At 41.2% G+C, this 133923-nt stretch overlaps 11 protein-coding genes across 18 annotated transcripts in view; 6 read left to right on the top strand and 5 right to left on the bottom strand.

The window, feature by feature from the left end:
• The window catches only part of ap4b1 (adaptor related protein complex 4 subunit beta 1), an 18128-nt gene extending 13478 nt beyond the window's left edge, over window positions 1-4650 (top strand). For both annotated transcript variants that reach the window (XM_062391209.1, XM_062391210.1), the window contains exons 13-14: window positions 1965-2117; window positions 4018-4650. In XM_062391209.1, coding sequence (XP_062247193.1) covers window positions 1965-2117; window positions 4018-4511 — 647 coding nt within the window. In that variant the 3' untranslated portion in view covers window positions 4512-4650. The remainder of the gene's footprint in view (window positions 1-1964; window positions 2118-4017) is intronic.
• Window positions 4651-5650: 1000 nt separating this feature from the next.
• LOC133956293 (alpha-1,3-mannosyl-glycoprotein 4-beta-N-acetylglucosaminyltransferase C-like) lies at window positions 5651-20261 on the top strand. Of its 3 annotated transcripts, XM_062391211.1 has the most exons (6): window positions 5651-5814; window positions 12968-13195; window positions 16036-16122; window positions 16603-16753; window positions 17465-17719; window positions 19178-20261. In XM_062391211.1, exons 2-6 carry the CDS (start codon window positions 13157-13159, stop codon window positions 20083-20085), a joined length of 1440 nt encoding a protein of 479 aa, XP_062247195.1. In that variant the 5' UTR covers window positions 5651-5814; window positions 12968-13156; the 3' UTR covers window positions 20086-20261. The 3 variants fall into 3 exon arrangements, with proteins under 3 accessions (XP_062247195.1, XP_062247196.1, XP_062247197.1); XM_062391212.1 differs by lacking the exon at window positions 12968-13195 and having other exon boundaries at window positions 5652-5814; XM_062391213.1 differs by lacking the exons at window positions 5651-5814; window positions 12968-13195 and adding an exon at window positions 13227-13299.
• A 754-nt stretch (window positions 20262-21015) lies between these two features.
• On the bottom strand, window positions 21016-29740 carry cfap126 (cilia and flagella associated protein 126). 2 transcript variants are annotated; one of them, XM_062391214.1, is made up of 5 exons: window positions 29642-29740; window positions 29451-29513; window positions 26858-26932; window positions 26578-26778; window positions 21016-21373 (listed from the first exon to the last, which is right to left on the bottom strand). In XM_062391214.1, the coding sequence occupies exons 1-5, from the start codon at window positions 29666-29668 to the stop codon at window positions 21155-21157; spliced, it is 585 nt and encodes a 194-aa protein (XP_062247198.1). In that variant the 5' UTR covers window positions 29669-29740; the 3' UTR covers window positions 21016-21154. The 2 variants fall into 2 exon arrangements, with proteins under 2 accessions (XP_062247198.1, XP_062247199.1); XM_062391215.1 differs by lacking the exon at window positions 26858-26932.
• Window positions 29741-31421: 1681 nt separating this feature from the next.
• On the top strand, window positions 31422-36958 carry ccnq (cyclin Q). Its single transcript, XM_062392376.1, has 5 exons — window positions 31422-31783; window positions 33682-33865; window positions 34709-34841; window positions 35068-35286; window positions 36384-36958. Exons 1-5 carry the CDS (start codon window positions 31633-31635, stop codon window positions 36471-36473), a joined length of 777 nt encoding a protein of 258 aa, XP_062248360.1. The 5' UTR covers window positions 31422-31632; the 3' UTR covers window positions 36474-36958.
• A 13836-nt stretch (window positions 36959-50794) lies between these two features.
• On the top strand, window positions 50795-102058 carry atp2b3b (ATPase plasma membrane Ca2+ transporting 3b). 3 transcript variants are annotated; one of them, XM_062391472.1, is made up of 26 exons: window positions 50795-51319; window positions 55978-56803; window positions 60359-60556; window positions 62363-62620; window positions 63399-63524; window positions 64727-64852; window positions 67981-68022; window positions 68669-68833; window positions 69155-69226; window positions 69813-69955; window positions 70790-70922; window positions 73800-73909; window positions 74037-74171; window positions 74637-74743; window positions 75028-75103; window positions 77609-77767; window positions 77901-78080; window positions 78920-79007; window positions 79125-79231; window positions 79625-79816; window positions 81362-81575; window positions 81729-81940; window positions 86212-86319; window positions 86547-86729; window positions 87842-87928; window positions 95858-102058. In XM_062391472.1, exons 2-26 carry the CDS (start codon window positions 56560-56562, stop codon window positions 96365-96367), a joined length of 3975 nt encoding a protein of 1324 aa, XP_062247456.1. In that variant the 5' UTR covers window positions 50795-51319; window positions 55978-56559; the 3' UTR covers window positions 96368-102058. The 3 variants fall into 3 exon arrangements, with proteins under 3 accessions (XP_062247456.1, XP_062247454.1, XP_062247453.1); XM_062391470.1 differs by having other exon boundaries at window positions 87842-88001; window positions 95858-96021; XM_062391469.1 differs by lacking the exon at window positions 87842-87928.
• A 4633-nt stretch (window positions 102059-106691) lies between these two features.
• crebzf (CREB/ATF bZIP transcription factor) lies at window positions 106692-109727 on the bottom strand. 2 transcript variants are annotated; one of them, XM_062391473.1, is made up of 4 exons: window positions 109542-109727; window positions 107759-108582; window positions 107497-107570; window positions 106692-107087 (listed from the first exon to the last, which is right to left on the bottom strand). In XM_062391473.1, the coding sequence occupies exons 2-3, from the start codon at window positions 108532-108534 to the stop codon at window positions 107561-107563; spliced, it is 786 nt and encodes a 261-aa protein (XP_062247457.1). In that variant the 5' UTR covers window positions 108535-108582; window positions 109542-109727; the 3' UTR covers window positions 106692-107087; window positions 107497-107560. The 2 variants fall into 2 exon arrangements, with proteins under 2 accessions (XP_062247457.1, XP_062247458.1); XM_062391474.1 differs by having other exon boundaries at window positions 107497-108582.
• Window positions 109728-110703: 976 nt separating this feature from the next.
• Window positions 110704-113193, bottom strand: las1l (LAS1 like ribosome biogenesis factor). The gene has a single exon (XM_062392543.1). It carries the CDS (start codon window positions 113034-113036, stop codon window positions 111309-111311), a length of 1728 nt encoding a protein of 575 aa, XP_062248527.1. The 5' UTR covers window positions 113037-113193; the 3' UTR covers window positions 110704-111308.
• A 1037-nt stretch (window positions 113194-114230) lies between these two features.
• haus7 (HAUS augmin-like complex, subunit 7) lies at window positions 114231-117127 on the top strand. The gene is made up of 9 exons (XM_062392544.1): window positions 114231-114374; window positions 114778-114893; window positions 114995-115065; window positions 115231-115292; window positions 115408-115598; window positions 115840-115951; window positions 116058-116267; window positions 116359-116470; window positions 116747-117127. Exons 1-9 carry the CDS (start codon window positions 114321-114323, stop codon window positions 116827-116829), a joined length of 1011 nt encoding a protein of 336 aa, XP_062248528.1. The 5' UTR covers window positions 114231-114320; the 3' UTR covers window positions 116830-117127.
• Window positions 117128-117879: 752 nt separating this feature from the next.
• On the bottom strand, window positions 117880-118700 carry mrpl49 (mitochondrial ribosomal protein L49). The gene has a single exon (XM_062392545.1). It carries the CDS (start codon window positions 118683-118685, stop codon window positions 118134-118136), a length of 552 nt encoding a protein of 183 aa, XP_062248529.1. The 5' UTR covers window positions 118686-118700; the 3' UTR covers window positions 117880-118133.
• An 867-nt stretch (window positions 118701-119567) lies between these two features.
• si:dkey-93l1.9 (uncharacterized protein LOC562339 homolog) lies at window positions 119568-124703 on the top strand. The gene is made up of 4 exons (XM_062392546.1): window positions 119568-119715; window positions 121590-121824; window positions 123803-123938; window positions 124025-124703. Exons 1-4 carry the CDS (start codon window positions 119662-119664, stop codon window positions 124107-124109), a joined length of 510 nt encoding a protein of 169 aa, XP_062248530.1. The 5' UTR covers window positions 119568-119661; the 3' UTR covers window positions 124110-124703.
• Window positions 124704-124931: 228 nt separating this feature from the next.
• emd (emerin) lies at window positions 124932-131233 on the bottom strand. Its single transcript, XM_062392547.1, has 7 exons — window positions 131152-131233; window positions 129795-129873; window positions 129248-129343; window positions 127334-127368; window positions 127206-127231; window positions 125735-125794; window positions 124932-125647 (listed from the first exon to the last, which is right to left on the bottom strand). Exons 2-7 carry the CDS (start codon window positions 129871-129873, stop codon window positions 125455-125457), a joined length of 489 nt encoding a protein of 162 aa, XP_062248531.1. The 5' UTR covers window positions 131152-131233; the 3' UTR covers window positions 124932-125454.
• Window positions 131234-133923: the final 2690 nt, after the last annotated feature.

The raw sequence follows: 133923 nt of genomic DNA, 5'->3' as shown, positions 1-133923 counted from the left end.
GAAAAAAGGAGAGAGAGAGAGAGAGAGAGAGAGAGAGAGAGAGAGAGAGAGAGAGAGAGAGAGAGAGAGAGAGAGAGAGAGAGAGAGAGAGAGAGAGAGAAGAGAGAGAGGAGAGAGAGAGAGAGAGAGAGAGAGAGAGAGAGAGAGAGAGAGAGAGAGAGAGAGAGAGAGAGAGAGAACCATTGTGTAACCGTCATATTTCAGCTATGTCAGACTTATTTATAGATTTAAGGATGTTATTAGAGAGAGAGTGAGAGAACAGACTATGAAAGAGAAAAAACACAAAGTTGTAGACTTTAAATAAATGGGCAGAAGGCAGAGAGATCGAGAGTGAGTGAGATAAGTGCTCAGTGCTGAATGATCTATTGGACACTACGGTGTAAGGAACTCTTTTATATATGTCAGGGTGGCCAAAATGGCAAGGCGTGAATCCAAAAGCACGACAATGAAGCAGTCTTGGATATAAGCAAAGTTCTTGGTTAAATAACGAAGCAGGGGTCAGAAGCCAGGCAGTCAGTCAGGTAACAAACAAATCCGAAAAGGAGCAGGCAAAAGGGATTCCAGGGACGAGAAGCAGGTCAACTTGAAGATCAGGCAAAATAGGGTTACGCTGGAACGCTAGGGGAAAAACACTAAAAAGATCTGGCAGAGAACAAAGGAAACAGGCAGTTGGATATACTGGGGGAATAATGATTTGATGGAAGGCAGGTGTGTCTGTGGGTGGAGCAGGTAATGTAATCTAGAACGAGGAAGTGCAGAGCAGGGGGGAGTGGCTGAATACTGAATTGACAAATGGATTAGTATATACAAAACCACGATAAGACAAATAAAAATGTTAATAGGAGGGTGAATTTGTGACATGTATGATGGGGCGTGATTGTTAAGGCCTTTTATATGTCTGAATTTAGTCACCCCTTCTTTCCAAGAGGCCATATATATAATATTAAATCAGATTCTAATCAGAGTCAGTAGGAGTGTTGGCTCCTTCTTCACCTCCACATGGGATAATTAGTCTTGGTGGCATTACTGCATCATAGAATAGCAGTTGAAGTTAGTTTCCTGTCTTGAATTACATTTCCTTGCTAACTGTCACTTGATACTATAAACAGGAATGATTTCCCCACAATGTACAACCAACACAACGTTAATGTAAAACAGCATGAAGTGCAGGTGGAGAGCCATGAAAGCTCTGTGTTCAAGCCAAAATTGATGTGTTGCAAAATGGCCTCACAAGGTCTTTTCACACCTAATGCTGTTACAATTGTAATTTAAATTGTTAAATTTTCATTTCTAACATTAATTCTACACAATTTAACCAATAATGTTGCAATAAAAACCTGCTTTTGCTCAGAGCCTTTGCTTCTATACTCCAAGCTGAACTCAAGTGCAACCTGTTTGCTTTGATTCTCTCTCGATAAGAAAAGTGATACTTTCATTTATGTGGCCTCAGTAATACAAGTTCAACTTAGAAATGAATGCTCATACCAAATATCATAGCCTTCCATCTAATCATTGTTGAGATATTTCACTGGATAAATTCAATATTTTATCTAGTGATGACACTAGAGAAGTCAGGGGAAGTCTTTTGGCTTTATTCTAAGATTACAACATTAACCCTCATCCTAAATCTGGGGCGGTGTGGCCTAGTGGTTAAAGTGGTGGTTCTTCAACAAGAAGGTTGCCGGTTCAAACCCCACTCTCTCCCATCTGCATGCCGAGATACTGAACCCATAAATGGCCCCTCATGAATGTTGAGTGTACTAATTGTAAGTCGCTTTGGACAAAAGCGTCAGCCAAATGACATGTAATGTAATAATGTAATCCTCAATCTCTGTCCTTCAGTTCACCATTTTCCTCCCTGTTGTTTACTCTTATCCTCCTGCTTTCCTTTCCACCCCCCCCCCCCCCCCACACACACACAATCTTCTCCCCTTCTCTTCTTTGTCCTCTCTTGTCCTCTCCAGGCTCAGACAGTGCCATTGAGCGTGTGGATTCCTCCACTGATGTCCTGTCTTCCAGCGTTGCCGTCCCTCTCAGTTTGTCCCTCTCCCCGATTCTCAGCCCAGAGGAGTTTGAGGGCCTGTGGCTGCAGCAGCAGGTTTTGCATGCTGAGCAAGGTATTCAAATGGCAAGAGGTTAATGTGTAATGTGTAACCACACATCTTAAAGATTCTTCTTCATGAACCCATCGACTCTCCTTGATGGAATATATGTATATATGATGCTTTATTACAGGTTGAATCTATCGAAAGGTCTGTAGAAGTAGAGCCATTCACACTGGCATAGGTCCTTTAGTCTATGGACTGAGTTGAACCGTCTTCTTAGTCCTCAGATAAACTACAGCAGTGGTCGCAACTAGGTCAGACCTCTGGTCAAAATCGCCTACTGATCATTTTGATAATTTGATTATTTTTATAGAACATTTCTGACTGATCTAGACATGGCATCCTTGAACTGAAAATCTCAAGTCTTGTAGAGGAGTTTAAATGCACCAAGACAAGACTGGAGGTGACCCCTTTAAGAGCCTCAAGACATATCATTACCATCACTGGAGGAGACAAAATGGACACAAAAAGCAACATAACAGGCAAAAGCAGCACTCGAGCATGCAGACATTGTGTGCCACATTCAATGGGGAAGAGGAGGTTTGGGCCTTGGTCAGAGTAGAACCATGTGGAACAAGGCAACTCATGCAGAGTGGCGATAATTGGTATTCCTGGAGATCCGGCATCAGGGAAAAGCAGCAAGATGTGCAAAGGCTGTCACTCAAGGCAGACCGGGGCAGTGGATGTAATGGGAGAGCATAGAGAAAGGGTAGATCAAAATTTCTGCTCCTGCCTTTTCTCGACAAACCCCAGTTTTTGTACCAGTGTACACGCCCGTTTCAATACGGGCCTCCCAATCTCTGGACCAACCTCCCTCGGGAGGATTGACTGGCTAGCTCCTTATCCTCTTCCCTCTTCCTCTGAGAGACACATTTTCATGAGTGTCCTTTCTCTGGGCTTGAGGTCTGAATTATCTTTCAACTTTAAATAACACTATGAATTATTCAAAGAATAGTTTTTAATGATTATGTACATCTTTTAAAGCAGTATTTGATTTGTAGCCATCCATGGCCTGGCTCCAGGTCTCACAGAGCCAAATGTGGGAAACTAGATACTATGACGTGCAGGTCCAACTCTTCTCAATCCATATATGATAAAACCTCCCTTTCTAACAGGGAACCAAAAATTTGAGTTGCTGTTCATCCAGATATTCTGTTTTTAACCTGACAAAACTGGTATATGCTTGGCTCCGTGGCTTATTAGGGCGGAACTTTGTGAAATGGGTCAGCAAGCAACTCCTTAGTTGTAGTTCCTCTTATCAATGTAAGCAAAATCACTGGGGGCGGTTACACAGAATGTTGTTCTGAGATGTAAAGACAAATGTCGCACCGTCATATCAACCAGTTGATGTCTTCTTTTAGCTTTGGCTGCTCAGCACTGTTTACCTCATTTGGTATTGCAGCATGTCACTGCCTCGCTGTGATGTGGGGTAATAAAAAAAAAGGCAAACAAAGTAGCATGTGCAGCCTTGAAGAGATTAATTGAAGATTTATTTGTCTTCGTATTTCTTTACTGCTGCAGTTGAGTAGTTTAGAAATAGTTTTGACCTTTTTGCTAACTGCAGCTAACTGGCCAGCTCTGTTAGCAGTTGTGTTTCAGTTGTCACTACTGTTGTCTACAACACATTATGAAAAAAAAAAGCAACGTTACTTTCGATAAGGGGTGTAAAAAAAGTAAAAATTCCATCGTGAAATACAACGAATTATATAATTGTACTTATACATTTCCGTTATAAACAATATTTTTCAGGGTTGAAGTAACACTTTCGTTTCATCTCACAACTACTGTTTTGTTTATATATTTTAAGTGTGAAAAAAATAAAATTATTAGATATATTGTTCCCCAGTGGTATATTTAATATTTATTGACATTTAACAGCCTCTGGTTATGCTCCTTGTTTTGTTGTGTCTAGGTCCTGAGAAGATAAAGGGGGAGGATTGTGTGTGCATGGAAGAACGTGTCCCATGTCCTGAGTTATTCCTCTGTTCCCCGCAAAGTCTTCAGGCAGCGATGCAGCTGGTTAATATCCAGACACTGGCCTTTACACCACCACACACGCTCCCCTGGAGGGTCTACCTGTACACACACACCCAGCAAGCAGGCTCTGCTGACACCCCCCACAGCACGCTCATCCTAGGGGAGCTGCTGTACACTGGAGAGGAATATCAGAAAGCTGGAAAGGGTGATGGAGATGTGTTGGTGGAGGACAGGGAAGATGAGCAAATGAAAGAGGAACAGGAAGCCACAGCTAATGGGTCGAGTAGGAGAGATATTACGAGAACAAACAGCGGACAAGACGCAGTGAAAGTGACTCTTAAACAGCAACCGAGAGATGAAAAAGCTCTGAAAGGGTTTCTCTCCATCCTTACCACTCTACTACACACCCTGACCTTGGAGAGAGCTTAAATAAACATCACACATACACACATCATGGCTGTTGCTGTACACCCTTCCAAACATGCTAACATAACACCCTCATTTTCTAAGCATAACTGAAGAAGAGGCTCTGTCTGCAGCTGCTCAGTAAACAAGACTGTAAATATGTGACTTTTGTATTTTGTGTATTTTCTTTCACCTACATACCTGTCACAAAGATCATTGTGTGCTCATGAGATCTTTATAGACCTTAAGTTAACTAACTGGGGCACTTCCCATTTTGAGACAGGATGTCACACACACAGATCATAGGCAAAATATATTCAAAGGTGTAGCGAGACCGTATGTACTTCTCTTTCAAGCTTGTCCATATAAAGAAGTATTGTCTAAATTTGAATTCATGTGAGAGGGGTCTCTTTAAAAGACTAATAAGGGAGCATGAAGAACGTTAATCTCCCCCGTTTGCTGCATTTCCACAGTCAATCTATAGTAAACAGATTTAAAATGTAGTTCAGGTGCAGGTTTGGCCTGATGGGAGCACTAAATCAACAGCCTTTGAGACTGAGAGATAATGTTGTTTATCCTCAAACACATGTCACAATGTAGATAAAGTCGGGGGTGGTCTCAGTGTGTGACACTTAACAGTCAACTCTGCCTTACTGCCAACAACACGTTCCTGTAGATTCATGTTGCACAACATCAGGAGAATAGGCCCCCAAAATCCTGTTTCCTCTCCTGGCTCCTAAATGGTGGAACGAGCTCCCCATTGACATCAGGACATCAGAAAGTTTACACATCTTCCCGCTGCAAACTAAAAACACACCTCTTCCGACTATACTCTGAATAAAAGTTTAACCTAACAAATTACTGCCACTTAAATGGCACTTACTTACAGCACTTTTGTACTTTGGCTTTCTTGAAGAAATAGTACTTTCTTGGTTTGTACCCTGATGGTGGAATGCTCTTATTGTAAGTGGCTTTGGATAGAAGCATCAGCTAAATGAAATGAGATGTCTCTATTCTAATCTTCTGTACATAATAACAGCCAGCTGAGGTAAAAGGCTTTACAGCCACGGGATTTCAGAGCTCTACACCTGTCGCTATGAAACAGCTGGAGGGTGTGGTCTGACGGTGACGACACAGCGGGGGCTGGTCCTCACGCTCGCCTTGACAGCGTGCTGTGTGCGCGGTGAGGCAGCTGCAGCCGGAGGTTCTGGATAGAGGAGGTGGTGATGCGGAGTTTGACTGGCTCCTGTTCCCTGTCTGTCCGCTGAAGTTCTCTGTAACTCCCCTTATAAAGTCAGGAGCGGGACGGCAGTGCTGGCGGAGAGAGGTGAGTGTTCCAGTGGACATGGGTTTAACAGACCTTAACTTCTCTGACTCAGCCTCGTCTCCATGTTGTCACTTGGCTATGTATCAGACGCGGATCGACACTGCTCAGATCCTGGGAGGCAGTTAGACTTTTTTTTTGTTTTTAAGAATGTGCACAATATGCAATTCAATCTTTTTGGTATAAAATAATTACAAAATAAATAAAAAATTGTTACACTTGCCACAAACATAGACTGTATATATAGGCCACACACTAGTGACTTGTCTGTACCTGACTGCAGTAAAGTGAGCCGTCATCTGAGAAGCCAGCCGCCACCGGATTTTTTTTGCGCGTCTACTTGTGGCTTTACGGTAAAATAGCTTGGTTGGCTGAAACGGCCTAAAATTACTACAAATACAACTTTATTTTTATTTTTTTTATTTTTCAAACCTTCATGGCGTATCTGCTCATGTAACTTATCATGTATTTTTACTGCAAATTAAAGGGCAAGTCTATAAAAAATCAACAATGTGAACATAATGTAACTATATTTGGATGCTGATTAAAAATATTCCTTGAGAGGTTATAAGCTACTTTAAGTGGATTCCTGTTCATGGTGTCTCTGACTATGCTGACATATATTTTTGTGTACTTTTACTGCAGAATTACTGAGAAAATCAAAGGGCAAATCTGTGAAAGTGGCCCAATGCATTCCTAATGTGACCATATTTGGAAGCTTATTAAAAATATTCATTGAGAGGTTATAAGCTATTTCAAGTGGATTCCTGTTCATTTTGTCTCTGACTATGCTGACATATATTTTTGTGTACTTTTACTGCAGAATTACTGAGAAAATTAAAGGGCAAATCTGTGAAAGTGGCCCAATGGATTCATAATGTTGCCATATTTGGAAGCTTATTAAACAAATTCCTCGAAAGGTTATAAGCTAAGTGGATTCCTGTTCATTTTGTCTCTGACTATGCTGACATATATTTTTGTGTACTTTTACTGCAGAATTACTGAGAAAATTAAAGGGCAAATCTGTGAAAGTGGCCCAATGGATTCATAATGTTGCCATATTTGGAAGCTTATTAAAAATATTCCTTGAGAGGTTATAAGCTACTTTAAGTGGATTCCTGTTCATGGTGTCTCTGACTATGCTGACATATATTTTTGTGTACTTTTACTGCAGAATTACTGAGAAAATTAAAGGGCAAATCTGTGAAAGTGGCCCAATGGATTCATAATGTTGCCATATTTGGAAGCTTATTAAAAATATTCCTTGAGAGGTTATAAGCTACTTTAAGTGGATTCCTGTTCATGCTGTCTCTGACTATGCTGATACAAATTTTTGGGTACTTTTACTGTAGAATAACTGAGAAAATTAAAGGGCAAATCTGGGAAGTGGCCCAATGCATTCATAATGTTACCTTATTTGGAAGCTTATAAAAAATATTTCTGAGAGGTTATAAGTGACATTGAGTGGATTCCTGTTCATGCTGTCTCTGACTAGTGGCCCAATGCATTCATATTTGGATGAATTTTTAAGATATTCCTTAACAGGTTATGAGTATTTCCAGTGGATTCCTGTTCATAGAGCCTCTGACTATGCAATGTCCACATTAAAATTTAGAAGAAACCTCCTGTTTTCAGACTCATTCCACTTCAACATGATAGTAGACCATCTCTGAGTGTCAGTGACATTATATCAGTAAAGACTGAACTAAATTTTCAAAATGACTCCCCTTTAAACTGAAGAGGGATTTAGTTTTAAATGTATGATTCTCCGTTTTGATGGACTGGGACAGATAGTACCGCCTTCTTTGCCAGTGGAACCTCCTCTCCGGGCTCCAGGGAGAGTTCTTCGCTCTGATTTTTCTAACTTCACTTCGCCATGGCGGAGAGCCTATGGATAGCCATTGGCTGAGATTGGTCAGCATTTTGACCCGCTGGGTGTCACATTATTTCATTTAGTCATTCTCTTCATATTTAAATATCAGTTACAATATCTGTCCAGTCAGTCTCTGTTGGGGGTCCTTCGTCACCTTTCTGCTCTGCTCACTACCTGCACTCTACTTCACTGTGACACTTTTGCACAATGTAGTGGCCGGCTTTTCTTGGTAATCTTTTGGCAGTTGCTGCATGATGCATGTAATGCATGAATATGATTTTGCTTCGGAAGGCACGGTTCTTCTTTTTGTACCACGGAAGAAAGTGGTCAGTCAGAAACTCTACGTACTTAGCTGAGGTCATTTTCACACCGTCAGGGACCCTGAAGGGGCCTACCAGCTCTCTCCCCATGATTCTGGCCCAAAACATGACTCTGCCACCTCCTTGTTGACGTCTCAGCCTTGTTGGGACATGGTGGCCATTCATCAACCATCCTCTACTCCATCCATCAGGACCCTCAAGGGTTGCAAAGCACTCATCCGTAAACAAAACAGTTTGGAAGTTAGTCTTCATGTAGTCCTGAGCCCACTGCAACCTTTTTTGCTTGTGAGCTTGGATTAGGGGTGGCCGAATAACAGGTTTAAGGACACTTGCAAACCTCTTGAGCATCCTACATCTTGAAGTTCGCGAGACTCCAGAGGCACCAGCGGCTTCAACCACCTGTTTGCTGCTATTCAATGGCATTTTAGTGGCTGCTCTCTTAACCCTACGCATTTGTTTGGCAGAAATCTTCCTTATTTTGCCTTTGTCTGAACGAACCCGCTTGTGCTGTGAATCAGTGACAAATTTCTTCATCGTCTGATGATCACGCGCAATTCTTTTGGAAATATCCAATGTTGTGATACCTTGACCAAGGTATTGCACTATTTGCTGCTTTTCAGCAGCAGAGAGATCCTTTTTCTTCCCCATTTTGCCTGAAACATGTAGCTTGCTTAATAATGTGGAACATCCTTCTTAAGTAGTTTTCCTTTGATTGGGCTCAACTGGCAAACTAATTATCACAGGTGTCTGAGATTGATTTCAATCATCCAAATAGCCCTGAGACACAATACCATCCATCAGTTTAATTCAAAAACTAAAAAATGAATGTTTAAGACCCTTAAATCCAATTTGCATAATAATGTGGAACGTGGTGTACACACACTGTACCGGTAATATTATGTTCCCTTATATTCCACGTGGTGTGAGCACAAGGGGACAGTGAGTGGGGGGCTGCAGCTGTAACGGATGTAGAAATGTGACTCAGGATTTGGTTTTTGGGTCTTTATTCACCTACAGAAACCGCAGACACCTGCAGACACCAACATAGGTTTACTGTTAAAACCTCCTTTTTCTCCATACAAAAGTCCTCAGTGATGAAAAACTAAACTGAGGTCCAACAGGAAGTAACAAACTTTCAGGGAGCACAAAGGTGGTACACAGCAACATCAGCACCACAAGTAGCACTATCTAAATAAAGTAATAACTTAATAAAATTCACAAATACAAATTATAAATAAAATAAATACAGTGCATTCTTAACTCTGTTACACAGTGATCAGTGAAAGAGTCAAAAATGGCTGGAGTAAGCATCCTGAAAACTGCTCCTGAAGGGTCCTTTCACTCTTTTATCCATGTCAGCTTTAACGGGTCAGGAGGGAAGAGGAAACTCCGGCAAGATAGAGGAGTCACGGTCAATGTGAGACTAGAGGATCTGGCGCCAAACTTCCACCTGCAGTTACCGCTTACATTTGGCGTTCTCTGAGTTTTCTACATTTTTTACCCCCTGTTATTAGGGTTTTTATGTGTATTTTTTCCTTTCTCTTGTTGAGGGTTATGGACAGAGGATGTCGCACTTTTGTATTCATTGTATATTTGTATAAATATTACTAATGTAGGGAAAGCATTTGAATACATCAGTATTAAAACATTTTTCAACAACACAATTAAGCCATCATAATTTAGTATGTTTTCTAATGTATTGATGTTCTACTTGTATTCTATGAAATATGCTGCATATCTTATTTTAGTTCCATGTGAAATTTTTATTGCCAAGAAAGTGTATGAACAGTCTATATTATTATTCATTCTGTTAAACAAATCTTATTTCCTGCAACATTAAAACCTTTTGTGGTTACTCTATTTTTGTTTGATTTATTAATTCTCTAGTACTAAGTGACTGTGATCTTGTATGTTATCTTAGATGTTATATGTAATGTTACTTAGTATGTAATTTTTCTATTTTGTAAAGTCGCCTACTGCGTAGATGTTTGCCTGCCATGTCACAATAATTGCACTGCTCCGATGCCGCTGTCATAGGTGCATGTGACAATAAACTTTGATTTGATTTGATTTGATCAAAGTTGACATATGTAAAGTTGACACACTCCAGCTCATATCCTTGTACGTATATTTGGAAATGCTTTTTTGAGAGTACATCTAACAACATGGGGGAAGGTAAGACACCAAAATGATATTCAGTAACTAATTGTTTAAAAAATAAAACTAAATCCCTCTTCAGTTTAAAGGGGAGTCATTTTGAAAATTTAGTTCAGTCTTTACTGATATAATGTCACTGACACTCAGAGATGGTCTACTATCATGTTGAAGTGGAATGAGTCTGAAAACAGGAGGTTTCTTCTAAATTTTAATGTGGACATTGCATAGTCAGAGGCTCTATGAACAGGAATCCACTGGAAATACTCATAACCTGTTAAGGAATATCTTAAAAATTCATCCAAATATGAATGCATTGGGCCACTAGTCAGAGACAGCATGAACAGGAATCCACTCAATGTCACTTATAACCTCTCAGAAATATTTTTTATAAGCTTCCAAATAAGGTAACATTATGAATGCATTGGGCCACTTCCCAGATTTGCCCTTTAATTTTCTCAGTTATTCTACAGTAAAAGTACCCAAAAATTTGTATCAGCATAGTCAGAGACAGCATGAACAGGAATCCACTTAAAGTAGCTTATAACCTCTCAAGGAATATTTTTAATAAGCTTCCAAATATGGCAACATTATGAATCCATTGGGCCACTTTCACAGATTTGCCCTTTAATTTTCTCAGTAATTCTGCAGTAAAAGTACACAAAAATATATGTCAGCATAGTCAGAGACACCATGAACAGGAATCCACTTAAAGTAGCTTATAACCTCTCAAGGAATATTTTTAATAAGCTTCCAAATATGGCAACATTATGAATCCATTGGGCCACTTTCACAGATTTGCCCTTTAATTTTCTCAGTAATTCTGCAGTAAAAGTACACAAAAATATATGTCAGCATAGTCAGAGACAAAATGAACAGGAATCCACTTGAAATAGCTTATAACCTTTCGAGGAATTTGTTTAATAAGCTTCCAAATATGGCAACATTATGAATCCATTGGGCCACTTTCACAGATTTGCCCTTTAATTTTCTCAGTAATTCTGCAGTAAAAGTACACAAAAATATATGTCAGCATAGTCAGAGACAAAATGAACAGGAATCCACTTGAAATAGCTTATAACCTTTCGAGGAATTTGTTTAATAAGCTTCCAAATATGGCAACATTATGAATCCATTGGGCCACTTTCACAGATTTGCCCTTTAATTTTCTCAGTAATTCTGCAGTAAAAGTACACAAAAATATATGTCAGCATAGTCAGAGACACCATGAACAGGAATCCACTTGAAATAGCTTATAACCTCTCGAGGAATTTGTTTAATAAGCTTCCAAATATGGCAACGTTATGAATCCATTGGGCCACTTTCACAGATTTGCCCTTTAATTTTCTCAGAAATTCTGCAGTAAAAGTACACAAAAATATATGTCAGCATAGTCAGAGACACCACGAACAGGAATCCCCTTAAAGTAGCTTATAACCTCTCAAGGAATATTTTTAATAAGCTTCCAAATATGGCAACATTATGAATCCATTGGGCCACTTTCACAAATTTGCCCTTTAATTTTCTCAGTAATTCTGCAGTAAAAGTACACAAAACTATATGTCAGCATAGTCAGAGACACCATGAACAGGAATCCACTTGAAATAGCTTATAACCTCTCGAGGAATTTGTTTAATAAGCTTCCAAATATGGTTACATTATGAATCCATTGGGCCACTTTCACAGATTTGCCCTTTAATTTTCTCAGAAATTCTGCAGTAAAAGTACACAAAAATATATGTCAGCATAGTCAGAGACACCATGAACAGGAATCCACTTAAAGTAGCTTATAACCTCTCAAGGAATTTTTTTAATAAGCTTCCAAATATGGCAACATTATGAATACATTAATCCTTTCCTACAGACTTGCCCTTCAATTTGAATTAAAAGTACATAATTTACATGAACAGATACACCATGAAGATATGAATAAAATAATCAAATGAGAGACTATAACTAAAATATAGTTGTGTTTACGTTCTTTTTAGGCGCTCACACTATCTCTACCGCTTTACCGTATGAGGCACGAGTAGACGCGCAACAAAAATCTGGTGGCGGCTGGCTTCCCAGATGACGGCTCACTTTACTGCAGTTATACCTGCGCTGAAGCAGACTGGCAGTTGATTCGCTCCAGTAAGGAGTGTCATTTTACAAAGTTATTAGATTAGATTAGATTAGATTCAACTTTATTGTCATTGCACAGTACAAGTATTTATACAACGAAATGCAGTTTAGCGTCTAACCAGAAGTGCAAAAAAAGGAGTTAAAGTGCAGAGTATTGTGCGTATATGAAATGTAAATAAATAAGATATGTAAAGTAGCAAATATATATGGAATAATACAGTATTGACAGGTATTGTATGATAAAGAACTATGAGCAGTAAATAAAGGAAATAGTACAGTATTAACAGCTTTGTATGATATAAGAACTATGAGCAAGAAGTAATATATCTGAAGTAGAACAGTATTAACATGTATTGTATGATATAATAACTTTAAGCAAGATAAATATATAAAAATATATAGATATGAATATACTATAGGCAGGATAATACAGTAGTAAAGAAAAATGACAGTGTAGTGCAAGTGTTCAAATGTTCAGTGTTTGGAGGAGGGTGTGTGGCCGGGGGGGCTGCTGCTATCACTGCGGTGCAGAGTTCAGCTGGGTGACAGCTGCAGGGATGAAGCTGTTCCTGAACCTGCTAGTCCGGGAACGGAGGACCCTGTAGCGCCTCCCAGAAGGGAGGAGGGCAAACAGTCTGTGGCTGGGGTGTGAGCTGTCCTTGACAATGCTGCGCGCTCTCCGCAGACATCTCTTGCCCTGGACAGCTGCAATGGTTGGGAGTGAGGAACTGGTGATGCGTTGGGCAATTTTCACCACCCTCTGCAGTGACTTCCGGTCCGCAACAGAGCAGCTGCCATACCACACTGAGATGCAGTTGGTGAGGATGCTCTCGATGGTGCAGCGGTAGAAATTCACCAGAATCTGAGGAGACAGATGAGCCGTCCTCAGTCTCCTCAGGAAGAAGAGACGCTGGTGAGCTTTTTTGACCAGGGTTGAGGTGTTGAGGGTCCAAGAGAGGTCCTCAGAGATGTGGACACCCAGGAATTTGAAGCTGGTGACACGCTTGAACGTGAATAGTGAGTAGAGGAGAGGACTTAGCACACAGCCTTGAGGCACGCCGGTGTTGTTGAAAAACAAGTTTAATAGCCCGGTTTGCTTAGCTGGAACTCTGAAAAGTGTGCATACATTAAATAATCTTCCTTATTTTACATTTATTTAAATTACCTGGAGACTCGGTTGTCATCTTGTAATGGTTAATTTTGTTGACAGAACCCGAAGGCAGCACCAAAAAGGAAACTTTCAAATAGCAAAGGACTAGTGAATTTATTAAATATAAAAAACGAAAAGATCCCATGTACATAAGTAATCACAGCCTTTGCCATGTCACTCAAAATTGAGCTCAGGTGCACCCTGTATCCACTGATCATCGCATGTTAGAGCACAAACCAAGTCATGAAGTCCAACGAACTGTCCGTAGACCTCCCAGACAGGATTGTATCGAGGCACAGATCTGGGGAAGGTTACAGCAAAAAGTCTGCAGAATTGAAGGTCCTAATGAGCAGACTGACCTTCATCGTCCATAAATTGAAGAGGTCTGGAACCACCAGGACTCTTCCTAGAGCTGGCCACCCGGCCAAACTGAGCGATCGGGGGAGAAGGGCTTAGTCAGGGAGGTGACCAAGAACCTGATGATCACTCTGCAGCACTCTACCAATCAGGCCTATATGGTAGAGTGGCCAGACGGAAGCCACTCCTCACTACAAGGCACATGACAGCCGGCCTGGAGTTTGCCAAAAGGCACCTGAAGGACTCTCAGACCATGAGAAAAAAAATTCTCTGGTCTGATGAAACAAAGATTGACCTCTTTGGCCTGAATGCCAAGCGTCATGTCTGTAGGGAACCAGGCACCGCTCAGCACCTGGCCAATACCATCCCTACAGTGAAGTATGGTGGTGGCAGCATCATGCGGTGAGGATGTTTTTCAGCGGTAGGAACTGGGAGACTAGTCAAGATCGAGGGAAAGATGAATGCAGCAATGTACAGAGACATCTTCGATGAAAACCTGTTCCAGAGCGCTCTGGACCTCTGTGAATGTCCTTGAGTGGCCCAGCCAGAGCCCAGACTTGAACCTGAATGAACATCACTGGAGAGTCCTTTGTGCCAAGCTTGTAGCATCAAAAAGAATTGAGGCTGTAATTGCTGCCAAAGGTGCTTCAACAAAGTATTGAGCAAAGGCTGTGAGTACTTGTGTACATGTTAGAATTTCGAGGAAAAAAATGAATTGAAACCTTTTTGGAATAAGGCTGTAACCTAACCAAATGTGTAAAACTTAACGGTTGTTAATACTTTTTCAGATGCACTGTATTTTGAAACGCATGCAGAAAGGGTTTGCAATCATTTGTTTGTGACCTATCGATCGCAATCGGCCGGTTGGCGACCACTGTTCTACAAAAATAGTTGTACAGTTATTTCATTTTATTGATGTTATATTTACAACAATATTGACAGAAATGGCACTTTTATTGATAATTTTATATTCTATAATAGTTGCAGTAACGTTTCTTATATGTATAATGTTAGCTACGACATCAATAGATACAGTATCGTTGATATTTTACAACAACAGTTACGTTACCCTATTTGTTTGACAGGTTTTATCTAAAGTTATCTCTAAACTAACTCTGTACAATGTTACTGTGGAACTAGCTACATTTTTCGTGTGGCAGCTTTATTATGCTCAGGTTTCTTCCTTTGAATAAGACATCTCTGCCTTCAGCACACAGGGCGTATCTTGCATTTTACTCTTGGGGGGGTACGATAAACAGAGACATTTCTCAAGAGCAATTCCAGGAGGGGGTCACCAAAGGGGACCACCAAACAAGGTACAGCAGTGCGGGAGAGAAAATAGGCCTGATGTAATCATAGACGAGGTATTCTGCTCTATAATTAGACTTTGCCCAGTGTCCTTACACCAGAGAGGACACCAAAGTATCTCGTTTTGACACAACTCCTGGACTATATTGAAAGCCTGACCTGTCAGTGCATGTTAACAGAGCAGAGTATTATAAATATAAAGTTTACCCTCCATTCATTTGACAAATTTTTCATCCTTTTCTGCTCATTCACCTCCTACCTGTTTTACGTTTCAGATCTGGCAACAGAGCTATAAATCCAGCAAGATGTGAAAAGTCCAAATTGTAATGCAAGGGTAGAAATACTGACTTAACACAGTCTGCACTGTAGGCCTATGTAAATCCATAGGCATATATTGATCAGCCACAAATCAGTCTTTACCTCTTACCTGTTTTGAGGCCAGCAGTAATCTGATGAAAGTTTTAATTCAATTATATTGAAACTAAGGTTGTATAAATACAACTGAAGTAGGAGCAGGCTGATTGAAACAGGTGTTGTGATTTGAAAGTCAAGCAGCAGCACTCTAAAGCTGGAAACAGGAAATGATAATGATGTGGTTCACTCAACTCAGAACTTAGTTCTCAATGTTCTCGCTAATGGCTTGATCAACATCAGCAGATACATAATGTAGCACAATGTTGACAGACTTGGTGGCTGAACATGTCACTGGCATCTCAGCAAAAGAGACATCTTATAGTCATTACTTTCAACATTTGACACACAATGGGATTATCAGTTAGTTGATATACTTATTTTACAGAGAGGAGCTTGTTTACACCAAATCAATCCCCTCTCATAGTCTGTCTAACCTGTCACCGTGTCCGAGCCCACTGAATCATTCATAATCTAGTAACTGAATCGGTATAATGATGGTGTTTGTGTGTGTCTGTGGCTGATAGGAAATGCCACGTTATTTAAGGAAGAATGCTGTTTTGGCAGTGCTCCTACTAGCTGGGGGATTGTACTTCATAAGCCACTTGAGTACTGTAAGTTCACACACACACACACACACACAAACATACACACACACACAAACATACACACACACACACATGTTGTCTTAGGCCACTTTTGGCCAGTTACGTGTACTACATGTACTACTTTCTGGGGACTGACCCTAAGCGCTGACCCATAGATACAATTTTCCGCTTGACTTTTATTCCCACACAACTGGTCTGTATTCTGAAATCCATCCCAAAGATGTTCTCTCTTTCTCTAAAACACACACAAGATTACATTTATATATTCATTTATATTATTTTGAATGTTCATATTTCAGAGCATGAGACGCACATTTACATTTATGCTGCTTGCGAAGTTGATACAAACCTGAAAGTGGGTCTTTAAAAGAAAAAAATTATCATTTGAACTGTATTTACACTGTTCATTGATTTAGCAGTCGACCTTCCCAATGAGACCTATTTACGTAACATATTCTGACATTCTGTGACATTTTTGTTTTGCAGGGGCCGACAAGGTCAAATGAACACAATCCATATGAATTATCTTGGCAGACAGAGAGGTTTGTCAGAAAGGAGTCCTGGGTTGATCAGGGAGATTACCTTCCTCTCAACGTGTCCTATAAGCTGCTTGCTGGAGCACCATCTATTCAACAGAGTGTGTGATACACTTTTTGATTTATTTTTTGATGTGATTTTATCTGAAGTTATTCCCAAACTTATTTTGTCACAGGAAATTTATCAAAATATTTATTACAATTATGCCATCTTACAACCCCAAGAAGGCTAAACTCTATGTAACACAAATTACCTTTTGTATTTGGGATGACAGATCTTAAAAGGGATAATTCACCCAGAAATGTAAATTAATTTACTCGCCGATAGAGGTGTGGGTGAAAGTGTTTGAGTCCACAAAACACTTTTGGAGTTTCAGAGGTGAACAGTGTTGCAGCAGAATCCAATACAATCGAATTCAATGGTGACTTCTTCTTCAGACGTAATAAAACCACAGAAATTGTATTTAGTCTTGAGGTAGCTGAGCTGACCAACACAGCCCCCTGTGTTGTTTTAACTCAAGGCTGACTATGTTCTGAAAGTCTGTTAATCAGACCCTCTTTGCTTGGGTGAGGCTAAGAATCAAGGCCAGTTTATACATCCTTGAATAAACTCAGGGTAACTCAGGCTGCAAGAGAGCCCAGTAGATGTGACATCCAAACCTGTTGGGTATCATTATTCAACATTAGGACTTGGCATCAATAGGAATACTCCTAGAATTTGGCACTAGGCACAATGTGTCTTGATCATGTTGAAAATATATGTATTCTGAAAGGTGCAAAACAAACTCACACTTCCCCATTTTCTGTCTTAGGGTATTTATCTGTTGGGATGTCATCCATAAATAGGAAGAAGGGCAGCTATCTAATTCCCACCCTGCAGTCCCTCTTCGGACAGTCGTCTTCTGAAGAGCGCTCAGCCATGGTGGTGGTTGTGCTGCTAGCAGATTTTGATACCAGATGGAGAGTTGCCACAGTGAGGGAGATCAAAACGGCCTTTGCCTCTGAGTTGGAGCAAGGCGAGCTGGTTGTCATCCATGTTCCTGAGGACTGGTACCCTCCCCTTATAGGTGCAGCATTCATTTCTAACTCACAACTGAATTCACATCTGTGTCATGACTGTTTTGTTGAAGCTGCGTTAAAGTATGTCTAGTTGTTTTCAAACATTCAAACAATTCAGAAATCCAAACAGAATTGGGTTCGTACTTTCTCTTGACTTCACCTTTCGCATATGAGTAACACAGCAGGAGATTCTCCACTCAGACGCATTCACAAAAAAAAGTGTCACAGTGAATTGGTTGTGTAGCAAGCAGTGGCAGAATGTAATGAATAAATTCCACTGCAAAGATCATGTCAGCTCGTTGAAATGTGTGCAGAAAAGGAAAACAATTGCAAATGTTAGTTTAAAGACACTAAATTCAAAAGTAGGCATATTTTAAATTTCAGGTTGGCACAACCCTAAACTCTAGACTTTTATTTTGAAATGAAAAGGTAATAACAGTTTACAAGATATTGCATCAGCCAGAGGAGCTCAAGTGACCTTTATAGCTAAGTAAAAACGTTTGTAGATATCTCTCAAATATTGCTAAAATTAGCTACTATCAACTGATATGTAGGCTGGTACATGTTGCATGTCAATAGTAGAACCAATGTAAAACTAAGAAAATATAATTTTTTCTATAAAAAATATCAGTATGAACTTGAGCAGAGGCTTATTCTACCATTTAAGTAGAAGCTTGATTAATTAAAATTAGCTGTGAAATTCAGGGTGTAGCAACCAGTAAGTCAGGTTGCAGGAAAAAAACTTATTCACTGAGAATGTATTGCATTGTATCCAATTAAGCTATTGCACTATTGCATTCCAGTCCAATTTTATTTGTATAGCGCTATATCTTAACATGCAAAGTAAGGTGGACACCATCAAAATTATGGAGAAACTCAACAGTTGTCACCCCAAGCAAACACTTGCCATGTGCTTCATATGTGTTATTTTCCTTAAAAGAAACTACGTTTTATATACGTTGACAGGTAGCACAACTGATAATCCTCAGGTGATGGAACCAGGTAAAATATTTATTCAAACCACTGAATAATAGGCCAAATTGAACAAGTGGTTGATAAATATAATGTAGTGATTGTAATGAATGGACTAGTTTTTGCCTTTGTGTAATTATTTTTCCACTTTTAAATTTGGATGGTTAAAATGTTGAATACCTGGTTAGTAGAACACAACCACTAAATAGATTTCCCTTAAAACACAATTGTAATTGTTGTTAAAAAATGAATCTTTGCAGTTTGAAATTTAACAAATGAGACTTGTTTACCCACATTGTTCGGGACTCAAACATATATATATGACATTTTTATAGAAAGCACTAGAAAGGTTCTAAAAAATACATTTTTAGAACCTTTATTTGTCTTTGACCCCTTTGCCTTCTCGCAATCGGCCACTCCAGATAATGTCTGGTGATAATCAGGAGCTCAGTGCATTCAGTACAGTCTGAAATCCGCCTCTGATTTTCCTACAGGTTTAAAGAGGAACTACAATGATTCTCCACAGAGGGTATCTTTCCGCTCCAAGCAGAACTTGGATTACTCCTTCCTCATCCACTACAGTGCCAGTCTTGCCCAGTACTACATCCAACTGGAGGATGATGTCTCATCTGCCCACAACTTCCTCACCACCATCAGGAAGCATGTTGGGGAGCAAGAGGCAAAGAAGACCACTTGGGCAATGCTGGAATTCTCAGCTCTCGGCTACATTGGGAAACTCTACAAATCCACCCATCTTCCTCTCTTGGCCCGCTTCCTCTTCCTCTTCTACCAGGAAATGCCCTGCGACTGGTTGATGTCTCACTTTCGAGAGCTGCTGACTCAGAAGGAGACGATCGTCTTTAAACCATCGCTTTTCCAGCACATGGGCACCTTCTCCTCGTTCAAAGGGACATACAACAAGCTTAAGGACAAGGACTTTGAAGAAGGGCTCTACGCCAATCCTGCAGCCGAAGTTTATTCTGATATGTCCACCTACAAGAAACATATCCCCAAAAATGCCTGGGAAGCAGGGGAGGAATTCTTCTGGGGGCGTGCCCCAGAAAAAGGAAATTACCTGACTGTGGTGTTAACAATTCCAGCAGTGGTGACAGAGATATTTGTAGAAACTGGGTCAGGGGGTAAAGACCTCCTGGAGTCAGCTCAGGTGGAGTTGGGCCATGACGTTACCATCGAGAACTCTGAGAAGACTTGTAAGGCGTTCCAGTCAGTCGGGACAGTAGTGAGCGGAAGATTTGAGATGCATGAGGTAAACAAAAAGTATAACTCTGCTTCATCCTGTCTGAGGATACAAGTCACAGGAGGACAGAGGGACTGGGTGATCATCAAGAAAATCCGGATCACAACGGGGCTGAGTACACCTCCACGACAAGCAGAGGTGTGACTCTCTATTCCTGTCAGACTTCTTTATTTTTTTTTATGTGAAAATGTGTGACCAAACTCTGTGGTGTGTCTCTTCAACATTATGAAGAGCATTAGTAAAAGAGCATATCCATTATAAGAAAGCTTCTCGATGTGTAAAGATATTTCAATGCTTTTAATTAAAAACGTTATATTTCCGACTGCCTTAATGACAAGCACACTTCAGAGGTGTCTATTGTGTACTGTCTATTGTTTTTCAATTTTAAGCTGTGGAGGAGTGTGGTACTGAAATTCATGTCATTGTATAGTGGTGAGTCATGGGGAGAGGCAAAACGTGTGTGTGTGCTGTGGTTCATTGCACAGAGTTTCGGTTTGGTCGGAACACATGCCTTACACCACTGACACAAACATTCTGCAACTGGTATACTGTAACTTCAGTATATTACAGCATTGTATCATGTTTTAATACTGTGCTGTACGTAATACTTTTTAACTTTGGCGTGGTATTATAACATACAAAAAGATACAGTGGAAACCCTGTTCCCAATAGTCTTTTTAAAATCCAGACAATACAGCAACGTACTATTATTCACGACCTGTTGTAATTGCAGTGATATGTAGTGGGTTACAAATGGAACTACTTGTAACCCTGCTGCCGATGTTTTTTCTGTTCATTTACTTGAAATAAGACTTGTATAACTCTATTTGCAATGTTTAATGTCGCTTGAAGTTGTTACTCCTGTCAGCGAACAGAACAATTGATAGAAACAGTAACCACAGCAGGGGTAGAAGTCACAGAGAAAGAGGAGGGAGGAGATGTGTGCCTATTGGCAGGGTCAAAGTGTCATAGATCCATAAAATATTTTAAAAGAAGCTTTTTATATATGATCATATATTGACCGTTTTAATGCTGGAAACAATTAAGGACCCATGCTAAAATAAGTCAAGCTGGTGAAGTCTAGAGGCATTTATTTTTGATGGTGGAGGATGCTGCTGTTCCTGGGCTGGCTACTTTCTCTCACACGTTGCACGTTGCTCACTCTCCCTGGCAGAGGGAGACCCCCTCTGCCAGTTTGGGGTTGGTTGACGGTTCATTCTCTAGCACCTGGCTTCTCTTCAGATGCAGAGTACTGGCTCAGCGGCTTCTCACTCCTGGCCGCCTGAGTAGTTTGTTCAACAACTGCTGCCTGCAAGTCCTGGTTTTGGTCAGCGGCTGACTCACCTCCAGCGATGGGGCAGTGCTGAGATGCTGGACAGGCCTTGGCTGTGGAGGCTGGGGCGACACAGTCCTGCTGCACGTCCCTGTTGGTCTGAGAACAGACAAATTTAAAGCTAAACGTTTAACTTTTAAAAGAAAGTAGGATATTCTTCCTTTTACTGATGTAAAGCTTAATTTATAAGCAATTACACACCCTTACACAGATTTGGTGCTGCAGTCTAACATGTTACAAATGACCGACCCCCCCCCCCCCCCCCCATAGTCTCACTCTCTCCTTTCTCTGTAGGTATCTCTGTTGCACTTCAACACAGAAATTTAACTCCTACTTTAATTTTAATGTATTGTCCTTGGTGAGCCAAAGGCAATTTTCCACCCTTCGTAGACAATATAGTAAAAAAATATAGTCTAAACCCTTCCACTACTCTTACCTCCGATCAAATGATTGTTTGAGTGAAGTTCCGCATTACGATGGACTGGGTTTCAGCTCAGATTACCGCTCCTCTGAGAGAACCACCACCTGAAGGCCCCACAGAGTTTGTTTTTCTTTTAGCCCTTTTGTTCTGCGACATATTATCTTTTCCTGGATCATGACATTATTCACCCTCCCTTTCCCTCAGCCATTGTGTGTATTTATGATTATGCTGGCTTAGCAACCAGTATTACTGTAAGAAAACAGCTTGTTTTTGTCCTGAATCTAGTGTTTTTACTCCTTGAGTTACGCTAGTTCCCTCTGTGCTGTTTTGATCAATCCCAAGATGTAGCTCAAACATCACGTCGGCAGCAACGACTCCGGGCTTCGTATGTCGGAGGTCACTAAAGTGAATGTTTAGTCGGTGTGTGCTTTTGCTAAAACGATGTCGGACACAGTAGTTTTCTCTGGCCCGCTCACAGGTGACGACATGTTTAGCCGCATGTTGTCTTTTAACAGCTGGCTGTCGAGGTGGTGTCCTGTAAACGGCGTGGGCTTTATAGATAATTGGCTAACTTTTTTGAGAAAACCTGGTCTTGTTAGGAGAGACGGCGTTCATCCCACTTGGGATGGAGCAGCTCTCTTATCTAGGAATATTACTAAGTCTATAACATGACAACCCATAGTTGGGACCAGGAAGCAGAGCTGCAGTGCTAAACACTTCTCTGCGCTCCCTCTGGATCAGTCACAAAACCCCATAGAGATTGTGTCTGTTCACCGTCCGATTAAATTATTGAAATTAAACTATAACAGAGCGAGAACTCCACACAAAAATTTAATACAAATTAAAACAACCTCTGAAACAATACAGGAAACCCAGACTTTTAAATGTGGTCTTTTAAACATTAGATCCCTGGCAAAAAAGGCTCTTTTAGTTAATGAAATAGTCTCTGATTACAACATAGATTTATTGTCCCTCACTGAGACGTGGCTGCATCCTGATGATTATGTCAGTCTAAATGAATCTACTCCCCCCAGTCATATCAATTCACAGTACTATTATTCAGGACCTGTTGTAATTGCAGTGATATGTAGTGGGTTACAAATGGAACTACTTGTAACCCTGCTGCCGATGTTTTTTCTGTTCATTTACTTGAAATAAGACTTGTATAACAGGTTCCTAGAGAAATTGGGCGAGGAGGTGGAGTTGCTGCTATTTTTAACTCCAGTCTATCAATTAATCCTAAACCTAAACTCAGCGACAAGTCATTTGAATGTCTGGTTCTTAGTCTTCCACGCCAATCCAGGAACCACCAACAGCCAATCATATTTGCCGTAGTTTACCGTGCTCCCAGGGCTTATACTGAATTTTTAAAGGAATTCCCTGAGTTTTTATCAAACTTAGTCCTAAAGACCGATAAAATTATTATTGTTGGTGACTTTAATATTCATGTTGATAATAATAATGATTGCCTTAGCGTAGCATTTATTTCAATACTAGACTCTATTGGTTTCAGTCAGTGGGTGCACAAACCTACTCATTGTGGTAACCACACACTTGACCTTGTATTATCGTACGGTGTCGCAATTGAAAATTTAACAGTACTTCCACGCAATCCAGTTCTATCAGACCATAATTTAATAACCTTTGATTTTTCAATAACTGAATATATGCCACTAATAAAAAATTCATATTCTAGATGTCTACCTGATAGTGCTGTAGCTAAATTTAAGGAAATAATCCCAATTACTTTTAAACCCGTATTAGCAGTAGATATAAACAACAAATTCTTTAATACCCTGAGCTCCATTGAGATCGACCACCTCGTCGATAGCTCTGCAGACTCATTACGATTAACATTAGACTCAATAGCGCCTCTAAAAAAGAAAAATGTCAAACATAGTAAATTAGCTCTGTGGTATAATTCCCAGACAAATGAGTTAAAACAATTATCAAGAAAACTAGAAAGGAAGTGGCGCTCCAGCAACAATGTTGAAAATCTAATAGACTGGAAGAATAGTGTTAAAGAATATAAAAAGGCTCTCCACAAAGCAAGAGCCGCCTACTATTCAAAACTAATAGAAGAGAATAAAAACAACCCCAGGTTTCTCTTCAGCACTGTAGCCAGGCTGACAGAGAGTCACACCTCCACCGAACCCAGTATTCCTCGATCCCTAAATAGCAATATCTTTATGACCTTTTTTAATGATAAAATTCAAACTATTAGAAATAAAATCAACCATCTCCTGCCATCAATTGGCACTAATACCCTCCCAACAACAGAGATCTCAGAAACGGCTGAGAATCCTACCCATTACTTAGACAGCTTCTCTCTGGTCACCCGTGATCAGTTTACCAAATTAATCTCAGGTTCTACACCAACAACCTGTATCTTAGATCCCATTCCTACCAAATTACTTAAAGAAATTCTGCCCCTAATTGATAGTTCGTTACTTAACATTATCAATCTGTCATTATCATTATCATCAGGTTATGTACCACAGTCTTTTAAAATAGCTGTCATCAAACCCCTACTCAAAAAACCCACCCTAGACCCAGAGGTTTTAGCCAATTACAGGCCAATATCTAATCTCCCCTTCATTTCTAAAATCTTAGAAAAAGTGGTAGCCAATCAGCTGTGTGAGTTTCTCCAGGAAAATAATATATATGATATTTCGATCGGGGTTTAGAGCCAATCACAGTACAGAGACAGCCTTGGCAAAAGTCACTAATGACCTTTTAATAGCCTCAGATCAGGGACTTGTGTCTGTCCTCGTTCTGTAAGATCTCAGTGCAGCATTCGACACAATTGACCATCAAATTTTATTACAAAGACTGAAACAGTTAATTAACATTAATGGAACCGCCCTTAACTGGTTTAAATCGTATTTTTCTGATCGCTCCCAATTTGTGCAAATTAATGATGAGTCATCTGTGCGCACCAAAGTTAATCATGGTGTTCCACAGGGCTCTGTGCTCAGCCCAATTTTATTCTCATTATATATGCTTCCACTAGGAAACATTATCAGGACACACTCGGTAAATTTCCACTGCTATGCGGATGAAACCCAGTTATATTTGTCAATAAAACCTGAACAAAGTAATCAATTAACTAAACTTCGAACATGTCTCAAGGACATAAAAACCTGGATGACCCGCAATTTTCTCTTATTAAACTCAGACAAAACAGAGGTTATAATACTTGGCCCCAAACACCTTAGAGATGCATTATCTAATGATATAGCTGCGCTAGACGACATTGCCCTTGCTTCCAATGAAACAGTCAGAAACTTGGGAGTGATCATCGATCCTGATTTATCCTTTAATAGTCACTTAAAACAAATTTCTAGGACCTGCTTTTTTCCACTTGCGTAATATTTCAAAAATTAGACATGTCCTTTCACAAAAAGATGCAGAAAAACTAGTCCACGCCTTTATTACATCGAGACTGGACTATTGTAATTCATTATTATCAGGCTCCAGCAGGAAGTCGTTAAAGACTCTACAGCTTGTCCAAAATGCTGCAGCACGTGTCCTGACGAGAACAAAGAGAAGAGAGCACATTTCTCCAATATTAGAATCGCTACACTGGCTTCCAGTTAAATCGAGAATAGAATTTAAAATTCTCCTCCTCACCTTCAAGGCCCTTAATAATATAGCGCCTTTAGACCTTAAAGAGCTGTTAATACCTTATAAACCCACTAGAGCACTCCGCTCCCAGAATTCAAGCCTACTTGTCGTCCCTAAATTCTCTAAAAGTAGAGTAGGAGCCAGAGCTTTTAGCCATCAAGCCCCTCGGCTGTGGAATAATCTACCACTTTCAGTTCGGGAGGCAGTCACCATCTGTTCGTTTAAAAGTAGGCTCAAAACCTTCCTTTTTGATAAAGCTTATAGTTAGAGCTAATTAGTGCGCCAGAACGTTACTTGTTCTATTTTATGACACATGACACACGGAGCTTCTCTTTCCAGCTTCTCCTTCCTCTTCTCCATCCCTATCCCCCTTCCCCGGAATCCCTTTGCTTTATCACCCGCAGATCCAGGGCCTCTGTGGCCGCACCATGGATTACGGTTTGTGGATCGCGCACTGGGGGTTGCGGTGTTGGATCCAGTGTGGCGGATTCTGAGTAATGTGGGCTGATCGTGGTGCTGGTGGCGGACCCTGTGTCGCGCTGGCATTGGGCAAGGGCGGGGGACCAGGACCGCGGTGGTGGCTTGTGATGGGTCCTCCTGGTGGGCGGTGGTGGACGGTGACTGAGGACTGGAGTGGCGTCTGGTCTGGATGGTGGATCGTGGTTAAGATGGTTGCTGAGCATGGACTGTGCTTGCAGCGGGACTGCTTGGCATGTCATGTTGGGGTTGTCCTTCGGGATGTCTACCCTCATCAATGCTGCTAGAGACTTTGATTATTGATGATGTTCTCCTGCACGTGGCATCTATTGCACTTCTGTCCGTCCTGGGAGAGGGATCCCTCACATGTGGCTCTCTCTGAGGTTTCTACATATTTTTACCCTGTTAAAAGTTTTTTTTGTAGTTTTTCCTTACTCTTGCTGAGGGTTAAGGACAGAGGATGTCACACCCTGTTAAAGCCCTATGAGATGAATTGTAATTTGTGAATATGGGCTATACAAATAAAATTTGATTGATTGATTGATCACATCTGTAAACCGGGAAACTTGACATTTAAAAGGTCCACCTGAACATTAAACAGTACAGACCTGTGGCATCCTCCGAAGCCCTACTGTGTGAAAACACTTTGAGCCTTTTAAATAGCTCTTCAGATCAGGCCAGAACAATAAAGGGTGGAGGAGTTCTTGCAGAAGCTTTCTGTTTGTCCTCAAGAAAAAAACAGACATGAATCATGTGGGTGGGCCCCCAGTAGACAGACCTGCTTGCTGAATTTCTGCAGCCTTTCTGACTTCCTGCTGCAGCTGTGTGGCTGAGATCTCCCTGTGTGCTGTGGGTAGAAGCCCCAGGACTTGAGCCTGTTGAGGCCCTCCACAGAGCGGCCTGTTGGGTTGATGTGGCAGGCTGGGATACGAGAAGGAAGATCCCAGGTCCCCTTAAAGTCTGGCCAAGCACTGCCTCTCTGTAGCACAAGAGAGAGAGAGAGATTTACAAAGAGACAATTAAAAAAGAGAGAGAAAATAAGATTTATACATTCTCACCTTAGCCACACCGGGGAGCAGGTGTCCTCTGTCATTGGCAATTATAGTGGTGTGACCAGTCTTTGCTTGGGGTCTCTGTGAGTGCGTAGACACAGACCCACACACAGACCCACACACAGACCCACACACAGAAACACACGCACACACACACACAGTTTCCATGAGTTCAGAGGAAATAACGTTGACTCTAGAATGTCGGGGGACACATGACACACAGAGCTTCTCTTCCCAGCTTATCCTTCCTCTTCTCCCTGCTTATCACATCCAAGAAATTAATATCTCATCAATACATGGTACTTCCGTGGCTTCTTCCCCGGAGTCCCTTTGCCTTATCGTCCACACATCCTGGATTATGATGGTGGATCGCTTATCAGAGATCATGATCGTAATGGTGGATCCAGAATGGCCGATTCTGTATCATGCTGGCTTATCTTGATAATAATGGCGGAATCTGTATCATGTTGGCATCTGATCTTGATGGTGGATCATGTTCGTGGTGGCTCCTGACCATGGACTATGATTGCAGCAGGATTGCCTGATCATTATTGACAATAATCTATATATTCATTGACCTTCAGTTATGCTACAAAGTGTTTATTCTAATCAATGCTGCAATTACCTGTTGTGCAATTGCAGTAGTAGATTTGACGTTTGCTAATTATAAATAATCATGAAATATGATTACTAAAGTAAAAATTATTTATTAAAAATAATAAAAAATTATAAAGCTATTAATTAAGAATAGTAAAACAATTAATTAGAAATGATACGGTTATCCATTAATAAGTGTTAAAATAATTAATGACAAAAATAAAATTATCAATTAAGAATAATACGATCTGTAATCATTGCTTATCGTAGCGGGGCACCACCCTGTCAAACTATAGTTATCAGTCTCAAGTGATAAAAGTTAAATTAATAATCTCAATATTTAATATTAATGATTATATAATAAACAATGAAGGGTTTTAAGTTCGAGCACAGGCTATAGTAATCCAGCTGTATTCACATACATATGCACAAATAATCACAGAAATACAAATACTTTAATTACAAAAGTATTTATTAAAAAGGGAAATAAAGTGAATGTTATTTCAATGATTCTTCATTTAACAAACTCCAATATTTCCAGGATGGCAACAGCAGCACTTATCACAATTAGGACCACGCATGTGATACTGAGTATCTATGTGTGTGTGTGTGGTTAGGGTTAGGGTTAGGGTCGTGTGTGTCTGCCTGTCTGTGTGTGTCCCTATGTCTGTGTGAGAAAGAAAAGGGGGAGTGGCTATGGCGTAATGACGACTTCACGTGGTGACGTCATCTGGCCGAGATCAAGATGTTACGTTCAAGTAATTTCAAGATGGAGGTTTTATCACCTCTTTGACGACATGAGGTCGAAGACAAGATGGTGGTCGGTCGCCAGTTACACAAAGGACTATTTCTAGACAAAGAGATTTCTTATGTCCTGGTTCTGGCGCTGAATGGCGTCGAGATGTATTAAGGCTCTTTAACTCTAGATTTATCCACGTAACATGAAACATGTGGTTTAAGAGAAAGGAGAGAGAGAGAGAGAGAGATCAGAGAGAGAAAGACATCAGAAACATCACCGAGACAAACTTCCAGCGAAGCAGGCAGTCCAGTTACGTGAGATTTATCTTTTAACAGATGTAAGTCTCCGCACAATATCTCTGAGCGGTAACAAACCGGCGCTTCCTTTTAACGTGTTACCGTCAGAGATATTGAATCTTAACCTAAACCTAGACTTAACCTAAGCATAACCTTAACCTATTCCTTAAAATGTAATGATTAAATCATGGAGATTTGCTTTTTGTCCCCAAAAGGAGGACAAGTCCCTGTCATGCAATTTAAGCATTCTCTAAAAATGACCACAACTTCATATTTCACTGCAAATCTTTCACATTACAATCTACATCGGCAATTTCCTGTTCAATTTAGGGTATGGGTCCCAGACACTTTTTTGTAAGACTGATGGGCTTGGTTCATATACCTTGATTTTCATACATGTTGGTGAATCGTGCCGCCGGGGCAGCATCATGGAAATATCAGTTTGTCGCACCCATATGCAAGACCCATAATGGAAGTTTATGTACAGTGAAGTTATAAACAACTGCCGTTTCACAGTCAAACATTAAAATTGGACGTGACGTTGTGGACACACCCTCTGACAAAAACTCACAAAGAGTACAACTTTTCCTCATCAAGGTGGTTGGGTTGCATTGACCAGATTTAAATCAATCTGATAAATCCTCAGAAGAAGGAGTTTGTTAAAGTACAATGTGTGTGAATTGCCAAAAATGACCGCTCAATTCAGAATGGTTGTTGGGTTTGGAATATGGGTCCCCTGGACTTTGTAATTCTAGGTGTAATACATATGCCAAGGGATTTTCATGTATTTAGGTAAAAACACCTGACAGGTTGCTCCTCGGGCCCTAATAATACCAGGCACTGTAATACCTTGACCACACACACACACACATATGCAAACACACAGACACACCCACAGAAAACTATCAGGCAATGTGAAATACAACACACTGGGACAGGAGTGCTGATGTGTGTTGAGCAGCTGTACCTGTTTGAAGTATTTAGTCTCACACCAGTCGTTGGGCCTGTGTGTCCTGAAGGAGCTCTCATACTGAGGATGTAGAGACACTTGTGAGTCAAACAAGCCTGCAGAGTTTCATGATCAGCATTTATCTTAGTTTTATGTACTTACATATATTTTTGTCTCATGTTTATTTTCCGTGTTCATCTGTATCTTACCTGGTTTGCTGAGTAATTGGACGACATGTCTGCCTACTGCCCCCGTGTGTTACTGTTGACTCGTTGCCTAGCAACACCAAATAATTCGTCAGACGTCACACAGCACCCACGCACTGCACTCTGGGAACCCCAGTTGTATAGGTGTTTGTTTGTGGATACATAAAGTTCACAGTTCACTTTGAATTTTTAAATTTTTTTATTTGTCTATTTATTGCCTGTCCCGTCGTGACCTACACAAGGACTTTTATTTTGAAAACTGAAACCCGACGTTCTGGTGGTTGTCAGACTTTGTTGAGGAGAATATATTAGGTTTAAATAAGTCCATTTGATCTCCATGACAAGAAACCATTTCAAGAGTTTGGTAACGTATTGGATATTGAGAAAAAATTATATAAAGTTGATAATGGATCAAATAAATGTTGTGTCTCTATGAACTGCTATTCAACTTGTTGCTTTATTGATGTTAAGTAAAGCAGCATGTCTGTCACAAAGACTGTTCTGATTTAAACATTATGTAACACAAAGATAAGGATTAACACCAGAACAAGTTTTGGTAATCAAGGATTATGTCATGAACAGGTATCAGTAGGTTGTCACTGTGTGAGCTTGGAGGAGGTGGGTGACTCGCTCCCAGGTTAGCAGAACGTTGCAAGTCCAAAAATCATGTGTAAAGTGTATTTGTGTCTTTAAACAAACCGGTTTTCGGGAGCTACAGTACACAGCATAAGAATACATTCACGTCTCACATCTTGGGACTTCTTTGCTTTGGCCTAAGTAGGTATCTGGGTGTGTCTCTGTTAGAATTCACACAAAAGCATAGGATATACAAACACCTGATAGCATTGTTTAAGTTGGGCCCACACTGTTCAGCTGCTGAGTGAGGCCCTCTTCAAGTTGATGTAGTATGGGGTAATTTAGATTTACAGACAAAAAAGAGGCCACTTAGTGTGGGTGTTATGGGGCAGACCAGTTATCTGCGGCGCACTTCATCCTGTGGTGTACATCATCCTGCAGCGCACATCATCCTGCAGCGCACATCATCCTACAGCGCACTTCATCCTGCAGCGCATATCATCCTGCGGTGTGCATCATCCTGTGGCGCACATCCGGGCACATCATCTTGCGGCGCACATCATCCTGCAGCACACATCATCCTGCAGCGCGCATCATCGTGTGGCGCACATCATCCTGTGGCGCACATTATCCTGGGGCGCACATTGGCATTTGGCACACATCTTCCTGCTGCGCACCAGCGCGGCGCACTTCATCCGGCAGTGCACTTCAGACAAAAAAGAACCAGGTTTTATAATCGCACACTTAATTACAACAACATGCACAGTAGTCTTTTCACTTTTTATATTACCACTCATGTGTAGTAACACCATTCACATGCACTTTGTGTAAAAATGCGTTTTTTGTCTATCATCACATTAATTTATGATCATGTCCAATATTTAATTTTATTACATTTCAATTTCAATAAAAAATTTGCAGTATCCCATATTATTTTATCAGTCAATTTCTACTGACGTTAAATTAGTTAAGTATTAGTATATCTCTATACACTTTTTTCTGTAATCTATATACTTTATTATATTGTTCTGTACACCAATCAATCTTGCAGCAAGCTTTCGCAAGAAGCTCCTTCCGGATTAATAAAGTCTTATTTTATAAATTGTGAGGGCATATAGTGAAGTAATGTTTCCATACCGGTGGGAGGCAGTAAAGCACTTAATAGTGCCTAGTCTGCCGGAAAGAGGAAGAAGATAAAACACCATGTTTTTCTTCCGGTGAACACACGTCGCAGTAATGGACGCTATGATGGAGACTGAATAGGTTGTAGGTGGTCGGGACGGGCAGTTAACTTCAGTATTCTTCCCCCTCTGGTTTCTCTGAACGAAGGGACACGTGTAACTTTTCAGCTACGTGTGGCTGAGTTAGTTTACACCCAGCTCTCTGTCTACGTGTCGTTCTCTGATGCTCTGGGACACATGGAGGCTCCGTCCTCTCGTCCCTCTGCCACCCCGGACGCTCCCGGGTGGCCGGCGGGCCGGAGACCCCTCTCCGGCGGGGAGTCCGAGTGTGACCCCGCCAGGGACACCAAGACACACTTCCGCGTCTGTCGCTTCATTATGGAGACAGGTAACACCCAGTTTCACCAGGGTATCATGGAAGCTCACTTCTGTTTAGTAAGCAAGATTCAAAGTCATGCCTGATGGCGAAAAAGTTATTATTGTAAAAATGACATAGCTTATTATATTACTTTATACGAATATGACCAATTAAACAATTTTCTTCTTTAAATACATAGTCCAGGCAAAGTAACGCCTTTTGGAGCCAAAAATAGAAGTAATTGTAAAATAATTTTTTTCAGCATAAAAAAATTCTATGAGGTGTCTAGAACAATATACTAAAAGTCCTAAGAAAGCCTAGTTGAGGAAATATGTTTAATTTTCCTCAACCTTTCGTGGTGGGGAGGCCCACAGTACAGAGGAAAACATGGGTATAAGAAAAGGCCTGTCTCCCCCATCCCACCACAGACAAGGGTCAATACAAAAGTTCAATCTCATTTGTAAATCTCCAGACCACAAGATGCATTATCCCAAGGAACTTTACATACAAGGTCGAGACGCTAAAAGTTCTACAGAACACAACAGTTCCCACAAAGTTAGTGACATGTATTTAAAGAAATGTTAGGTCGAGAGATCAAGAGAGGGAGAAGTGCTCAGTGCATGATGGGAGTCCCCTCTACGGTTTAGAGCTAAGGGATGGTTCAGTGCTCACTTGAGTCAGTTCTAACTTTAAGATTTATCAAAGAGGGAAGATATAAGTCTCTCCTTAAATGTAGAGATAGTGTCTGTCTCCTGAACCCAGAGTGACAGCTGGTTTGACAGGAGCCTGTTCAAAATAGAGAATTGCAACAGGAGAAAGACAGAAAAAACACAGTGTGTTGAGCTTTTTTTTATTGTCCACCAGCAGCAACAATGTATCAAAGATGTTTCTTCCTTTTAAGATAAGAGATGTTTTTTCTGATGCGTTGTATGAGGACAGTTCTTAAACCACAGGGAGACAGGGGTTGAGCCCACACTTTTCCATAACAGTAATACTTTTATTACCAGCAATCAGTGCCAGTTTCATGTCAGCTATGTTCCCTCATAAGACTAGTTTAGGTGAACCAAGGATCTCAAATCCATTAATCTCCTTAAGAATTGAGTGAGGTCACCTGTTTAATTTTATATCTTTTGCAGAGCTCTAAGAGGGATGATTTATTATTATATATTTATTGTGGTGTAATGTAGGTTGTATAAATAAAATTAAACTGTAAACTTATTATAGCAGCTAATATATGAGAAGGAAAGTACCCTCTGATTAAATCTATTGATCTATCAATCTAGTTCCATTTGTTATTTATTGTATCAAATTTGACTTTGAAAAGTTAAGTGTTTTATTATCTCATTATTCTGTCTTAACACCTCACACATTTCCCTGGTTAGGTTTTAATTTCATCATGTATAATTTCTAAACCATAAATTGACCACACATCTGATCCATCAAGAAGCATTAGTCAGCTTTTAGCCTGTGTATTCAAGATTTTTATTGTCATATGCACAACAATAACATTAAACAGTCGCTGGCAATTAAATGCTTGAGTCATAGGCTCTCTTCTAGCAATACTCAAGTAATTACAACCAAAAAAAAAATTGAAATAGTATAAAATAGAATATCAACATTTAAAATAGAAAATAAAATATATATCTAAATATATATATTTCTCTACACTGTTTCTTGTCAACCTCTGTGCATTTAGATTTTGAAAAACATTCAGCATGTAAGAAATGGTTTTGAGCTGTAACCGTAGCAGCCTGGGACAGAACTCTGACGTACTGCTGACATAATGATTCAAATGGTGACTCAAATGATTGATAAAATAGAAATGGCAGTTCAGAAAAGAAATGAAGGATATGAATTTGTGTGATGGATCTATCAAATTTGATGAAACACCACATTGGATTTTGAGTGTACCCTCCTCCCTTGCTCAGGAGTGAAGCTGGGCATGCGCTCGGTGCCTGTGGCCACAGCGTGTGTGTTGTACCATCGTTTCTTCAAGCGTGTCAACATGCGTGCATATGAACCCTACTTGGTGGCCATGAGCTGTCTCTACCTGGCTGGCAAAGTGGAGGAGCAGCATGTCAGAACCCGTGACATCATCAACGTGAGCCACAGGTAATATGCTTGGTTACAAGTGGGTACTATTTGCCGCATGTAATACTTTAAGGCCCCTGAGAGCAAGATACCTCACTAAACGGTGTGCTGCTGTGAAGATAAAGCCTTGGTGGCAGATGCAGGCCACTTGCATTGAAACACAGACATCGAATATTACATGTGAACTGAAGTGTTTCTATCTTGAGTGTCTTGAACTATGTAAAATAGTCAAGTCATTCTGACAGCGATTGACATAAAACAAATGCAGCATTCGTATCATCAGATTCTTTTTAATATTATAATAATGAAGAGTGGCTAGAGTGTAGTGAATATGTTGGGTATGCAGCAGCGTCACAAAGTATTTGTACAAATTTGCTTTGACCTTTGATAACGGACCAATGCACTTGCAGCTCTTAACCTGCCTGTTTGGAATGGGCTTTTTGCTTGACCTGTGGTGATGCTGGTTGCAGCTTTTTTTCTGAAACTGAAAAAGTGACCTACATTAATTGTGTCAAGTAAAGAGTGACTGCAGGACTACGTCCCCAGAACCCTGAGGCTGTACCATCCCTGCATCCACCATAGACTGTTTATAAAATATTCTGCACACAAACAGTACAAACAGAGTATATTGTAGAACTGTTTGAGGAGGACACACTAGAGAAAAAGATTAATTTTGAAGGAGCTTTGCAGCATTAACACAGGACAAGAGCACAACTTTCCAAACATGCAGTTTAAGGTTGCTTATTATTATGTTTCGTGTTTTAGGTCAGTTTGAACTAAGTCCTTTTAAGAGTGGTCACCTCAATTTCCCTCTGTCCTCATCTCTCTACCACCTCCGTGTCCCCCTCTGTCTCTCCCTTGCAGGTATTTCAACAGTGGCAGTGCGCCTTTAGATTGTGACAAGGAGTTCTGGGACTTGAGGGACAGCGTGGTGCAGTGCGAGCTCCTCATCCTCCGACAGCTAAACTTCCAAGTCTCATTCGAACACCCTCACAAGGTAAGTGTGAGCATATGTATGGATTCCTGTCCCCCCCTGTCTAGTGTGGGCCTATTTTTCTGTCTCAGTCACTGTTGTCATGTCGTGGTTGTCCCAAAGTGTTTGTGTTTCTTTATTTTTAACTGAATTGTTAACTTAAAACAAATTGAATTGCCGTTTGACTCACATATAGAATGTGTCATTTAGAGAGTGGCAGGATTTTTTATTCGTCTCCCTCTCTCCTTAGTATTTACTTCACTACCTGCTGTCTGTGAAGTCACTGGTTAACCGCCACGCTTGGTCTCGAACCCCCATCACTGAGACTTCGTGGGCTCTGCTTCGAGACTGTTACCATGGAGACATGTGCATCCGACACACACCTCAACACATTGCCATAGCAACGCTGTACCTGGCTTTAAACAGCTACGGAGTGGAGCTGCCTGTCGGGGAGAAGGAGTGGTGGCAGGTGTGTCTTTGCTGCATGGTCACAGTTACAGATTGAAGAGAGAAACGACTGATCAGAAACAATAATGTGCATGTGAACAAGATAGAGAAAGTTACTATGTAATTATTGATTTGACCATAAAATGTGATGTATGTGATACCTGTTTATACAGCCAACAGACACAGTGGGCCGAACTCATAATGTGCTCTGCGGGTCAAGATCGGCACCAGATCATTTTCATAATTTGTTTTTGTGTGTCCCTCCCTCCCACCCTCCCACCCTACCTCCATCTCCTCTCTACCTCCCTCTCCTCTCTCTGCGCGAGGAGAAGTATTGTCTTTCTTCAGTACAGATATGAGACACACTCATTTTACGACAAAAAAATCAGTTTTATGCTGCCATCTCTGACAGTATTTCTGATACCGAAACCACGATACAAATATCCACAGTTTTGTGTCGCAATCCAGGATGTTAAAACTACAGAAGAATTCCCTGGAGGGATCATTTCATGCAGATCATTTGGGTTAGGTATCGATTTCTGCCTCCCTGACATTCATATAAACGCATCAGTGTCTCTGTTACACCGGATTATCAACAGACAGGTAACAGTTTTCACTCCATGATGCTGAGTCAATCTTTGTTTGAGACACATTTAACAGAATTTAAAGCATGTACCATATTCAGTTTAGTCCATAAGGGCCATTTTACACTATGATGGATATACAGTCGATGTGGCCTTGCACAGATGCTCCCATGCCAACAGCAAATCTTCAACTTTGTACCATTTTGCACTTGAACCAATGGGACATCTCCGCCTGACCATCCAGCTCCAGCCAGTCCACAAAGTGTCTCTAAGTGTTAAATATTAATTGAAAGATGCTGGCAATTATAGTTTTCCATTGTCCAAATGAAGTCTCTTGTTAGAGCTTTGATTTTTAAGTTACTGTATCCAAATGCAAATGAAACAGAGTCAGAATTTGTTATGGTTTTATTCTGCAGTCCTCAAGGCATTAAAATCTAGGTAATTTGAAATGGTGTGTGAGGCTTTGATGTCCACTGCTTATTGAGACCAGGTGTGGAGCTGAAGTATCTCTTTGTGTGTGTGTTTGTGTGTGTAGGTGCTGTGTGAGGACGCAACTAAAGCAGACATCGATGCAGTGATCTCAGACCTTCTTCAACTCTATGACATGGATGCCAAGTGTATCTAAAGGACACACAAGCAAGACCTGCACATGGCGTGCGTGTGTGTGCGTGTGCGCGTGTGTGTGCGTGTGCGTGTGCGTGTGTGTGTGTGTGACAATATTTAGTATTGCCCAAGTTATTCTATGAGCTGGGACTATAAAAATGAACACGCATGCACTACCGATTATTGCCACCTGGGAGAGACATTTCTTGACATGTCAGCAGTGCAGTGTAATGTGCTGGAATCGTCATCAGCAGCAGGAAAAACTTTTGAAAAACCTCAGCAGTCTTTTCACGCGATTCATGTTTTGAAAACAAACACCACTGTATGGATGGGACTGGATCCTCTTAAATTCGTCACCCAATTAAGAGTAATTCACCAATAATTATTGCTCAAAATGAAATCAGAACACGGCTTATGACCTGTCATGTTTCGAGGATATTGCGGGTCATATTTAATGTGTTATTACTGTCTGTAAGTTCCATGAGGTAATAAAGACCAACAATGTGTGATTGTCTAAAGTATTGTAAGTATTATCGCACTGGATGACATGTTCTATTCATTTCCACACAGTGCAGTTAATTTTGCCTGAGACTGGCAGGATCCACATTCTCAGTAGAAGGAAGTGTGCTTCAGGCTGAGGTATGAGAACACATAATGTTGGCTTCACGTTTTTACCAGTTCCTAATGAGGTTGAGCTAGAGAAGATCAATGTGAACACCAAGACCAGACTGCAAGTGCCTTTGTGCTGTATGGGCCCTAAATGAGAAAACTCAGCCATCACTATATTTAATCTTCAAAATATGTTTAAGATCTTTCTGCTGAGACTGTGGATGTCAAAAAATGTTTTAAATTACTGTACAAAGCCTCTCAGACCTGATATTATTAGGATGCTCGCTAACATTTTTTGCATTTAGAGAGAGAGAGAGAGAGATTTGATTTTTCAAGCCACTTTTATTTACTCAGTTTTCAAAAACACAAGTTACATCAACATAAAAACAATATTCAATCCAAAATATGACCAAACACCAGTTTATCTATTGTCACAGAACATAAAACTTGCTTGAGGCTCCACATCTTCTCAAAATCTTCTACATTATTTGACAAAATAAAGAAAGTAAAATCAGTTTTCATCCTAGCCTTTAACATTCGTTTAAAGATGCAAATAACATCTTCATCCAGTGATTCTTCAAGTTTTTTCCTCCTGGAGAGATAGATCGCCATCTTTGCTTGACCCAAAATAAAGTTGAAGAGTTGACATTTTATTTTTACTGTTGTACTTGTAACCCAGGATGAACATTTGACCTGTGAAAACTTCTTCAAATAAAGCACACAGGTGAGTCAGAAACAGAAACAGAGTCGACCACACTTCAGAAAACAATGAAGAACTGTCTCCCTCTGTGGACAGAAGGGACACGTAGCAGCAACTTCAGAGTTAATCGACGAAACAAAAGCGTTTACAGGAACAGCTCCGTGTAGAATCCACTGTAAGTCCCCCCCCCCCCCTCCTTAGTCAACGGTGGTTTGTACAGGGCTCTCCACTCCGGCCTCTGAGCCTCCGTCAGATCCAGATGAGTCCTCCATGGAGAGTCACTCCGGGCTTCTAGTCTGTTCTGGTTCAGAAACTTCACTAGTTAATAAAACATTGTTTTCCCTGTCATGGTGCGGTTTGTACAGGGCTCTCCACTCCGGCCTCTGAGCCTCCGTCTGATCCAGATGAGTCCTCCATGGAGAGTCACTCCGGGCTTCTAGTCTGCTCTGGTTCAGAAACTTCACTAGTAAATAAAACATTGTTTTCCCTGTCATGGTGCTTAGTGTATTACCAGTTTTTAATTTCAACAACAAACCTTCACATTTTATCATAGGAACAATTGTTAACTCAGAAAGAGGATCACTGGTGTCCGGCTGAATGAGTCCATCCCGGTAATCGGTGATCAACTGAAGTTCAGGGTGAGTCAGCTGCTGTTTCCAGCCTCTCAGCAGGAAGCTGACCACCCTGACTGACCTGATTCCCAAACGTGAGACCTGCAGCGTTGTCCAGGTGAGGGCCACACACCTCCACCACATGGTCCAGTGTGAGGACCCGGGCCTCGCACAGTTTTTGATTCAGGCCTGGTTCTGCAGCACACCGGAGCCGATTCCCGTGAACCACTGGCTCTTTGAGGAGCCAGAGCAGAGAGTCAGAGTTTTTCAGTCTGTCCTTCTGGAACATTCCCCACACTCGGAGCAGTCCTTTGTAAAAGAGTGGAAGGTTGTTCAACTTACATGCATTCACATCCATTAGAAACCACGACTCAGCCAGGCCTAGCCCACCACACCGCTCGAGTATGGCACGGGCTACTGGTCTCCAGACCATGTCCAAAGGACCAGTAAGGAGCCTCTGGACAAACTGGAGCCTGAAAGCGCCCCCCCTACTCGCCAAGTGGACAAGGCCATGTCCCCCCTCCTCCGTAGGTAGAAAGAGGACACTCTGTGGGACCCAGTGCAGACGGTCCCAGAAGAAGTCCACCATCACGGCCTGTATCCTGGCCAGCAGACGTGCTGGGGGTCCACACATGCCAGTCGGTGCCACAGCATGGAGGACACCAGGTTGTTTATATTGAGGGTGCGGCCTTTAAACGACATGTGTGGACGAAGCCACTTCCATTTTTTAAGGCGTCCCTCTACCTTCTCTAAAACATTATCCCAATTTTTGCTTATGAAGGTTGCATCCCCAAGATAAATACCTAGATATCTAGGACCCTCTTTTTTGCAGGTCAACCCCCCCGGTAATACAAGTTCTCTCCTCAGCGCAGTTCCCATTGCTAAAGCTTCACTTTTTCCCAAGTTAACTTTAGCAGATGATATTTTACTGAAATGATCGACATTTTCAACCAGTTTATCGATGTCCTCTTGTTTTTGAACGAAGACCATGACATCATCAGCATAAGCAGATACTTTCACAGCTTGTGGACACCCTGGGAGATTTGCACGTGACAGCTGTACCCTCAGTCTGTGCAGGAGCGGCTCTATGGCTAGAGAGTACAGCATGCCAGAGAGGGAGCAGCCCTGTCTGATTCCCCTCTGGACTTTAAAAGGAGAGCTTAATCCACCATTAATCTTTAAAACACTCTCAATGTCACTGTACAAAGTCCGGATCATGGCTATGAGACCAGGGCTGAACCCAAACACCTGCAGCACCTGCCATAAGTATCCGTGTTCAACCCGATCAAAATCCTTTTCTTGATCTATAGAAATAAGACCAAGTTCACAGCCCGATGAACCAGAGAGGTCCAAAACATCACGAATCAGAGTAATATTGTCAGATAACAGCCTGCTGGGCACAAAGTAGGTCTGGTCTACGTGAATGACCTGCTCCATCACTTTTCTCAGCCTCGTTGCCAACACTTTGGACAAAAGTTTATAGTCAGTGCAGAGCAGAGCCACTGGTCGCCAGTTCTTTATTTCTTGAAGATCACCTTTTTTGGGGAGAAGGGTGAGGACCGCTCTCCTGCAGCTCAAAGGTAGCTGTCCTTTGTTGAAACTGTCTCTGAGGACCAACAGCAGATCTCCTCCAATCACAGGCCAGAAAGCCTTGTAAAAGTCTGCAGGCAGTCCGTCGATACCCGGAGCCTTGCCGTTCTTTAACCTCTGCAGAGCAGCTTGTAGTTCTTCAGCAGAGAGCTGTGTGTGCAGCTCTGCACTGACCTCTGCAGGCACCTTGGGTAGACCCTCAAAGAACGGCTGTGCCACCTCTGGTCTCTCTTTGAACTCCATCGCGAAGAGGTCCTCATAGAAACCAACAGCATATCTGCGATCTCTGCAGACTCCTGCAGCAGCTGCCCCGTGTTGGACCGCAGGGAGGTCATGAGTCTTTTTTGCCCGTTCTTACGTTCGAGGCCAAAGAAGAAGTGAGAAGGAGCATCCATCTTGGCAACATGCTGGAACCGGGAGCGAACCAGAGCACCTTGAGCAGAAAAACCCAACAGGTCTGACAGAGCTGACTTTTTGTTTTTGAGAACTTTAAAATGTTCTCCGTCTCCTGTGGATTCTGCTTAATCTTGCAGATCCACTATTTCTGTCTCCAGAGCTTTCGTAGACCTGGTCATGTCTCTCGTGACATTGAGAGTGTACTGTAGGCACAGATTCTTAATTTGACCCTTTCCTATATCCCACCACTGCTGTAATGAGGTGTAGTCAGATTTAGTTTTTGAAAAATTGTTCCAAAACAAAACGAAAGCATTTTTTAAAACATTATCTGACAGCAGGGCTACATTGAAATGCCAGTAACTACTGCTGCACTTAATATTTTTAATGAAAACTGAAACCTGAACCAGTGAATGGTCTGTAAAGCCAACTGGGTGTATGGAGCAACTCTGAAGAGCATTGGCCTGATGTTTGAAACAATAAAAATCTGTCCAGCCGAGCCATAGATAGAGTATTGTCTCTAGTATGAACCCAAGTGTACTGACGCTGAGTGTGATGAAGAAACCTCCAGGTGTCACACAGATCATTCTGTTCAATCAGTTTGACAAGACACCTCCTGGAGGCTCCATGAGGTTCTGCATGGTTTCTGTCCAGAGCTGCATCAGCTGTGCAGTTAAAGTCACCACCCAGGAACATGTGACCCTCACCACTACACAAGTTAACAGCAGAGTTCAGAGTGTTTAGAAGAGTTACTCTTTCTGTGCCTACAGTCGGAGCATAAACATTAATGAAGGTTAGTTTTACATTTTCAAAATCAGCTTGTATTTTTAACAGGCGACCTTCTACAATTTCCTCTGTTGCAGAGGAAACAGGTAGAAAGTCCCTGGAAAACAAAATGGCCACTCCAGCACTGTTACTGCTCTGAAGAACACCTGCCCATCCCACTCCTTCCTCCACGCAGCTTCACTCTCAGCTGTGCTGTGTGTTTCCTGGTGAAAAACAACATTTAACTTCCTGATTCTACACAGGCTGAACAGAGCAGCTCTCTTCACATCTCCTCTGGCACCATTCATATTTAAAGATCCCAGCTTTATGTCACACATGTTGAGGATAAGAGAGAGGTTAAAACATACATAGAGGACCACACAGACAGAGGAAACAGACATGGTTTTAACATCAAATGGCTATTTGGGCTCGGACTTTCGACTTTAGTTTTTTAAGACGAGAAGTTTCCTGATCAGTGAAGGTCGGTTGGTCTGGACCTTCAGAATTCCCCATGTTATGCTTCAATGACTTGAGGAAAAGTCCTAAATCTGGGTAGAAGTCCTCTACTCTAACCATTCTTGTGCCCTTAGTGTTTTGTAAAAACTTCCTGATACTGGTGAAGGTGTAAAGCCTCTCTACATCCTCCTTCATGTTCTCCGGTGTTTCTGTTGAAATGTCCTCTGACTGAGAGGAAGAACACGGTGGGTTTATCTTAGATACTTTTTTTGCCTGGTTACTATTTGTCTTGTTTTCAGGGTTTTTTCTTTTGGCTGACAGTTTTAGGAAATCTTCCTCCATCAAAAAATCCTCCTCATCATGGAGCTCTGCTTCTGCTCCTCTAGTGGATGATCTAGTGGATCTGCTCCTCGTTCTCTTGATGGACGTCCTCACTGTCCTCCCCCCGTGAACCTGGTGTGTCGCCCCGTGGCTCCATCGGGACAGTGGCCCCAGCATCACCCGAGACAGGCGGGGGCCCCGATGCAGGAGCAGAGGAACCACCCCCGGCCAAGGCAGGCGGAGGCCCCGACGCAGGAGCAGAGGAACCACCCCCGACCAAGGCAGGCGGAGGCCCCGCCGCAGGAGCATCCGAGCCACAATTGCCAAGGCAGGCGGGGGCCCCGACGCAGGAGCAGAGGAACCACCCCCAACCAAGGCAGGCGGAGGCCCCGCCGCAGGAGCATCCGAGCCACCACCCGCCAAGGCAGGCGGAGGCCCCGATGCAGGAGCAGAGGAACCACCCCCGGCCAAGGCAGGCGGAGGCCCCGATGCAGGAGCAGAGGAACCATCCCCAGCCGAGGCAGGGGGAGGCCCCGATGCAGAGGCAGCCGACTGGCCCCCACCGGCTCTGTCCGGGCACAAGCAGATCAGGTGTCACTCCCTCCCACAGCCAAAACATTTCATGTTCCCTGAAGTTACATGCACCGTGTAGTTATAATCCTCAACTTTAAAACTAAAAACCAGGTTCAACTCTTCCTCACTTTTCTTGAGTACCATAAACACGTGTCTCCTAAAAGACATGACATGTTTTAGATGTGGAGATCTACTGTAAATGGGGATCATTTTTATGGGGGACATTAATTGTCAATGGCCAGTTCCTTCTCCAATGACTCATTCTTCAGGAATAGGGGGACATTAGAAATTAGGACCTTCCTGACCGGATTTGCCAGGGACAACACAGGTGTGAAGGAGCCCTGAATCACCACTCCCCTCTCAAGTAGCTGGTTAGCTTTTTCTATGCTCTCTACAAACACTACCACAGCACTGTTCATACGTGAGGCAGACTTACCACTGTCATACCCCACAACCTCACCTACAGCCAGACTGACCTCCTCCACCGAGCAGTCCACAGCCGGACACAGTTTGATGCCGTGTCGGCGTGTTAGCTTGTGGAGGCCGGAGCCTCTACCTGCAGCAGCCATGCTGCACAAACACAAACACACAACTAACAACTAAACTGCTACTCCTGACACTGTCACTCACACAGAAACAAAAAAACACCTCTACTACAAGTGCAGAGGGAAAAAGAGCAAATATATAGTTTGAACAAACTTTCTCCAGCTCACTCACCAACTCACTCCCAACATGCACTCCAACAGAGAGAGAGAGAAAAAAATCTGGAGCCTAAAGTGGCTGAGGTTACAGTGAGGGGCCTGAAAATTCATTGTGCTGATGAGTGTCCTCACAAAGATATTTGTGTCTGTGTGAGTCCAGGATAAAGGAGTCACATGATCAACACTGACACATCTGAGTCTCTCTTTCTGTCTTTTCCTTTCACTCTGCCTCTCATGCCTTCTGCTTCTTTTCACGGGACAGGAGATGCTGCGTGCGTCCCAACAGCATTGCACGTTATACAATATTCTTCTCCCTGCTCATCTGTCACTCCAACTCCACCGTTATTTCCCTCCCTGGTGTAGCTGTTCGTTGAAAATCTGTCTGTCTTTCTCTAAGCTGCTCTCACCCACCCACTACATTCCGTCGTCGTCCCTCCACTTGTTTCCTCCTCACCCTCTGTTGACTTCCCTGTGTCTCCCACATCTTTCCTCTCTCCTCCTGTGTCTCCTCCCTTCTCCTTCCTCAGTCTCCCTAATGTTACATTAATAATGAAGAGGGTGCATGTTCAGCCAGACTCCATAAATTAACCATCGGATGGGAAGGAGCACTGACGAAAGGAGTTGGAGGAGTAGGGGAAAAAAAGAGAGTGACATGGATGGAGGGGTGAAGAGAGGGAGGATGGATGGATGGATGGAGGGAGGGGTGAGGAAGGGATAAAGGGGAGGTGAAGAGGGAAAATGGCAAGTAAGAGGGGAGCTTATCTTTGTGTCACACTTCAACACTCCAGGCTGCTTCTGATCGCCTCTCCTCCTCACTGCTTCTGATCTGCTAACACATCACTTCAGCCTTACTGTGGCCTTGAGGGGAAGTCAGAAGGTCACACACACGACCAGCTGTGTGTGTACGTCTCAGTGTACAAGTGTGTTTGCATGTTGATGTTGTATCAGGCCTGCAGTCTCAGAACTGAGTGCCCTTGAACTATAAAAGCTAGCCATCAGCCTCAGACCTATTAGACATCAACCAAGCGCTCCTAAACACTCTAAATGCCTAATGCAAAGACAATCGATTTAGGATGAGTGTGTGTGTGTGTGTGTGTGTGTGTGAGTGAGTGCAAGCTTCTCCATGCACGCTCTAAGTATTGAAGGATGGAGCAAAAAGAGCAGTCTGCATGATTCATCAGCCACGATGTAAACAGTGAGATGAATGGTAGATGGGTGAGCAGACAGACAAAGCCATGAAACTATCAGCCTATCAAGGCCTCTCACCCTGCACCCTTACTGACCAGTGACCTTAACACTGAGGTTGACGGGTGGAGTCACCCCTGAACACCTGCGTTTGAATCTCAATTGTTTCTTAGTGACCTTTCTCTTTGTTCTATACTATCTCTTGTTCAGTAAAGTAAACTCTACTATGTGCTGCCAAGATCTACTACCGTAAAGACAGATAAAGCTGCGCAGGTTAAAATAAGACTACCCTAAATTCAAAACAAGCTTGCACAAGTTAAAATATAACCGCTCCGTCAGAATCTATTGACAGGTGTGGGTCTGTATAGAACGGCATCTCGGTCCGGTTCCGGATTGTGGGCTACCTATTAGTGAACTATGCTTTAGATGATCGTGGTTGATGTATTTAGTCTTTATCTTTACTTTTCAGGTGACTCCATGCTTTGACTGTGAGCAGCACTCTGGGCTGACAATTGCTCATGTTACTCTGTAAGTGTTTGTATATTTTTCCACCTTCTGGTCTCCTTGATGCATCAAGTCTACATTAAAATCGTTTGCATAAGACATGAGTTGCTGCCTGAGTTCAACTTTCATCAGCTTCCAGAAAACCTCCATCACAACAATCTCACCTACAGAACATTTTACAGTATCCAGTCATCCTAATTCCCAGATTGCATTTCTTTGGACTGTGGGTGATAGTCAGGATACCCAGAGAAAATACATCATATCCTCTGTGTCCAACAAACAATCACCTTAAAAAGAACTTCAGAGGCAAACAAGATCCCAGTGCAGCCATGTAGTCTACTGTATATGTTATTTGAGAGACTGAACTATACACAAAAATTGTTTGATTTAAAAAGACGTCTGCTTTGCACCACAGGTGCCATTGTTCAGGACAATATTTTTTGTAATATTTTTTTTACATTTAAAAAAAGTTCTCCAGCTAGTCTACTTTTAAATACATTTAATGGATGTGTAAAATGGATTCATAAAGTATGAATGACAAAGAGTCACTTGATAGACTGTTAAAGACAACATTTTAATGCAATATGATGCATGTTTCTTTGCAAACTGAAGGTACATTATATTGGTGACAAGGCCACATCTGAGATATAGGCTACAGTTTTTGTATTTGACCTGATGCTGAACTGACACTGGAAGTAATCATCACACTCTGTTCAGTTTGTATGTGATCTTTGTCTCACTGCCGCTTTTGGATTTTATCTGATCAAATAGTTCACCACCCGCATTTAAATACCAGTACAGTGCCCAGACCTAAGCTGCCTGGATGTAATGTTCTGTTCTCTTGTTAATACTATGGAGCTACCTCAGAATTATTCCTTGTCATTGTTGAGTCCTCTTCAAACAGTTCTACAATACAATGTCACTACTTGCTGTTTGTGTGCAGAGCTTTTTATAAACAGTCTATGGTGCAGAGTGAAGTTCGAAAACTTTGTGCTCATCCTATCTGGTTTATCTACTATGAAGATTCTAATGTCAATGATTTTCGTAAAATTTAACAAAATTTGCTTTATTATTGCCTATTAAGTTTGAATGATTTACTTAACTGTTATTATTTCTTCATACTTTACATGTCGGCTATTAGAGTCAGAGGGCAGAGGGTGTTCAGGTTGCATTCGAGGGTCTGGTTCTGATCTTTGGAAATCTGGTCTTGTCACTATATAACCTCATACTGGATGGCATGATATTTTCCTGCAAAAAAGCATGTACCCTTATGAATAATCTGTGGTAATGTGGAGATTTCCTGATTTGTCATATGTAGCATCATTATATAAACATTTAAATTGACATATTAGCTGTTCTCTCTCTTTTATCAATGTTACTATTGACATGACGGCATCACATCATTTAGGCTGCTCTTTCATGCCAATCTCCTGTTCTACCTCAGCCTATAGTTTCTATTGGTTTCTATTAGAGTTCACCAAACAGTTGTCATGACTTTTTCTCTGTGACATGCAGCGTTATCCTGCAGAACGAAGCCATTAGAAGATGGTGAACAGTGACATTGAAGGTGAAAGGGCTGGGAGAGCAACTTCACCTCCAAAATGGTAAACAGTATCATTCAGAGGCTGTGACACTCAAAGTGTTGACACAAGACAGGTTGGCTTCATGCTGTAAACTCCAGATTGTGACTTTTCCGTCAGCAGCCTCAGCACAAATCCACATCCATGAGACCAGGTTCAATTTTTCCCGGCCTTCAACTGTCCAGAGTCAGTGAGTCTGTATCACTGTGGCCTCACAATTTCTGTTCTTGGCTGACAGGAGAAGCACCTGACATGTCTCTCTGCAGTTGACCACCCACCTCGAGGTTTGACATGCCATTCATTCTGCTTCGTTCTGTTTGCTCCGACCAGTCTGTCTGTTCTATTCTGACCTCTGTCATCAACACGGAGCTGCTGCTCACTGGATGTTTTTTGTTTTGTGTCCACTTTGATTAAAAACTCAAATGGTCTGTATGCATATTTAGTGTTTTTCTGTTCTTGAGGACCATTCTTACATGTTCCCGCATTGCATCTGTGTGAAACACTTCCTCTATCACACATCACTTATGTCGGGGGCAATTTGTGATTCAGTTTCTTGCCAGGGACACTACAGCATGCAGCTGGATGACCCACTGTACCTCCTGAACCACATAACATAACCATACTCCTTTGTATGTAAAGGCAGTTTGCTTTAAACCTGCAATTGCTTCCATTTACAGAATTTGTCACCAATCAGACAAAACTCCTATTCTTAGAAGATCTCACCTATTTCCAGAGGAAGAGTTTTGAAAAGAGTGAGGGACCAGGTTTTCTGTATATTTGTGGAAATATTAAAAGAGGTTATTGTTCATCTACAAAGACACTATGTCTGTTTTGTGTGTGTGTGCCTCTGGGAGTTGGTGTGGAATAGTTAAAGATAAGAGCAGGGAAAGATAAAATCAGCTACAAAGCTTTTCATCAAGATGTGTGTGTGTGTGTGTGCCTGCATGAATGGACGAGTCTGCGGTCCATCTCCCTGCAGTGTACAGGATATCTATTAATAAGTTCATCTGATTCATCTATAAATACATTTATCCCCTTTCTCCTTACACTGGCTCACTGCATAATAAGCTGTGACAGTAGCCAGTTGGGTATAGCCATGCATGTGGATGGCCGTGGCAATGGAGGACTGGTGTGTGTGATGGTTGTTGTTGGCGGGGGGGGGGGGCTGCATTGAACGTAGGACACTTTGTTTTTCATCACTAGCGTGTGCTATCTTTTACCACAGTGTAGAGCACCTCAGGCCTCTGCTTTGTTGATTTCATTGAGCAGAAGGGGCAGGTTCTGCTGCTTCTTACCACATCGACTAACACCAGTTCCCCCCCCCCCCCCCCGTCCCCTGAGCTGTGGACCACCATTTGGGACCAGATCCATGTTGCTCCTTTAAAGGGCTTTGATGTTTCCATAGTCTTTTGATTCTTTACAATTCACTTGTCCGGCAATGAGTCCGGGCAAGTATGAGGTTGAGAGTGACCCAGAGGGCTTTTCCCAGAATCATTCAGTTTTCAGACCAGTCAATAAAAAAACTTTTTTGGGGATGCATGTTGAATTAAAAATTGTAAAATTGTTTATTAATTTAATTTCACTCTGACCTACCAGAGGTCAGTATGAGGTAGAAAGAGGAGTTGTGTTGTGATGAAGACAGCGTCTTCCGATCCTCACCAATGGTCTTTGGATAGAGACCTAAGAACCGACGAATACACGGAACCAAAATAAGCTCAAGGGCTATTTTTCCAAAAATAAGTTCAAACTAATTTGAAATGAAACATTATTCATCCTGGCAGGCACGCAGTCAGACACGGTTGAACACTTGATGTATCTCTGTTAATCTGTAGTGCCTCCTCAGCTGCTCCTAACTGGTGAGCCAACAGGTTTTGTTATAAGGAAATTGAGTGGTACAAAGACAACAAACAGCCTCACCCATGATTGTTACTATGTCACATACAATGTAGAATCCAAAATATTTCCCCAATGCCTCCTCTTAGATGCTCTGGTGTCACGATCGTCAGCATAGGATGACGTTTCTTGCTTGCGTCGTCCATTTTCGGAAATTCCATGACGGAATTACTAAACTGTTAGGTTAAGAGGGCATGCAATGGGTCAAGCTGATAGTGGTCGCCCTCTGCTGGACCAGGAAACAAACTACTTTAAATGGTCTGATGAGCATCTAGACCAGGGCTCTTCAATAGGCGGCTCGCGGGCTGAATTCGGCACTCGAGCTGCTTTGGGCTGGCCCATGGAGTGTGCTCGAAAAGTGCTTGAATATCTTCTTAGTCTAACTAAACTTATTTAATATATCCTTCTGTTACAGAAGACATCCAGCTAAATAGCCTTTATTTGTTGGTGCACTTCGAAGTTGTTTGCACGTTAAATGAATGAAATTCTAAACAACTGATACAGATCACCTGAACTGAGTGATGATATTTGAAACATATTTCCTTGATAGAATACCATGCACTGTAAGTTGTTGCAATTATATTCAGCTCCATGCAATACACTTTGTTGGTGGAGATACATTTTATATTGCCTGTCACTCAAATCAGTTTCATCTTAAATATTGAGGATAATGACCAGTAACGTTGTGTTGGTACAGCTATGTACAATGAAGTGCATGTTTTTGTTATTTAATTCCATTTCTCCAATTATCTGTTAATATGGCTTGGTTATTGCTCACCTGGTCTGATTTTGGAATCCTTGGGCCTAAGCGGGCTCCTGGGCATATGTTGTTAAGCTCTCACAAAATAGAATATAGTGACTCCTTCAGAATGTTGTTGAAATTTCTTTATTTGTTAACGTGATTACTCATATCCTCCGGCCCCTGACTTTGTCTCAGTCTCAAGAACCGGCCCCAGCTCCAAACTAATTGAGTTTATTTGTCAAATGCACAACAATAACATTAAACAGTCGCTGGCAATGAAATGCTTGAGTCTCAGGCTCTATACAATAAAATAAGAGAAATAGAATAAAATAGAATATCAAAATAGGAAATAATGTATATATATCTAAATGTATATGAACAGCTGAGGAGAAAATAAAACAACAGGAGTGCAAATATGCAAATATGTCATGGTGCTAGTTTGATGGAGTTATTGCAGTTCAGAGGAGTTTAAAAGTCTTATGGCCTGGGGGATGAAACTGTCTCTGAGCCTGGTGGTGCAGGCCCGGATGCTACGGTACCGTCGGCCAGATGGCAGCAGGCAAAAATGTTTGCTCTTCTTCCTGCACAGCTGGGTGTAGAAGTCCTCTATGGATGGTAGCGCTGTCCTGGTGATGTGCTGGGCAGACTTCACCACCCTCTGATCTAAAGCCCTGATCTAGACTGTATATTGAGGATTTGAATGGGCCATTACAGGTTGAACACAAATGGAAGGAGACCCAAGGTTAGACGAAGCACTCCAAGGAACGACTTGCGATTCCTCAGGAGGAGCTGGCGAGCATTGCTGGGGAGAGGGACGACTGGAAGATCCTGGGTAGCCTGCTGCCATCGCAACTTGACCTCATGGAAGTGGAGGGAAATTGATGGATAGAAGCACTTGAATGAACATAAGAAGTTAACTTTCTCAGACAAATTACAATGCAAGTCATGGACATACTATTAGTGCTACAAGGATTTTTTCAGATTGTTTTTTTCTGTGTTAAATAAACTTTTATTGTGTTCTTACAAATGGGAGGGAATTGGCTCATAGTGGTGGAAGCCTTAAGAATGAATGTTCTGTTAAGGTTGAGGTCTCTTCAACAACTGATGTTATCTATCTTCTGATTCCACAAATCTGTCTGTCTGTCTGTCTGTATGTTGAGTGCATATCTTGCACATTTACACACACTTAGCATGTGTAATGTAACTGGCAACTGGGTCAGCCTTGGGTTAAAATGGTTGCACTCATTGCGGTGTCAGGAAGGAAAAGGTTTCAGTTTCATTTAATGCAAAACATCGACCGAGAAATCTTCACTGCAAATAAACCAGGTAGGATGAACACAAAGTCTCCTGACTTCACTCTGCACCATAGACGGTTTCTAAAAAGCTCTGCACACAAAGTGACAGTTTATTAAAGAAATGAGTCCAGTGGAGGACTCGCTAAGGACAAGAAATCATTCAGATGTAGCTCCAGAGCATCAGCAAGAGAACCGAATATGACATGCACGGATGTTTAGAACGGGCACTGCAGTCGATCTCAAAATCTGGAGAGATCCTTCACAACGATCGTACGTCTGCGGTGTGATGTCGTCATCACGCAGCAGAGTAGGTGGCAGAGGGTGGGGGCTGACGTATAGACCCCCCCCCCCCCCCCTGCATGATTCCTCTCGCGGATGCTGCGACCGAGCTCCTGTGCGCTCGGTCTCTCCTCCTCCTCCTCCTCCTCCTCCTCCTCCTCCAAAGATGTCGCATGAGCCTCTCCTCTTTTCTTTTTCTCTCTTTTTTCCACTTCCCTTTACAGTGAACCGAGTTAAGTCACATTAGCAGCTCTCACCGCCGCCGGCAGCTAGCCCTGGTCCAGACGCACGGACTGTCCCTCCCCCCTCCCTCCCTCCACGGAGGTGTTTAAACCCTCAACCCGGCGCATCCTCTCTCTCTCTCTCTCTCTCTCTCTCTCTCTCTCTCTCTCCCTCTCTCTCTCTCTCTCTCTCTCCTCCAACGCCGCAGAACTCCGCCGACAAGCTGTCAGGTGACCGCGCGGAGCGGAATATTCATCAGTACCGTCGTCGTCTTTCATCTCTTCCCCTCCTTCGGACTCCAGGCTCCCGGAGCTGCCGCAGCCCCGCTCCCCCGCTGTGTCCTCTCATCCGGTCCGGGACATTCTCCGCTCCACGCACACGCAGATTAACGGGGATTCTGCCTCCCCACCCGCGAGCTGATGCTGATGTCCTTGAGCTCGGCCTGCACGGTGAGTCCGTGCGTGCACGCGTGCGCGACTCTTATTTACCCCGGTCGCTCGAGCGCCGTTTTTCTGAGGGCAGATGTGTCGCTCGAGCAGAGCTTCATGGACAGTGTGAAGGTTAGTGATGGAGCTGCAGGATGGAGCAGGCCTGATCTGGCATCTCTCTCCACAGGCCCCTCAATGCTCTGATAGTAGCCTATACTGTAGGGCATACCATAATACCCTGGCAAACAGCATTATGGCATTGTGAGGGAGTGTGTGTGTGTGTGTGTTTTTGTGTGTGCGCGCGTGAATGTGCTCATGCGCGTGGGTAAAGCTAATGATACATATCCATCCATCCTCTATGTCCTGTGTCGGTTGATGACGGGCTGAAACATTTTCACCGAACACCTTGGTTCCCCGGCCCTCGTGTGTACCGGGCTACAGGCTATTGTGGGTCAGTTGCGTTGTTTGTCGCACCTGCAGCGCTGAGCTGCGGGGGTGCCGGTCTGATCCGGTAACGATCTCCGGCCGGAGGCACCTTCACAACTCACCCGGTGCAGGCTGGGTATGACGGGGGCAGAGCGGGCAGAGCGGGCCGGCGGTGGCCAGGCCGGTAACCTTGCGGAGGGACATAGGGTTGGCAAGTGGCGCACCATAGGCGACACACACTCACACGCACCCACACAGGCACTCTTCTTGCATTATGGTCGGCCTGCAGTATCTTGTCAGCTTGAATCAGAAGTTTCTCCTGCTGCCATATATGTGCTGGTGAACAGAGGAATGAGGCTCAGGCACGTCTGAAGGTGACCAGGAAAGGTCGTTTTGTGTGGGCAACACTGTTGCACGTCGCCATTCCTGCACAGAAGTGCACAGTCTTGCTGTTGCAATTGCCAGTGGAAATCTGTATGTTCTTTTGGGTGTGTTTGTGTGTGTATGTATGTGAGTGTGTGTTTGTTGGAGGTGGATAGCAGTTCATGTACACTTTCTTTCTATCGCTCTCTCTCCCACAAACACACTCTCTCTAACTTTTGCCATCATCATCTTCTTCAGCCTCGTCCAGCTGCTTTGATGTGCTCTAACAGTAATGCAGATATCCTGCCCTGTTGGCAGTCCACCTTCTAATGGCTCCAGCCACTGACTGTGTTGAATTCTAAGTGTGCTATTCCCACTGGACAATACAAAAGTGTGTGCCTGGCGCCAAGCCAGACGGCAGGCAGCGGCCCAGATACAAGCGCCCCGCCAAAGGTGACCCTTCAGTTGCCTGTCAGGGAGTAGGACTAGAGCTGCACAGGTGGACAGCAGGCTGGCCATTGTAGCAGGGAGATGAAATACTGAAAATCAAATACACACCCACTCACACCCACACACACAAACAACATACAGTAATATGAATACATTCACCTAGCATGACAAGTATGTGCACAAGAAGTGCTGGCAGGAACACTGCCAGCACACATGCTTGTGTTGTCACATGTGCTCAGATTTGTGCATTTGTTGCCTGGGTTGCCCGATCCAGCACACACACACCCACACACACACCCACTCACACTCTCACACACAAACACACTCTCACACACACACAAACGGAGTCACAAAGCGTACGCAGCCCTGCTGGCCTAGAATCAAATCCCGTGAGGAGCTTCTCTCCTGTGTCTTCCCCACTCCGTGCTCCTCTCAACCTTCTTGCTGCTGTGATAAAGACAAAATGCCCTTGGGAAAAGAGTGGCCACTTTCCCTTATAAAAAAATTCTAATTGCGCCGACCCTCTGAGGGATATGTGCAGAGGAGCAGGGCTAACATTCAGGATAAATGGGCAGACCGCTGATGGTTGTTGTGACCTTTTGTCTGACTCTTTTCATGTTCAAACACATTTTCAGCCAGGACAGCCCCCTCTCACTCACTCTCTTACTCTCTCATTTTGAAAGAGCGATGGTGTATGACACATTTGTGTGTGTGTGTCATTACAGAGATCATCTGATGTCTCTGGGCATGAGTGCTAGTGTCTTTGTGTGTTTACTGTACATTCATGATGCCTACTGCATCCTGTGGCAAAAGTGCACCGTATAAGTGAGTGTGTGCAAAAGTTAGGAATGCGTAACAAATTGAGTAACAAAGTCTTTTTTTTCTTTTCATTTTATATAATGAAGGCTCACATGGGCACACATATATACACATTTGGACCGTCCTCATGAAAGCTCTGCACCAAACAGAGAGACATGCTCAGAGTTAGTTGCAGTAGTTGGAAGGCTGAACAGAAACGCTATTTCTTGTGTGAATGTTATAAAATAAGACAGAATCAGTGAGTAAGAGACCGGATTCGGGTTGGTATGAAAATGCACGACTGGCGGAGTAACTATATGATTGCATTAGCAGGAAGCAGATAGACAGGGAGAGCAACAAAATGAAGGGGTCCGGAGAGAGAGGGGGTGTTGGGGGGAGTTAATATAATAACAAGCGATGAGATACCACAAGTCATGACACAAAACAAAAACTACTGTAAACCTATGCAATGTAGATAGACAGATGAATAGATGGAAGAGAAGGCAAATAAGAAAAGATGGCGAGCGGGAGGGAGCTTCAAAGGCCGAGCAGGGTGACTCAGTCATAAACTAACACTCTAAGTCAGGATAGAGGCATGCAGGGCAGAGATGAGACAGGGAGGGAGAAGATGCAAGAGGCAGAGGGAGCTGAGGGAGAGGAGAAAAGGAATTAATGATGAACTCCAGTTCTGTGTTTTTTTTATGCTCATCCTTATGTCAAAAATACCCTGATAGGGAAATCAGAATATGTTGTTGTCATCTGTGATGCTGAGAGTATTTAGTTACAGCCAGTGCTAATTGCTCATGGGGGATGATGCTCCTCTCAGCCATAGTATCTCAAAAAAGCAAGTTGCAGTTCCACTATAGGCTGCACTCAGCGCTTACTGTGTCCGATTTATTTGAATTAAAACAGCTCCAGAGAAAGGCTGAAATATGAATTTATTGACTGGGAACAGTTTTTCAGCTCAGTTCAGGAACAACAAACTAAATCTCTGTGAATCACTCACACCTTCAAAGAAGGCTGATAAATGTCCAGGCGTGGTGTCGGTTTGTTGGTTTCTGCTGTACATGGTTTACAGTAACATCGACATAGCTCACTTAGAGGAACAGACTGGTAATATATATTATTATTATCAACAAATCCCCCAAAAGACAGTGAACAAACAACTATTGTATGTTGTGTCTGCAGACTTCAGAGCTGCAGGATCCAGATCTGACAAACAGTTATTATTATTATTCCCACAGTCGCCAAAGTGCTTGCTCATTGTGGCAACTGTTGGGCGTCTGTATAATTTTGTAAGATCTCAACATTACAATGTAGAGTACCTTTAGATAATGTATGTTGTGAATTGGCACTATACAAATAAAATAATATTGAAATTGAATTATGTCCTGATATGTCTGAGTGCCATCAATGTCCAAAACTCTTTCAAACTTCCTGCATTACCATTAACACAAGACTGTATTTTATTGTAACCCTGTCCCATGCTGCTGCTCCAAATACTGGAGGACCAAATGTGTACAGTCCACAGTTGAAAAATAGTCACCCACGAAAGCACTATTTACTCATGTTTGAGTAACTGTTGTTCAAAACTACAGTATAGTGTCTTCAGTCGCAACTAACAGGCATGGTGGGGAAGTCTGCTCAGAGAGGTACCATCACATTGTCAGTTTCTGTCAGATAAAGGTAACTGATATGCTACTGCAATAGTTTACTCAAGGAAGGTGGTGATGTAATGAAAGTGAAGTTAATATGAGATGAGAAATGTTTTCCTCCTCATACCACCATGCTTATGTTTAACTCTCAGTGGATGAGAGAAAAAGTTACATTCAAAAGATTGGTTTATCCCTGGAACTCGCTGTAATCAGATTCAGTGTAATAGATCCTGAAATTGTTTCCAGAACATTTAAACGTTTAAAGCGTCCACCGTATCAATAGACAAATGTAAATCATAAAACTACTTTAAGGGCAAGATGAGTATGTACACATTAAAACTTATTTCGATATCTTGTAATGATGTGAGTCATTTTACTTTTTTGGTCCTATCACGATTGAGTGATCACACCTGCCGTTGAATTAAGGCTAGTTCAAATAGCTTGATGGATAATAACCCTGAGATAGCAGACATCCCAGGTACATTCAAGTTTTTTGTATTCTTGAAACATTTTTGTAAAACAAACAAAGAAAAAAAACAGAAAAAAGAACTGAGCCGATATTAGGAGAATCATTGCACCCCAACAAACCATGGATTTGAATAAGATTAGTGTGCCCAATGGAAAATGATAAACTTTGAATTTCCCCTTCGTCTTTTAATTCAATAATTTGTGTTTTACATCCTGCAACTTTACTGTTTAATCACACTGCTTTTACTGCTGCTGTCTGCAAATGGAACAGGCTACATTTTTTCATCTATAGATGTCAGATGTATCATGTTTGTACCAATTTGTTTAACTTGACAGCGTTCTTGAATTGTGTTCCTCTTTGTTATTTATTTAGGTCAGGACCAATGGATTTATGTTAATTTCACATGTGATTCTAGCTTCAGCCTTGTCTGTATCTCAGAAATGATTTGATGTAATGACAGTGTGCGAGATCAATAGAGCAGAGTGGTGATGTTTTATCTCTTCCCTGCCTTCTCGTAGGTCCTGGTGGTGCAGCAGTAGCTACCTCTCGACTGGATCCACTAACTGTCTCTGATTTATCAGTCACCTCTGCCTCGCTCACCCCTCTCTCCATTCATCCATCACCCCTCATCGTTGTCTGTAAGTCTGTCAGCCTGTCTGTTTGTCCATGGACTGGCCGTGACCCTGGAGGGAGGGGGACAGAAACGAAGAAAGAGCGGAGTTGCAGAGAAGACAGAGGAAAAGAAAGCTGGATTCTTTCAGACATCACACTTCTGAGGTGCCCTGGCTCGCTGTCCTTCATCCCCTCACCCTCCTCCTCCTCCTGCTATGGAGAATTAAAGGAGCAGTGGGAGGCTAGGACAAGCTAGTGAGGAGTCAAAAATAAACAACCAACAATTCCTTTATTACTGTTAAATACAATTTAAAAGATTTTAGGGGTATCCTTTTAGATGCACATTTTAAAGTAGGACATCAAGGCAGAACCAAGAGTCTGACTGTTGAGCACATGAACACCCCTCCACCAACCAAACGGAAGTGGAACTGAGTTGAGGACAGATACGGAGAGAAAGGAGGACCAAAACAGAAGAAATCCTTACTGACATGTCAACAACAGCCACGATGGGTGAAATGGCAAACAGCGCAGTGGAGTTTTATCCTAAAGGGAGTCGGGCTACAGGAGGAGGAAGGGCAGATGGCAGTCTAGCAGGGGGAGACTTTGGCGTCACGGTGCTGGAGCTCAGGGAGCTGATGGAGCTCAGAGCTGGTGAAGCCCTGACGAAGATCGAGGACAGCTATGGAGACACAGAGGGACTCTGCCAGAGACTACAGACCAACACCATTGACGGTGAGCAGGCATGAACGTGTGGACGAATGGGTAAAGAGCAGATAGAGAGAGAACAAGAGAGAGAGAGAAAGAGAGAGAGAGAGAGAGAGAGAGAGAGAGAGAGAGAGAGAGAGAGAGAGACGGACGGATGGATGAATGAATAATGGACGAGTAGATGGCTACTGGCTTGATAGATGAATGAATGAGAATACAGACGTATAAATAGATTAATAGAGGAATGGATGGGTGGATGAATTGACACATGAATGGGTGAAGAGATTGCTGGCTTGCTGGATGCATTTGTTGATTGGATGAGGGATAGTGTTTAGCAGAAATGAATGCGCACACTGAGATTAGCTGAATGAAGGAGTGAATGGATGGATTACGTTGGAGTCACACAAACTTCTCTGTGCATGTGCTGTTACTGCAGACTGTGATCAAGTAATGATTTTCTCCCCTACGCCATCACCATTAGGCTCAGGTGAATGAAAGCGATTACATGTGTTCACCGGTCGTTGGACTATAACCCATTCAACACTGATGAAATGTTTTGTTCACAAAAGTTGACACCAACTGCATCAACTTCACTGTCGCTCAGAAAAGGAAGCATAAAGAAGTGCATTAGAGGCTTTGGTGATGGAGTTGGATGCATGGAGAACGTGGTTGGATAAATTGATTGATGACTATATGAGGGGATTATAGTGGATGAATGGATGAAAAGCTGACGGAGTAAATCAATAAATGGATAAATGGATAAATGGAGTAAAAGTGCACAAGGATTGACTATAAGCTGAGTGACACAGCGGCAATGGTTACAGACGCAGTGTCTGTAATTTTGGGTTCAGGCACAGGACTGCAACCATTTTATTATATTATACAAGTTTGTGATGTGTGTTTGGAAGCAGCCAATGTTTAACTTTTTGCCTGACAAACACCTAAAATAATTAATCAGTTATCAATACAAATTGATTATCAATACAAATTGCGACTTGCCTATCACTTTGTCAACTAATTGTTTGAGATCTAAATATTTTATTAAATTGTAATGATAAATTGCAGATAATAACCAGAGCTGCAATGTAATAATGAAAAAGTACTAAAAATTTGCTCGGATAATTTATTAATGACACAGAAATGACATACATTATTAATATAATCACTATTATGAATATAAATAATGGTAATAATAATAATAAATAATAAATACATTTATGAAATTTTATTGAAATTTAATCGATACCTTTTGCATGAAAATTGAAACACACTATTTTTCTCTCTCAACCAAACGCGCACACACACACACACACACACAAACACACACGCACACACACACACACACACACACACACACACACACACACACAAACACACACACACACACTAAATAACAAGTTGTAATTGTAATTAATAATGTAATTATACAAATCAAAGATTTGTGATGACTACTAGAGTAGAATGTGGCTGTCTGTGTCTTTAGAATGTGCTTGTGCATGTGAACACTTGTGTGTTCTAACAGGGGTGTGGTACCACACTACGCCCACTCCTTCAACAAGTTTGTATCCTAGCAACACAACATCGGAGAGAAGTTGGCTGGGAAAGTCTGCAAGAGAGAGAGAGAGAGATGACTGAGAGCTGCGAGATGGAGATGGTGAAGAGGAAAGACGGATGAATGGAGAGAGAAGAGTGTGTGTGTGTATCTTTTGTGTTTGTATGTGAGCGAGAGGAGAGAGAAAGAGAGCGAGAGATGGAGAAAGGTGAGAGAGTTGGTGGGTGTTGAGTTACAATAAGTCTGTGTTGAGTGTTGCTAATTTGACACTGTGAGCTGGTCAGGAATCAGTGCAGCAGATCCCAACAACACACACACACACACACGATCATGTATCTGCAGTTGTCCCGACAAAGCACTTGGCAAAAGACGTAAACACGGCGCCCCACACACTGCTCCTGCACTGTGCTGACTTTCACAAATGACATACGGTGTCTTGGGGCGTTGACAAACCAGGAGAAGAGTGCAAACGCAGGAGAAGAAAGATGTTTCCCACCTTGTAGAACTCGAAGGTCATAACTCAAAACACCGCTCAAACTTGTGACTGATCGTTCCGAACTCACAGCTTGAGATCATTTCTGCTATGGATCTGAAGCGTTTGACAGCAGCACGAAGAGCTGCTGCCTCTTCCTAGTACGTCTGCAATAAAACTAATCCCAGAGGAGCAACATGAAATGGTCAATTCTGTTATAATTCTCGACGGTACTACACAAAAAGATACACAAACCAGTGTAATTTTACCATATGCATATACATTATGACGCAACTGATGTTGAACAAGGTATGCAATATGATACACAGACCAGAGATGCAGTTGAACCAATATAGAGTGGGATCTCTCTCGCTCTCTCTCTTTCTCGCTAACACACAGACACGAACACACACAAACAGATATGGATACCCAGCACTGCAGTATGAGACCATTATATCCACATTGAGCAGTGAGAGAATGAGAATAAGGGAGTGAGAGAAAGTGTGTGTGTGTGTGTGTGTGTGTGTGTGTGTGTGTGTGTGTGTGTGGTGATGGGGAAGGAGGGGAGAGGGGGGTGAGGAGGGAACGCTAGAACAGCTTGCCGCATTGTCAAGGACACATCAAGGGGAGATTGAGAGAGGGAGAAAAAGAAAAAGAGAGAGACCCAAGAGGCTGTGGGAGAGGAAGAGGAGGAAGGATAGAATGGATGAAAAGATGAGAGGATGAGAAAGAAGGGAGGGAGAGAGTAGGATGGACTGATGAAAGCAGGGAGAGAGCACACTATGATTACTCAGCATAAGGTCACCTGTTTGCTCTCTCTCTCTCTCTCTCTGCCCTGTCTTGGCATGAACCCTGTTGAGCGTCATATTGCTACACAACTCTTCGGCACCACTGGGAGCTACGTATGACTCCTTGCAGCAAGCATATTGGACCAGGATGTCACACACGCACAAACACACTTTCACACAAACACACACACAGCTGACGCAAAGATAGTCACCAATCATGGCCAACAAATTGTCGTCCCTCCTCCTTAACAGCCAATCACAAAAAAACTGAAAAAAAGAGCTCTCCCTCAAACCTATTACACTTAAAGAATGACATCACCTGTTGCTGGGCAGAAACCTGTTAGAGACAGGAAGCCCTGGACCTGCTATCCTGGTCACCATGGAAACTGAATCACTTAGGGGTGAGGTTGAATGGGAGAAGTGGGTGAGGATGGAGATCTTGCAGCAAATATGGAAATGAGAGGGAGGAGGTTCTGAGGAGGTAGTTGATGATAATTTTAACTAATTGATTTGACGGATGTGTTTTAAAAAAAAATTCTAGTTTGCAAAAAGTTTGTCTTATGGATTTTAGTTTTTGTTTGGGTGTGAATCTTGATTTTGCATGTGTGTAGCAGTGTGTGTCGACTACATTTAAATACACCTGCATAACTCCATGTCACACTTGAATGTATGCCCGTGTGTGCAGATTTTTTTGTGACAATGATAACCTAAAAAGAAATTCGCTGAGCTTTTTTTCTCTCTCTGTCTCAACCTCGCTCAATGTCACTCAGGTCTCAGCGGGGAGCCAGCGGACATGGAGCGTCGGCACCAAGCGTACGGCCAAAACTTCATCCCGCCGAAAAAGGCCAAGACTTTCTTGGAGCTTGTGTGGGAGGCCTTACAGGACGTCACGCTCATCATCTTGGAGGCCGCCGCCATCATCTCCCTCGGCCTCTCTCTTTACCAGCCACCCGGAAGGGAAAGCGAATGTGAGGAGGGTGTGAGGGGGAGGGGGAGGTTATTTTGGAGGGTGTTTAAGGGCCAGAGTGGGATGTGGAGATGAGAGAGGGAGGGGAAAAGAAAGGGAGAGACAAAGAGAGGTGAGGAGAAAGACAAATCATCAGCAGTATGAAGTGTCGTCCTATCATAAGAATGGAGATGAAAGAGGGGAGCAGGAATATGACATAGTGGAAGTTAAGATTGTAGGAAGAGAGGAAATGTCCTTTGACAATTCATAGAACAAGGCGAGATCCTTGATTTTTACCAAATTCTGGACCTTGAGCTAAGATAATTTGATCAAACTGATCAGTAACTTATCTCAGATACACAGAAATATATATTTGGTAAATGGTCTGTATTTATATAGAGCTTTTCTTGGTGACCACTCAAATCACTTAACAGCTTTGCCATTTGGGTTCAGTGTCTTATCCAAGGACATTTTGGAATGCAGGATGGGGGAGAGGGATCAAACCTACAACCCTCTGGTTAGTGGACAACCCTCTCTACATCCTCGTCTTACCAGATTAAATAAGGGTATAGAGGTAAAACCTCGGTGCATTTGACTGAGGGAGGGTTTTACTGTTTCATGAACTATTAATATGGCAACACGATGTTGACGGTAAATTATGAAACATAGTATAACAGTAGCGATGAAAGAACAGTCATAAAGGGCAATTAACCAATCAAGAGATCCTTCAGAAGTTTGCAGCAGCAAAACCCTTAAATGCATTGAACGGATGTAATTATTTTTATTAGTTACATGAGTTATTTCTTCTTTTTAATGTCACAGAGTATTGATTTAAAGATAGCTATGAATACAATGAAAGGAAAAACCTGCACATTTTGTGGAAAAAACTAAAGAGACAGAGAAACAGTGCTCTTATCCAAGAGGGGTCACTGAATGGTTTGAAATACATATCATATTATTTTATATATTTATATATATATAAAATGGTGGCCTTTAACAGTCACCAGATTTCAACCCAGTTGAAGTATGGGAGATTTTGGACTGACAAGTTAGACACAGCCTCTCGCCCCACCATCATAAAAACACCAAACGCATGAATATCTTTTGGCAGACTGGTGGAGCATCCCTCTGGTAGAGATCCAGATATGTTGTTGAAGATCTAGTAAGTCAAACATGAAATTATCTGTAATCTCACCTTTGACACCTCAGGGCAGGAGAGACAGAGAAGAACCACTCACATATACGTCTGTCTCATTCATGTTGTTGTTAGACTAAATCAGAAAGATCTGCCAGGTAATGATCCAATTCCTTTCACTGGTTTCACTGTTATAGGACAGAAATGCACAAAATCACGAAGAAACAAATACACCCAAGCTGTTGGGATAAAAGTTGAAAGATATTAGCGACTTGTTGCCATCAGCTCTCTGGGTCTGCTCAACACAGTGAGAGGTCATGATGGGGCGGAAGTGGGCTCAGTGGAAGGAAAGAGGAAATATGGAACCATGAAGCTCTCTCTGATGCCACACGGTGCTCAAACAAGAGCGTAGGGTATGATGATAAACACAAACTCTTTGTTTGTTAGGAGGTATCTACATAAATGACCCACAATAGACAGAGAATAATGTCATCATCTGTCAGGCTAAATGCTTGGTGGTTTAATATTTGGATCATAGTTGGGATTTGAGTTTTCTTTCCTTTGTATTTCCATCTTACATACAGCTGCTATTTCAGGCAGCTATAATACTATTTGCTTCATATATTGTGTCTCTTGCCATGTACGCCATAAAATATCAAAGTCTAAATCTCCCGTTGTCGTCCCACTCTCCAGCATGTGGTGAAGGGTCAGGGGGTGCAGAGGATGAAGGCGAGGCTGACGCCGGCTGGATAGAGGGTGCAGCCATCCTGCTGTCTGTGGTGTGCGTCGTCCTGGTGACGGCGTTCAATGACTGGTCCAAAGAAAAGCAGTTCCGCGGTCTGCAGAGTCGGATCGAGCAAGAGCAGAGGTTTACCGTTGTGCGGAAAGGAAATGTCATACAGATCCCGGTGGCTGAATTGGTGGTGGGGGACATGGCCCAGGTCAAATACGGTAAGGAGACCATTGCAATGTTTATTTTATGGAAAAAAAAGGAGCAACTTCAGAAATATCTTTCCATCAATTTATCCATTTAAAACACATGCCTGTTATTTCCTAGGCATTAGACAGTCAGGGACAACCCAAAGCTTCAGTACAGTTGCTGACCTTGGCTTAAGTTCTATGTAGACAATTTATTCAAAGAGACAGTAAGACCAGGAGTAGGAGACCAGGTAAAGACGTGTACTTTTATTACTGATTAGAGAGCTGATTACTCTGACAAAGTTTGGAGGTGGTGAACATGTGGTCACGTTCTTTACGTACTTTACTGTGTGAAATCTGTCCTGGGACACATATGAAGGACCACTTACTTAGCAGATCTTTCTGACCTGCAAGAGTTAAGACTTATTTTTACTCTTCCTAATGTCCATATGTGGACATTAGGAAGTATACTGTATACTGTCCATTTAGTAAAGTTAAACACAACACAATCTTCATTCTAAAATATGCTAATCTCCTAGTATATGCTTTTTTCATATTTTGCACATGTCTTCTGTGATAATAATACAATTTCCGGAACTGTTGGCCATTCTTGGTACTGCTTTTCTACTTGTAAAATGTGGTGCTTTTTTACTTAAATTGTCCAAAAGATACATAAATCTACTTGTTAGTCACCCATGCAATGATTTAACCTGATGAGGACTAATACTGTATAAATGCAGTCCATGTACCATTTCTTACTTAACCTAAAAGGACGTAAATCAAACTCTGATCTATGCACATCTGTGTTCAGGGGACCTGCTACCAGCTGACGGTATCCTGATCCAAGGCAACGACCTGAAGATAGATGAGAGCTCTCTGACAGGAGAGTCCGACCACGTACGCAAGTCTGTGGATAAGGACCCCATGCTGCTCTCAGGTTGGTTTTCTAGCCTTTTCTGTCTGTACAATTTTATTATATATATATATTATTCAAACATCACATTTAGACCCCTGCTCAAATCTGTAGAGATGATCTGATTACATCCTACTACATAATAAGTATGACTTTATGAGGTTAAAGGTCCATTTTTGTTGGGGCAGAGTGGTCTTGGTTCAAATCAATGGTACAATTATAGGTTGTATTTAGTCCAGTTCCTGTGTTCAAAGGGTGGATAGAGTAACAGGATATAATGCTACCCCATAACCCTGCAACACCACAAGCAACATCACTGTATCTTATGTCCATCAGGTGTTGATGCTGATGCTTATAAATTATCTGAATACATATGCTTCACTAATATTTTCACATATATCTGCCTTAACATATTTTATGAATGGTTCCCATGTGTATTTAAAGTTTAATGCAATGCAGAGAAACGAGATTTTAAAATGGTATGTTAACAGAATATTGTGTCCTGTAAATTGAACCTTTGTCAAGTGACATGTTTGTTTCTCTGTTCTATTTACAAAACAAAAAGGTGTGTTTGTTGTTAAGCCTTACCTCAATTATTTAAATGTCGTGGACCAAATAATAGCAAAACCTGTCAACATAACACAATGTAGTTCAGCAGCACTATTCTGCTCTATAGTCCTTTAGCTCACTGCTCTCATCCACCTTTTTTCCAGTTGCCGTAAGTTTTCAGTGGAACAGCTCTGGTAAACCTGGATAGCAGCAAACAGCAGGCAAGACAAAGCTAGTGACTAGCAAGCAAACAAAGTGAGCATTCAACAGCATCTCAGGATTCGGGGGAGACCAAAACCAAGATCAAAGAAAAAAATATATTCAGACTTAAATTCATTATGTGGCCAGAGTCATTAATTCAGATTTCAAGTTGATGAAAATTGGATTGTGTGAAGTGCCCCGAAATTGACAAAATTCCATTCAGGTGGCTCCAAATCAGTTAATAGACCAGTATGTCCTATAAAATGTGACTATTTTATCAAACTACTTTTTGTCTGACCTACTTTGGCTAGGTCAGACGCAGCATCAAGGGCTCAATTCACTTTTCTCAGGTTGTAACGTTCTTCACCAAGAAAACTTTGTTGTTTCACTTCTGTGACCACTTGGATGTGCACCTTTGCAAGCTCCGCTGTCTTTTGTTTATGAAGTATAAACGAGTAATCTGTTTGGACATGAAGGTACACATGTGATGGAAGGCTCGGGCAAGATGCTGGTGACTGCTGTAGGTGTCAACTCACAGACGGGCATTATCTTCACCCTACTTGGTTCTGGAGAGTTGGAAGAAGAGGTGAAGGAGAAGAAAGGTAAGTGGACGAGCTGAACCTATTTGCACTATAAAGAATGAACACAACATTATTTTTGTTGAAGATAGAAGATAGAAGAAAACTTCTTTCATAAATGGACATTATCTCCATGGATGATTTGCTCTTGAGTCAGTTATCATGTACACACACATATGAATGAATTATAGAAAGGGCACAGGAAGATGGGCTCAAGTGATAAAGTACCTCCATTTGAAGTGACTAAAAATGTCTTGTTTGAAAGTAAATGCAACTAGGGCTACGTTGTAGCACTAACGGGCACAGGCCTTTTGAAGCCTGTTGCGGTTAGTGGAGAGAGCAATCATTGAACAAGCGCAGATCTCCTCTGCGGCAAGGAAAAATTATTCACTTCCTGCGTCCGTCACGCGATGTCGATCCAAATAGCACATTACACTGTGAGCATTATATGTAAATCGAATGATATTAGTAAAGCAAAGTGTACTTCATAAGTCAGTAGTTCAGAGTCGGTGGGATAATGCAGAGTGGATTTACAAAGTACTATCTGTTTCATGGCGAATCAGTAGGTGGCGCTATGACACTGAGGTAATATTGACACATAGAGTTGTTCAGGCTTGGTCTCTGATCATGAGACGGCAGATTGGAGGTGATAGGACTATGCACAGTGGAGTTATGACAAAATTGTCGCCTTTGGTGAAGGATGAACCTTCGCCGCACCTCAATGTTTACAAGGTTTGAGGAAATGTCACAATTCTGACCATTGTCGAATTACTTGACTGAGCTCTTTTGAGCTGTATATTGTAAAGCAGCCAGAAGCAGTTCATCAAAGTATAAAACATGTCCAACCAGCAGGTGGCGCTTTGATTTTGAGTCATGATTTCTGTGTAGATGTCATCAGGTGGGGACTCTTACATGTCTAGTTTGGACTCAATTTGACCAAAAATGTCAGAGATACAGAACCTCATGATTTGATGGCGTGTAATCAAACTTTTATGCCATGCCACGGTCACATCGTGTGATGAAATCATATATACCAAGTTAGTATAGATCTCCATCTTGTTGAGATGACATTCCCAGAAGTTGAAGTACATCAAAGTAAAAATGTGGAAAATGGCCAATATGGCCACCAAAGTCAAAATAGCAGGCTTCCTGTTGCTTTTTTCTAACTGCACCTCTGTCCTTTTTTGTTTGTCTGGTCATGACACACCTGGGCTACTGTGTTTGTGAAGATTGGTGAAAGCTAACTCAGGGGCTTCTCCTTAGATGGCGCTTTTTTTCAAATTACTCCAGAATACAATTACTTTTTGGTGTTTGGAATTCCCTGCAAACTTTGGTAACAATTTGAGCATGTCTAGGCCCTGAAAAAGCCCCCAAAGGGAAATACAAATCCTTTGAACTACAAAAGGACCTCCCACCATCGTAGCTCGGGCCCTAATTATTAGCAAGGGATGACAAACAAACACATAGACACACAAAACAACCAAAAATGAAGTGTAAATATATCAAGAAACACAAGATTAAGGAAATACAGGTAATTACTACAGACAAAATGACCAGAAAGACATTTAGAGGCAGTACTGCTTTTGTCTCTTACAGTGATGTAGGACAGGTGGGGTACCTTTTCCCTGTCTGTGCCAAGGGCTCCACTGAGACACAATCCGTCCATGCTCACACACTGCAGCAGGCCTGTATGTGTGTGTACAGTTAGTTTGGGGCCTAACTGATTTCAGATAGGAGCTTGAACAGGAAACACACCCGCTTCAACCTCATAGATAATTTAGCCCACATCCTCTCCATCCCTCTCTTCACATTGTCCCCCCCCCCAGTAATCCATCGTTTTCTCTCACACGGTTTGTCTTGCTTACCCCACTATGCCCTCTTTCACTTTCCTGTTTCCACTATGCCCCCCCACCCCCCCCCCATTTCCCCTTTCCTCCCTTAATCTGTGAGAGAGAGAGTGAGGCTGCCGATTGAATGAATTATTGAAAGAGCAGAGGGAGAGCGAGGGAGCTGGGGAGATTCAGGGAAGAGTGTCGGTTGGTTAGTACGTGAAACATTAGTCTATGCTCAAATTTGTTTTGGAAGAGCCCCTGCAGTTGGAGCAGGGGCTACATGTAGTTTCAGAAGCAGTTAAGGTTATTATCATTACCAGACAGTGCACTCATCAGTGCTTCCTTCACTGCAGTTCTCACTTCTGCATGGGAATGTGTGTAGCATTGTTGGCGTATTAAAAACAAGAAAACATTTGTGGCATCCTGGACTGCAGAAATGGACAGAACTAGTAAGAATGTTGATGCCTATATATAAAAAAATACCGCTCTCTCTTTTTTTCCTCAGTCTGTTTCCAAACTGGTAGTCATGTACTCGGATGTGTTGCGCTCAGTGTAGCCTCTGTGGGCTGGATCATTCAGACAGTCATTTACTGGAGTTAATGCATTATTCATAAGACTTCTACAAATGCCATAACTTGTTAGTTTTTCCTCATGCAATGTGGGTTTGCTGTGGGGCTGTTTACTTTTCTCTGTGCTCTGTCTCTCATTTTGAGATTGAGGTTATATTCAGTTTGTTTTTTTCATTCTATATAGCCATCTACAAACATTCTACCATTGGAGTCATGCATACAAACACATTCACTACTTGCTTTTTTGTATTCTTTCCTTTTTGCTATCTTTTGTGTTCCCTTTTTTGCCAAATCTTCTCATGCTCCCCCACAACCCTTCTTCCTCACACATTCCCCTAACCAGAGGCCAGTTCTCAGTTGCTCATCCCTACAGATGCCAGTTACAGCACAGTCACCAATGGTATGTGAGCTAAAGTTCTCTGTCCCACCCCTTTCCTCTGCCAATAAATGGAACCCCGTTTACATTACATTAAAGTGACCTATGATAGACATATACATAGACAAATGTCTCTCAGTCTCTTACCAAATGTATGAAGATGTGTGTATCTTTATCACTCTTTCCTTTCGTATTGTTTCTTTGTGATTCTCTGTTTCTCGAAGTGTGTCTTTGACTGTCCTGAAATAAGAAATATGAACTGTTTATGTTGATGTACTTGATTTGTATGAGCACGACATTTCTTATAGCCTTTGTTCTTCCTATCTCCTTATCTTCCTCTCCAACTCTCGCTCACTCTCCTACTCCTTCTGTCAGGAAAACAACCTGATGGAGCTGTAGAGAACAATCAGAACAAAGGTAGGAACTCATGACATGTGTGTGAATGTGAACGTCTGTCAGTGGTTGTGAGGACATTTGGTTCAAAACCATTGTTGTGAGGACAGTCTTTGAGGTTATCACAACTTCAAATGGGACTGAAATGAACTTCATCTCAGACCCCCGCTGTAAACATATAAGTACTGAACATATAAGTAACACAATATATAAGTACCTAAGTGACATATAGGTACACAACATGTAAGTATACATTCAAAAAGGCATAGGGTAGGATGTGAACTGCACTGTATGTCACTTGCAGTGATGTACAAGTAAAGGAAAAGTGGTTTTCAGCAGTTGTCATTCAATGCTCGTTCATGTGTTTTGGGGTTGTAACTTTGACAAGAGGCCTGTTGGGAGTGGGTGTGATTCAGCAGTCGATTTTTTTATAGTATAGCAAGCTCTTGCTAGTTTTGCCATGATTACCAGGCAAAGCTGGGGTGAAGACTTGGTTTCAGGGTTAGGGTTGTATTTATATGTAGGTTAAGTTAAGTAATACATCAGGTTCAATGACGGTCCTGACAACTATAGAGAGATCAAAATATGTGTGTGTGTATTTTGATATGGGATGAACTTTCTTCTTCTTCAGTTGTAGTGCTGAATAGAATGTATATGTTGTGTGTTTCAGCCAAGAAGCATGATGGGGGTGTTGCCATGGAGATGCAACCCCTGAAGAGTGCCGAGGGAGGCGAGGTGGAGGAAAAAGAGAAGAAGAAGACCAGTGTTCCAAAGAAGGAGAAGAGTGTGTTGCAGGGCAAGCTCACGAAACTGGCTGTTCAAATTGGCAAAGCAGGTAAAGTATTCAAAAGCACACTGGGCAAGTTTGACACTCTTTTATCAATTTAGCAACTTTACACAAATAAATTAATTGTGGGGTTGTGTGACTCATACATGGAATTGTTGTTTACTTCTGCTTACTAAAAGAAGATATGTAGAGGCTGATATTCTCAGATTCTGCTGTATAAAATTCACTGAGGTGAATTTTGACACAATGTGTTGTTCATTGGGAAAACTTTACTTTACACTTAAAATAAAACAGACATATCCTATTAAGTCAGAACCGGCTGATTGAGATGCAGTGATAAAATGTCTCCTCTCTCCTATCTCCCCACAGGTTTGGTGATGTCAGCCATCACTGTCATCATTCTGGTGCTCTACTTTGTCATCAACACGTTTGTCGTTGAAGGTCTGTGTGAACACAAACTACCAACAAACATAATTCTCATTTACTCACAGGTTATATTTGTCTCATTTTTTAAATCTTTACTTTTGGTGACAATGACTCACCTTGGATCTTGCAATGACTATTGGAAAAACTTTGTGGTCAGATATTATATCATACGGAAAATGATTCCATAATATAATAGTACATAAATCTCACTGGACACCAATTAGACTTATTAAATGGGACTGATAACAATCAATATTGGACATGTAAAAATTTGTATTTTTTATCATGGTTGCATGAGTTATATATCAAAAGTGGAGGTAGACTTCCATGGGGGAAGAAAGGAATAATGAATAAATGAAGAACACTTCTGGCTTCATGTCAAACTGAGTCTAAATAAATTGTATTCATGTTGACATGTTTATATATCCTGTGTGTCAACAGTTTTATTTCATGTTAATTTTCTCCTCTGTGTCAATGATCAATACTATTTCTGCTATATGTTATGCTGCACGGCTTTATTGCACAAAATATGAATACAGTTTGAATTACAAAAAAACGAGGCTATTTTTGGCTCTAATGTGAGATGTGGTGTGTATTGCAGGTCGGGTTTGGTTGACAGAGTGTACTCCGGTCTATGTCCAGTACTTTGTCAAGTTCTTCATCATTGGAGTCACTGTGCTGGTGGTGGCTGTCCCAGAGGGCTTACCGCTCGCTGTCACCATTTCTTTGGCTTACTCTGTCAAGGTAGACTCAACCCTCCACTTTAATGGATACTTATCAAATGAAAAGATGTGAGCTATTGGTTCTCTTAGCATTATAACAAATGCACAATTACACAACTGAGACAAAAATACTTCCTGTCCTGAAGATATCAAAGATTTCCACCAGATTTCCAGTTTGTACAGCAGTTCAACTGTCAAAGGCTGGACTGAAATCCTGTGTGAATCAGTTTGTATCAGAGTGCAGCTAATTCATAAATTCACTTTAAAGGTCACTTTACAGCTATTAAGTTGTATTTATTAGCATCTATGAGTCGTGTCTCGCTAAATAATTTTACTCAAATGTCCTCTCTATGTAAAAGGTCTGTTGCTCCATGTTAGGGCCCGGTCACACATTCGCTAATGTGTCCGGAGCAAACCTTGGCCTCCTGTTCACCTAAAATCTATGCAAGCAAAGAGGTGATCCAAAGATTTGCTTCCTGTGCAAAGCAAAGCGCAGCGAGGCTTTGCATGTTCAACTTTGGTGAACGTTGACCCCAAATATTCACTTCAGATTTGTGTTAGTGTGACCTGACCCTTAGCCTACACTTATTACCCTTCATTACCCAAACCACACCAATATCAGTCTTTGTATGAGTTACATGCACTGCATTTCTATGTTATAAAGATGTATTGAATGAGAAATAGTATCATATCTGCCTCTGAATTTTCATTGAAGTGAACCGTGACTGAGTTTCCCTGATTCCCTACCTCTTTCCATCCATCAATCCATTCATTTTTCTGCCTCTTTCCTTCTAACCCCCCTCCTATCTATCATTTCCACCCTTCTCTTCATCACTGTGTCGTTTGACTTGTGTAGAAAATGATGAAGGACAACAACCTTGTACGCCACCTGGATGCATGTGAGACCATGGGCAACGCCACGGCCATCTGCTCGGACAAGACCGGCACCCTCACCACCAACCGCATGACTGTGGTGCAGAGTTACCTCGGTAAGCAAAAAAAAAAAAGAAGTTGTATGGTTTTGAACTGACGCTCGGGATAGAATGAAAAAAAGTCACTATCAACACTATGTTTTGGGTTTTTCAAAAGTGTGTAAACCATTGGATTAGATTAATGTAGACACTTGTGCAGTGGGTGGGTGTTTTGTGATGAACACTTGACTGGTTCTGTTCATATTTGACTGGAGAACAGTTCTTTGTCAGCCTGAATAAATACTTAGCATTGACAACTTCATATCTTGGCCTGCATCTATTTTTTAATACAGGCCCACACTGAGTGACATTGCTATATTTAAATATTATGGATTTGCAGATAAATAACTTTTGTATTTGTGTAATATATGCTAATTAAAGGAGACTTATATTTGTTGTCAGTTAATGTAATGTTGGATTGCAGGAAATCCACTCCATCCAGGATCAAATTCAGCCTTCTACTGCTTTTGTGTCTTTACCCAGTGTATTTCCTTCAATTTTTCCTGTTTGCCTGAGAGTTATAGTTGTAGTAATAGCTATAGTTATACTGAACTGAGTATTTTCTTTAGAATCTTAAAGATTAGTAACAACGGGTCCTTCTACAGCCTGGGAATTTTCAGCATAAAATATTCCTCTTCTGCACTTTCTTGAGGCATAGTCATCAACGATGTCATCATAAGATATGTCTTTACCCAGGTCAAGATTTATGCTAATCATAGCCAGACCACTCAACGCTCCTGTGACAAGGAAGATCTCACTTTCCTACCTAAGATCGTTTTAGGAATTGTTTTAGAAATATTTACATTTGTAGTTAGGTTTTAGTTTAAGTTACTGTCATGTTTTAGTCATAGTTACATTACATTTCATTTAGCTGACGCTTTTATCCAAAGCGACTTACAATAAGTGCATTTAACCATGAGGGTACAAAACCAGAACAACAAGAATCATTAGTTACAGTTAGTTATAGTTGCAATTATATAGCCTGGATGCCAGACGAACTTAGCCCCGCCCACAACATTTGAGGTCGGGAAGTTCAGTCTGGAGTCGCTCGGTTATGCCCGGTTCGAAAGTGACCGGACCAATCAGATTGTCAGGGCGGGCTTTATACGATGATGGACAGATGATCAACAGTAACGTAATCAACCACGTCATCAAAGTGCGCTTGGGTTGAATTCGTTTTCAACAAACATGCAAACATCGACAGCGCATTCATTTTGAAAGAGGAACAGAGAATGCAGAGGCGACGCCAAAGCGCCGCACCGCGCTAATCACTATCGCGCCGGTGCTTGGCTGTTCACACCGGACACTGAAGCGACGCTGAACCGCCAGGCAGCACTAATAATATCACCCGTTGATCCAGTAGTATTCAAGCATATACTTACTTGTTGCTCCAACATTAAGCAACAGCGTCCCAACATTTGTCTTTCTTGGTGTTGTCTTTATACAACGTGTTCCGAGGATCATACAACTCACTGTACTTCTCCAGTTCAATTATTAATTTAATGTCATCCATGTTGAAGAACTTCTCCGCTGTTTGCTCCGTTAAATGTCGGGTGTCGAGGGTAAATTACGTATTCTCCACTCAAGCCTATGTGGAGAATACGTAGCCCATCCTCTCTCTCTTTTTATCTTTATCACTGCTTGTGTGGCTGTTGTGGCAGAGGGGGACATTTAATTAATTCAAAGTATCATATTTGATAATTTATATCATATAAAATATGTCATCAATATCGTTTAAAATCATTTTTCAGTGTGTTTCCTGACACTCGCGTTGAGCGCAAAAAATAGACTCGACGCCAAAACTGTCGCTTCAGCGTCTGTTGTGAACCCGGCGTTAATAAATAACTCACAATGAGTCGCTTAACATACGTCACATACTACGTTACTCTGATTGGTTGTAGGTCTATCCAATTGAGACAAGAGGCATTTTTTTTTCTGGTTCGGTTGTAACACGCCCAATAATCACAGCCCAATGGAGTGGTATCCGACTCACATTCTGACTAGAATTGTGAGTATGACAACGTCAGGCTAGCAATTATAGGTAAGTTATAGTTATTTTTATGCCTCCATGTCGGCAACAGCCAGTGGTCGGCTGTTTTCGGGTTGTCCTTCAGTCCGTACATCTTTTCTATTCCCCTGAACGAGATATCTCAAGAATGCCTTTAGGGGGTTTCTTCAAATTTGGTTCAAATTTCACTCGTATAAATTGATTACATTTCGGTGGTCAAAGGTCAAGGTCATGGTGACCTCACAATCACATTTGCCGACTGTGACATCTCTTGAACACCATCAAGGAATCCTTTTTACATTTGGCACAAACATTTACCTTAACTTTTCATTTTGTCAGCCAAAAGTCAAAAGCTAAGATCACTGTGGCCTTACAAAGTATGTTTATGTTTTTCTTGAACATAATATCTTAATATCAGCTCAAGGGAACGTTCACTTGGACTAAAAGATAAACTGATTAGATTTCGGTGCCCAGGGGTCAAAGGTCAAGATAACAGGCTTAAAAAAACATGCTTAAAAAAGGAGGGGCAGAGGTACCCTAACTATTTCCCATAATTCCTCCATTATATGACATATTGACAGCTTCATTGGTATACCAATGCTGACAAAACTGAACTCCATATGTAAAATTAGTGGAATCCCCCTTTAAATGTTTTTGCTAAAGATCATTGTCTCACTAAAGCTCTGCTGTAACCAAAATAATTAAAAAGTACTATTAGATCACAGAAGCCTTTCAGATGGGAGATAGAAGTAAAACTGTGTCTAGAGCTGCTGTTCATATTATCAGATGTAGGATGGAGGTAACAGCAGCAGATGAAAACAGCATGTATGTTGACTGTGCACAGATTATTAATCACATGTATTAAGATAAGATTTGTTTTTACCCAGGTGAAGTACACCACCGTGTGGTCCCGGACCCCAGCCAGGTCAACCCCCGCACACTAGACCTATTAGTCAATGCTATCTCCATCAATAGCGCCTACACCTCAAAGATCTTGGTGAGTCATGCACTGACAGAGTTGGCCTCGTTTCATTTTTGTATTTATTTATTTTGTCTCCTTTTTCCTGCTTGACCCTCCCACTGTCCTTTTTGATTTACTTTGCTTTAATCCCACTCTCTATCAGCCACCGGATGTGGAGGGGGGTCTGGCCAAGCAGGTGGGCAACAAGACGGAATGTGGCCTGCTGGGATTTGTATTGGACCTTAAGCGGGACTACACCACTGTCAGAGATCAGATCCCTGAGGAGAGACTGTACAAGGTGAGGGGCCACACAAAAACATCCAACTGCGACCTTAACAAGGGGCCTAATCAAAGCTTATGAAATTACACATGATCCAGATCTATATAACGATAAGGCTCCCATATAAACCCTGAGGTGAACCATACTCACTTAACTAACATCAGGTTTCTAAGAATGTATTATAATTTATTATATTTCTTTAATTTAAATACATAAAAACATCTTCCCATAATTTCTACAAACGTCTGTCTGTATGTGTTTCTCGCAAACCGTTCATCTTATCAGCTGCACACTTGGTATGTGAATTGTTTTGGAAGTGCAGTGTAAAGTCTTGTACGATTTGGAGAAAATGTGTTTTTCTGACCATTGTTTTGTTCACATTGACTGGTGACCAATCAACTCCAAGAGCTCATCATATCTCTCTCTCTCTCTCTCTCTCTCTCTCTCTCTCTCTCTCTCTCTCTCTCTCTCTCTCTCTCTCAGGTTTACACATTCAACTCAGAGCGTAAATCGATGAGCACAGTGATCAAGCAGCCGGATGGTTCTTTCCGCCTGTACAGCAAAGGAGCTTCTGAAATTATGCTAAAGAAGTGAGTGTCTTTGGAGGTTAAGGGAGTTGGACAGAGGAATAAGTTTTTACCTTTTCATGTTTGCATCAGTATTCGTTTGTTTGTTTGTTAGTTAGCATGATTACACAAATAACTGAACAGAAATTTTGATAAAGGGGAGGGGATAAGAACCCATTCAATTTCAGTGCGGATCCAGATAAACGGGTCTATGGAGGATTTTCTTGTTCACTTTTATCAACATGGCAAGTCTTGGTGATAGTACGGCTCTCTGAGCTCTGTGTGTTTTGTCCCTTGTCTCTCTGCAGGTGCTCTTCCGTCTTAGATACCAACGGAGAACAGCATGCCTTCCGACCACGTGACAGGGATGAAATGGTCAAACAGGTGAGACTCAAGACTGTATGTGCAGACAGTATCTTCAGTAAGATTCATTTAGATGAGAGAGGATTTAAGGACACTGACCATTACATCACTATGTCCTCTGAGCCATTGACCTTCATTACATGTCATCTTCAATATCTCTCTCCTCCTTATTTACTACTGGCTCTTTGTAGTCACTAAAAGATTATCAAAAATAATTACTTTAAGTAATAGTTTGACAGTTTGGGAAATACATTGGCTAAACAACTGACCTTTTTGCTTGGAAGAAAAAAACCTATATAACATGTTAATTAACTATTTTTAAAAGAAACAACTTATCGAGACAATTCGTAACAAGTTGGGAACTCAATATTGCCAAATCATCACATTTAAGTTTTGTGTTGCCCATATAAGCAGACACAGAGTATGTATGTAGAGTATTCCGTGTATTTTTCTACACGGAAAATAGTATTTTTTTTCTGTGTAATTCTCTGTTTTTGGTCTCTACCGACTCCTAGGGGGAATATGTGTCTCTTTAGCTGCTAAATGCTCCTCTATGTTCACCAGCTGCTCTCTGACTGTGTCTGTCTGGCTGAGCAGGTAGTGAACAGGGGCCTTTTATAGCTTTTCCTCTGAAAGCAGCTGTCTGCCTGAGAGGGCTGAGAGTGAACCATCAGAGTAAAGTTTTGGTCTGAACAGATAAACAATGAGCAGAAAATCCCTGTAAAGCTGAGGGGAGCTGCACATTCAGCAGATCACTCTCTATAGGTTCATTGCTATTGCTAGTTTCAATTCCATAAATTTCCTGTAGAGCCAGACTAGTTTCCCCCATGTCTCTAACAATAAATGTTCCAAAAGTGATACACATAACATGTATTTGCCCCACTTAGATTAGGGCGTGCTGGCTAAGCGAGCAGTTTGTTCTCTAACTGACCTAAATTTGGCTCATGATGAACACAGCTTGAGCCGTGAGAAAAATAACTCTCCTCCTCACACAACTTTATTCCACCTCACTTGTTCAATTTGCACTGTGGCAGCTTTATGTCACCTCTTCTTTACATCACAAAGTCCTCCCTCTGCTGTTTGCACTGGGCTGGGGGGTCTTTTCCCTACAGCCTTGACACAGCGTATTCAAAGGTACTTATAAGGTCAGCACACAATTCAATTCAGTTTCAGTTCTATGTGTAAGTAGTGCAAATTTATATTTATTATCTCGAGGCCCTTTAAAGAGAACCTAAGAATACATTAAGAAACACAACAGTTCTCAATATAAACAAACAACTGGCGAAATAACTCCCTTATAACAGAACCAGACTCAGGCTGTGGGGGAGAACCCTCTAATTGGTTGGGTTGAACAGAAAGAAATAGGGGAGAGGAGAAAGGGGAGGGAGGAGAGAGATAGGCTTGGGACAGTTGTATATACTGTTGTATTCAAGCAATTTCAGATTGTTAATTGCCATCCTTTTATCTCTACTTTTTCTCCTTTGAGGTTTTTGTGGAGCTTGAGCCAATCCCAGCTGACAATGAGTGAGGGGCGGTACACCCTGGACAGGTCCACAGTCTGTCACAGGGTTATGTTTAATATATTGACAATATAAACTGCAAAACCCATGATAGTCTTTTAAAACAATGTTGCTGAACGATAGCAAATAACAAGAGCATTCCCTCCTTACATATACAACATTACACAGACTGAAATGGAATCTCAGTCGACGTTTTGTCAAAATGTGAATGATCGGTTTCTGAGCCGTATGTTAGAACAAGAGCGAGACTGTGATTAAAACACTGAGTGGGTTCATTTCCATGTTGAGTGAAGCCAGTTGAGTCTAGCAGGGAATTTCATGCAGAAGTAAGGCTGTCACTGTCTGCATCAGATTAATGTTGAAGTCACCCACTATAATGTCTTTGTTAAGTGCTAAGTAGATAAAACAAGTCTAAGTAAGGCGCAGGTGGATGATGATATAGTCACCAGCTGTTTTTGCTGTTTTCTAGTGTATAGTGGTGCAGTGATAAGTACTGTTGCCTCACAACAAGAAGGTTCTTGTTACAAATCTGCCTGGTTCGGGCCGGGGTCTCCCTAGGTGGCGTTTGCATGTTCGTCCGTGTGTGTGTTTTCTTCAGCCTCCTCTCACAGTAAAAAGACCCTGCAACCCTACGCTTTGCAGATAATTGATGGATGGATAGCTTGAGTCGGAGAGACAATGAAAAAAGCTTTTGAATTAGTTATGCGAAGGTGGATTGATAAAATGGAGTTTAATGGTCCGTGAGAGTTAATATGAGTATTTAATATTTTTCTGCAAGCAGGCTTCAGTGATACAGATTAAATCAGTGTGATGATCAGCTATCAAATCATCGACTAACAGGGATCTTGTCGATGATTTATTGAACCTCAAACTGTGATAATGATAAATGATATTCACTAGATATTGGAATGTAAATCAAATGTGCAGTAAATTATGCTATGCAATGCTGAAACTGGTGAAATGTTGCAGACCTGTTTTCAGACCAGAAATTATTATTGATTAATAGGTGATTGAGCCAATGGCATGTGAGGGGTTGAGAACCATCTGCATTGCATACCGTGAGCTGCCGTCCAATCCAGAGCCAGACTGGGAAAACGAGGCGGAGATAGTAACAGAGTTGACCTGCATCACAGTGGTTGGGATCGAGGACCCTGTGCGGCCTGAGGTAGGGTCCTGTGCAGTTTGTGTCTTTAAGTTATAGTTTAAGCTGTGTACTGTGAGTTCTTATGATTCATAATGTCATTCTTATCTGTATTCTGAAAATGTGTGTGCTGAACAAATTTGCCTGTCCCTCGAAGGTGCCCGAGGCCATCCGCAAGTGTCAGCGTGCGGGCATTACAGTGCGAATGGTGACTGGTGATAACATTAACACAGCCCGGGCCATTGCTGCGAAATGTGGCATCATCCACCCGGGGGATGACTTTATCTGTATAGAGGGCAAAGACTTCAACCGACGAATCAGGAATGAGAAGGGAGAGGTGAGTTGGGGTCTGTGTCGTGTCCAACTTAACGAGTGTTATAAAAACTTTTCTATCGCTTTACGAAATTTAAAACAACTAAAATTAGATATGATCTTGAATTTCTGCTGTCAATAAGATAAGGGTTAATTCTTATTATTTATTTTATAGCAACACAACATAACCTGTAAATATCAAACTGTCACATATTTGTGGTGGATTAAACCCCTACACACGATGAAGGGATATCTATGCAAAGGGACTATATAGTAAGCTCATCATCAAAAAAACACTTCCCTACACTCTAACAGTTTTGTCTGCTCCAGTAATAATGTCATTGTCACAGGAAAAACCTTGGCCGGTGGAAAATACATTACATACATTGGGAATGTTTATTTTGCACTTAGTATAAACACTTTTAGGTAGAAAATCAGACTGAATGACCATGTTTAAATGTAGACAAACAACGTGTTTGCTGCATTTTGGACCTTGTTGTGCTGCTCGGCTTTTATTACACATTTTACCAACACAACTCGCAAATGTGTGTGGTTGTAAAAAAAGAGGACATTTGCTTATTAGTGCTGTGCACTTTTCTATAGAATGTGAATTAAAATAAAAATGTAAATGCTGAGTGTAAATTTTCAATATAAGGGGTTGCAGGCTTGTTACAAGGATTGGTAGAGAGCTCTTAAATTTGCCCATGTGTCTTCTTCTGTTTCCTCCATCCCACCTGTGTAATACCAGATCGGCCTCTGGGTCAACAGTGACACCTAGTGAGAGAAGGGAAGAGTTCATAAATATTCTAATGTCTATTCATTATCACACACTCTTTCCCTTTGTCCTCTCTGTCTGACTGACAGATTGAACAGGAACGTATTGACAAAATCTGGCCCAAACTCCGCGTGTTGGCTCGATCCTCGCCAACAGACAAACACACTCTAGTTAAAGGTGAGTCTCAGGTTTATGAACCTAAACACACACGTGCATGCAGTTTTTTCTCTGCCACATACACACACATATACACACACACACAGAGTTTATCTGTTCTTCTCTGTCTGTGTGCAGGCATCATTGACAGCACCGTCCTAGAACAGAGGCAGGTTGTAGCAGTAACAGGAGATGGAACTAATGACGGACCAGCTTTGAAGAAGGCCGATGTGGGCTTTGCCATGGTAACCTGACACATTATTCACCAGTGATGTTTATTTGGTGTTAAAACCCCTCTGTAGCTACTCATTCATATGCTATAGTGCTCACATAGAAACACAGTATACAGATCCCTTTAATGGATTCAATTCTTCCTTGAGACAATAAATGAGTAATTAATATTCCTATTCTACTATGTTTACATCAAATAGTCAAACTGTATTAATAATTTAAGTTCAAGTATATTTCACGAATTTTCCATGATTTGTAATGTTCAATAGTGTGAATTTTATACTGGCCACAGTTCGTACTGACATGAAGTAGCACTTGGACGAAGGACAGTAGCACTCAAAAATAATGCATGAATCCTGTCAAGGGTCTCTACCTCCTCCTCCTCACTCTGTCTCAATCTCTGTCAGGGTATCGCCGGGACAGACGTTGCGAAAGAGGCGTCTGACATCATTCTGACGGATGACAACTTCAGCAGCATTGTCAAGGCGGTGATGTGGGGACGAAATGTCTACGATAGCATTTCCAAGTTCCTGCAGTTCCAGCTCACGGTCAATATAGTGGCCGTCATAGTGGCCTTCACTGGGGCCTGCATCACTCAGGTAGACAGATCTATTAATAAAACATACATGCTGACACACATGTGCCCCCCCCCCCCCACACACACACACACACATATATATCTAGCAGACACACAGATGTCACTTCTGTTAACGTCACTCATTCTGTATCTGCTTAGACAAAGCAACTGTTAAAATGCCCTTTATGCAAGTTTTCACAAACTCCAGTCAGCAGAGACACACTGACACATGGAGGAATACAATATCCACCTACCCAAGAAATAATTATGTATGTATATATGTATTGTTATTATTAACAAAGTATAATAGACACATGAAAGTAGAATTTAAGGCAGGAGTTCATGTAGAAAGGTGGAACTTTAAGGGTTAGGGTTGTGAAACTGGCAAAAGAAAGAATCTCAACATAATTTAAATAATTGCAGGAAGCAAGACCACACCTCAACTACAACTCTAATCACCTGTCAAATTGACAGGTGATTAGAGTTGTAGGTGAGGTCAACCCATCACGCTCCGTTTTTTCTCAGATTCTTCCACCCTTTCAATTGCCTTGAGAAACAGAAAAGAAGACAGAATAAGAAGAAAATAGAAGAAGAAAAGATAGAAACAAAGGAAAAAGCCCTACCTGCATCCTACCATCCTCTCTTCCCTCATCTATACCTGCATCCATTCATTGTCCTGCCCTCATGTCTCCATTCTCCTTCCCTCATCCCTACCCACAGCCCTTCTTCCTCTCTTCCTTTATCCCAATCCTTATCCCTTCATCCTCTCTTCCCTCATCTCTACCCTTATCCCTTCATCCTCCTTTCCTCATCTTTAGCCATATCCCCTCATCCCTACCTTAATCCATAGCGTAATAAGCTTGGGGGAAATTATGTTTGAGAAAGAACCCCCACGCTGTGTCTCCCTCCTCCCAGTTACCAGTGCAGTACAAAATGAAGATAGTCCTACTACATTTACATGAGTGGGAAACATTTTGAGATGTCTGACAGTAACAATATCTACCACGAGGTGAAATAAACTTGATAATCTGGCTGCAAACACCTGCACCAGCTGCCACATCAAAATAACATTTCAGTCAGGAGAGACCTCAATGTAAAAACAAACAATTACATTTGGTTGCCACAATATAAAATGCTTAATTGTCACAGTATAACACTAAGTCAGTTCAACTTCAGGTTTATCAATCTGTCAAATTAAGAAGCAAAAGTGATAATGAATCAATTTCACCTGCTTGGTGCTAATGAAAGTGACAACAGGTGCAATGGAGAGGAAGAACCAGAGAGTCAACCAGATAAATACACATTAAGAACATGACCACAGTGAAGCTGACCCCATTTCAACAGATCATACATTCAACCTTTTGAAGTAGTAATTTAAATAAACTACACAAGTTAAACAAAGTTATGTGGTTTATTATATAACCTGTCTGATAAACTACCTAACTGAAACAGGAGACTAACGTTGGACATTTTGACAGGTTGTTATTGTTTGGAGTCAGAGTCTTCATGTAAGCAGTAGTGGTGTTAGGGAAGTGACACATTTCTCTGGATTTCAACCTCTCTGTAGGACTCTCCTCTGAAGGCAGTGCAGATGCTCTGGGTGAATCTGATCATGGACACATTCGCTTCTCTGGCCCTGGCCACCGAGCCCCCCACCGAGGCCCTGTTGCTACGGAAACCCTACGGACGGAACAATCCACTCATCTCACTGACCATGATGAAAAACATCCTGGGCCATGGAGTGTACCAGCTGATCATCATCTTTACCCTGCTGTTCATAGGTGCACACATGCACGCCCACACATAAAACATACACACACACACACACAATTTGAAGTATCTAGATGTTTATTTTCCCTGCAGCAGATCAAACAGTGAGGAACAGCAGATTCTCACATCTTGCTGCCCCTCTTCCTCCTTTCTTCACCATCCAGGCGAGCGCATATTCAACATCGACAGTGGCCGTAACGCTCCGCTCCACTCCCCTCCCTCTGAGCATTACACCATCATTTTCAACACCTTCGTCCTCATGCAGCTGTTCAACGAGATCAATGCTCGCAAGATCCATGGAGAGAGAAACGTCTTTGATGGCATATTCGCCAACCCCATCTTCTGTTCCATTGTTCTGGGGACCTTCGCTGTGCAGGTGAGGTTAACAACTTTTGATGTTTTGGTGCAGAATGTTCTGAGTTTCTGTTCTTTTAGATTAGATTGTATCATTCGGCAGCAGAATTGCCTGACTAGTATCAAACCAGGGACAGAGTGGTTATGTTAACAGCATGCACCCTGAGTTCTAGTGTCCAATAAATGAGATGTAGAGTTGTACTTATGCGAAAAGACTGAGCGCTTGCACTGGATTTTTTTAATTTGTTGACTAAATTATTGTTGTTTGCAATACAATATTTAAATGAATCTCAGATCAAGCTTTGATCCACACTATCAGTCAGAGATACCTCTCACTACATGTTTGTAATAGAGCTTGTAGTTTGCAGGGGTATTAAACTGGACTGCATAATATTTAGCGGTGTTCTAATATGCCTACAACATTTACAAATATCTGGGGGGGTTTTAGAAACCAGTTTCGGTCAATTTCAATAGCACCAGACACTATGACCACAGTCAACACTTTTGTATTAATAGGAAATTAAACAAAAATGGAATGTTACAAAATGTATAAAGTAGACATATGGCATATCACACGAGGGGCCCTACCCGCCCTGCACACAACATACTCGCACTCCAGACTGTTCTCATTAGTGCTAGAAGAACAATCAACTACATGTTACAGAGCAGTGTCATCTCTCCTTGTCTTCAAGAACCTCTTGAAAACTCATCTCTTTCGAGAGTTCTCCAACTTTTTTAAAACATTATTTTTGTTTCATTTTAATGAAGAAAAACCTCTGCAGATTAGTTTATATTAACATCTCTACAGTAAAACAGGGGTTCAGTGTTTGTTATAAAATTTACCAAATGGAATACAAGAAATAAACTTTAAATCAAAGGACTGCAGGACCAGTTGATTCCTGCTTTGAAATCAATTTGTCATGTTAATATCTTGAGGCCACAAAACCTGTTATACCTGAGCCAGGATAAAACTGAAGTTTTTATCAGATTTTAAAGCTTAGAGAAAAAAATTGAATTCCCTTTGCACATAATCCAACAAGCAAGAAACCCTGCTGTGTTCTTTGTGTGTCTGTTTTGTGTTGAGATTATCTCTAAAGCTGCCTTTTGAATATTGCAACTCTTTCTACTGAGACTGTTTGTCTTTCTGAGTCACACACTTATATATGAAGCAGGCTTCACCTATGAAATACTCTGCTTCATCAGGCTGTGGCCTGAGTGCGGACCAGGACCAGAAAACACATCAAACCTGTGATAAAGGCCTGACATCAGCAGTGGTGTATAAAGTACTTGAAAGCCATACTTGAGTAAAAGTACAGATATCTTACTTGAAAATGACTTCGGTAAAAGTAAAAGTCACCCGTCAGAAAATGACTTGAGTAAAAGTCTTAAGTTAGCTCATATTAAATGTACTTAAGTATTAAAAGTATCTGGTGTTGAAATTTACTTAAGTATCAAAAGTAAAAGTACAAGTACCAAAATAAAAAATCCATAGTGCTTTTTATAGTCTATACAGAAACAAAACTACCGAAAATTTTTTACCACTTGTATAACCCGTCACTGACTGGACTATTTGTCCGCCAGATATAGGCTATGAGGAGCCGGAGTGGCGATGTAAATAAACATTCGACGAAGAAGAAGACGTCTCTTCTTTGTGTGTTTTGTTTTCGAAAAAAAAAAGTTACTCCGCCTAGTGTTCTGGCGGTGAATTGCGTTGCAACACGCGCAACACGTTTAGGAAGCATAAACCAAAACGGATCCGTCGATGCAGCTGCATGGCCTTCCGCGGTTGCAGTCGCAGGACTATAATTAGGCCTAAACTCGTAACAGGGTTCCTGATGGTGAACCTGCCGAGGGATCATTACCGGTACAGCCTGCTCGACCCCTGTCGACCCAGGCAGCCCGACCAACCTCCGGACCCAGGGTCTTGTGTGAGAGGGGTCTCGCAGATATCTGTGTTCAAATGTAGCGAGTAAAAGTAAAAAGTCGTCAGGAAAATAAATACTCAAGTAAAGTACAGATATGTGACAAATCTACATAAGTACAGGAAAGAAGTATTTGTACTTCGTTACCTCCCACCACTGGACATCAGTTGCCTTTCAATTTCTCTATTAATTTTAGAATTCACTGTATGATCCAGTATGGCCCTTTAGATCCATGGTGCAGGCTGAGTCTGCCTGAGGACCTGAGGGCAGTGTCCAAATCTTTAAATGCAAACTTAAAACCTACAACTTCAGTCTGGATTTTGGATTATTGTATCATTTGTAGATATTACAATATTTACTAAGATAGATAGATAGATAGATATATAGATAGATAGATAGATAGATAGATAGATAGATAGATAGATACATGTACATGTATTGTAATGTAACATGTGATTAAGATTTGAATTTTCAGGCATTCTTTTTCATAATTTTGTCAGCCACATTAGGGCAGTTTGTTCAGTGGACTTACAGTGAATTCACTTCACTGAGCAGGGAACTGTGAGTACACAAAAACACAGACGAGCAAACAATGACAGAGCGAGAGATGGAGGGAGACAGAAGAAGACAGATATTTTCCAAAGCTCTTCAGTGCTGGGTAGTACTCAGGGGAGAAACAAGAGAAGAAAGAGAGCTGGAGGGGTATGGCAGTGATCTGGAGTGTGAGGGAGACACAGAGGCAGCTGAGAGGAAAATAAGAGATGAGAGAGCAGAAGTCTGGAAGCAGCCTGGGAAAAGGGAGAGGGAAAGGGAAAGACAAGTAAGAAAGATGGATCCCTCCTCCCTTCAGAAAGATAATATTACTGTACTGTATATGATACAGTGTGTAGTAGTCCCAAAAAGATTTATGACTGTGCAGTTTGGTGTCAGGATGATAGTCTCCTTCTGATAAGCCTTGTTCCTGGTGTAAATGATCATGTTGCTATTTAAAATGCTGTCACTCACTGCATCCACTGACACAAATAGACCAACAGGATCCCAGTGCCACTGTGGTCTGTGTTAAGACAGGCTGAAACAAACCTTTAACTGCTTTAGCTCTATGACCTAACTTACAGTAATGTGTGATTTTCTCAGCTGAGAGGATGAGCAATATGTTCCTAGCGGAGAATACTCTGAATTCACTTTTAGTAATTACAGCAACACCACAGTGTGAGAGCAGTTCTGCTGTATTTCCTGGTGAACAGATTTGATCAGTAAGATAAATGTTGTCAGGAGGTCTTTTTTAATATAGAACGAGTGCGGAACCTGTTCTTACCTCTCTGTTTGGAATGTTCTGTTCTCTTGTCCTGTGTTAATGCTACAGGAAAACTTCAGAATTATTACTTGTCATTAGTGAGTCCTCCTTAAACAATTCTATAACATAATGTCACTTTTAATTGAAATAGCCGACATGTAATTTATGAAAAATAATATCAGTTCAGTAAATCAATCAAACTTATAAATAAACCACACACGTGAAAAGTAATAAAGCAAATTCTGTTTAATTTTATGAAAAACACTGACTATACAATCGTCACTGCCGATAAACCAGGTAGGATGAACACAGTTTTCAACCTTCAGTCTGCACAATCAACTTTTTATAAAAAGCTCTGCACACATTGTCCAGCACACAGAGGTCTGTTGAAGGTTCAGTGTATAGGATTTAGGTGAAAGGGATCTATTTGCAGAAATTGACTATTAAAATAATTCAAGTGATTTTTTTACTAGTGTGTTTCATCTAAATTGTATGAATTGTTGTTTTTTTTACCCTTGCTCTTTATATTTAAATAATTTATATTTTCATCAGGAGTGGTTTTCTCTACAGGGGCCGCCATTTAAAGTCGTCTAAACTGGACAAACTAAACACCTTTTGGGTTTTTATGACAACACAAGGCTACCATAGGTTCCATTTCATGTTTGGAAGGGGAGGTTGAGTTGAGGAGTATTCAGCTGCATTGTACCAACAAATATGATCCAATCCCAAGCGGACAACACTAAGGTATAGTTGCGAACGCACTGGTCTGTGCCACATTTCAACACATTCTTTTAACAGTGTGAAGGCAAATGCGTGGGGCCACATATGAAGGACGACTCAGCTGAGTCGCTGAGGTTTCACTATGAATCAAAAATATTTTTTCTCTTCTCATTGAGTTCTTTGTGACCACAATATTAACACTAATCACCACATGATGATCAATACTTTCCTTAAATTGGTATAATCTTCACAGGGCAACTGCACCAGATTCCTTCAGTGCCTCTCTCACCAATTTCTCTCTCTGGACTGTGTTTGCATGTGACAATAAGGACATACCTCTCTGTGTTTCTGCTGCAGATTGTGATTGTGCAGTGGGGAGGGAAGCCCTTCAGCTGCGCCCCGCTCAACATCGAGCAGTGGCTCTGGTGTCTTTTCGTGGGAGTTGGAGAGCTGCTCTGGGGGCAGGTAAGCAGCTCTTCAGTCCACTGAGTCAAACCACACTGTGCAAGTATAAGCTGGCACAGCCTGGTTTACCTAGGGTTTCTCCTGAGGTGAGGCCATGGAAACATTTTCTCACTGACTCAGAATGTGTCTTCTATTCTGTTCTGTACTGAAATTGGCAGTTGACGCTGTGTGTAACCAATGTAACACTGCACATTGTCTTATGACAGCACAATAAATTTTGCTTACAGGTGATTGCTACTGTGCCGACCGCGCGGCTTCCATGCCTGAAGGAGGCAGGAATGGGCCACGAGCCTGGGGAAGAGGAAGGGGAGGAGATGGCGGAGGATGAGGAGGAGATCGATTGTGCTGAGAGAGAGCTGCGCCGCGGACAGATCCTCTGGTTCAGAGGCCTCAATCGCATCCAGACTCAGGTACTGTTTGTCAGGACCACCATAACAAACCATAAACAGACCTCTTTCCTGGGAACACAGACACACACACACACACACACACACACACACACACACATATATCCAGACACAGTAACACATCAACCAGAAGCCCCACATGGTCATGACACATAAGCAGGTTGTTTAAGGTGAATTACAGATAGATGGGGAACATGGATGACTAATGTTTGCACTTTTTAACCAAGTGCTTTATGACAAAGTTCTATTTATTTTGGGGGTTACTCTACTGAATTGTGTAGTGAAGTTACCTAAATAAACTGCCAGTATCATGGTCTTTATGAACTAACATAAGAGACTTTTGGAAAGAAAGACAGAAGAGAAGAGAATACACTAAAATATTGACTTTGACAGAGATACAGTTTGAACTAAATTTAAGCACTCTATCTGACTCGTTCTTACTCTTCAAAAGTTAGTCTCTCATCTATTGTGTGCTGTTCCTCTGACTTGTGCCAAACACACTGACTCCAGTTTGTTTCTCTCCAGCACAGCCAACTGTTCTGCTCTGGGTTCTCTTACTCGGAAGTGGTATTTTAGACGCTAATAATCATCATGAAGCGATAATTGCTGTGACTGTGTGTGTGTTGCTGCAGGGGCCCTTGTCTGCCTGAATGTTTGCACATTGTGTAGGGGCTAAAGACAGGCTGTTGACTTGCCTGATGATTTAAACTGATTCTCCTGCTGCTTTGTTAGAGAATGAATGGTAAGACGACAAAACAGCATCAATATGAACAGCAAACAGCCTCCAAAGCAGCGTTAGAGAGCCAATCTGACTCTCTGCTTAAGTGCCTGTCGTTGTCTGATGTGGTCAGTTTAATGGACAACAAACACACATGCAACTACACACTGAGCCTCATTTGCAATTATTTAGAATCCTGTTCTTCAGTAATGTTCTGAAAGCAGTTGAGATGTTTCTCGGTGGAGCACATTTGCAATCAGAGAGATTCACAATTCTGCCTCTGTCATGTTGGTTTTGGCAATGTTTTAAAGGGACCAAACAACACACACCTGCACACACGCACTCAGACAGCCCTCCTGCCCCCACTGAGTGCTGCTGTTTTGTCTCTGTCCTACAGATGGAGGTAGTGAGCACGTTCAAGCGAAGCGGTTCGTTTCAGGGAGCAGTGAGACGGCGCTCCTCTGTGCTCAGTCAGCTCCACGACGTAAACACTATCTCTACCCCCTCTCACGTAGCTCTCTCCACTGCAACAGCCAATACCAGCCCAGCCCCCGGGAGTGAGTCCGCCGAACGCATGTACACACATGCACATACACAGACACACACACACACACACTTGCAGTCACCTTCTCTCTCACACACAAACACACACCCATTCATTACACACACACACACACTGCTGCACGGCACGTGGACTGCAGTATTTTTTACTCTCGATGGTTGTGTCCCCTCCGGCTCGCTCGCTGCTCGTCTGTGTGCAATGTCTCCTCTCTTCTTTTCTCTTATTCCCCCCCTCAAACAGCACCCAGTCCTGACCGGCTGTGTAGTTCTGGTCTGATCTGGTCTGGTCCAAATCCAGTCCTGGTGCCAGTCCAGAATCCGTTTTGTTGTTGAGTGTTGGTTGGTGCAGGAGGCAGCTTGCCGTTCTCTCTCTGTCTGAGGTGACCGGAAAGAAATAGAACAGAGTTGTTTGTAAAGAAAGTGACTCATGTATAAAGGCCCAAAAAGAAGACTGAAATAGTCTGACACGTCCAGAAGGCATCCTGAAGTTCAGAGAGCAAATGGTGACTCTTCCTGCACCATGTGCTATTTCCTGTCTGTGAATGAGGTCAAGCGTGGTTACTGTGTTTAACCCCAGATGTAATCTCTATCTAAAGGAGTATTGTCCTTTCTTTGTCAAAAAACAAGAGGATATAGTCCTACTGTAACTATTCTGTGACTCCTATTACACTGTAGACAATTAGATTTCACTGAATCCATACTAATTACCAAATGGTTTTCATATGGCTTCTGCAATTTTCTGAACTGTAAACCTTCGAGTATAAAAGCCCAATAACACCCTGCTGTTTCCAATACTTAAGTCAAAAGAAGTTTTCTTCTCTTCGATTTCTCTTGCTTTCCTTGTCCCTCTACTCACTGTTGTCCGGTGCTGCAATTGTTGTCAACTGGTTATTTCTGTAACAGTATTTCCAGCTCCGAAGTCACAAGTTTTCCCTGACGTCTCCAAAAAGTCCTGACTTTTCTCTGTCCGGTCTGTTTTTTCCTCTCTCTCTCTCTCCATCACAGTTCTCTCCTTTTTCCTCTATTTTTATGAGATATTACAGGTTCCCTGTTGGCAGAAAAATTCTGGGAAATGTGTTCTAATTGTTCGTCATAAGTAGCGTTCTTCTTTTATAGAGGTATTTAGATTTTTACCAGATCTAAATACGGGCTCTTGGGTAGCATACTGAAAATATTTCTTTAGTAAGCTACTCTTCATTTTTATTTTGATTACATTTAAAATAAATCTTAATTTGTCCTTTACCTCATCCCTTTTATGTCATTCTCCCATCTCCTTAATAGAATAGTGTCCATCCCTCATGTTTTCTCTTGATTTCTTTGTATGTCAGTTCTGCGCGTGCCTGTTTGCAAGTGTGTTAACGTGGGTGCATTTGCTGGCACACCATAGAGCCGTAGTTTGACTTCTGTGTGTGTCTGTGTCAGTGTGTGAGCGTGTGCACCTGTGCTTGTATGCTGGTGTCTGAGTGTGTGCATGCATGCGTGTGCTTGCGCTTGTCTCTTCATTTGGTGATCTTCATCAATTCTCAGTTGCTTCTCCTTTCCTTCCTTGCTCCCTTACGTCCATCCCTCCCTCCTTCCATCCCACGCGGTCTTCCTCCCCATGTTGCTCCATCAACTCTAGGTGCAGCTACAAACAGGCCCTACCTGGCGCTGCTGACAGGTCACTATTGTGATCATTCTACACAGACACTATGTGTTACCTGTGTTTTATTTAGGTAGTCACATCTTTCTCTCCATCAATTATCACCAATCATTTATTATTAGTATAAAATTATTATTCAGATCGCGACATAGCTACAAAATTGGTTCGTCCTATAGAAAAGAGTTTTGGCAAAGATGATGAATGAGGGAAGTTCAGTCAAAGTGTGGAACTAGCATTCATGTTCCTCTAGTTCTAGCTCACTTCTTGCCTTTACAATAATTTCTCTCATAAAGCTCCTGTTGTATGGAGGCAGCCCGTCGTTAAATAATTTGTACTACAATTGCGTCAGCTTGTAGTGTTTACACAAGAAAGCAGAATTCAAATTGTGTCAAATTTGTAGCCACAAAAAAACTTTTTAAGACTTCCAACTCTATCGGACTTAAAGTATGTCTGGTGATATTCTATACTTTTCTACTTGTCAACAAATCCCATCATAAGCCCAGAACCAACTGCATTATTCTTCCTTCAAATGGAACTAATTTTTACATTGTTGAAGGTTGTCTACACGGTTTGCTTTGTGTTTAGAAACAGCAGCATGGATGCTGCAGAGGCACTGCAAGCTAACAGGGGGATAGCATATTATATGATTTACAAAGGCACAATTACACAGACATGTGTAAGACAACTCTTTAGGAATAGAATCCAATTAAATTCAAAATGAGGTTGTGAATTCTTTAAGTGTGGAGAATTCAAATTGACTCTTCTCCTAATAACGACTAACACAATTCCATTTGAAAGCAGCATTAGAGAGGTCAGCACGCTGACCACCATCATATCCTGTTAGCAAGATAGCATTGGATAGATAGCATTAAGCTTAAAAGTAGAGCTGAGGCTAATGGGAATAATGCCATGAGTTTTTGAGGGAGCTGCTTTAACCCAAGAAAATGCAGTAAATTAAATTAAGATTGAAAGATTCAAAGCAATTTATAGAAAATAAAACGCTAATAATTTGAAATGAAAGGAAACAAAAGAATGATCCAGACAGCAATATTCAGTACTCATAAATAATGCAAGTATTTTTGGGGTTTCATTTTGAGTTAAGTACTTTGCCGTCAGAGCCCTTATTTTGTATTCAGTATCGTTTTTCAGTTTATCTGTTATGCAATCTATCTTCTTTAACTTCTGATTTAATGCCAGACAACCTTTTTCAAGCAATGGAGGGAACTTTTTCTGATAGCTACGACTTATTTTGTCGATACATCCAAACCTTCGACTTACACTGTCCAGATGATGTAAATAATTCTTTAGTGCATAAAATCTCTGACTGGAAACTGTCAACAACTGCAGCTATTTGAGTAAAATTGGCTAGATTTACAGTGTTTTAGGAAATTATTGAATTTGAAACATTAATGACCCATTTTAATGCTTAACATCTACAGTGGAAACCTTGGAGCTTGGAACAGACTGTAGGAGAGTCAGAGTGAATTTAAGAAGCACTAAAACACTGTTGGTTTTGGTCTTTGCATGGAGTTTAGTGACAGCACCAAAAAACCTTTACGTATGTTCCAATTAATACTTAAAGCTAGGGTTGGTGATCCTGGCAAAGCTAGCAAGAGCAGTTTACACTTCAGGGTTCCCACTCATTTTAAGAAATCATTTTCCAGGACCTATCCAGGACATTTTTAAAGAGTCATTCCTGACCATTCAGGACTGCAATTGGTCACATCATCTGCAGGACTCCATTCTTCCTTATAGCCGTTTTCAAACATAAACTTAGGAGAATGGCCGCATTATTGGGTCCGGACTTTCTACGGAAGTCACACAAATACACAAATAAGGAACGCAGTGGGAGATTCTCCACTCAGACATATTCACCTGAACACAGAGAGTCTTCAGGTGAGAGGTGGTGCAGCAGACAGAGGCAAGATGTAATGTGTTATTTCCTCCGTGGAGATCGAATGTTTTAGTTTACAGCAGAATGACACCAGCGTTGGTCCAAAGGCTCTCTGAACATCTTTGTCGGTTTCTTACTCGTGTACAGCACCGTTATTTGATCTATAGATATTTGTTTCCTTATTGTCTACATTAATTTTTGTATAGCTCACAGGGAATTCTCCTGCTGTGTTCTCATATCAGCCCATTTGGACATTCTCCGGAGTTCATACTGGGCAGCTCGCAGGAAAAACTCTGTAGAAAGTCTGGGCACCCTCACTTGTACATTTGCATTCATGCATACAGCCCCTCCTCAGAATGTCCGGGGATTCTCCAGAATTTACTGCATGTCTGAAAGCTCAGGGTGTCTAGACTATTAATTTAAACTTTTTATTTTAAACTATAATTTAAATTCAAGCTACAGGCTTGCTGACATTATAGACTAGGTCATCAAAAGTCAAAAGACCTTTTAATTTTGGTTAAATTTATAAAATAAAACAGCATGCACTGAACCATACGTAGGTCATCTATATAAGGAGCTATAATACAAACAAAAAGTATGGACAATAACAATTATTACTAGGATGTTTGGGCATTATTTTCTCAGAGGAATTTATTTATTTATTTGGACGTGAAGACAAACACATTGCAACAAATAAGATAAAATGTGTTACCAACTTACAAACCCTACCTTTAAGACTGATCATATGATATGAGGTCAGAATCCTCTAGCAACAAACACATGCTACCAATGTTTGTCTATGTGTTCTCATAAGACAGAGTAGCCTCTCCCCCTGCACTTCTGCATCCTCAATTAGCTTCAAGGTCATTACTTTACACCTCTACCAATATTTCTTTGCAAAGCATACCCAGCCCTCATCCTTAGCAGTGGTCCGTTTCAGTACAAAGGATATAAGTTCTGACGTTGACACTATCACCTCCTGGACTTTTTCAGCCAAATCCATCATTTGTGGGTATGATTTAAAAAGAGTCCAGGTATTTCTAAAAGAAAAACCAACAACAAAAATGATTAAATAGAAAAATGATATAACTGGATGTCTCCGTTTCATGCTTTCATCAACCTGAGCTTCGCTAAACCTCTTGATCTTTAGAAGTGATCTATGGATCCAGTTTGTTTTCATTTGGGACTGAGCTAGTTCCATCTACCTGCAGGTACAGAAAATTTGGGAAAAGAGACAAATGTGAGAGTTCAGAATAGATAAGGGAGGTAGATAGATAATGGGATAATAGATAATAAATCCATCCTCAGCTCCTCTGCTTTCAGCCTCTGCCTCAGTTAGTGTTCCTCAAATGGGATGCAAGTCCGAGACATCGGGAGGGTTTGCTTTGAATTGAGGGAGGTGTTGCTATGGATTATAGCTCATTCATTGCATATCAGAGGGTGGGTGCTGCTCACCGTTGGGACACATGCAGAGAAATGGGAGCCATTAAACAGTCATCTACCTCACAGCTTCTCCCTGTATTTATGTTGCAGTTTCTTCTCATCAGCACTTGTTTTATACACAGCAGCCTCTCTTCCTTCCGCCACCTATTTTTCCCTCTTTTAACCGTCATTGTTTTTCCATCAAGCGCTGCTGAAAGAGCCGACAGGGAGAGAGGGAAAGAGAGAAGGAGGTGGTTGAGAGAAATAAGTAACACAGCAGTGCCCTGACCTCCTGGCCTCTCTGGTCACACTGTAGGCGTTATATACTCGAAAGTTTACTCTTTCCACCGAGACAAAATGAAAACAAACCAAGCGCTGACGAAGTGAGAAAGTAACATTTTGAAGCCTTCTCAGTCTGCATGAGGTGTTTTTCTGCTGTCTGACAGGCTCTTTGGAAAAACAGATAAGCACTGAACCTACCGCTTGACCGTTTGTCTGTTTGTCTGTCTGTATGTACGACTGTCTGTCTATCTATGATATATGCCAGAGTCATATATAGAGACCACTCCTACTTTGGCCAACTGCAGCACTGATCTCCATTCAACTGTCTGAACCATCCACCTCTCATAGTCACAGTTTGGACTCCAGTCTGTGTTGCAGTCGACACAAAGTTTTTTCTCTGTTGATCTCATTTGGCCAACTGTCTCTATGTATGGCTCTGCCTGCCTGTGCCTGTCGGTATATTTGCATTGAACGGTCTCTGTTTCTTTTGAGCTCATGCTGCTTCTTTTCCTCTGTTTGGGCTTGGGGGGGAAAGGGTGCATGGACCAACTGCCATGGCAAAGGAATGTGTTTACGCACGCATACACCATACACTGCATAATACGCCTTGAAGTGCACTCATATACCTCACTCTGATTTGTGTGTGTGTGTGTGTTCGGGTGTGTGTGTGTGTGTGTGTGTGTGAGAGAGTGCGTGAGAGAGAAAGCGAGCATATATGACAAAGATCTGATTCAGCATGACCTGGCTGCCGCTCTATGTGTGACAGGGCTGACGCCTGAGTTTCACTGCGGCCTTTCAACCAATCACCTTCAGTTTCTAGTAATCTAACCAATCACTTGTCTTTCTAAGCTGCTGATTCTCTGTGACGTCACCTTTCAGTTTTGCAAGACTTGTTTTTTATATCCTGCAGCAACTTCATCATCAGCATCATCATCATTTCAATTACTCTGCTCTCTTCTTGTCTGTCACTACTGCATGGCCGCAGCATATTTTGCACTTGTGTGTGCCTGAGTGCAGAGATGCTGACTGACTGACTCACTGTCCAGCTGTCATGTTTGTGTGTGTGAAGCAGCTCTATTTAACAAACAGTGCCCATGATCGACAGCAGTCCCATGCATGCAGACATCAACCTTCAAGCTGCACGATGTGGAAACAACTCAACTGTTGGTTCACCCTGTTAAACAGCTGCATGCAAGTTTGTGTGTGTCTGTGAGTGTCTGTTTGTGTGCTGTGGTCACTGCTATAGGTTCTTGGCAAATTCTTATTTTATTGTACATTAAACTAACACACTCACCATCCCCGCTTTCTGTCCTTCTGCACTTAACAACAACCCTCATCTGTGTGTATGCATGCATGTGGTCCAGTATGCTGAGGAATGATTGGTTTCACCACACAGACTGTACCAAACCCCCTACCCCTGACACGCATACACACACACACACACACACACACACACACACACACTACGCCACATGTGAATGATGTAAAGTGTCTGCAGCTTCTCTGGTCTTTGTGAGGGTGGCTACTGAATACTCCTGTGTCGTGAGGTCTGATTGGTGTGGAAGAACTGACAAAAACATGTCATTAGCCAACTCATTTTAAAACACTTTTTTTTTTCACTCTTGTCTGTTGGACACATACAGGGTCAGGTGGACTGAAGTTTGAAAAGTCACTTTGACATATTTGACATATGAGATCTGTAAGACATTGTGTTCACACCTGCCTTGGAATCTGGTAATAATTCCAAACCAAGTGGTTCTGTCTGATCAAAGTCGTAAATATTATGAGATATAATTCTGCTTAAAGTCCATGTGACATTTTCTGGCCCTGAATAGGACCTCGTCTTAATCTTCTCACATTTGCTTCCATGCCGGGAGTTAGCCGTTTGCAGTTAGCTTAGTTTTAGCATAAATACTGGGGCTGTATCTGAAATCACCCACTCATTCACTAACCCCGAGTCATTATGTACGGGTCTTTATGAGGAGGACTATATATCAACTCATCTTCTTCACGATAATTCAGATATTTTGGATGGAATAAGAGGCAGTAGAATCACTAGAGAGGGAAGGTTGAGACATGCTGCCCTCTCTCCTCTCGTCGCTCCGCAATTTATTTTCCTATAATGCCATGAGTGCAGTGCATGATGGTATATATTGATTAATGACCATCAGCTGTAAACTAGTTATCATGATGGACTGTGGGATACAATGAGAATCACTAGACATTTGGACAACACTGGAAAATGTCAAATTCACTATATATTGGACTTTATTGTGTCTTCGGACACAGCCTGGGGGAGGGGGGCAGGTAACCTGCTCCTGGTATTTATTCTAAGCCAAGCTAACTGTTTGCTAGCTGTGGCTCTCAAAAACATTTGAAACAAAACCCACTGAAACATCAATGTGACTATTAGAAGTAATCTTATGTAAAGTGACTGTAGCCACCTGGTCCTTAGTGTTGGTCTGACTGTCTGTCTCTCTGTCTGTCTGCTGGAGGACACAAGACTGTCCACCCATGGGTTTCCCTGGTCTCAATTTTCACTCTTTTTGTATGTCTGACTTTCTCCTCTCTCTTTCCTGTGGTGTCTCTCTTGTCTTCCTTCCCTCTGGCAGATGCGAGTGGTGAAAGCATTCCGTAGTTCGCAGTACGAGGGCCGGGAGAAACCGGAATCCCGCAACTCCATCCACAACTTCATGGCCCACCCCGAGTTCCTCATCAACGACCTCATCCACAACATTCCGCTGATCGACGACACTGACGTGGACGACGAATCAGAGCTCAGCAGATACCAGCACCTGCACCCGGCCCTCCGCAAGCCGCCGCCTCCTCCCACTCAGCCCCAGCCCCCAGCCCGAACCCACCCCACTCGCCCCTATCGCCAGTATAGCCTCCCGGTGACCCCATGCAACAGAAACAACAACAACAACAGCAGCAGCAGCAGCAGCAGCAGTTCAGTGGTCACCCACGGCAACAACAACAGCACCAATGAAGTTACTCCCAGCAGCCGCAGCCCCTATCACCACCACCACCAATACCACCATAACCATCATGGCAGGGACAGGCCGGTGAAACCCTTTGCCCCTCATCTGGCCCATCTCTACTGCATGGAGACCTCCTTATAACTTAGCTGAACGTGGGTCTGGGGGGAGAAGGGGAACTGAGTCTTAGGTAGGGGGAGGAGAGGAGAGCGAAATAGAGGGCTGAGGACTCACACAAGACATTTTCATCTCCCTTACAACAAGCTAACAGGAAGGCCTGAAGGACGAGGAAGGCACAGGAGGGAGTGGACAATGGCCTGAGACTTCTGCGCGCAACTCCCAGAGAAAATTGCGACTATCCCTCCCTTTGCCCTTGCTCCACGCCCTCTCACTCGGACCCCCTGACGCAACATCTCCCTCTCCGCCTTCGAACCCACTGGCCCCCCCATCTGTCAACCCCCCCAACCCCCCCGAAGAACCTGCCCACCTCACTCTGCCTGACCTCAAGCACACTCGTCACACATACGCACAGGTCTGCTCTCGCTGGGTTGTCCTGAGTGACAGTGGGCACGGTGGGAGGGAGGGGGGACGGACATCCCAAGACAAAATTACATCCCTCACCGCTTCAGTAGAACAGGGCCATGTGGCCATGGGAGCTGCCTCACTCTGTTTCTATTGGTGTTCATCAGTGTTGTTCTCATTGCCCATCTACCCACCCTCATTGCACCATTGTCACCACTGCCATCATTTATCTGCGGCCACTTTAAAATCACGACTTAAGTAAAAGGCTTTAAAGCCTGAACTAGACTTCAGTCATTTCCATCTTCTGATTCCTCAGCATAATGGTGCTCATTCATTTCTTTCTTTTTCATTGGTTTATTTATTTATTTACTTATTTCCTTTCACTCTCTTTCAGTGTGTGTGTATTGTCTTGTCTCTTCTGGGAGAAAAAATGATCAAAAACAGAAATGGCAAACAAAGATCCTGTTCTTTTAAACCTAATAGTATATAGAAAAGGAAGGGGATACGTATACTTACATATGTATATGTATGTATATATAATCAGAATGTGTGTGGGAAGCGACAACACAGAACTCTTCAGTTTCACCACTGTTCAGCCCAACCTGTCTGATCCTTGAACACCGCCCCATGAGTCCACATGACCTGTTATCTGTAACACTGTCCATCCTTCTCTGAGATGACACAGTGTGCGACCTCACATTGATTTCAATGTGTACATGTATACATACAGTAGCCCCATACAGCACTAAGTTTATTCACAGCCTCTTGCCATGTTGATAAAATGATGTGTGAGTATGGGTAACATCAGCGGACATCCTCTGAGGCCAGCCTGCAGGTGATGTCCTCTTCTCTCTTGCTGTTCCTCAGTCCGTGTTTTTCGTTTGCAACGCTCACTTGGTCTCGTCTGGTCTTTCGTCAGTGGGTGTGGGCATGTTTCAGCTTTTCTTGGACGAAAAAGCTGAATGCTTGTGAAGCATTAACCCTTTAAATGCCATCACACACACAATGCACAGGCGATGGCCCTTTAAGACTAACATGCACTCACTTGGAACTTGCTCCTGCTTATGTGCCATTGGGTCGTCTCCATCATGCACCACTGCCCTCTCCATGAGTGTTGTGGACAAAGAGATTGTTTCATTTGTTCTGTCATTTTCACAGACCAGGGGGAAACAAATCACTGTTTGATGCTGAAAGCGACCATTCATCAAGCCCATGTCTAACATCTGTGTTCAGTTTTGGCTTTAGGCCCAAAGCCCACTCAGCTCTATCAGGTACGACCAATGAGAGCTTATGTGTCATGTCTGCGCATCCTGAACTGTGCATTCCCCATCATCATGATGTACGATAAACTGATTGGGATACATAAGAAGGAGCAGTCCAACATTTTGGAAAATATGCTTTCTTTCTCTTTAGCTTAGAGTGAGATGAACAGATAGACTCTTGTGTCCATAAAGAATGAGCTAAGTGTCGCTGAGCATACAGGGGAAACAGCTAGCTTAACTCTTAAAAGTAAACAGAACCTCTAGAACTCTCAAATTAACATAGATGTATTATATATTTATTTATTTCATCTGTACAACAAAACAATGTAGCTGAGAAAATCCCAAATGCATCCAATTCAGTTTTAAAATCTAATTTTTTTCCTTCTTTAATTTTGGCTTTCATGAGGTAATAAAATCAACAAATCAAAGTGCGACTGTCGTGACAGTGGAGTAGCGTCAGTCAGCACATTCAGAAAACTGTCACCACTGCCAGATACTGACTGATTTGAAAAAATGAATAATATATCTTTTTAATTGAGGTGATGATGGATGCATTGGGATATGATTTTTTGGGCTTTTTGGGTATATAAGAAATAGTTTAAATGATTGTGTTACTTTGGGATGGAGCAAGGCCTCATGTCTCCAGTCTCACAATAGAAACAAACACGAGAGAGTCTTTTCATCCAACTGTTGGTAAGATGTTTGTAAGCCTATTTCCCACATGTGTCGAAGCTGTCCTGTGTGAAAGGTCATAACACCCTGCATGAGCCCCCCCCTCCCCCCCAAAACAGAAAAAAAACAAAGAAAAAAAAAACAATCACCGAACACATCTGGAAAGCCACCCATGTGACGCACAGTCCGCCGTCACCTCGCCGAGCTCCACGACATTCCATGTGACATAACATTCCAGACAACCACATCACATTCCAGACCGGGTGTGAGAGTGCCCGCCTGTATCCCATGTTGCACTAGGTGTGGGTGAACCGCTGACTTCATGTTGCCTCGGAACATGACTGCAATGCAAACCTGGACAACCTCCCCCCCATTCCCCTTCTCCCTCCTTCTCCCATCCCCCAAGCCAACCCCCCGTCAACTTCCCTGAGTTTATCGACCGGGGCCCCCCCCCCCCCACCAACACCACCAGAAACAGTTGAGGGCAGACGATATGCAACAGACTGCCTTATCAACAGTTGTTCCCAGCCATAGGATGATAGACGTGCTGTCTGACAGCGATGGTAACACATGAAAACACAGTGAGAGAACATGTCTGTCCTGCTAGATCTGTGTCAGGATGCACGCAGGGCTCTCTGGGAACACCCTTTCCTGTACAGAACTCTGTCTTGAATGCCCATCATCATCGTCGCCAGCCTGACCCGAGCTGTCGGAGTGGGCGGGTGGTGACATTGTATTGATCTGTCTGTTTTGAAGCATGCATTTGGTATCATTAATGTCACTCTTTATGTGTTGGTAAACCATTTAGGCTCCTGTCACTACTGTGTGCAATGATCTCTCCACATCTGATGTCTCTCTCTCTCTCACACACACACACACACACACACACACACACAAACGCACATACGCACACACACACATCCTGTCCAAGTCTGTCCTATTCTATTTCAGCACCTCTTAGCACAACTCTCTCAGTGCTTTCTGCAGGCTTACACAAAGAAAACACACAAACACATACATACACACACACTAAACAACAGGGGGATAATCTACAGTGGTGTAAATTTGACTGTCCAGTTCAAGCCATTTCTGTCCATCCGTCCAGCCACGTTACATCATGATGTTGTGAGACAGTTTCACAGAAGGCAAAACACAATGTGAAAAAGAATATATTATATTTATCAAAAATTATAAATTGTACAACAGCACCACTACTGTACAGATCGCCCAAATGTGCACATGTGCATCTTTGATTTACAGGTACTATGTTCCTGTTACACCTTTTTTTATTTTGGATGTTCCTTTCTTTTAATCCTATTCATTTTTGTAAAGAGAGGAACCCCAAAATGGAAGCGCTTGTATATTATGATTATTATGATTATTATTAATTTTCTCCACCAGTACTCCCACTGATGGAAAACGACAGTTGCACATTCTCCCGAGCATATTCTGAGGGCTGTGTTTTCTGTCCAGTGAACAGCCCCTGAAGTGTGCAGAGGTGCGGAGATGCTTTAGTCTCTTAAGACCAGAGAAGCCACTCTGTAAATAGAGAACAGGAGATACACTTGTACCTCATTATGATCTGAAGGACTGGACAAAGTGGGGACCAAGGGAGGATGGAGAACTGGAGGGGGACGTAGAGCTATAGACTGCAGAAGTGCAATGCCTCCCTGCATTGTTTAGGCTGCCCTTTTAGATCTGCTCCCAGTATTTACTGCCATGTTGCGATGGGAAGAAATGAAGGTTTTACATTATTCATTATACATACTGTTGTAAATATCGTGTATGGAATGGTCCCCACTTCTTGCACAATGTAGAGCTGTTCTGCCGACAGAAAATGCAGCCTTAACTGTGCTGAAATGACAAAAGACCAAAAAAAGTGATAAAAAAAAAGAAAAACAAACTAACAAAAACATAAAGACTATTGAATATATTAAAGAGTTACCTGCCTGTTATTTAAGCGAATAAATATCTATATATGAGAAAGAACACACCTGTATACTGTAGACTAAATCTGTACGGAAATCTAAGAGAATTTAATGGGAATTAAGTCCAACACCTTTTGTCTGTATGAAAGAAAAAATACATCAAAGTATTCTACAATAATAACTTTGACAAAGTTTGTGTGGTCCTGTGTTGTTTGTTCACAAAAATGACAAGACTTAAGCTGCTTTCAGACATGCGCTGGACTCCGGAGATCCTCTGGACTTTCTGTGGAGGCGCTGTAATGTTTAGTACACAAAAGCATGATCTCCACAGCAGAATGAATACTCTACATCCTGCCTCTGCCTGCTGCGCCACCTCTCACCTGAATCCTGAATGTGTTCACAACGGCTGCTTAATTGTGTGGGTGAAAGACAAACTCTGGAAAAAAACAATTCTGCAGATATCCTCTGGAGATCATGTTTAAAAATGGTTTTACAATTACAGGTAATTGGTAAATGGTTTTGTATTTATATAGCACTTTTCTAGTCTAGATGACCACTCAAAGCGCTTCACAGTACAGATTTACATTCACCCATTCACACACACACATTCATACAGTGCATCTATTCGCAGCACTTTGTTATTCTATTGGGGGCCATTCAGGGTTCAGCATCTTGCCCAAGGACACTTCAGCATGCAGATGGGTCAGACTGGGGATTGAAAAAAATATATTTCCCCATTATTAATAGAAATGTGAAGAACCTCCCATTCATCTGTAGTAAGATGTCCAGGGCTTTGTGTCAAAATCGTAATTGTTATTCAACATGTCTTTAATTCATTTAAATTCAGTTTAAACTAGTCTGGATGGTGTTGTAGATATCGTTGACACAAAGATTTGTTGTCACTCTCGGTTTGAACGCACCAATAGCAATGCTTATCTCAGAGAGGAGACAGCATCATCCGTGAGCTACACAAGGCACAGGATTGGCTGATTTACTGCCTCCATCTCAGGAGACGTATTTTAACAGACCAGTGAATAACCAAATTAGTTTTCAACTAGTTGTTGAAGGCCTAGATAAATCCCACCTCCTCCCCACATGCTAGAAGAGCAGAGACTCACTCTGTGGCTGGACTCCAGTCAGTTGCAGTGAGAGCATGGGCAGGTCTCTCTCTTGGAGACAGACGGGTTTGCCTACCAATGATTTCCTTCAATCCAAATGAATGTCCAATGTCAACAGTCCTGTGAGGGCATCAGACACCAGCTTTTTTCTTAGACAACTTTATTTTTTGATGGAAATTGTGACGTGACAAGGATTTCAAACGATGTGTGTTTCAGAAAAAAATTATCCACCCATCCTTAAGGGAGTTCAGCTATCATTAATTTTTTTATTTAAATCCCCAGTCCTCCAAGCGACATGTTACAATGTTACAGTATAGAGCAGGACAAGGCAGCTTCATCGAACGCAGTGTTACTGCATCTGACACATCAAAACATGTGCTGTTACAGTTCCCAGATACTCAACCAGAACATTATTGCCAGAATGGCTGACTGCTCTACAGCCCCATGAGTTGTGACAATCCCACGATTATCATTAAAATTGTATAGGGCTTGAGACACTGGGGTCCTCGTGTCAGTTCAGCCCACACATTTCCAATGGCTCGTCCTTCCCTGGACCTCAGTTAGTAGTTACTCACACGTGCGAACTGAGGCCACTGATATCATTCATTCATCCAAGAGTTTTGGTACATTGTGGTACAAACATGATCAAATTTGTCAGTAGTTCTGGTTGGGAACTGCAGTCACAAAGAATTGAGAGTTTATGGTCTTATAACAGACTATAAACATGACTTACACCTGTAACAAAACTCAAAAGAACCTTTAGATATTGAGAAGTTGCATTGTTCTTGGAACACGATTTGTTCTGGCAGACCAACTGAGGCTAATATAAAATAAAATGATAAATAAATAAACGCTGTAGTAATATTAATAATTGTGGTAGTATGTTGGTGTTGAAAAGGATCATGGGAGTAGTAGCTCACTGAACCACTCTATATTTCCACACAATGTGAAATACTAGTTATATTTATAAGGTTTATAAAGCCAGCTGCAAGTTTTTAATGATGTAGAGAATAAAACACACTTGCATGACTGTCAATCAAAATATCGTCTTCATACGGATAACAGAGGAATAATTTCAGATTGTTGAAATCTGATTTGATAAGACAATTTCACCAATTCATCTACACAAAGCATGTTGTAGAGGCTGTCAAAGGCACTTGTTTATTTGATATATATACACATCAAAGTTTGACTTTAATCTTGAATTTTCTACACAATTCTGCATTGTCAAATTAAAATGTTTCTTTTCTGACCCAAATACACTTCCATAGGTTGGAGACTTAGCTATTTACTGAGTTATTTACTTCAACCTGTTAAGTCTTTACCTTTTATAATGGTGGTACCAAGGCCTTGACTGTTGGGAGATGATGCAGAGCTCTATACGCAGCTCAAACTTCTGACCAGACAGATATACTGGAGGTGAACTCTGTGGTTGCTTCTCTAAACTCAACACCAACTTATTGTAGCAAAATGGACAAATCACTGTTACTGCTAAAAATGTTATCAAAGATTGAATTGTTTTTACACCAATAAAATTGGCTCAAGAGCTATTTCATACTGGAGATTAAACTCACAATAAAAATATTGGTTTTGTCTAGCCTTTGTAAGGTGGACAGGAGATTCCCATGTTCATTGATATCAGTTGACATGACCGAACTCAGTAGTTTACCATTTAATCAGTAGCTTTTAAGAGCAAGTGTGTAAGTTGCCCCGAATGGACAAACAAGCACTGGCTCTAAAGGTGTCTTGTTTCCCTCCCATGCCAAGCGTCTTCTTCACACTTTAAAAGACAGGTATTCACACCATAAGCCCACAAACTGAACGTTTAAGTAACACTATGGAATAATATCTGAATGACTCCATTTGCCAATCACTGTTGTTCAGAGGTTTGAGCCCATGTATCCAAGCCAAACATTTTTGAACACACTGCTGTCAATTAACCAATTCTGCATTTTTCGCAACAAGTTTTAGTTCTATTGCTGCTGTAGAGAATTCCCAAGTATAGGCGAAAACAAAACCAAGCTATTTAATAATGGTTGTAGGATGAGAGCATAGGCTGCTTTAGATGCTAAGGGCGTGTGTAGAGTATGAGGGAACTTACCAGCACTACTTTTATTTTTGACATATGAAATATATATGCTAACCAAACATTAATTTAGGGAACAAAGGATGAGGTAGATAGGAATAAGTCAAAGTTGTGTGGTTTAATAAAATAAGTATCTTCTAGTTTGCTTCAATGCATGTTAAAGGTTGCTGTATTATATAACCTCTCAAACATTAACAGTATCAGTTGTCTTATTTGAATAACTTTTGATCCGTAAACATAAATTTGCCTTTTGTGGCATTTTTACACGTTTACTTTAAAGTGAATTCTAAATCAAAATAAAAGTAACATTGAAACTTAGATAATTTTTGTCTGCCACACAAGTCAATAGAGAAATCCCCTCATAACTGGCTTGCTGACAGTCACAGATTTGACAGTATAGACAAGAAACTAAAGCCAGCAGCACTTCAAATTAAGACCGGAAACCAGCTGACTTCACGACAATCTAATTACCGATGAACTTATATTTATTCAACCTTTTCTAGACTTGAGTGTAAAAAAGACAGTTCGGGTGTAATGGGGTTAATGTCCAGGACTATTTCTTGGATGGTTGACAAAAGCTGTTAACAGAAATTACCCCTGGAGAAAGTGAAACCAGCAGAGGATCTCCCGCTGTGTTCACACATCAAGTCTGGAGTTTCTGCCAACTTTACCCTAGGGAATGGCTGGAGGATCCCACTGAGACTTTGGTGTTCATACATACAACCCTTTATAAAACCTATTACACAGTACACGTCTAAAAAAGGTTGAAAAACTTGATTATCTGGTTGGATTTAACAGATAAATGTCTGAGATACAGACTCAGTATTTGTTGAGCTCAACTAAAAGACTGCTGCCTACAACTTCAAGCTTGACAGACTATCAAGCAAATAAGTGACTTTTCCCTAAATTACTGTTTCTTTAAAGCTGAAACTAAAAAAACACTACAATGGTTACACATTTCAAGCCTAGTTGATCTGTGCTTTTTCCATGGTAACAATCTTTCCATGCTCCGCTGATATTTTCTGTTGTACCCGAAAGCATGTACTCGTCCTATATGCAATATTAGACAGTAGAGGAGATCTCTGAGAGTGCATACCTTGGCCAAGACTAATGTCGCATCTCACCATGTCAAAGCAATGTTACTCCTTCATTATGTAGACAGTGGCAGCCCACCATATTGACTTTTTTCCTGTCATGGTTTGAACCAAATATTCTTTACACTTCAGAAAAAACCTCTGTCCAACTAAAACATCTAAAAGCGCACATGACAATACCCTTTAGGACAACTGAAAATTGTCTACCAATGGGAATTGGAGATCGCTCAAATAATAGCTCACTTCCTGTAAGCAGCTGTAGCATTTAAAAAAATTATTAAAAAGCATCACAGCTATCAGCAAAGACCACTAAGCTTTATCTCAGGGCAAACCAAAAAAAAAAAAGATTGACCTATAACAATTCAGTTACAAAGAGAAGTTGGTGTATCTATTTGACAGTATTTCTGATTTTAACTGAACTAATTGACATTGATGAGGCTGTTGCAAACTATGTTATGGCAGCTTCTGGGCATACTTTCTCCTATTCATAGGAACGATAGGGTACAGGGAGGGAAGGTGTTAAGGCCAGTTCCAATTGCCTGCTGCAGACAGTAAGGACAATTGTTCTCACGAAACACCAAATCAGTATGATTTGGCAACAGCCCAAAACACTATGCTAAAGATCTTACGTTCTGAAAGTGTGAAAAATGGATGAAACTGTGGCAGGAAAAATTAGACATTGGTGGGCTGCCACACTATGGATCATTATTCAATAGCACACAACTGCAATAGCATCCAAGAGTGAGGCTTCCCACATGAAATCACTCATTTCAGGTCCAGCTTAAGGGATAGTAAAATGCCCTAAAATTCAAGTCTTAGAAGTAAACTTTGCTAGAGTAGAAACCGATACAATTGAAGTCAATGGTGAACTTGACTTCAGACGTAATAAAACAGTTAAACATAACATGCCTCCATACTGCTTTTGTGGTGTGTGATCAAGTGTCCGTAAGTCCCGCCATTTATATTCTACTCGAAATGGCGTCATGTACAGTGTATTAAGCTTTAAGTCCACCAGAAGTGGTTAAGCTAGCTGAAGATAGCACGTCTGACGGTCCGTGAATACACCCCGTAGGAAGATATCGGTAGATGTTTAGGCTTAAAATATTATGGGTAAATGACTGTTTCGAGTCAAATATTAATGTCGGGTCTTGCGGACACTTGAATGATACCACACCAGCAGTACAAAGGCATGTTATGTTTTTTTCAAAAACAAAAAATGACCTCAATTCTTTCACGAAGCCTAGGTTACCATTGCCTTCAACTTTATTGTATTCTGCTCTAACAAAGTTTACTTCAGAGACTTAGTTAATGAATGAATTCAAACATTTTCCATGAACTATCCCTTTAAGTGCTCTACAGACGATAACACAAATTTGAATGTGTCTGGCTAGTCCAAGAAGGCAACTGACCCCTGCTGTGAGGTAGTGGAAACACATGTCATCGAGGACTCACTTGACCCCCCCCCCCCCCCCCCCATTTAATTTTAATAGTAACCAAGTTAAAAATAATAAATAACTCTGTAATTTATTTGATTTGAAGTAATTGGGAAAAAACATGGGTAGCATAATATGGTTCATTGGGTACTGTCATGCTCTGTGCTTTGAACTTCCATCAAATGAGGTCTTGGCCATTGACAACCTTTGACAACCTTTACCATACTTGACCCAAAAGTTCAGGAAAAGTTAAGCCCTTTATCGGCAGAGAGCTTGCTGTTTAGAAAAAGAAGAAGAGAGGCATTAATATCAACAGTACAGAGCAAGACACAGTAGATATTTGTAACTCAAACTTAATGAAAATATGATTTATTTGTCCAACATTTCTCAAAGGTCATTGACTTCAAACAATATGTATTCAAAGATATATACAGATTTACACTTAATCACATTTAACCAAAATGGTCAATATCATCAGTTGATGTATGTATTGAATACATTCCAATATGTAAATATATACAAGATATGATTCTGAGATTAGCAAACTTCTGGTGGCATGGCTCCAAGTAATGGAGCAGATGCAGTCAGCCCTCCGACTGCACTGCCAAGACCTACATCTACTGATGTCGTGGAGTTTTGGGAGAGTGTAATCACTTATACCATTTGGTACCGATACTACCTTTAAAAAAATACCAGGCCACGTTGGCAGCAGCTTGTCCAGCCTCTTCGCCTTCCACCAGCAGAATCCACTTTAGCATAAAGAAAAATAGGTGGCGCTAAATGAAGGCATTCTTTTGTACAGTGGCGAAGGTTCACAAAGAGATACATTTAATCAAAACAATGAATTAACATATTTGTAAACACTTTAGCGCACTCCAATTTGTGTTCCAATTTGGCAGCTGATGCAGAATTAACTCTTTGTGGACCTTCACCGTCATCTTTACATTCTAGCGTTCAGGAAACTTTAAATTTTACTATTAGTCAAATGTTAACTTAAATCAAACCATTTCCTAAAACAAAACATTAACCAAAGGAAATAAGTAAAGTACTCAATATCCAGTAGCTCAGAAAAAGAACCGAATAAAAAATTAAGTACTAAGTTCGCTGCTGAACGCTTCAGGTCTGTGAAAAAAAATTCTTTTCTTGTCTGATCCTTACCATGGAGTCAAGCAGGCAAGGTGTTCAGAAAGCCACTCATCCCGAATGGTGGATCAACCATTACCTAGAAGAAACTGTCAACAAGGTTTAGCAGTAACGTGTACTTAATCCATCATCACACAGAAACACATGCACATTCAGCAGTTCTTATTTAAACTTAACTAACTCAACAGTGTGCATCCACCTTCAACAAGTTCAGTACACTGAGCCATATTAAGTTCAGTCTCATTATCTGAAAACAGAGATAAGTACTTGACCCTACATTTTGAGTGATGTGCTTGCACTCTCAGCACACTTGGTGCAGAACTCCACTGAGACGTGGTTCTTGTCCACATGCAGACACACGCCACCAGATGTCTCTTTCTCCTCCACTTTCACACGCTTCCTGGGTAAGGCGTAGTCATGGTCGTTTGAGTCAGGACCCTGGAAAAGGGAGGAAGATAATTTCATCCCATTCACACCGCTCAGCCTGGACAAGAGCTGGGCTAACATGCTCTCATTGGCCAGCACAGCTCTCAGGTACCTGGTCTCATCTTCCAATTCTTCCACTCTCTTGGTCAGCTGACAATTTTCCTTTTTGAGCATGTTGTTTTCTGTTGATAGGACGCCAACTTTCTTCTCCAGGCTGTTGACATATTCTTTCTTCTTGAGACGGTTCAATCTGGCAGCAATAGCATTTTTGTTGATCGCGTCGTTTGACTGGTTCTGTCTGTTCATGTTCTTCAAGTCTGATGCCATTCTCTCCGGAGACGAGGCAGTTGAGGCTTCGAACCCGGAATCTCGATCCTTCACACAGTACACTCCGAGATCACCCAACTCCATATCGAAGAGTGGGGACCCAGCATCTCTTTCAAGTGTCCACTTCAATTCTTCAATTCCAAACAGGTCGTCTAGCTCTACTCCATCTGTGTCAATATCTTCAGCTAGGAAGTCCTCCGAGGGATGTGGGAGATCCTCTACAGTTTCAACTGCATCCACCACTTCAACTTCAAGAGTCTCTGTCTTATTGATAGCACGGCCTCTTCTTCTGGTGATCATTATGGCTTGACAGTGGGACTTTAGAGATGCTGCCCAGATGGTATCTAACTGTGAAGACAAAGAAAGTCAGATGGAGAAGATGAGGAGATGGACCTTAAGGGAGTGGCAGTAAACTGATACATTTATCAAGGAACATTTTATTTTAATCGTAACTGCTTTACCACACTTTAACTGAAAGAATTTGAAACTAATACTTCAGTTTTTTGTACATTTGACCCGCAAGTAGTTTTAAGTTCTCCTTTACTTGCAGTCTCTGATTTTAAAAATGATGAATTTTTCTGTGCATGTCCTTTGAGCCATTTTACAGCCTATAGTTTAAAATATGCATCTGGGTAAATACATTACTCACCGTAACATTAACAGTTTAGCAATTAAGTTAGCGTGACTTACGGGCACCCACTGCAATTAGTAAAGCTTGCTGATATTCAGTGAAAACTATATCAAACATTTAAGTTATTCAAATGTTATGGTTACTTAATATAAACCTTGTTGTCTATTTACATAGATTGCCCCTGACAATCCATTTTCTCAAAGTTGCGCTGACATGGATGTGGGTTAGCTAAACGTATCTCCAACGTTGTGCCTTATTACGTAAGTTAGGCCAGATAGCGTTAGCACTGACACTACTACTACACTTACAAAGAACGCACTATAACACACACCTTTACATATATTCTTTGCTAAACATATATTATCACTGTTAGTGTATTAGCTGGAAATGAACTTCATTCTCCCAATCAGTTCTTTACAGGATTATTTGTGCCAATTAAGAGCTCTTACGTTAGCTTCAGCTTGCTAACAAGGCCTTGGTCGTTTCGCGCCCTGCACACGTTAGCTGAATGAGGCGAACAGGAATATAGATAAACGTTTCCAATGAATGTTCATCAACGTTTAAACAGAATTCAACCGCTACATTTACAGCAACTGCATAGAACTATAGCCACGAGGCGCCATCTTTAACCGACTGAGCGCGAACATGACGCAGGCTATTTTAACAAACGACTTACCTTACGACTCGTTAAATAAACAACAACAATCAGCGACAGGGGAAAAGATCCTCCGAGGAGCGTCACTGGATGCGAAGAAAAGCTTTCACAGCATGAAAATAAAACTACGCAAGGATTGGAGACCGACGTCAACCTGGACTCACGCTCCTTCTTCTTTCTTCAGTTTTTCTTGTTTGTAAAGTTTTGGTCGGTTAATAACCTATTGATGCAATACCGCCACCTGCTGGACTGGAGAGTGGATTGATTCCTGTTTTTAAATAATTTCCTTTAGTTGAAATTTCCAAATTACGGAGAAGTTTAAAGTAAAGTAGATAAACATAAAAGTTAAAGTAATGCCTTAAGATCACCAAACACAAACAGGGCTCATTACAAATGTGCAGACACATGGGTAGAAGAGGGAGGAAATAGGACTTTCTTCAAGTCTTATCTCTCTTCAGCATACTTCCTGCATTAAACGCTTCAAGCTCTTCAGATTCTCTCTACCTAATACTTTTTTTTATACCAAAATGTAATTTGTGTCCGCTTGCATATTATATTCAGAACATGTACAAATTATATTATATGATATATTATTTTAACTTATTTATGTACTATCTCTATATACTAATGCACAAATACAGTCTACATATATATATCCTGTGCCACTGTACTTTACTCAAGCACATTTTATACAATATTACTATGGTGAAAGGTGTACACTATGTATGTATTCTGTATTTTCATTTCTTATTTTAATTCTGCCTTTATTCTCTTGTCTTCCTCATTCTGACTATTTCCTTCTGTAACGGCATGGGATTAATACAGTTTTCTCTCATCTTAATATTGACAAAAACCAGCAGGATGCTTCCCTAAAATATGGCATATACTGGTCTATTACTAACATCATGACAGGCACCATCCTTCACCGCTTCTTTCAATACCGACTCTGTACTGAATGGAATGCAACTGTATTCCTCTCATCTTCTCATGCCAGTGCTGTTGCCACTCTTTAGTAATTACTCTCCAAACAACGATCTTGAGGGAATTCTTATAAATATTGTCGGCAAGTTTGTCCAATCCTCCATTATTGCACAGACACACAACTCATACCTTAAGTGGACACAAACGCATGTGCTTTTATTCAGCTCCACTAACCCTGCAGAGAGAAACACAATCATATTCCTTCAGGGGAGAAAGTTTTTATTGAACGCAAGTGCAAAACAGAAGAACCACTTTCCAACTCTATCACACTTTGTTTCATTACCATATAGGATGTTTTGAATTTCTGCTTGAGTTCTACTTTAGTCTTTATTGAAAATATTGTAAACACAGAAGATAACATGGGGGATTTTATAAATGCTTGACATTAACAACTTCGGCTGCAACTCAGTTATTTTGAACAGCTATTAATCTCCTAATGAATTATCTTTTCTTTAACGAATTTTGTGTGTAAACCTTTGGAAATTTGAAAATCATATACGTTTTTTGGTTAGATTAACTAACTGAAGGCCTGTGGGAACTACTAGACATTTTTAAATATTACTTGAGATAATTTTTATTTAATAGTAATGAAAACAACCAGTATTTGCAGTCACAAATGATAAAACAGAGAAAAGCAGTAACTCTTCACGTGAGAAGTTGGAACCTGTGAATATTTGCTTTGTTTTGTCCAAAAACAACTCTAGAGTTAACGTTCACGTATTTTGAACATTTAGAGTCAAAATAACAGAGAGTTCAGATTCAGTGAAGTGCCAGCATCCGAAAGCCTAGATTTCACGGTACTGCAATTCAAAACAGCTGCAGTCCAGATTTCAGCCTGTTGACATCACTGTGGTTCCAAAGAGGACCATCCGCTGTCCTCACTGCAGCAGACACTCCCGGGGCACTGTGAGCGGTGTTACTCTCCAGTTCCACCGGCTGGTCAAACACAGTCATGGTTGAGTAGTTTTCCAACATCAGGCAGGAGGGGTCATCTGACTGTCCAGGAATTTTGCCCAGAGGATAGTTCTTCCACAAAACTTTATCGGCACACAGCTGCCACGGAGAACCTCTGAGCAGCTTCGCTCTTTCGGCCAAAGCATTGGCTGATTTGTTCTCCTGGGAGGCTTCACTCCGCTCCGGGGCAGCCCTGGAGCGCCAGGGGTGGCTGTGAAGCCTTGAATGCTGCAGCTTCTCGTGCAGACTCTCCAGTGTGTATATGGGCTGTCGTTTCTGCTCCGGAGAAGGGTCGTAGTTTGAGTGTGCGGTCTGTGTGTAGATGGAGCAGAGCTGGAGCAGCTTCTGTCTGGTTTCCCGGGGGAGAGGATGCTCCATGTCATCCAGTATTACCTGGAGCAGGTGAGGCGTGCTGACACAGGGGGCATCCAGACAAGCTGAGAGAACCTGCTGCCACCTCAGCTGGATACGTTGCACAAAAATCCTGTCCTTGATTCTGGCCTTCCTCTGGCCCTTTGTTTCAAAATGGTATTCAAACTTGTTGTTGTTACAGAGGATGACTTCAGAAATCCAAGCTGAGAGGTAGAAAGCCCTATGATCATTCCACTCTTTCATGAGCAGCTTCAGCTCAACAAACAGCTTCTCCAGGAGTAAGTGAATGAAGGCTGGTGAGTTGAGCATCTTCAGGAGGGGCAGCCAAAAGCGCAGGAGGGCTCGAGGGAGTTTGGGTTCAGTGGAACTGGCATTTGCAGAAGGGTCGCAGCCTAATGTTTCCAGCTGTTCAACAGTGGGAACCAGGAATCCATCTTCTAGCAGCACGTCGATCAGCAAATCATGCGACTCCACAGCAAACTGCTGGATCTCACCTAGTAACCAGCTCATGTCTGCAAAGGGTGCTGGCCACAGGCTCTTCTCTGTGTCTTCAGGATGCCCATTAATAGCCTGGTACTGCTCCTTTTCATAAGAGATCAGCAGGTCTCTTGCTTTCATGTAGGCTTCTTTGTCTTTCTGCCTTGCGATGAGATCATCCTCCTGGCGTCTCAGGTCCATCTCCTCATCTTCTCCATCTGACTGCGAGTCCCAGTCCTCACCAGCACCTCCTCCCAGCTGCCTGGACCAGTACTCGTGCTGGAGCCACTCCAGCACCACGCCACACCCCTTCCTGCACCATTTCAAAGTGGGGAGCTTGCGATGTGTGAAATCGTGTCTCAGGTTTACCACCCATTCTGGGATGTTCAGGTTCCCCGCCAGACGTCTCAGTGGCCGGGCAGTTTTTCCCTGCTGCCTCTCGGTGATCAAATTGACGAATCGCACCAGAGCTGCTCCGTAGAGGAGGACCAGATCATCTCCGTCCAGCTTTCCAGACCGGTCCAGCACCTGACACCTCACCAGGTCCGCCGTGCAGTCTACCGCCACAGGGCAGCTGCTAGCGTACCTGGACCTCCAGGCAGAGATCCTGTGCAGCGCATACCTCTGTAAGGAGGAGTCCTTGGAGTACAGGTACTCCAGCACCTGGTCCCACTCCGCTTTGTTGACCCATGCTACCACATGGCGCCGTTTCTCCGAGCTCCTCTTCTTCATGTTAACAGCAGAAGCAGCGTAGACTTACGTTGGGAGCATAAACACGTAGAAAGAGTAGCTCTCTTCGGTCCCTCACACAAACTGCGCTTTGAAACTGTCTGAATATCGACAGATACAGTTCAACCTGGTAGCGACAGTAACACAACCGGAAGGTTTATTTTTCTTCTGGTGTTTATTGGGGATTGGCTAAACAGATTATAGGCGCAGTACCTCCACCTTCTGGCCTGGAGTGTGGAACAGTACCTTGGAAGCGAACAAACAAACCAAACTAATATAAAATAAATATATTTTCTTAAGTCCCGTTTCCCTTAAATATTGACTTAGTATATGATGATTCATCTTTGATGTCCTTACTTTTTGTGATATTTGGCTTTTCGCCTTTAATCAGATCCTGACATTAAGCCCTCCCCGAAATTACACTTCTTCTCTTCCTTTTTACCGCGGCTGGAATCCATTGTTAAGGCGCTATACCGCCATCTATAGTGTCGGTAATTTAACTGGTCCCTTTTTTCTTTAGTATTTAAACATAAATAAAACACATATAAAACACTCGCAGAGAGCAGACAGACATTGAAAATACATAACAAACAAGCATATGAGAGGGAAATATTAAAAGTTCACTTTGATGCTTTCTTTGCTGAAATCCTCTCAAAAACATTTAAATCAGTATTTAGAAGTCTATGTACTATTGATTGTATGAAAACATTGACAATACCAGACCTGTCAAAACTTGGTGTTGTATCTGAAATAATAATTATATTTACTGCCTTATTATTGTATTAATATCTCTCCTCTCCATCCTGTTTATTCTTTTCTTTCACCAGTTCTTAGTTGTGCTCGTCATGTCTATTAATCTTAAGTTTGATTCCTTTTTTGATACCATGCTATGGTGAAGAATAGACACATTTTATGATGTCTGTTCTTAGCTATGATGGTAATAAAGGTTTGTTTATCCACTTCTGTGATTTCTATGACATTTAATCCATACACACATTGTATTTCATTTTCACTTGTATTACACTTAATCTTTCTATTTTAACTTGTATTTTAGACTAAACAGTCTGTTGTTTTATCTACTGTACTCTATTGTGTATTGTACGGTTACTGTAATCCTGGAACAAAATATAATTTCCTTCTGGATTATGAAAGTCTGTCATATTTTTAACAACAGAGGGCAGCAAAACGCAATTGGACTGTCTGTCTAGTCTACCGTTTCCAAAGAAGAAGATGAGGGTGGCGGTGGTTCACCAACAAACGAAGAAGAAGTGAGCGGTTTGTTTGGAAATGGCGGCTGCTTCGAAAGACAATCTTGTACGACTTGTGTATGATGCACTGCAGGTAGGACAACTGCACGTGACGGCCGGGCATGTTAAATGTAACGGGACAGTTTGGTTGTGTTCTTACGTATATCATGAGTTTAGTTGTAATAGCTTATCTGTTAGTCACAGTGGGATCATGTAGCAGTGCACTCACAAAACATTTTCCACTTCTTCTATCGATGTGTCCTGGTATAATAAAAATGATAAAGTGACGTTTACCACCAACTCCCCTCAGGCTGTGTGTGTTACTGCTGTGGGACCTAAATCTCGCTGTCACACTTTTTTATACAAAATTCCAAATACAAAAATTAGTATTTGTTTGAAATGTCCATGCTTTAGTACTTCTAAACTATTCACAATAGAACCGAAAGAGTGAGGCAATGTACTCAATTTAATCTTGTGTCTGTTTGGTCTTTGGTGAGGCTGCGTCTTGTCCCTTGGTGGAAGGTCTGTACCTACAGGACACAGACAGCATGTTGCAGCTGCTCTGTACTCCCTCTCAGCACCGCACTGACATCCTGGCATGGATCTGCAGCAGGTAGTAAAATCTACACTGAACATCCCCCTCGTTCTCATCTGTACTTTTCACAGTAACAGTTAAACAAAACATCTGTGTTATCCTTACCTGTCACTTTACAGTATCAACCCACATTTTGCCACTTCCAAGTCCATGTCACAGAGATCTAAAGACTCAGATGCTGTAACTAAAGGTAAAGTTGTTGCCTTTCAAAGGCCAACTATTTCCCACTACATTTTTTTTTTAAAGACAACTTGAGGAGGAGAGTAAATATTCTGAGTAGTTTATATCTCAAAATGTTAACATTGTTACTTAATTGACCTCTTACACTGCAGTGGTTTGTTGTTTCTATGAACAGAAATGGCTCTGCTTGGGCAGGAGCTGATGCTGTGCAAAGCAGGTGACATGGATCTGATCAGGGTGAGATGTTGTGTAAAATGAGCAAAGATGTAATCAGTTTACAGAAATACCTTTCTGCCACGGTAAAGACAAACGTCCTGACGTGTCTGTGTCATTTGTCAAACTTTTTATCCAGGGTGATGCGAGTCCTTACCGGCAGCTTCAGTTCCTGGAGGAGCTTTTAACTCTAGTGCCAGGCTGCAGGAAGTCTGCTGGGCACAAAATTGATGCAGAGATGTTACTGAGCGAGGTGTTTTCTGCTGAGAATCTGCCTCACCTCTCACAAATGCTTGAACCCACATTTAACCCCTGGCCTGCACACATCAAGTATATATGGTTTCTTGGATTTCATGCAAAACACTTATTATATCCCTGTTATTATCTGCTGGATGTTGTCAAGATTAACTCCTGAAAAAGCCTCTCATTTGAACATTTGAAGAATGTCCAGAGACTATTGGGACTTCTTTGCATGGCAGAAATCACTTATAGTGGCTGATTTGGAGCTGTTTTGTGGATCTACATGTATCACATCGTCTCCTGTTGCCTTTTATACTTGTCTCCCTCACAGAGCTTTACACAAAGTCACCAAGTCATCCCACAAGCCCAGCAGAGAGGAGGCTGCTGATGTGGCTGCCCTTCTTAAAGAGACTCAGTCCGCACTAGAGCAGCTACTGTCAGAGGTATTTGCTTATGTGGCCCTTGATGCCTGTGGTGTCATAGAGCCTTCAACCCAACACAAGAGGTAAAACTTGTTCATCGCAGTAACAAGAACTGTGTTCTCCTTAGTGTGACTTCCTGAAGAAGGCCCAGAGTCCTGACGTCTTCTCTCCAAGCTCATTGCGTGTGGCAGCGTGTGACCTCCAGCAGTTGATGGCTACTTTCAGCCATGTTTATGAAACAGACTTGAGAGCCTACTGCAGCAGAGACCCACCCAGCCTCAGCACAGAGACGGCTGTCTTCCAGAGAGTACACCAACTGCTGCTGGACTGCAACACGGTACTGTAACATTTGCAGAAAACGGGTTGACCAACCCGAGCTGTGGAAACAAGGACACTGACGCCTTTTCCTCGTGTGTCTCGTTTGTTAGGAGCTGGATATGTTAAATGAAGTATCAGAAGCTTCTGCGTCCATAAGTGAAGAAGTTAATATGCTACAAACACAACCTCACTACTGGAGGAGAGGAGAGAAGCACTCGCTACGTAAGAGAATACTCAGTTTGTTGCACATTGTTAATACAGTCATTTTTGTTTCCTTCTTATGTTTTGTCACTGTGCTGTGTAATTATGTCAGATAGAATACAATCATGAAGTAGAAAAAATTCATAGTGACATCTCGATGTTCTGAAAAAACACTTTTCTAACCATTATTTGACATCACTGAACAGGAGAGGAGATAGAGTATATTTTTAATGTCATTGCTCGGAGGAGGCAAATAACGTATTGGCTGTACTTCAGTTTTCTGTGTTTGTTTTCCAGCGGACCAACTGGCAGAACTTACCAGGCGAAGTAAAGACTTTCTCTCACTGATGGCAACAACTTCAGACCATCACCATGAATAACTGCGTGCTGAAGTGAGCGAAGCACTTGGAATAATGCAGTAACAGTGGGAGGCCGTTCAAAGGCTCATCCATACTTGTGTTAAAACTCATAGTTGTGACCACTAAGGATTGCGTTGTTTCATTTCACAAACGTTAACCAGTGAGAGTGACCGGTTGAGTAGACACACCACTCATCTTTTTCAACAGTTTGAAGGAGCCGTCTGTCCGTGAAACACACATCGCGAACAATTCATCTTTTTGGCTTAACACTATTTCAACGTAATAAATTCAATATTAATAAAAATGTAATCTACAAGCAGTCGTTGGGGCAGTGGGCCTTCAGTCTGTATACTGTGGTCAATATTCTCATAAACTACAGCAGTGGTTGGCAACTGGGTCAATATCACAGACGGATCTGCTGATCTCCATCCAGATAACATTCATAGAATCCCTTCCTTTTTACAAAGTTTTCTTTAAATATTGCTGTAATGGTTTTAATAGACCTGAATTACAGAGACTCTATATTGTGTTGATTGCATAGCAGACAACTGAAATTACTAAATGGTAAAAGGAAGAAAAAAGAAAGAAAAACCCAAGAGCTATTAAGATAACAGCATTTAAACCACACAAAGCAGTGTTGAAGCCAATTCAGTTTCATTTTAGTAAGAATTTTTTATTTGTAGAGCACTATTCACTTACAAGTCACTAAGTGCTTTACAGGCTCAAATAATTTAGTTTAAAGAAAGCTTCAATCAGTATTTCAACATGGAAAGCAAACAGCCCATACCAAATAGGCAGGTTTGGATGGTAATTACTGAGTTTCACATTCCTCCTTTCATCCTAATTTGTATTTGCACAAAAACAAAATGTGAATATTTTGACTGAATGAATTTAAAATGTTTGAATTCTGGTTACCGGCCTCCCTGCTGTTTTTTTTATTTACTATATTATACAAACCTTTAATTCAATAAAGAAAAAAGCCAAACTGTCTGTAGGAGAATCTCTAACCGGTGTAGATTCCATAGTAAGCCAGTGTCATGTCTGGATTCAGTGGAATAACCACAGCAGGCATTGGGCATCGCTTTGACATTTAATGTTACATTCATTACACTCAAGTATATACACCATTAAACACAATATGATCCAACAGCTTCAACATGTCTCTGGTGGGGAAGAGTTCACTGAAGTGGCAAGGATCAAACCTCTTCCTCATGGTACTACACTACAGTGAGTATCAGTGTAGGCAGCAGATACTCAGTGTCCTCTCTGTGTCTCCACCTGAGCTTGGTCTGTGGCGGTCCTGCAGCAGCCTCTCCAGCCCGAGCTCAGAAGCCTTTACCGGCCAACCATTCCTTCAGCTCCTTATCGAAGTGACCTTTGACCGTCAGGGTGTTGGTGACCTCATTGACCTGGGTGGGCAGCTCGGTCCCCGTCACCTCCTTCAGATACTGCTTCACGTCCTTTTCCAGAGCCCAAATGTCCCCCTCCACTTTCCGTACGAGCGTGGTCCTGCGGTTGCTGCTGGTCAGGTCGGTGTACACCGGGATGTTGTGCATTCGGGAGCGGCGGATCATGTAGGGCAGAGGCGGCGGTGAGTCCGCTGCAGGGATCCATCCAGACGGAGTGGGACCGGCGTGTTTAGGTGGAGCAGGGACCCGTGACAGCGGGATGAGCCGCTCCACGAAGACGTATTCCTCCGTAGACTCTATTATTCGTGTCTTCTTTTCTTCTGGAGCAGCACTACAGAGGAACCTGAGCCCGGCAGGAGCTCCTTGTGCCCGGCAATGTAGGCTCAGAGCTCCGTGCAGCGCCCTGCGGAGCACCGCGGAGCTGAGGTTAAAGGAGGCCGCCATGATGTGTGGCAGCTGAAAGAACATGACCCGGAAATAGTCAACAGCTTCCTGCGTTCGGCAATTCGGTATATGACAAAAACGATTTTCAAATACATATATATCCTTATTCAACTATTCAAAACATAATCAAATTCATGTGTTTATTTCGCATTACAGAAATTAAATAAATAAATAAAATAATACATGACCATTCATTTTTATTAAATTTAAAAGTCTCATGCCACATCTTATAATAGCCATCCAATAATTCCAGAAATCCCTGTCTGTCTGTATGTGGCTCAAATAACACATGAACTGTTCATCTTCTCAGCTTCACACTTGCCATGTGTATTGCAAAGGCCCCAAAGAAGTGTAGTGTTGAATTGGTTTCAATTGATTTGGACATGTGATACAATCAATATAGATAAACTCCGAGTAGAAAAGTAGACCAGAGCTATTTGACTGCAACAGCTGAGACTCATCAAGTGACATTTTCAATCAAGACACCTGCACATGCATGAAGACTGTACAAGTTCTAGGTTCAAGAACAATAATCTCAGAATGTGATGATAGGTGGAACAAAAAAAAAAGTTTATTCAATTCAATTCATACAGTTTTAAATTAGTAATGCAATGTACATTTTTTTTCAGAAAGGGTGTTTTACATAAGACAGATCAAATGTCAAATATAAATACAAATGTTGAAGTTACTGCAGTTCAAACACTTTCTCATTGTCTCACTGTGTAATTTGGTCTAGACAATCATTGTCTTAAATAATAACAATATTATTATTATTAATAATAAAAATAAGTCAGGAATGAAACAGGCGAAACCTGACGTGTAAGGTTGGAGGTTGTGCTGTGAATAAAGAACTACAGAGACACCGAGTGGGAGTGGTGTTCTCCACTGTCCCTGCAACTGTAGGAGTAGCCTGACTTGTTAGTCCTGTCTGCTCGCTCAACAACAGATACTTCAACTCAGCGCACTTCATCCATCACATCGAGCGTGGAGTCATCAGAGGATGGACAGACTAAATGGACAGGACATACCTCTGAGTAAAGTGGACGACGTAGAAGTGAGTAACACAGACACTGATAAGTCCTCTGCTTTTACTGTTCTGTTCTGCTCTTTATACAGAAAAGTTAAATGGTTGTCATGTATTCATCTACTGGACATAGTACTGGATCATTTCATTAATTCGCTTAGATAGTTAGAAGCAACTCAAAGATGTGTATAACACCATTATTGTAACATTAAGCAGATTGTAAAACTGGTACACTACACATCAGTTTTTTGGATGTACAGAACACTCTACCATTTACTTCCAGTCATTCATCAGATAAAACAGCGTCACTACAGTAGGAGACCAAATACTTCAGTGTCTATAAAAATAATAAATACAAAATTCAATATATAGAGCTAATATATATACTCGTCCTTTTTTTGTGCGAACTTCTTTAATGAAGTATATGTCTGCCAGTACCAGTTGTGATCATTTCAACTGATGAGTGTTGGTCCCCCCTGTTTTCCCAAATAAAAAAAGAGAAAAGTCTGGAGAAGAAGAATAAAAAAAAAGAAGGTCTTACAACCCCTCTGAGGGTCACAACCTCCAGGTTGGGTTCTCTGCTTTAAAGTCTGTTTCCAGGAATGTCCAATATCAGTGCTGAAAGAACCCATGTTTGTTTCCATAGTTGTCAGCTGTGCATAGAGATAAATGAAAGCACTGTGACTCGAAGAGAGTTGCACCCAGGTGTGACGTCTCATGGGTAACGCCCTGAGAGTATTCTTTTGCCAGTGATGTTACGAATAAGACATTTCAGGTTTCAGTGTCTAACATCACGTCAGGTACAGCCCCTCTGCTTACGTACAGTTAACTCTCTCTGCACCATACATATTAATTCATGAGCGACTTGTTAGGTCACTCGATTTTTTGGGGTAGAGAACGTCTGACATGTTGTTTCTTGTTGCCCTTCCCTTACGGCCCAGGTGAGTCATCATCTGTCGCTCTGCCACTCCCAATTTTCCTCTTACTGACACACCTTAGTACATAGTATCAAAAACCCTGTCTGTGTTTGGAATCAACCATTCAGACGTGTGCTCACCTGTACAGAGCAGTCAGACATGTGAAGGAGAAAGAACACGCAGAACTCTTCTTCCAAAATAGGCAATATTCTTAACTGTTTTTAATGTTTTTTATTTACAAAGTGCTTTTCTAGTATAGATGACCACTCAAAGTGCTTTACAGTACAGTTTGCCATTCAACCATGCACACACATTCATACAGTGCATCTAATAGCAGGACTTCATTTTTTGGGGGTTCACCTAGGACACAGCATGCAGATGGTGAAGACTGTGATCGAACTGCCTACCTTTTGGTTGGAGGACGACCGCTCTACCACTCAGCTACAACCCCCCTTATATATATGTATGTATATATATATATATATATATATAAAGACATATATATATATAGATATACATCCCTAATAAAACATACTACTTTGTTGTAGGAACATATGACTAATCTGATATGAAGTTTTCTGCTTGTGACATGTCCAAATAGCCTTCTTGAATAATAACAGCATATCCCACAAGGTGTAATCACAAAATGCTAAATTATTTTTTTTTCCATTTGCAATTTGTTGTTTACATTACTCAAATAGAATTCTAAATATTGTTATATTCAGAATAATAGTGGGATATTAGTGTGCATTGGGGGCTGCTGTTGCTCAGGAGGTTGAGTGGGTTACCCACCAACCATTGGGCCGGAGGTCTGATCCTTGTGTCTTCCATTCTGTGTGCCTAAGTAACCTTTGGCATGACATTGAATGCCAAATTGCAATTTGGGGAGTTGACACGTAGCTTCCAGTGCAGCAAATCGCACCTCTGTGATGTTCTTCAACAGTAGCTTTAGTTTGACCTACAAACCTGTGCTCTCTACACTCGCAGGCAGTCACAGGGCACTCTGGAAAAGTGTATCGAGCCATCAACCTAAACCACTATGCCACGAAGAAGACTGCAGCTCAGAGCATGCTGGACGTCGCTCTGCTGATGGCCAATTCATCCCAGCTGAAGAGTGTTCTCTATGTGGGGACTCAGTACCGCTTCTACCTCCCTCTCATTGTCCTGCTGTCGATATCTATCACGCTACAAGTCGCAGTGGGGCTGCTGCTCGTCTTTATTGGCAAGTGACTCAGATGTTCTGCATCTCCTTTGTTATCCTTCTTCATTAATCTTTTTAGCACTTAAAAAATGCTTCTTCTTTTTATTGTTGAATCTTGAAGTGGAGAAGATGCAAAGAATCAAAGCAGACATACACAAAGAGTTATTGTGAGAGATATTGCAATTTCCATGAATCTAGAGAAGACAAAACAGCTAGAACAAACTACAGCCTGCCTGAAAAGAGCTTAACATCAGTGTTATGATTCATTTCTGTGTGTGTCATGATTTCTGTCCTCCAGACATTCACTTTCTATAACCAAGGCATTCAGAACTGTAATATGTCAGGAGAGTGTAAGGAGGTGGGCAAAGATGCGGATCTTTCTGGCCTTTTTTTAGGTCCGAACAAAATGGACGTGAACCTAAAAGTAGCCCACTTATCAAATAGCAAATGTGGCCCAAATATTCCAAAGCAAATGTGGGTCACTTTTGGTAAACATGCAGTTCTATAGGCAAGTTTAAAACTGGATGTGAACCTGAAGAGGGCCATGTGGTGAATGTTGAATATGGCCCAAATAGCACAATTTCTGGCCCCTTTAGCACCTTTGGTTGACAGGAAGTACTGCTATGGCTTACTTGTGGTCCAGTTCTGACAAACATATTATCTTTATTAATAACTGATACCATCTTTGTATCCGTACAGTAAATAGGAAGCTACAGCAAAGGCAGGAGGTTAGCTTAGCTTAGCATAAAGACTGGATGTGAAACAGCTGGCCAGGAGCTAATGAGCTCCTGTCATAATTGTATGTGTTTTGTAACAGATCCAGATGAAATGTTGTCTGCTGCTTTAAAGGTCCAGTGTGTAAGATTTAGGTGAAAGGGATCTAGTGACAGAAATTATATATAAAATAATCCTAGTGATGTATTCACGAGTGTGTTTCATCTAAATTATACAAATTGTTGTTTTATATATCCTAGAATGGGCCTTTATATTGAAATACTTTATATTTAGGACACAGTTTCTCTCTCATGTTTGGAAGGGGAGGATGACGTGAGGGATGTTCAGCTGCAACATGCAACTTCTATATGTCACTAAATTCTACACACTGCAACTTTAAACTAAGCTAACAGGCTTAACTGTAGTTATATTAATTCCTGTATTTCCTAAACTATTCCTTTAAGAACTTATCACAGTATTCTTTGTCAAATGGAACACTCAACTCCAAGTGCAGTAAACTGGCCAAGGTAAAACAAACATTGTCCTAGAAATTGAAATGAAGTCATCCAGACGCTGATGACCTCTGTGTGAGCACAAACTGGAGCAAACGGGTTTGCTACACCCTCTGATGCATTGTTAGGACAAAACCTTACTGCAGGAAATAGATCTGCATATTGGCAATTGAACTGGCTAGAAAAAGAAAGCAATAAAAGGAGTCAAACCGTTTGATCCGAGGTTCATCCTGCAACAACATAATGTATCACAAAATTTGAAGAAAACATGAAGGGCAGCGTAGTCTCAGTCACAATTTGACCGACCTATTATTCCTGTGTGTTAGGGTGCTGGATGGGTTAAAAAACTGATTCAAAGTTCAATGATTTAATGATCCAAGAGTCCTATTTAAAAATGTTATAAATTGGTTTTTGCCTTGGTTTCTGGTAGAAGACTGACGTATCACACTATGTACATTTCAGTAAAAAGTGGAAAAATCTAAGAGTTGTACAATTTTGAGCAGTCGTGCACATATTCAACTTTTATTTTTGTTTTAGATGTGTATATCAGATGTGTCAGGATTCTTTAAAAAAACGTATGCAACACAATCATATGTATTATCTCTAACTGATTCAAAAACCAATCTTCCTCTGAAATCTAATACCAGACTCTATATTAAAAAATACTCTCTGGCTCCTGTACCACTTTTTCCCCCCACCTCTTCCCATCCTTTTAGTTCATCTTTTTCCGTAGCTAATTTTGTTTTTGCTCCTGTCTCATGCTGTGTCAGCAGTAAAGTATGATCTGAACGATGTGAGGAAACACGCCAAATTGAACCGGATGAACAACGCAGCGACAGTCTTTGTCTTCTTCACAGTCCTCATCAACATCTTCATCACAGCCCTCGGCTTTGAGGGACAGATCCTCAGGTGGGCGGCGACAGCACTTACAGTCACTTACAGTGGATTACTGCTGCTGTGAACTCTTGTGAATTTGTTCTTGTTTTCATTTTCAGATCAACAGAACCACGTTTGATTGCTATACCAGAGCCTCAGTTTGTCCCTCTGCCCATTGACGATAACGTGACTGGTTTCATTTAGACCAGTCTCTGGACCATAATAACACATCCCCTTGTTCTTGTTCTCAAAGCTTTGCATTCTTGTGGGCTTTGGAGGGACACTGTAAAGACATGTATAGACATAACTTCCTCAGCTGGAACAAACCGATGATTCCTGAATGGATTTCATGGATCTAAATGATTAGGACAGAGAGGCAACTTAGGATCAAGGCCATATAATAAGATTTAGCACTTAATATTTAATGGAATTGGATACGTTTTATCTTAGTTTATTTTGCCAAGGGTTTTGTTATCAATTAACATTGTTAACATTGATAAGTGCTATACAAATAAAATTATTATAATTAATTCCACTCTGCCAAATACCGACAACCATAAACCTCAGCCTGAATACATTGCCAGTGGCTCATCAGGCTCTTGGGACAGATACTAACACTAATGAACAGTGATGACACCTTGCTGTCTCAGAATGCAAAAAAATGTATCTGCACATTTATGGCAAACTTCTATCCTGTAAATATAACTGCATTGTATTGTTTTGTACAAATGTTAGTGTGGCATATTTAAGCCGATCTATAGTATTGAACCAAATAAATGTATTACATAGACCAGTAAACATGACTTGGATTATGTTTATACTTGACTCTTACCTTCACCTCATTCTCCAGTGTCATGTTTTATATTTCTTAGAAGCTGGATACTTGATTTTATACATTTTTATTGATGGATAAAAAAAAATGAACCTGTTGAGGCATGACATCATCATGTATATCTCACAAATAAAAACAAATCACATATTAAAGAGAGGCTCCATAAATGAAAGAAAATACACAAAACATGCGAATAAGCAAAGAAAGGAGAGGAACTGCATTATTCTTTATTTGTCTTACTGTCAGCTCATCCCCTGTAAAGTTTAAAACCATGACCAGATGATGAGCCTGTCTCATTCCCAAACACACTAGTTCCTACTGAAGATGGACATGATGGCTCAGAAATACGGTTTATTTCGACAAAAAGACTCTGTAAATTTATTTGGACTCTATTTTCAGCAAATGTTACCTTGTTGTTGACTATTTTTTTAAGTGGATTAAACCACATGTTGGGCTCCAGCAGATATTTGGGGCAGCACGGGGTAGTTTTTAACATTTCATGGGATTTGGTGACCAGAATATAACTAGCTATAAAGGTGCTTGGGAATGTGTTTTTTATCATTCTAGGTTCCACAGTGGTCAATCTCTTACTAATACGAATAAAAAAACGAAAACAGAAAATTCAAATAAAACAAAGAAAATCCAAGAAATCTCCAGTTGAGCATTAATGGAGAATTCATATTTAAAAATAAACTGATATCTGAAAAAAAAAAAATATCACTGAACCCCAAAAGGATTTTCTTCGTTTTTTATCATGCAGCAAAATGCATAGTAGAGGACAGCTGCTAACACAGCTAACAACACCATCAGGCGAATCACCTTCCACATGCTGCCCCCAGACTTCCTGACCACCTCTTTGGATCGTACTGCACTGTGATTGGCAGCCCTGTTAGTCATCTGGATGGCAGGTCTGAAGATAGATCAGGTAATCAACTCATTCAGTCAAATACACATTAATAGATCATGGTTTACTAATAGTTTGTATTACAAGACTTACTCTGTATCTTGGTCCGATTCCTCCTCTTCATCTGTCTCAGCATTACCTCTTCGTTTCAGCCTAGGTGGAGAAATAACGTGCACTCAAATTTCAATCTACCAATGTAGTCAAAGAAATGTAGGCAATTAACCAACACTACTGTTAAGTAATTATCTATTTAATAATCATAATCTAATGTTTCCAAAAATCTCTGTTTGTCTGTATTTGGCTCGCTTATCTCAAGAAAGGTTCATCTTATTGCCTTCATACAGAAGCTTTTTCATTCACTTGAGAAAAAACTACCAGGAGCATGTACAGTTTCCTATATGTTGAATAAAGTGTTCTCTTTAAATTAACTGAGACTGCGGACTGAGGTACTGCATTCATCTCAAGTGAATGCAATACGCTTCTGTACCTTTTTATTTTTAATGACCCAAGGAAGTGCAGTTTCAAATTTGGAGTAATTCGTACATGCCTACTGGGCCATATTAATAACACTTGAATCAACAGGTGACCATCGCACTGTAACTCAGCAACTCAAGTGACGCCAACAACTGAATCTCCAGTTCCTGGTTCTGCGTACTGAGCTGTTAGTGCAGCAGCGATGGTGCGATCGTACAACAGGTCTTTGCATGGCTCGATTACTGCTTACAACGAGCATTACTGTAGAACTAGAGACCAATATGCAGTTTATTCCTAATGGGGGAAAGTAGAGCAAAGTTAATTTATTCAAGCACTCTGCAATACAGGCTTCAACATCCTACATAGAATAACTGTATTAAGAATATTCCAACCTGTTTTTAAAGAAAACCATCTTAGATTCAGGGGTTTTTATCCATACATATATTTCAATATATATATAACAGCGCTGCAAATTTGACTCTTTCTTAGGACGGAGTATAGGGGCCATGTTTAAAAGAAATTCTGAGATTTAGAGAAGGAAGTCATAAGTTGAAATCGATAATACATTTCCCATTCTTCAAAGTAAAGGAGAAATGTTTGTTGCATTACTCCAATGCTTCATATTGAGTTGAAACACATAACTTCTATTTGAAAAGTTTTGAACTTGGGCCTAAAGTCAATCATTCAAAATTATATATAAACAACACATGTGAACAGTAATAAAGCAAATTCAGTTTCAGTTTAAGAAAAACATTTACTATAAAATCTTCATTGTAGATTAACAAATAGGATGGTAGGGTGAACACAACGTGTTTCACTCCGCACCACAGACTGTTTATAAAAGCTCTGCACACAAACAATAAAAGTGACAGTATATTGTAGAACTGTTTGAGGAGGACTCACTAATGACATGGAATAGTTCTAATACAGGCAGGTTTAGAACAGACACAACACTAGTTAACTAAAGTTACTAAAGACAAACAGAACTCCAGATGGGGTAACAAACAAGAGTCCCAAATCATCAAATTCTCCTCTTTCATAGTTTGTATGACTTGTGCTTTTTCCACGTTTGATATTAAACTGTACTCACATGTCTGCATAACCCTCATGTCTATCCTGTGAAAATAAAAAGCAGAACAGATTGTGAATTATTTTACAGTCCAAGAGCAGAGGGGTTTTGCTCAAGCAAAAGGGGCTAAGAGGAGAATTAGGACTCACCGCACTGTGGTAGGTGATATAGGTAATCTCCTCCTCTATAAGAAAAAACAACAGACCATTGAAATTACCATTATTAACTTTAAAAACATAATTGATAAGTGTTCACAGAGAATTAATACAAGGAAAGCTCCCGGGCTGCACGCCTATATTTATAATTATTTTCATTTCAAAACAGTGTAACGTCAACTCTTCCAATGTTTATGATGACAAACATAAACGATAAAAAATATGTGGAACAGAGTATTCAAGGTTAAAGTAAATATTACTTTTACTTCAGCAGTCAGCCACAACTCAGGCATCAAAGGCTGTATACTTTGTACTCACAGAGAGGTGGCTGTAGGGGCCAAAGTTAATATTCAGCCAGTGTTTGTAATTGTTTATTCAGGCTGCAGATATTTGTTTTATTAGACAACCGGGTAAGAAGGCTAAGGGGTGAGGTTTCTCTTCTACCTGTTTTAGACAAAGACAGGAGGGGCTCCATGAAATAAGACTCATGTCATGCTTTGCTATAAATAAAAGCCACAAAGAGTCATGGAACCGTTTTTGCATGCATCACATCAAGGAGCTGTTTAGTGAGAGCTTTTTCTTTTTCATGTACAAGCGGCTAAACAAGTTAGACAACTATATAAATATATTATTTATTTTAGAGATGGCACAAAATCATCTGATCCACACCCTGATAAGTCTGAGTCATTGCTGAGCGTCTTCTATTCTTTGTAATGAATAATATGAATTATTAAGTGTGTGAATTCATTGCTGTGTGTTTGTATTTATGAACTTACCTCCAATTCGCTCCTTGGGAATGAATTAAGTATTTTAAGTTGAAGTGGACTATCGTGATAATTGATTTATGGTTTTCATCAGAGGTCATCAGTAATGTTTCCTGGGGCCATCAGATGTTTTAGGGGTCTGATACCATAACGACCCAGGCTAGGCTGATCAAACCTCACCTTGTTTGAAACTAAAGCCATCTCTTTCCAAACAAGCATTTGGTTTTTTCAATCCACATCCGCATTAACATGCCTAAAAACACATATCATACAACCCACTCACTTGCACGGGCGGGCCAATGCCGGTGTAAACAGGAAGTATTTCATTGTTATTAGAAGATAGCACATTGTGTCCTTCACATGTAAGAAGTTTGTATCATTTTAAATGCTGAATTTACCTTCCTAACAGCTGTTAGCAAAGACAATGTTATAGTATAATGAGTAATAAAGGGAAGCTGTCAGAGGCTGGACTTGGTGAAGGGCCTTCTGCACTGAACCTCAGCAAACAGCATCTTTATGTTGAATGCAAAGTGGATGACCTTTGTTTTTAACAAAGCAACAATCCTAAACCCTTCCCGAGTTTGTGCCGATTTCCTATTCCTCTTGAAGAATATCAGAATATGAATCATGTTTATTGCAGAGTAGGTTTCAAGATACAAATTTGCTTTGGTGTTTTGGTGCACAAAAATAAAATTAGTAAGTATAAAAATCAGGAGTAAGACAATTAAAAAGAAAAGTTATTGATAGTACAACAGCAGAACTGTAAATGAAAGCTACACTATACAATAACATAAAATATCTATAGTTACAAAATACATACAAATTCCTATGCGATGGTAAATTATTTAGGATGGTTGCTAGTTTTCTTTCAAGATGTCACCTGGGGCTTTGAAAAATTCACTTACTATTAATCAGTTATTGAAATAATATTTAGCTGTAGCCCTTAAAAATGTGTACATCAGTAAATATAGTCCGATAAGTTGTGAGTAGCTGATTTTCATTTGGCATCTAAGTGACAAATTTAATATCTTTTTCAACAATGAAGCACTGAGAGGCAGAAGTTTAAAATTGCACTTAAACAAAAATAGGATTCAATTTGTAATGGCATGGAGTGTGCAGGCCAGCAGACAGAGGAGCCTCCTACCTTCCTCTCTGTAGTAGGTCTTATCAGAAGAGGCTTTCACTGGAGCGTTCTCCATGGCTTTTTCAAGCTTCTTCTCATAAAGCTTCCGAGTAGAGTCTACATTCACCCAAACACACCAACAGTGGTTCAAAATCATTTACACAGAACAAAACAACGCATCATCTCATAGTCTGCATAATCTCAGCGTTGGAGGGCATTTGGGAAATCTATGCATTTCAAATAATGGAGTTTCATCATATGTAACAATAAAAGGTTTTAAGGCGAATTAGTTAAAATTCCAACTAGGATTAGATGTTTTATTATGCTTTATCATCTTAAAGGTATAATGCCTCCTACTATAGGATACAGGATTTATTGAATTGGAAGCTTGAATATATACAAATGTAAAAATTACCAGAGCAAATGGCTTTGTACTGTAACATGAGACCATAAAGGTCAAATCTGTTTATGTATTTTCCTCCTCTGTAACACAATGCAATGAATAGTTAGAGTTACAGCCATAGCTACTGTTTCTGTGTGTGTGTGTGTGTACGTTTGTTTTCCTTACCCACGATGGGTCCATGTTTAATGTTGTACGCAGTAAGTAACGTGCTGATCTCCTCATCACTTTTCTCACTCAGTGACATCTGCAGATAGATAGATAGATAGATAGATAGATAGATAGATAGATAGATGGTAAGACAGACAGACAGACAGACAGACAGACAGACAGACAGACATATAGATAGATAGATAGACAAATGGTAAGTCAGACAGACAGACAGACAGACAGACAAATAGTAAGACAGACAGACAGACAGACAGACAGACAGATAGATAGATAGATAGATAGATAGATAGATAGATAGATAGATAGATAGATAGATAGATAGATAGATAGATAGATAGATAGATAGACAGATGGTAAGACAGACAGACAGACAGACAGACAGACAGACAGACATATAGATAGATAGATAGACAAATGGTAAGTCAGACAGACAGACAGACAGACAGACAGGTAGACAAATAGTAAGACAGACAGACAGACAGACAGACAGACAGACAGACAGACAGACAGATAGATAGATAGATAGATAGATAGATAGATAGATAGATAGGTAGATAGATAGAAAGATAGACAAATGGTAAGACAGACAGACAGACAGACAGACAGACAGACAGACAGAGAGACAGATAGATAGATAGATAGATAGATAGATAGATAGATAGATAGATAGATAGACAAATGGTAAGATAGATAGACAGACAGACAGACAGACAGACAGACAGACATACAGACAGACAGATAGATAGATAGATAGATAGATAGATAGATAGATAGATAGATAGATAGATAGATAGATAGATAGATAGACAAATGGTAAGACAGACAGACAGACAGACAGACAGACAGACAGATAGATAGATAGATAGATAGGTAGATAGATAGATAGATAGACAAATGGTAAGACAGACAGACAGACAGACAGACAGACAGACAGATAGATAGATAGATAGATAGGTAGATAGATAGATAGATAGACAAATGGTAAGACAGACAGACAGACAGACAGACAGACAGACAGATAGATAGATAGATAGATAGACAAATGGTAAGACAGACAGACAGACAGATAGACAGATAGATAGACAGACAGATATACGGGGGGGGGGGGGGGGGGCTCATGAAGTAGGATATAGACAGTAAGCCCTTTGCAGTGATTGTACAGCGGATGTAATGTGGCGCTACAGCCCGTAGTGAATCGCTACAGCACTTCATAACTCTTAAATCCCAACTGTCGTGTTCAAACTTCCCACTGAGGGAATAAAACTCACTTCACTGTTTGTTTAAACATCGCGCGAACAAGATTCTGCTGAAATGAAACGTCTACTTGAATTATTCATTAACGGTCTTCTCTTACCTCGGTAAAAAAAAAGAGGAAAAAGGAGTTGAAAACTGAGAGTGTGGCTAAAGCCGGAGGAGACTGAGCAGTGGAGCAGGGAAGTGGGCGTAACGTGTGGTCGTGAATGTGGACGACGTAACGTAACTTGGCACACCTTCCAGCAGGGATCATAAGATTCACTGAGAACCACGTTGCCTTTTGAAAAAGAATATGTCTATTTCATTTAGCATACAGTGTTAATATAACACAGTCACCTTTAGGAGACATATTAGTGAACTTCAAGCAAAGCAATGCAGTGTAATTTATAAGCACATAAATTACACTGCATGTCATATTGTTCGTACTGTTGATGAGTGTTAAGAACAGAGGATGTTGAATCTTAAGAGATAAACTGTGCTCTGGGAATATGGGCTATATAAATAACATTTAAATAAATTGGCTTATTGATAAACAGTTATGGATTCAAGGAGCTTACACCATTACAATTGTCAAGAGATTAAAAAGAGTGTTATTTAATGAACTAGTCTCATATTACAACATTGATTTATTGTCCCTCACTGAGATGTGGCTGCATCCTGATGAATATGTCAGCCTAAATGAATCCACTCCCCTCAGTTGCTGCTATTTTTAACCCCAGTCTATCAATTAATCCTAAACCTAAACTCAGCTACAACTCATTGGAATGTCTTGTTCTTAGTCTTCCACACCAATCCAAGAAACACCAACAGCCAATCATATTTGCTGTAGTTTACCCATTGAGTCTATGTGTTTACCGTTCTCCTGGGGCTTATACTGAATTTTTAACGGAATTCCTTGAGGTTTTATCAAACCTAGTCCTAAAGACCAATACAATTATTATTGTTGGGGACTTTAATATTCATGTTGACAATAATAAAGATAGTAAACTTAGCGTAACATTTATTTCGATACTAGACTCAATTGGTTTCAGTCAGTGTGTACACCAACCTACTCATTGTTGTAACCCCACATGTGACCTTTTATTAACATAAAGTTAAAAAAATTAACACTTAACAGTACTTAAAAAACTAACTAACTTGACAGCTTTTGACCATATTAAGCTCTAAAACGTTTTTAAGAAGTGGTCATATTAACATTTTTTGCACATTGAAATGTTATAAACAACCAAATATTAATTAATATATAATCAACAAATATGCGTGAAGTGTTAAATTTAAAATCTATATATGTAAAATGTTATTCGCAGCTAAATATGGTGAAAATGTGCTTTATCTCAATGTTTTTCAATTGCCTTAGGCTCCCCCAGCCCTCAAACCACTTTATCTGATAAAAATTTTGTTTGTACAAATAAATATCATAAACAAAAACAAACCCACACTGTAGAAATACATTGTCCAAATTCTTAACATAAACAGTGGAAAATTACAATAACACAATCAAAATTACATATTAAAAGATAAGATAAGACTGATATTTAAAATAAATGCTTAAAAAAAAAACACCAAGGAAAATGTTTCCTTGAGTAAAGTGGTTTCCAGTTGAGTGAATGTCCTCTCTTGGCAGCATGTTGGTGTTAATTATGCTATAGTTCAATCTTTGGCCTCAAAGTTCTGTCCAAACGATGTTATGAAGTTTCCATACGCGTCTGTGTCCTGCAGCGCCCTCTGGAGGCTGACAGTGAGGCCGAGCTGGGGGTTTTCCAGGAAGGGCGTTGGCTGCAGATTCCACCGATGTACACATTTTCCACTCACTGGAAACTGGCTCCACATTTACGCTGTAGTTTAATACTTCAGTTGAGCTTCATCAGAGTGACTGTTATTAACCCTCATTTCACAGATACGACCACTGTGACAGTATATGACTGAACCCTGATATACAGATTCAGCATCATTCACTCATTCATATCAATGAATTATAATTAAATGTATGTTTCAACTGTTAGGCATCTTGAAATCTTTCTTTTAATGATATAATGCCTCACCCCTTAATTGCTGTTACTGAATGCAGTCTGTAACAAGGCACAAAATTCAACAGCTTTACGTTTAACTAACACACAGCCGTTGATCATTTTCCCATTGTCTTCCAGTTGGTTTTATGATTGAATTAAAATTTGAGTGGTAGCAGCTGATCATGGACAATGAGATTGCTTACTCCTACTGACATACCATTAGTGGCAATAACCCCTCCATTACAATCGTTGCTGCTTCCTTCATCTCTATCAGACAACATTGACACACTTGTCCAGTATGTTAGAAACGGTTTCTTCTAATCAAGGTGTTAAATATTGTAATTAAGTTTTTGTGTTCAGCTACACAAAGCATCTTTTGCACTTCTGTCCGTCCGTGGAGATGGATAACAGATGAAATAAGATAAGATAAAACTTAATTCATCCACACACTGAGGAAATGCACTAGCAGACAAGTCAGAATGAGGTAGACAAGAAAATACAACTATAAAAAGGCTATAAAGTAAGACTAAAACATACAATAATAAAGTCAGAATATGTGCATAATATAACCTTTTACTACCAAAATATTGTTTGTATAGAAATGTTGTTGAGTGATTGCACAAGTATGTTAAACTGTATTTGTGCATAACTATACGGAGATAGTGGGATTGACAGGCCCATATGTGCCGATTAGATATATAGTATAAGTATAGGCAGATAAAAACTGAATATTTTATTTCAAATATATACAGGTATAAATCCACACTAGTATGCAATATAGCAGGTATGCAGGACATGTGTTGGTGACATGTGACCACTCACATTTGACTCTCTCTCAGGTTTCTGTTTTTAAGTTCACTCTG

The sequence above is a fragment of the Platichthys flesus genome, chromosome 7 (assembly GCF_949316205.1).
Source record: "Platichthys flesus chromosome 7, fPlaFle2.1, whole genome shotgun sequence".
In the NCBI taxonomy this organism is placed as follows: Eukaryota; Metazoa; Chordata; class Actinopteri; order Pleuronectiformes; family Pleuronectidae; genus Platichthys; species Platichthys flesus.
Note: the sequence above shows the minus strand (reverse complement) of the source record. Positions and strands in the feature narration are given on the sequence as shown.

Bases quoted from the DNA above. Each gene is read 5' to 3' on its own strand.
- LOC133956293 (XM_062391211.1), top strand. From the start codon at position 13,157: ATGAGCCGTCCTCAGTCTCCTCAGGAAGAAGAGACGCTG. The intron at 13,196-16,035 runs GTGAGCTTTTTT...TGTGGCTGATAG, and splicing joins CTCAGGAAGAAGAGACGCTG to GAAATGCCACGTTATTTAAG. The intron at 16,123-16,602 runs GTAAGTTCACAC...TTTGTTTTGCAG, and splicing joins TCATAAGCCACTTGAGTACT to GGGCCGACAAGGTCAAATGA.
- cfap126 (XM_062391214.1), bottom strand. From the start codon at position 29,668: ATGTCGTCCAATTACTCAGCAAACCAG. The intron at 26,933-29,450 runs GTACAGCTGCTC...ACGCACTCACAG, and splicing joins AGACTAAATACTTCAAACAG to AGACCCCAAGCAAAGACTGG. The intron at 21,374-26,577 runs GTCTGTCTACTG...GTCTGTTCTCAG, and splicing joins TGCAGAAATTCAGCAAGCAG to ACCAACAGGGACGTGCAGCA.
- ccnq (XM_062392376.1), top strand. From the start codon at position 31,633: ATGGAGGCTCCGTCCTCTCGTCCCTCTGCCACCCCGGACGCTCCCGGG. The intron at 33,866-34,708 runs GTAATATGCTTG...TCTCCCTTGCAG, and splicing joins ATCATCAACGTGAGCCACAG to GTATTTCAACAGTGGCAGTG. The intron at 35,287-36,383 runs GTGTGTCTTTGC...TTGTGTGTGTAG, and splicing joins GGGAGAAGGAGTGGTGGCAG to GTGCTGTGTGAGGACGCAAC.
- atp2b3b (XM_062391472.1), top strand. From the start codon at position 56,560: ATGTCAACAACAGCCACGATGGGTGAAATGGCAAACAGCGCAGTGGAG. The intron at 69,956-70,789 runs GTAGACTCAACC...TGACTTGTGTAG, and splicing joins CTTTGGCTTACTCTGTCAAG to AAAATGATGAAGGACAACAA. The intron at 74,744-75,027 runs GTGAGTGTCTTT...GTCTCTCTGCAG, and splicing joins TCTGAAATTATGCTAAAGAA to GTGCTCTTCCGTCTTAGATA.
- crebzf (XM_062391473.1), bottom strand. From the start codon at position 108,534: ATGATCACCAGAAGAAGAGGCCGTGCTATCAATAAGACAGAGACTCTT.
- las1l (XM_062392543.1), bottom strand. From the start codon at position 113,036: ATGAAGAAGAGGAGCTCGGAGAAACGGCGCCATGTGGTAGCATGGGTC.
- haus7 (XM_062392544.1), top strand. From the start codon at position 114,321: ATGGCGGCTGCTTCGAAAGACAATCTTGTACGACTTGTGTATGATGCA. The intron at 114,894-114,994 runs GTAGTAAAATCT...GTCACTTTACAG, and splicing joins CTGGCATGGATCTGCAGCAG to TATCAACCCACATTTTGCCA. The intron at 116,268-116,358 runs GTACTGTAACAT...CTCGTTTGTTAG, and splicing joins TGCTGCTGGACTGCAACACG to GAGCTGGATATGTTAAATGA.
- mrpl49 (XM_062392545.1), bottom strand. From the start codon at position 118,685: ATGTTCTTTCAGCTGCCACACATCATGGCGGCCTCCTTTAACCTCAGC.
- si:dkey-93l1.9 (XM_062392546.1), top strand. From the start codon at position 119,662: ATGGACAGACTAAATGGACAGGACATACCTCTGAGTAAAGTGGACGAC. The intron at 121,825-123,802 runs GCAAGTGACTCA...CTGTGTCAGCAG, and splicing joins GCTGCTGCTCGTCTTTATTG to TAAAGTATGATCTGAACGAT. The intron at 123,939-124,024 runs GTGGGCGGCGAC...TTTCATTTTCAG, and splicing joins TTTGAGGGACAGATCCTCAG to ATCAACAGAACCACGTTTGA.
- emd (XM_062392547.1), bottom strand. From the start codon at position 129,873: ATGTCACTGAGTGAGAAAAGTGATGAGGAGATCAGCACGTTACTTACT. The intron at 127,369-129,247 runs GTAGGAGGCTCC...TTTTTCTTATAG, and splicing joins GACCTACTACAGAGAGGAAG to AGGAGGAGATTACCTATATC. The intron at 125,648-125,734 runs GTAAGTCTTGTA...ATCTATCTTCAG, and splicing joins GAATCGGACCAAGATACAGA to ACCTGCCATCCAGATGACTA.